General features: G+C 35.1%; 1 protein-coding gene and 1 pseudogene across 2 annotated transcripts; one reads left to right on the forward strand and one right to left on the reverse strand.

Moving 5' to 3' along the window:
• Nucleotides 1-13,614: 13,614 nt before the first annotated feature.
• On the reverse strand, nucleotides 13,615-94,404 carry mute (gon-4 like protein muscle wasted). Its single transcript, XM_089101501.1, has 19 exons — nucleotides 94,298-94,404; nucleotides 84,824-85,163; nucleotides 77,930-78,056; nucleotides 73,128-73,258; nucleotides 69,983-70,115; nucleotides 66,453-66,602; nucleotides 62,966-63,125; nucleotides 57,102-57,179; nucleotides 52,755-53,017; nucleotides 49,628-49,837; nucleotides 46,670-46,839; nucleotides 45,556-45,717; nucleotides 41,738-41,918; nucleotides 36,456-36,599; nucleotides 30,380-31,996; nucleotides 27,920-28,321; nucleotides 19,433-19,614; nucleotides 15,262-15,448; nucleotides 13,615-13,926 (listed from the first exon to the last, which is right to left on the reverse strand). The coding sequence occupies exons 2-19, from the start codon at nucleotides 84,937-84,939 to the stop codon at nucleotides 13,714-13,716; spliced, it is 4,626 nt and encodes a 1,541-aa protein (XP_088957627.1). The 5' UTR covers nucleotides 84,940-85,163; nucleotides 94,298-94,404; the 3' UTR covers nucleotides 13,615-13,713.
• A 17,639-nt stretch (nucleotides 94,405-112,043) lies between these two features.
• On the forward strand, nucleotides 112,044-115,141 carry LOC148943227 (uncharacterized; annotated as a pseudogene). Its single transcript, XR_016142980.1, has 2 exons — nucleotides 112,044-113,106; nucleotides 115,010-115,141. The product of XR_016142980.1 is annotated as an uncharacterized LOC148943227 (transcript).
• Nucleotides 115,142-144,179: the final 29,038 nt, after the last annotated feature.

The raw sequence follows: 144,179 nt of genomic DNA on the forward strand, positions 1-144,179 counted from the left end.
GAGCTATTATACATCTCTCTATGATTTTCCAGTGCCCAGCTAGCTAAGGAGAAAAAAAAGCGAAAAGAAAAAAAGATGCCGTTTGTGGAGAATATCGTGGTTAAAGTCAATTTTCTTGATTTTTAGGCCAATATATTTTCTGTGTTATTCAAGCCAAAAGACGGTAAATTTTCTATATGGAAGTTTTGGACAAGGCGTTTCTAATAGTGTACTTCTTGTTTTGATCTGAATCTTTTTTCAGGAGTTATGGGCTAATTTAGTTTTTACTATGGGGCGTGATCCGTCTCTGACTAGGTTGCTAGCTACCGCTGCAACCCGGATTAATTATAAAAGGTTTTTAAATACATCGATTCCTTTAAAATGAGCCTTTATATAGATTTCTAGGATTTTCTAGTGGTGAGCTAGCTGAGGAGAAAAAACAAAAAAACGAACCTGCTGTCAATGAAGAATATCGTGGTTTCAGCCACTGTTTTTGATTTTCAAGCCAATATATTTTCCTTGTTTTTCATGCTAAGGAACGGCGAGTCTCCTATATAGGGGTACTGGACAATGGGGTTCTAATAGTGTACTTTTTTTTCTGATTCTAGTTTTAGAAGCTATGGACTATTTTATTTCTTACTATTGGGCGTGATCGTTTCTTACTATAATGCTAGCTACCGCTGCAACCCGGACATTGAACAACTCTCCACGATGTTCCAGTGCCAAGCTGTCTGAGGAAGAAAAGAAAACAGAAAGAAAGAAAAAAATATTCTGTATATGGAAAATATTGTGGTTTCAGCCACTTTTCTTGATTTTCAAACACAAATATTTTCCTAGTTTTTCAAGCCAAGGGATGGTAAGCTTATTTTATAGGGGTTTCAGATATGGCGGTTCTAAAGATGATTCTTTTAATGATCTTCTTTGGCTACAGTTCATTCTTAAATGTAATTTTTAAAGCAGTATATTTTTCATCTTAATCAAGCCAAGGGACAGTTAGTTTCCTATATAGCGGTATTTGACAAGGCGGTTTTAATAGTATACTACTTTTTAAATCTGACTCTAGTCTTAGGATTTTGGGCTATTTTGTTTTTTACTCTGGGACGTGACCGTCTATTACTACGTTGCTAGCTACCCCTACAACCCGAATGGAATAGTAAGAAACAAACCTAAAATAAATAAGGCGGCTAACTAAGTCTAATATATGCAATGGTTTGATCTTTTAATGATCGTCTTTTAATATAACTAATTTTAAAATTTTCAGGTATTTTTCTAGTTTTAATAAAAAAAAATAAAATTATTTCTCAGAAAATGTAAATATTTTGGCAGTTTACATAATAACTTCTGTAATCCTGAACTGAAAACTAAAATAAAACAAAAAAATGATTTCTAATGGAAATACACATTAAATTATGTGTCGAGTAGCAAGAACCTAGCAAAAATTAAAATAATTTTCAAATTTTCAGGTATATTTCTAATTTTAATTATAAATTTCAATTATTGCTCAGACAGCCATAAATATGTTTGCAATTTGCATAATAACTTTAGCAATCCTGAACTGAAAACTAAAATAAAATAAAATTATCTTGTCGAATGATAAGTGTATAAATATTGCATATACAAACATTTCCGCATCAGCGTGTTCTGTATTTAATATATGCTATGCTTTACCCCCACCCACCCTAATGTGCAAATATATAGCCCAATTTGTTCATAATCTATTATATTTTCATCCTATTTTGTTTTATTTCATTAGCATTAACCAAACTTCACTTCTCGCATGTGTCCCACACTTCATTTTAGCATCCATAAAGGCTTTAATTGTAGCATTCATGTTCATTCAATCACTTATCATTGAAGACTAACAAGTTTTTATCTGATGTTAGCATTATCACTTCTCGAATTTGTCCTGTAATTTAGCACAGTATCCTTAAAACGAACAGAAATTATTTCGCATATGAGGGGGTCTACTCGTTCCTCAACTCTTGCTCTTTGCACAAAAATTGAACTTTTTGTCCAATTTTTGACAATTCCTTAGAAAGACGGCTCAAACTTAGGGTCAGTTGAATGAGAAGTATTTTTAAAGAGCTTTAAGGCTTAACCGTAGACAGGTAGGTTTGAGGAAAGCCCCCCACCTATACGTAATAATTTCTCTTATTGTTAAGTTTTAATGTTGCTTCTTAATTTCAGTCGAAAAAAAACTTATCTTTTTAATTTCTTTTATAAAAGAAGATGACCTTGCACCCAGACACATACACAGTAATTTATTTCAGGAGGAGGGGGTAATTATAGACAATCAAACTTTATATCATATTGAATGAAGGGCGACCAGAAATTGAAAAAGTTTAGAATTCCGTGGGCCAGGCCCCGAGGCCACCTCTTCTTAAATACGTCCCCTTATCAAACAATAGTCCATAGGAGAAGTAAAGATTACGCAAAAGTTTTTCTACTGTGAATTGTCATATTTTACAAAGGGGTACTTATCTCTTATAGCCACCACACTCATGTTCTTGGTCTATGTAGAACTGCTTTCTTTCTGTATTTCAGTATGTACTGGGTGATAATCAGCTTAGCGTGAGAGAGTGTATATACACTAAAATGTATGTATATTTTAATTAAATATTTTAGTTGGTATTTTAGTTAGGTTGTGTTAGAGATCATTTAACATAATGCGTTCAGGGGGGCCTGATTTCCATAATTCTCTGTTGTAGTTTCCATAACTTTGTTACTATAAAAGTATTTTATTTTTATCATACTTAGGATGTTGTTGGCTTTTAAATGATAAAAATGCACAATCAGACCCCAATTGAGGGTGCTCAAGCTAGGAGGCAATCATAGTCCCTTATTAGCCGCAAAAATACGCTAACCGGCTTATTATCTATTTCAATGCACTTTTGATAAAAAAAACTTTTCAGAACATCTTTTTGCTTATTACCTTTTGCCTACCTTTACTTGTTTTGTCTAACATGCTAAAGCTAAACCCATAAGATATTACAGAGCACTATTTCTTCTTTAGAATATGAGATGGATCTATACTTCAACAAACTGTCAACAAAGTTTAGATTTCTGTTTTGATATCCCTTTATTTTCTTCATTTGCAGATTACTGTAACTTTTCATCCGTTGTCATGATGCATAACGACTGGACCGAATCGAAATCCCTTCTGATATGATCATTGGTATGCAAAGGGGCATAGTTGTGTATTAAAGCATTCAAATTTCTACTGTTGAGGTTTTATAACAAGAAAACCTGCCACATACTTCAAGTGCAGCACCCCTATTGTGATGAAATGACAATTTTTATTGTAACATACGCGTGGATTCAAACTAAGTGACATTCTTGGTTCTTTCTGAGTTTACCGATACTATTATATTCAGTAATTGAGAGTATAGAAATCAAGATGTTAAACACTTCCACGTTACCAGAAGATTGCTGATTGCATGGTGGTATGTCGATCTATCCAGGATCTTTCCCATAGCGTCCGAAGAATGGTGGGAGGACCAGAAAATACCCTTTGATTGAAGTTTATAAAATTTCTTGCGAATCTTTAAAACAGTTTAAGTTACCTTTCAGACAAGTAGTTAAACAATGCTTGAATTAATAAAAGATAACGGCTTACCGTTTACGGTTAGGATTGAAAAGAAAATTGGACTTGGTTCTCCGGGCCTTTTCTTTTGATCAGTAGGAAAAGTAACCAAGCAGCTCAAAGAACCTCCCGCTCTAAAAGAACATAGCTCAGCGTAGTTCTTCACACGAACGTCTTTTCGCGTCATTGGCAGCTTTTACCCAAGTTCAACTTAGAAATTAGATAAGTAGACACTGCGTGTGTCACTGTGGACAGAGATTGACATCGAGAGGCTTCAAATAAATTGAAAACTAATTACTAATATGAAACCAATGAATGAAAACTAATACCATAATTATTCAAGAAGTGCATTCCTGTCATGGTTGTCACAGCATTAATAACTTAGTAAAGAGCAACATAAAAATAATCGGTGTCTTTTTCTGCATCTTCTATTGTTGCCTTTATTTTGTTCTCTTTTGCTATGACTGCATATACAACACTACTCTCCCTTTTCTTTCATTTTGGGGAAATTTTGGTTAATAAGAGTACTTCAAGTGGTGTACCTTTGAGTTGCCTTTCTGAGAACTCAAATGATGGAAGATCTGTTCTGTAAGTTTTTCTCAAACGGTTGTACTCAATTAAAGCATCAACATCGCAATAAATCGTTGTCTGATCAAGTTCTACTAGTTGTAAACCTGCACTAGTGGTCACACGCAAAAGAGCAACGTATTTCATACCTGGACCAAAGCAAAGATTACCTGCGTCAACAATTGCATACTGTAAGCTTAGTCCTTGGGACTTGTGTATTGTAATGGCAAAGGCTAGTTAATGGGGAAACTGTCTTCGTGTATAAAAGACTTGCTTCAAAACTTCAAAGCGCACGGTTTCTCTGCCAATTTCAACCTGAAGTTCATAAAATTCATTAATCAGATATTTTAATGTATCCTACAGTCTATTGGGTGGAATAGTTGACTCTCATCCAGTTGGATCAAGTTCGATTCCCGGTATAGGAAATATTATGATTTACACCCAATAAAATAGCCTAACTAGTCACTTTGAGCGAAATAAAAATCAAACTAATTAAAAAATTTTCAGGTATATTTCTGGCTTGAATTAAAAAATTAAAATTATTGCTCGGAAATCATACATATTTTTGCAATTTGCAGTTAAAGAAAACTGTTATGATAAAAATTTTCAGGAATTATTCTAGTTTCAGTTAACAAAAAAATTTTTTGTTAAACTCACCCTCCCTCAAAATTATTACATTTTACATAATAATAGATAGTTATATAAAAAAACCTTTTGACAAATACCATTTATGGTGAACTATATCGGTCCTTTATGTAATTCTCTGTTACGGCGAACCTGATGGTGTGATTTTCATTAAGATTCTATGATTTTTAGAGGGTGTTTTTCCCCTTTTTTTTGAAAATCTGGCAATTTTTCTCAGGCTCGGAACTTTTGATGGATTTGATGGAACTTATATATTCAAATTAGCATAAAAAGCCGATTCTTTTGATGTATCTATTGATATTAAATTTCCGTTTTTTAGAATTTCGGTTACTATTGAGACGAGTCACTCTCACTATACATACAGTACGTTATCAAAAACTATTTGATTCGATGTATCTATTGGTATCAAAATTTAGTTTTTTAGAGTTTCGGTTACTATTGAGACCGGTAGTTATTACTATAGAGTTCCTTACCATGAAATTCTTGATTGCTAGTAGTATGTACATATTGAATTTACGTGCGCCCCTAGGAATCTCTATGTTATTTGCGTGCGCCCCTGGACCATGCTATTTACCTGCTATTTGGGTCATTGACTTACCAAGGTCAACCAGACAGGTTTCTGGAGGGTATAGTCTGGTTTGGTGGGTATAGTCTGGTTTGGTGGGTATAGTCTGGTTTGGTGGGTACAATCTGGTTTGGTGGGTATAGTCTGGTTTGGTGGGTATAGTCTGGTTTGGTTTTTCAAAGAGAGTGAGTGGAATATTATTGTTTTGAATAATAGGAGTGGGATTGATTCTATTCTGGTTTGGTGGGTATAGTCTGGTTTGGTTTTTAAAATAGAGTGAGTATTACACTTTACTTTTTTGTTTTTGTTTTTTTTTTTAAATCAAAAACTAGATATTTTCAAATTGCGTATTTAGGAATTGTTTTGATTGACATTTTTGCAAAAAGGGATAAGGAATTCGGAAATTGGACACTATGAACGATATTAATTAATGTTTTGAATAATAGGAGTGTGATTGATTCTAATTAGTGATTGGATTGTATGAAGGTGGAGAAAAAAAAGGATTAAACTGATTAACAGTTAAGGTATCCCCGAAGGGGTTGTTAACTCAGGTAATTTGTTATAAATTTGAAACAACATCAGTCTATGAAAATGGCTAATGACGATAGAATGACATTGTGAGTTGACCTAGCTTTACCTCTCCAATGTGGTCTGTATAATACACAAGTGATGTTTGAAGAGTATTGTCAATTTAAAATAGTGTCTAACGTTTATAGGAAGATATTTCTACCGGTCCTATAGGAAGACATTTCTACCGGTCCTATAGGAAAAGGGGTAATCCTATCACTAATTAGTGATAGGATAATTTTTTAACATGAAATCTCTGAATCAAATATTTTTGGAGCTTGTACATGACGATGGAGAAAAAGGGTTAAGGTGATTAGCAATTACGAACGGGGATTCCCCGCTAGTTTTGGTAAATTTTGGAGGGAAAACCAAAAATACTCAGAATCGAAAATAAATGGGATCGGCCTCATGGGGAAGGCTCAGACGCCCTTCCTTTCCCCTTTTCTGTGGGCGGGGGTGGGGGGGGGTCAATTTTGGAGGGAAAATCAAAAATGCACTAAATCTAACAAAAAGGGGATCTGCCTCACGGGCAAGGCACAGATGCCCATCCGTCCCCCATTTCTGGGGGCAGGGGAGGGGGGGGGTCAATTTTGGAGGGAAAACCAAAAATAATCAGAATCGAAAATAAACGGGATCTGCCTCAAGGGCAAGGCTCAGAAGCCCTTCGTTCCCCCATTTCTGAGGGTAGGGGAGGGGTCAATTTTTGAGGGAAAACCAAAAATACTCAGAATCGAAGATAAATGGGATCTGCCTCAAGGGCAAGGCTCAAAGGCCCTTCCTTCCTCCATTTCTGAGGGCAGGGGAGGGGAGGGGGTTCAATTTTGGAGGGAAAACCAAAAATACTCAGAATCGAAAATAAACGGGATCTGCCTCATGTCAAAGTTACATTCTCTTGATTTTTCAAAGTTCATTTTGAGTTTCTATCATTAAAATGTAAGAGTTGGAATATTTCAGTAGTGTTTTGTCTTGGTTTACCTTGTCACAGTTACATTCTCTTGATTTTTCAAAGTTCATTTCGAATTTCTTTCATTGAAATGCAAGAGTTGAAATATTTCAGTAGTGTTTTGTCGTGGTTTAGCTTGTCACAGTTACATTCTCTTGATCTTTCAAAGTTCAATTTGGTTTTATTTCATTAAAATGCAAGAGTTGGAATATTTAAGTAGTGTTATGTCGTGGTTTACCTTGTCACAGATACATTCTCTTGATTTTTCAAAGTTCATTTCGAATTTCTTTCATTGAAATGCAAGAGTTAGAATATTTCAGTAGTGTTTTGTTGTGCTTTACCTTGTCACAGTTACATTCTCTTGATCTTTCAAAGTTCACTTTGGTTTTATTTCATTGAAATGCAAGAGTTGGAATATTTCAGTAGTGTTCTGTCGTGGTTTACTTTGTAACGTAATGGTTTACCATGTCACAGTTACATTCTCTTGATTTTTCAAAGTTCATTTTGAATTTCTTTCGTTGAAATGCAAGAGTTGGAATATTTCAGTAGTGTTTTGTTGCGGTTTACCATGTCACAGTTACATTCTCTTAATTTTTCAAAGTTCATTTTGAATTTCTATCATTGAAATGTAGGAGTTGGAATATTTCAGTAGTGTTTTGTTGCAGTTTACCTTATCACAGTTACATTCTCTTGATTTTTCAAAGTTCATTTTGAATTTCTTTCGTTGAAATGCAAGAGTTGGAATATTCCAGTAGTGTTTTGTCGTAGTTTACCGTGTCACAGATACATTCTCTTGATTTTTCAAAGTTCATTTTGGATTTCTTTCTATGAAATGCAAGAGTTGGAATATTTCAGTAGCGTTTTGTCATGAATTACCTTGTCACAGTTACATTCTCTTAATTTTTCAAAGTTAATTTCGAATTTCTTTCATTCAAATGCAAGAGTTGGAATATTTCAGTAGTGTTTTGTCGTGGTTTAGCTTGTCACAGTTACATTCTCTTGATCTTTCAAAGTTCACTTTGGTTTTATTTCATTGAAATGCAAGAGTTGGAATATTACAGTAATGTTCTGTCGTGGTTTACCTTGCCCCAGTTATATTCTCTTGATTTTTCAAAGTTCATCTCAAATCTCTTTAATTGAAATGCAAGAGCTCGTGGTTTACCTAGTCACAGTTACATTCTCTTAATTTTTCAAAGTTCATTTTGGATTTATTTCCTTGAAATGTAAGAGTTAGAATATTTCAGTAGGGTTTTGTTGCAGTTTACCTTTTCACAGTTACATTCTCATTATTTTTCAAAGTTCATTTTGAATTTCCTTCATGGAAATGCAAGGGTTGGAGTATTTCAGTATCGTTTTTGGTTGTGGTCTACCTTATCACGGCTACATTCCCTTAATTTTTCACAATTCATTTTTAATTTACATCATTGAAATGCAAGAGTTTGAATATTTCAGTACTGTTTTGTAGTGGTTTACCTTGTCACATTTACATTCTCTTGATTTTTTCAAAGTTAATTTTGAATTTCTTTCATGTAAATGCAAAAGTTGGAATATTTCAATAGTGTTTTGTCGTGGTTTACCTTGTCACAGTTACATTTTCTTGATTTTTCAAAGTTCATTTTGAATTTTTTTCATTGAAATGCAAGAGTTGCAATATTTCAGTAGTGTTTTGTTATGGTTCACCTTGTCAGAGTTACATTTTTTTGATTTTTTCAAAGTTCATTTCGAATTTCTATCATTGAAATGCAAGAGTTGGAATATTTCAGTAGTGTTATGTCGTGGTTTACCTTGTCACAGTTACATTCTCTTGATCTTTGAAAGTTCCATTTGGTTTTGTTTAATTGAAATGCAAGAGTTGGAATATTTCAGTAATGTTTTGTCGTGGTTTACCTTGTCATAGATACATTGTCTTGATTTTTCGAAGCTCATTTTGAATTTCTTTTATTGAAATGCAAGAGTTGGAATATTTCAGTAGTGTTTTGTTGTGCTTTACCTTGTCACAGTTACATTCTCTTGATTTTTCAAAGTTCACTTTGATCTTGTATCATTGAAATGCGAGAGTTTGAATATTTATGTAGTTTTTTGTTATGGTTTACCTTGTCCGACTTACATTCTCTTGATTTTTCAAAGTTCATTTCGAATTTCTTTCATTGAATGCAAGAAGTGGAATATTTCAGTAGTGTTCTATCGTGGTTTACCTTGTCACAGATACATTCTCTTGATTTTTCAAAGTTCATTTCAAATCTCTGTCATTGAAAGGCAACAGGTCGTGGTGTACCTAGTCACAGTCACATTATCTTAATTTTTCAATTTTTATTTTGGATTTACTCCACTGAAATGTAGCATTTGGTATATTTAATTAGGGTTTTGGCGAAGTTTACCTTATCACAGTTAAATTTGCTTTATTTTTAAAACTTCAATTTTGAATTTATTTCGCTGAAATGCAAGAGTTGGAATATTTAACTAGTGTCTTGTCTTGGTTTACGCTGTCACAGATCAATACTCTTGAATTTTGAAACTTCATTTTAATTTCTTTCATTGAAATGCAAGAGGTGGAATATTTCAGTAGTGTTTTGTCGTAGTTTACCATGTCACAGTTACATTCTCTTGATTTTTCAAAGTTCATTTTGGATTTCTTTCTATGAAATGCAAGAGTTGCAATATTTTCAGTAGTGTTTTGTCATGATTTACCTTGTCACAGTTACATTCTCTTAATTTTTAAAAGTTCATTTTTGAATTTCTTTCATTGAAATGCAAGAGTTGGAATATTTCAGTAGTGTTTTGTAGATGTTTACCATGTCACCGTTACATTCTCTTGATTTTTCAATGTTCATTTTGAATTTATTTCGTTGAAATGCAAGAGTTGGAATATTTCAGTAGTGTTTCGTTGCGGTTTACCTTGTCACAGTTACATTCTCTTTATTTTTCAAAGTCCATTTTGAATTTCTATCATTGAAATGCAAGAGTTGGAATATTTCAGTAGTGTTTTGTCGTGGTTTACCTTGTCACAGTTACATTCTCTTAATTTTTTCAAAGTTCATTTTGAATTTCCTTCCTGGAAATGCAAGAGTTGGAATATTTCAGTAGTGTTTTGTTGCGGTTTACCGTGTCACAGTTACATTCTCTTAATTTTTCAAAGTTCATTTTGAATTTCTATCATTGAAATGCAAGAGTTGGAATATTTCAGTAGTGTTCTGTCGCGGTTTACCGTGTCACAGTTACATTCTCTTAATTTTTCAAATTTCATTTTGAATTTCTTTCCTTGAAATACAAGAGTTGGAATATTTCAATAGTGTTTTGTCGTGGTTTACCTTGTCACAGTTACATTTTCTTGATTTTTCAAAGTTCATTTTGAATTTCTTTCATTGAAATGCAAGAGTTAGAATATTTCAGTAGTGTTCTGCTATGGTTTACCTTTTCAGAGTTACATTTTCTTGATTTTTTCAAAGTTCATTTAGAATTTATATCATTGAAATGCAAGAGTTGGAATGTTTCATTAGTTTTCTGTCGTGGATTAGCTTGTCACAGTTACATTCTATAGATCTTCCAAAGTTCACTTTTTATTTATTTCATTGACATGAAAGAGTTTGAATATTTCAGTAGTGTTCTATCGTGGTTTACCTTGTCATAGATACATTCTCTTGATTTTTCAAAGTTCATTTCGAATTTCTTTCATTGAAAAGCAAGAGTTGGAATATTTCAGTAGAGTATTTCAATAGTGTTCTGTTGTGCTTTAACTTGCCACAGTTACATTCTCTTGATCTTTCAAAGTTCACTTTGAATTTCTATAATTGAAATGCAAGAATTGGAATATTTCAGTAGTGTTTTGTCATGGTTTACCTTGTCACAGTTGCATTCTCTTGATTTTTCAAAGTTCATTTCGAATTTCTTTCATTGAAATGTAAGAGTTGGAATATTTCAGTAGTGTTCTGTCGTGGTATACCTTGTCACAGTTACATTCTCTTGATTTTTCAAAGTTCACTTTGGTTTTATTTCATTGAAATGCAAGAGTTGGAATATAACAGTAGTGTTCTGTCGTGGTTTACCTTGCCCCAGTTACATTCTCTTGATTTTTCACAGTTCATTTCGAATTTCTTTCATTGAAATGCAAGAGGTCGTGGTTTACCTAGTCACAGTTACATTCTCTTAATTTTTCAAAGTTCATTTTGGATTTATTTCGTTGAAATACAAGAGTTGGTATATTTCATTAGGGTTTTGGTGCAGTTTACCTTGTCACAGTTACATTTTTTTGATTTTTAATAGTTCAATTTTGAATTTCTATCGTTGAAATGCGAGAGTTGGAATATTTCAGTAGTATTTTGTCGTGACTTACCTTTTCAAAGTTACATTCTCTTTATTTTTCAAAGTTCATTTTGAATTTCTTTCATTGAAATGCAAGAGTTGGAATATTCCAGTAGTGTTTTGTCGTAGTTCACCATGTCACAGATACATTCTCTTGATTTTTCAAAGTTCATTTTGGATTTCTTTCAATGAAATGCAAGAGTTGCAATATTTTCAGTAGTGTTTTGTCATGATTTACCTTGTCACAGTTTCATTCTCTTAATTTTTCAAAGTTCATTTTTGAATTTCTTTCTTTGAAATGCAAGAGTTGGAATATTTCAGTAGTATTTTGTTGCAGTTTACCTTATCACAGCTACATTTTCTTGATTTTTCAAAGTTCATTTGAAAATTATGGAAAATACCAATTCTCTAGTTCAAATGTGAAACTTAAATCCAGTTTTGGATGCTCATAATGATGAGGACTGATGATTCTAATTCAATATTTTTTCCATAAAAACAGACTATTTTTTTTTAAACTTCGAAATTATTCAACTTTTTTTTTTTTTTTTGTATGTATCTTAAAATGACAAAATATGCCTACGGCTCTAACAATTCTACTCTATGATTGGTCAGAGATATGATGTGGCTTTCCCATTGATATTCTATGTCTGGTTATTGACACTACATAGTCTATTGTATACACTAAATCCGTATTTTTTACGCAGTGGAACGATAAACACATAAGTCATATCTTAAAAAAAGTGAAGATGGAGCATTTTAATAAAGTGTGTTCACATAACAAGGTTATTGTAGCATTGAATGCCGACAAGGAGAAGTATTTAAACTATGAAACAAGTACAAGTGGTACCACTATTGGAAATAACTGTTCTGTCTTTTGTCTCATGCTTGTCTCTTTTTTTCTCACTGTTGTGTCTTCTATCCCACGAATGTCTCAATTATCTCACGGTTGTCTCTTTTCTCACTGTTGTGTCTTTTGTCTCACGGTTGTCTCTTTTATCTCATGATTGTCTCTTTTCTTTCTCACTGTTGTGTCTTTTGTCTCTTTTTTTCTCACTGTTGTGTCTTTTGTCTCACGGTTGTCTCTTTTATCTCCGGTTGTCTCTTTTTTTTTAAAGGTTGTATCTTTTTATTAACGGTTGTCTCTTTTTTTCTCACTGTTGTGTCTTTTGTCTCACGGCTGTCTCTTTTTTCTCACGGTTGTCTCTTTTTTTCTCACTGTTGTGTCTTTTGTCTCACGGTTTTCTCTTTTGTATCAAGGTTTTCTCTTTTTTTCACGGTTGTGTCTTTTGTCTCACAGTTGTCTCTTTTTCTCACTGTTGTGTCGTTTGTCTCACGGTTGTCTCTTTTTTTTCACTGTTGTGTCTTTTGTCACACGGTTGTCTCTTTTTTCCTCACTGTTGTGTCTTTTGTCTCACGGCTGTTTCTTTTTTCTCACGGTTGTCTTTTTTTTCTCACTGTAGTGTTTTTTGCCTTGCAGTTTTCTTTTGTCTCAAGGTTGTATTTTTTGTCTCACGGTTGTCTCTTTTTTTCTCACTGTTGTGTCTTTTGTCTCACGGTTGTCTCTTTTTTTTCTCACTGTTGTGTCTTTTGTCTCACGGTTGTCTCTTTTTTTCCTCACTGTTATGTCTTTTATCTCACGGTTGTCTCTTTTGTCTCATGGTTGTCTCTTTTTTTTCTCACTGTCGTGTCTTCTATCCCACGAATGTCTCAATTATCTCACGGTTGTCTCTTTTTTCTCACTGTTGTGTTTTGTCTCACGGTTGTCTTTTTTGTCTCATGATTGTCTCTTTTTTTCTCACTGTTGTGTCTTTTGTCTCACGGTTGTCTCTTTTAGCTCCGGTTGATACTCTTTTTTTTCCCGGTTGTGTCTTTTGATTCACGGTTATCTCTTTTTTTCTCACTGTTGTGTCTTTTGTCTCACGGCTGTCTCTTTTTTCTCACGGTTGTCTCTTTTTTTTCACGGTTGTGTCTTTTGTCTCATGGTTGTCTCTTTTTTTCTCACTGTTTTGTCTTTTGTCTCACGGTTGTCTCTTTTTTCTCACGGTTGTCTCTTTTTTTCACGGCTGTCTCTTTTTTCTCACGGTTGTCTCTTTTTTTCTCAATGTTTTGTCGTTTTTCTCACGGTTGTCTCTTTTGTCTCTCTGTTGTCTCTTTTTTTCACTGTTGTGTCTTTTGTCTCACGGTTGTCTCTTTTTTTTAACTGTTGTGTCGTTTGTCTCACGGTTGTCTCTTTTTTTTCACTGTTGTGTCTTTTGTCACACGGTTGTCTCTTTTTTCCTCACTGTTGTGGAATTTTTCTATAATTAAATAAAATGATATTAAAAATATAAAAAAATAAAATAATTTCCTATATATTAAATAACTTTAATGCACATATTACTGTTTGGTCTGGCTGAAAGCGTTGTACAAAAGAAAAATTCCGAATAATTGCAAATATTCATCCTGACTTAGACTTAAGAATTAGAAGAAAACTTTTATTTAAAGGGTAAACAAACATCGATATTTAAATTAGCAAAAATTTCAAATAAAATCCAAATAAAAAGGAAAATAAAAAAGAGAAACAAATTATTCACTCGGATTCGTCATTCTTGGACCGATAAAAGTGGGCATAATTCTTCTGAAATCCTTTTTGTATTTTGAGCTTCTAGGGCCAGCTTTGCTTCTCAGATTAACAGCAGCGTCTGCTTCTGTCTTATCTTTAAACGCCTTTGGCTCTTTTACAAAAGTTGCTAGTTTCATTCCAGAATCCGTTTTTACGAAAACTTTTCCGCCAGAAAACTAAAAATAAATAATTATTAGTTATACTGAACAATTAATAGCAGTTACGTTCTAGAGAGGGATTTATTTTGAAGAAAAATGGGAAGGGGGGTGGAGGGGAATCAGCAACAAACATTTGAAAGGAGTTATATTGCGTTTTATAATTTTTACAAAAGAAGAGGAAAACTGAAAATACTTTTTGAATAAATATATATATTATATGAAATGCAATAACAAATATGTAGTGTTAAGCAACCAAAAAAAATAAATTGTTTAGTGTTATTTTCTATCAATGCATCGAAAATGCCAAGTTTGAAGAAACGGCCAATAAATATCCGTTAAAAAACTACACATAACGCCTTTTGTACTACTGGAGCGCAGCTTCGAAAAGAGAACCCAAAGAAAGCATCCAAATATAATATTTATTCTGCTCTCTAGAAAAAAAGAAAATATAGCAGTAATCATCAATATTACGTAATTTTGGAAGAAGGAAGCTTATATAAGTTCTTGGTCTTTACGTTTGTCATACGTTCCCTATAACTTGAATAGTTCATTTGTGAGATTCTGAATCCCTCTGTAACTCGCTCTTGCTGAATTTATAGTTACTGAATTCATCTTCTATTCTTCTAATTGCAAATGATATGTTGCTGATTCTATAGTTGGTCTGTCATCCCCATATATACAACGTTGGTATTTTTTCCAAGACCACACTTCCTTTTCTATCATGAGACAAATAAGAGTTCCAAATAGGGATAGGTCCTTTTATTAGACAGTTTCGTCATAGAAAAGACAGTGTGGTCTTGGAAAAAATACCAATATTATAGACACCAGCCCCCTCCTACCGCAGAGAATATCAGTTTAAAGAGCGATAGGTCCAAAATATATAGAAACGGCTATAGACCCAGATGGTAGCAATAGGCTTACAATAAGAAAAGGCAAAATAGAAAAGGCTCGTTTGTAATTATTGTGGTAAATCAAACCATTATGCATCAGATTGTCGTACCAGGATACGAAATAAAGGCTTAACCTAGTCTGGAGGTAACACGTTTTGATCATAGGGAGTGGCATATGGCTTGGAAAGCCATATGCCAACTAGTTGGTGGCAAGCACAAGGGACAGATCATCTTCCACGAAGAAGAGAAGGTCGCCACAATCAAGAATTTGCACCAAGAAATCAAATAGAAAAAAAAAATGCCCAGGGACAAACAAATACGACGGTAGAATCATGGAAAAGACCAGAAAAGTTTTGGCCTAATAAGAGTGAACATTTAATTGGAGAAAAACTAATGACAACAAGTCTTTACCCTAACATCTTTACAAGATAAAAAATTAAATACAAGGAGAACAAGATCTTACTTTGATGGCACATTCAAAACAATGTTTGTCACTAGTTGATCCAGCTTCAGCATGACACCTGCAAGCACATTCCTCAGAGTTTAAATCTGCTTGTTTTTCTTCAAGATGTGGACTACTAATTACATCAAATTCTTCATTTGAGCTACTATCACTACTATTCAATTCGAAGACCTCGGGCTCATGACTCCTGCAATAAAAAGGAAGTCAAATTTATTGTCTGAATTTAAATTCTCTACCAAAACATGAACAAAAATGATTTCGATGATTAATTTCTGGACGTTTAGCGATTTAAAATTTTAGTCCATGTTTTCGTGGAGAATTCTAACGCAAAGAAGCCTTATGATAATATGTCACAAGGTACAATTGAAATATTTCTTAATTGAACAATTGATGCACAAGAATCTATACCTGTAGGCAGGGCCGTATCCAAGATTTTTGTTCAGAGGGGGGGGGGGTCAAAACCCTAACCCCCTCCCCTGGACACGGTCATGGTTAAAAGTGAACTTAAACACCTTCTTCTTATTACTTCTTTTAAATCCTCTAAAATTGAATACCATTTGCGCTTTAATCAAAACTAAACAAATTCTAAACGGTTTTTCTTATCATATCATCAAAAAATAGAATGATTGACATAGAAACTTCGAAAGAGGCTCAATCGATTGGAAATTAAAAGGGCTAGTGCCATTGGAGGGCAACCAGCCTCCTCCACAGCTCATTATTTCCCCAAACACATCCAATCAAAATTTTGAGATAACTAGTTTGTTCAGTGTAGTTAAAAGGTCCGAAAATTATGTCTTTGAGGATGGCAACCCCCCACAACCCTCAAGGCAAGGGTTGTAAGTTATGCCATGGGGGCATGTAAGGTTTTTTTTATAGAAAGGGTAGTCGTATAAATATCACAAGAGGCTCATTGGATTGGTAATCAGAAACTCTAGTTCTCTTTTTAAGAGTCAAAGCGATCGGACGGCAGCTGTCCCGCACACGTCATACATCTGACGTGTATTTTCCCGAAATACGTCTGATAGAAATTTTGAGATAGCCATTTGTTCGAAAAATAGTCCAAAGATTACCTAACAAGACCTTAGACAACATCCCCAAGTCTGGGGGCAAGGGTTGTTAAGTTTTGAACCTAGGGTATATAAATGTTTTTTAGAAGGACTTTAGAGGAGGCCCATTTGATTTGAAATGCATAGTTGTAGTACCGTTTTACGGGTAAAAATGATAGAGGACAACATTCCCCCCCCCCTCCTGACATCCTCTTTTCCCGAAAGGTATCCAATAAAAATTGTGAGATAACCACATTGTTCACAATATTCTCAAGAGCAAATAACAATGTCTTAAGAATGTACACAACCCCCAGAATCCAGGGGCAAGGGTTATAAGTTATCCCCTGGGACCTATAAGGTTCTTATGGAACTGGTGGTCGTGTACACTTCTGATCAGATGGGGCTTATTTGATTGGAAGACGGAAGCTCTAGTGCCCATTTTAAGAGCCACAAGTGAATGGAGGGCAATTGCCTCCCCCCCAAGCCTATCATTTCCCAAAACACGTCCGATCAAAATTTTAAGAGCTATTTTGTTCAGCATTGTTGAAAGGTCCAGCAATTATGTTATTGGGGATATCAAACTCACCACAGTCCTCAGGGCAAATCCTTCATTGCTTACATATAGTATATGTTATAACCAAAGGGATGTATTTTGAACTTTCTTTTCCAAAAAGACAAAGGGCATTCAGGTGAACCTTTCAGAGAAGGTCGAAGAAAGTGTTGAACTAAATAAAGCACTTTACTTGTATACAGATTGTTAAAAGGGCGTAAATCAGGAATGACTGAGTATATTAATTTGGAATTCAGAGGAAATGACTAGGGAGATGATCAAAAAGGCAATATTTGCCAGCTACCACTAATACTACAACTACCACCACTACTACTGCTACCACCCTACTCCATTTAAAATAATGAGGGGGAATTTGAACTAAATAAAAAGACGCTATGTCTATGTACATTGCCAATAGAGCGTATCTCAAGAAGTGACCTGGGTTTTAAATTGGAACTTTCAGAGAATGCTTAAATGGGAAGATCATCTGACCAAAAGGCAGTATGTGCACTATACTACTAATAGCACTATCACTGCTACATTTACTACCACTGCTTCAACTTATACTTCTATTGCAACCACTTGCCATACAGTTCGTGGTAACGAACTGTAAGTAAGAAGCGATCCGGCTCAATAGTAACCGAAACTATAAAAACGGAATTTTGATACCAATAGGTACATCAAACGAATCAGATTTTTCGGTGACATCAAATACATAAGTTTCATCAATTTTAATCTTACCTATCAAAAGTTACATGCCTGAGAAAGTTTGCCTTATTTTCGAAAAAAGGGAGAAACACCCCCTAAAAGTCATAGAGCTTTAATGAAAATCGCACCATCAGATTCAGTGTATCAGAGAACCCTACTATAGAAGTTTCAAGCTCCCATCTGCAAAAATGTGGAATTTTGTATTTTTTGCCAGAAGAAAGATCACGGATGTGTTATTTGTTTTTTATTTGTTTGCTTTTTTCCCAGGGCCCAGTTGTCCTAGAATATCGATGGAGGGCTAATTCGAACGGAAATCAAAATTTCTAGTGCCCGTTTAAAGTGGCCAAAAAATGGAGGGCAAGTAGGGCCCCTCCCATGCTCATTTTTTCCCTAAGTCTCCCGACCAAAATTTTAAGACAGCCATTTTGTTCAGCATGGTCGAAAAATACAATAACTATGTCTTTGATGATGATATAATCCCCCCCCCCTATCCCCGGGGGAAGGTCTGCAAGTTATGAACTTTGTCCAACGTTTACATATAGTATTAGTTATTGGGAAGTATACAGAAGTTTTCAGGGGGGGATTTCTTCTGGTAGTTAGGGGGGGGGTCGGGGTTACGTGGGAGGATCTTTCCATGGAGGAAGTTTTCATGGGGGAAGGAATCGACATTGTTATGAAGAGGGTGCCAGATTTCTCATCATTATTTAAAAAATCGATCAGAAACTAAATAAAAAAAAAAAAATTTTTCAACTGAAAGTAAAGAGCAATATCAAAAAATAAAACGAACAGAAATTATTATGTATATGATTGGGTTCACCCCCTAGTCATTACCTCGCTCTTTACGCTTAAATTTTTTTTTGTCCTTTCATCAGAGCTATTTATTCTAATTAACGGCCTTTGTGATTAAGGGTCCATTCTTAAAGAATTGGAACAAAATTTGAACTTTAGCGTAAAGAGCAAGGAATTGACTAGGGGGCGAACCCCCTAATATACGTTATAGAAATATACGATAAATAAATAAAAATTCAAATAAGGATCAAATCCTTTTAACAGACAGTGATTTTCACAAACAGTGAAAAATTTCACAAAAAATATTAGATATTTCGGTCACTGCAGTGACCGAAATATCTAGTATTTTTGTGGAATTTTATCACTGTTTATGAAAATTACTGTCTACTAAAAGGATTTGATCCCTATTTGAACTTTTATTTATTTATCGTCATGGAAAGGCAGTGTGGTCTCCGAAATTATCTATATAGAAATATACGAATATAGAATTTCCTTACGGAAGTTAATTCGTAAGTTACGTCAGAAAAAAAATTTCGAGAAAGCCATTTAGCCAAAAATAAGTAACGCTTTGTGAAAAACTTTTCTAAATTAATTTAATAAAATTAATTGTCCTAATTGGACAACGAACACAGAAGCAACTGAGCCCAGAATTTTTTTTTTTATATTCTACTTCCATGGTTTGTAATCAATTGTATATATTTGGTTTATTTTCTTTTTGTTCTTCCTTGATTTAAATCTTCCTCCTTTGAATTCTTTTTTCCCCACGCTGATGACGCTTTGTTTAAAATAGGCGAAATTTTTGTGTGACTATAGACCCGTTCTTGTTTTCAACATTTTCCCTTTCCCCTTTCAACAATTTTCCGTTCTCCTTTCAACTTTTTCCTTTGTATTGTCAAATTTTGAGTCGCTTTCTAATATTTTATTGCACAGCTTCTTTCTTCATTCAAAACTTAAGACCAAAAACATAACTTTCAACTTCAAATTTCAATTAATTATATTAAATTGATCAAATTTACATTACGTTTGATTACATTAAATTTAATATTAGGTTTAATCATGTTAAATTTTAAAAACTCACCTATCAAATTTCGGCTCTTCATCGGGCATCAGGCTAAGAAATAAATTCTCCAGGTAAACATGGCCTCTAAGAAGTGGTATAATCTCCCCCTTCACTTTTTCCATCGGAGGTTTACTTTCTTGCAGCTTAGCCAGAGTCGAGATTATACGCTGTACATGAGAATGCTGACCCTTGAAATAACTCTGTAAACAAAACAATAAATCAATGAGAAAATTAAAATGAAAGTAAGTGCATTTCAAAGGGAATGGGGAGTTTTTTAAAGATATACGGCAGCATAAACTTTATTGCGGTGAGCATTATTGTACCCAATTAAATCTTTAGTTTTTATAGGTTTTCTCAGTTCAAACCCTCAAAGCTTTCCGTCAAAATGAAAAAAAAAAAAAAAAAAAACATGTCAAGCCATATCAAATCCCTTCTATGTTAATTCCGTCTCAAACCGTGACTAGGACAACGCCATATTTATTTCTATAAAAACTATAAAAAAAAGAAGAAAACACTTAATATTTGAATGCACATTACAAAAAAAGGCAAGATGCCACAGATTTTTACTTTATTTTTTTGTAACTTTTATTTTTTCTCTTTTATTACTTTTAATTTTTTTCCTTCTTAATACTTTTTTTTTATAAAAGATCTAAAGCTTAACTGGCCAGCCAAGACAGAAAACACAAAAAATATAAAAACGACAAACGGGTCTAAGGCCTGTAAATAAAAACGAAGAAAAAACAAAAAACGAATATTTCGACCGTATTTAACAAGGCGTCTTCAGCGTGAAAAAAAACAAAACAAAAACTAAAACTAAAAAATATGCATAAAACTAAAATAGACTTACCTGAAAATATAATATACAATTGCTTAACATTTACAATTTGAAGCTACCTTCGTGAAACCACCTCACAAAAGTAGCTGGATTGAACATTTTAAAATGACAAATGCACAATGAATAAGTTATTGCGACATAATTTTATGCAAAGCTTTTGAGGCTGCTATTCCCTTAGGTTTGTTATTTAAACTAATCCGTGGAAAATTTTGCAATACTTTATTTTTATTTTTAAATATGGGTTCATTTTTTAAAATAGTATCATAAATAGGATCAATATTTATATTCCCACTATCTCTATTAATTGATAAACCTGCAAAAATGTTTTCTTTTCATTTCTAATGCTTCAAGAGCCCATTGTGTGAAACCTTTATCACTGGAAATTGGTGTTGCCCCCTCGAACTGCACAACATGGTGCGAATTAAAAAATATATGTTCTGTTAAGGCTGAAGTGAAATTTTCTGGACGTTTTGTAAATTTTAGAGCATGATATTTTGAATTCCGGTGCTCAATAAATCTTTCTATAAATTGCTGGTGTGTTCGACCGATGTAAAATTTCCCGCAAGGGCAAGGGACACTACAAACTCCACTTGACAAAATATTACGTATTATATCTTTTCCAGAATTTAGAAAGTTACTCAGTGATCGGATTGATTTAAAACAAGTTAAAATATCATGTTTGAGTAAAGTTCGTTTGATTTTCTCCCCAAAAATTGGTAAGTAAGGTAATAAAATGTATATATTGGAAATTGTAGTGTCCAAAATTTGAGAGCCTTCGTTTTTATTACCTATTTCATTCTGAATCAACTTTTTGGACCCCCTCCCCCCCTCATTTTTTTATAATTTTTTTTTAGTTTTTTAAACTTTTTTTACTATTTTTTTAACATGATATATTTTTTCAACTTTTTTTTTTAATCTGTCTGGGCGGGTGTTTGCTTATTCCAATGCATGTCCTCCTCGGTTTTTGTGTCTGAATCTACGTATTTGTATGTGTTTTGTCTCTCTCACTCTTTTTGCCTTTGTGTCTGGGCGGGTGTTTGCTTATTCTAATACATGTATTTCTCGGTTTGTGCGTCTGAATCTACGTATTTGTATGTGCTTTTGTCTCTCTCACACGTATTTGTATGTGTTTTGTCTCTCTCATTCTTTTTGCATGTGTGTCTGGGCAGGTGTTTGCTTATTCCAATGCATGTCTTTTCCGGTTTGTGTGTCTGAATCTACGTTTTTTTATGGGTTTTCGTCTCTATCACTCTTATTGCCTTTGTGTCTGGGCGGATGTTTGCTTATTCCAATGCATGTCTTTCTCGGTTTTCGCGTCTGAATCTACGTATTTGTATGTGTTTTGTCTCTCTCATTCTTTTTGCTTGAGTGTCTGGGCAGGTGTTTGCTTATTCCAATGCATGTCTTTTCCGGTTTGTGTGACTGAATCTACTTATTTGTATGTGTTTTCGTCTCTCTCACTCTTTTTGCCTTTGTGTCTGGGCGGGTGTTTGCTTATTCCAATGCATGTTTTTTTCGGTTTGTGCGTCTGAATCTACGAATTTGTATGTGTTTTTGTCTCTCTCACTCTTTTTGACTGTGTGTCTGGGCAGGTGTTTGCTTATTCCAATGTATGCCTCTCCCGGTTTGCTTGCTTGAATCTACGTATTTGTATTTGTGTTTGTATCTCTCACTCTTTTTGCCTGTGTGTCTGGGCGGGTATTGGCTTATCCCAATGCATGTCTTTTTAGGTTTGTTCGTCTGAATCTACGTACTTGTATTTGTTTTTGTCTCTCTCACTTTTTTGACCTGTTTGTCTGGGCTGGTTTTGTCCTATTCCAATTCATTTCTTTCCTAGTTTGTGTGTCTGAATCTACGTATTTGTATGTGATTTTGTCTCTCTCACACGTATTTGTATGTGTTTTGTCTCTCTCATTCTTTTTGCATGTGTGTCTGGGCAGGTGTTTGCTTATTCCAATGCATGTCTTTTCAGTTTGTGTGTCAGAATCTACGTATTTGTATGTGTTTTGTCTCTCTCATTCTTTTTGCTTGAGTGTCTGGGCAGGTGTTTGCTTATTCCAATGCATGTCTTTCCAGGTTTGTGTGTCTGAATCTACGTATTTGTATGTGTTTTCGTCTCACTCTATCTTTGTTCCTTTGTGTCTGGGCGGGGGTTTGCTTATTACAACGAATTTATTTCTCGGTTTGTGTGTCTGAATTTACGTATTTGTATGTGTTTTCGTCTCTCTCACTCTTTTTGCCTTTGTGCCTGGGCGGGTGTTGGCTTATTTCAAATGCATGTCTTTCTCGGTTTGTGTGTCTGAATCTACATATTTGTATGTGTTTTTGTCTCTCTCACTGTTTTTTGACTGTGTGTCTGGGCGGGTGTTTGCTTATTCCAATGCATGTCTTTCTCGGTTTGTGATATTTTTATGTGTTTCTGTCTCTCTCACTTTTTTTGCTTGTGTGTCTGAGCAGGTGCTTGCTTATTCCAATGCATGTCTTTTTCGGTTTGTGTGTCTGAATCCATGTATTTGTATTTGTTTTTGTCTCTCTCACTCTTTTTGACTGTGTTTCTTGGCGGGTGTTTGCTTATTCCAATGCATATCTTTCTCAGTTTGTGTGTCTGAATCTACGTATTTGTATGTGTTTTCGTCTCTCTCACTCTTTTTGCCTTTGTGTCTGGGCGGGCGTTTGCTTATTCCAATGCATGTCTTTCTCGGTTTGTGTGTCTGAATCTACGTATTTGTATGTGTTTTTGTCTTTCTCACTCTTTTTGCCTGTTTGCCTGGGCGGGTGTTTGCTTATTCCAATTGCATGTCGTTTTCGGTTTGTGTGTCTGAATCTACGTATTTGTATGTGTTTTTGTCTCTCTCACTCTTTTTGCCTCTGTGTCTGGGCGGGAGTTGGCTTATTCCAATTAAATGTGAACTTTGTATGTTTTAAGTATGTTTCATATCATTCTAAGAGATGCAAAACAAAGTTGAAAAAATACCATGTTAAAAAATAAAAAAAAGAAAAAAAAGAAAAAAAAAGTTGAATAATTTCGAAGTCCCAAAAAAAATTAGTTAAAAAAAGGTGTTATTACACACAATGTTTTTTCTAATAGTAAAAGTCACGACTAACATTTCTATATCATTCTCATTTTGAATTTGGAAAATATTAACTGTGATTTTCTTGTTTTAAGTATGTTACATTCTAAGAGATGTAAAAAAAGTGGAAAAAATATATCATGTTGAAAAAATAATAAAAAAAGTTAAAAAAAACTTCAAAAAAAAGTATCAGAAAATGGGGAGGGGGGCCAAAAAGTTGGGGGGAAGGGGCCTCCTAGGAGGTTTTGGATTGGGAACCTTTGGAGGTTGAGGTCCCTGGTGGTTAGGGTCATTGGTGCTTATGATCCTTGACGGTTCATACACATATACACCTCACTACTTGATTTGTAAGGATTTCTATGGATTGTTCTGAATTTCTTTATTAAAATTCTTTGCTTACCATCTACATCTCTATTAGTATCAACTTTTTAGTATGCTATAACGTTAGACCATAGTTTATATTGACAACACTGTTCAAACGGTACTTGTGTATTATACAGAACACATCGTGGAAGTAAAGCTAGGTCAACTCACAACCTCTTCAGGCCTATCTTAACTGGTAATCAGTTTAATCCTTTTTTTACCATCTTCATACAATCCGATCACTAATTAGGATCATTCTCATCCCTATTATTCAATCAACAATTAAGATCATTCATACAGTCCAATTCGCAAATACTATACTTTTTTTTCACAAATTGAGTTAGCTTTTACGCAAAATGATATAAAAAACATGATTATTGTACCATACGACTGAAAACCACATTTTTATATAAAGCCCATTAAGCTATTGAACACCTTGTACCAAGATCTCTTGTAGGCGTCAAATCTATTACGTTTCTTCGCATATTCTTTGTATAGTTGATACATTCCATTCCTCATTCTTTAATTACCCGTGACGCATTATTAACCAACGGAAGTTTAATTTTGCTATTGAACCTACAAGTAATTACACTTTCAAAAACATTAGTTGTTAACTACACACAGATTCTTGTGTAATCCCCAATACATCTATGAATGAACCAGAAAATGGGTGTTGCTTCAGAAACCAGTCTGGTTGCATTACACAATCTCGTCCATGGTTCCAAATATAACGTGTTTGATCGCATTATAGATCCATAATATGGAGAGATTGGTCGCTTTTTGCAATGAGTTCGCCAAACTGCACTGTATATTCTTGTGTTCGTCGCGCCTTTATATAAGACACTACTAACAAAGAACATGCCCCTTAGTGTAGTGATAAGTAAAATAACCAATTAACACTTATATTACTAGCTAATCCCTGAGATAAGTCTTTAAACAAGCAACAAAATCGATAAAACAATAAACAAACGTAAATGTATTTTTTGGGGAGGGACAGGGGCGTCCTTTCGTGGGGGGGGGAGCTGCCTCTTGACTATCTGGATATGGACCCCTCTAGCCCCTCAGTAAAAATGCTGGAGCTACGCCCTTGGGGAGGGATGTTTGTAATTTCTTTAAAAGATTTAGAAGGAAAATGCCCCTTAGTACGGTGTTCATTAAAGTAACTGATTAAATTTGAAAATTTATATAAATCCTCACATCGAAAACTCCAATTATCCCATGAAATATGGCCTAGCACATAAAAATAGGAATTATGTTTTACGAAAAATAGCTTACATGGCTAGAGGCAAATGGAAAATAGAATCAAATGAAAAAGGGGAAAATGATGAAAAAGAAAAACCTGAAAATAAAAATAAAAAAAAGAAGAATGGAAGTAAAAAGCTCCCATAGCTAGAAATGAAAATAAAGAAAGCAATAAGGAGGAATAAGGTTTATAAACAACAGCTTTCATAGTTAGGAATAAAAATGAACAATTAAAATAAAAAAGAGGAAGCAGGTTTTATAAAGGACATAAATTCTCCAGGTCTAGTCAGAACTAGAACTGGAAAGTCACCCGGAAACTAGATCAGGAAAGTCAGACTAGTGTCTGACTGCACAATACAGCAAACATAAGACGAACAAACTTTACAATTGTGATTTTTTCTATCTTTAGGTTTAAATTATTATTTATGTTAATCCTGGAAAAAAGGATTGAAAAATATCCCCATGTTTACTTACCAAACTTTTATTAACCATTGAGATAAATGTGAAAACAATCCAATAAATCAATTTGAAATTTAAATAAAGCGTGTTTTAAGGGCACGAAATAGCAGGGAAGAGAAAACATAATTATCTGATTTTAAAAAATGGGAGGATAATCGATTTTATATTTTTATTAAATTTTTTTTTATTATATTTTTATTTAAGATTGATTTTCCCATGAGTTATTTCACCGAGGAGTATTGGCCAGATAGCCAGAACATTCGCTTAGATTTTATTTTAATCACTGTCTTCCTTATTCCATAGAACTCCTTGTTTTGTGTATCTTAATTAAATAAAAACAACAAGTTTTACAACTGAAAGTAAGGAGCAACATTAAAAGTCAAAAAGAAGATGAATTATTCTGTATATGAGGAGGGTTGACCCCTCCTCAATACATCACTCTTCACGCTAAAGTTTTTTTAAGGCTTTTAAAAAATTAACTCGTCCTAATTAAATGAAGCTTGTGATTCAGGAGTTGTTCCTAAATAATTGGGACAAAAAGTCAAACTTTAGCATAAAGAGCGAGTATTTAAGAGGGGGGCAACTACCCTCACATACGGAACAATTTCTGTTCGTTTTAAGTTTTAATATTGCTCCTTACTATCAATTGAAAAAACTGTTTTTTTATTTGATTTCTAATCATTTTACAGATAATGCCGCGAAATCAGACTCCCACTCCAAGGAAAATTCCCCCCCCCCCCACACAAAAATCCTCAATGAAGAATTCCTCCCATACAAAATTCCCCCCGGAAAAATTCCATCCTCGCTGAAAATTCCCCAGAAAAATTCTCCTTAGCATACTTTCATTTGAAAACTACTTCAATTTCTGATTCTGAAATACTTCGATTCCCCCCCCCCATGGAACGTTGCCCCTGAGGAAAATTGCCTAATAAAGAATTTCTCCTACGCAAAATCTACCCCAATAAAAAAAAACATCCAGAGTCCAGCCCCACTGAAAATTTCCCCTGTAACATAGGTACATGTAAAATTGAGTCAGCAAAGAGAAAGTAAGCATAAAAATTGAATTTTGATTAGGAAATCTGGCAAATTCCCAAATATGAAATTTTCCTTGGAAAGTTCATCCCCCCCCCCGAAACTTCCCTTTCCATGGAAAATTCACCTTGTGGATATCCCCCCGCAATAAATGTCTGTATAATTCCCACTAACATATACTACACGTAAGCTATGGGCGAATTTTAAAATTTACTGTACACCAGGGGCTGAGAGGGGTCATGCTATCGCTAAAGGTATAGTTATTGGAATTCTCAACTATGCTGAAACAATGGTCATCTCAAAATTTTGATCAGATGACTTTGTTGAAAATATGGGTTTGGGAGGGGGAGGGGGTTACCTCTTTTTGGTCACTTAAAAAGGGCACTAGAACTTCCAATTTTGGTTAGAATGAACCCTCTCCTGATATTCTAGGACCATTGGTTCGGTACGACTACCCCTGGAAAATAAACACAGAAAAAAAAACAAATAAACACGCATCCATGATCTTTTGTTCTCGCAAAAAAAAAAAAAAAAAAAAATACAAAATTCCATTTTTGCAGATGGGAGCTTGAAACCTCAACAGTAGGGTCCTCTGATAAGCTGAATTTGATGGTGCAATTACTCCTTACTTAGAGTTCGTTACCACGTATTGTTTGATATTTTGTCTGGCAACATTTCTTTTGCCTCAGATACCAAATTTTATGGGTATATTATTATTTTTTATATTAAGATGTTTGTATTACGATTTCATGTTTATATTTTTCTTTGTTTATATTTGCAGCTTTGCGCGTAAAACTATAATCTATAGTTTTAAGCTAACGGTGCAGATTATGCAAAAGGCACATTTTTTATCCCTATTATTTTTTACCTTCCTTATCTCCCATCAAGCAAATATGCCCCGACTGATACAATTAAAATATAAAGAACCCATGGAAAAATATTAAGAGTGCAATATCTCATTTTTAGAAATAGTGTGAGATACATACTCTGGTTTTGAACACGACGAAATAGCATACAAACTGATGCGTACAAAAATTTGAAAAAGCTGGCGATAAAAAGAAATAAAGACAAAGTGAAAGAAATAGTAAATAGTTAAAAACATACACACAGAGAGAGAGAGAGAGAGAGAGAGAGAGAGAGAGAGAGAGAGAGAGAGAGAGAGAGAGAGAGAGAGAGAGAGAGAGAGAGAGAGAGAGAGAGAGAGAGAGAGAGAGAGAGAGAGAGAGAGAGAGAGAGAGAGAGAGAGAGAGAGAGAGAGAGAGAGAGAGAGAGAGAGAGAGAGAGAGAGAGAGAGAGAGAGAGAGAGAGAGAGAGAGAGAGAGAGAGAGAGAGAGAGAGAGAGAGAGAGAGAGAGAGAGAGAGAGAGAGAGAGAGAGAGAGAGAGAGAGAGAGAGAGAGAGAGAGAGAGAGAGAGAGAGAGAGAGAGAGAGAGAGAGAGAGAGAGAGAGAGAGAGAGAGAGAGAGAGAGAGAGAGAGAGAGAGAGAGAGAGAGGACAACATTACCATTAAGACAGCAAAAAAATCCCTCATCCTATCGAACAAAGACTTTTCAAATAATTTGCCACACTGCTGGGCTTCTTCCGGTGTCAGGAAAGAGATAAACTCATTAGAGAGATCATCGTGTCCTTTCAGGATAGCCCTGACTTGCCTATAAAGTTCAAGACCACCTTGATCAATGTCAAAATTTTGGATGAGCCCCATAAATCGCTCACAAGTCTCTTCTGGTGCTTGTGCTCTGACGCGTTCTATATATTGCCGAGCAAATTGTTCATCATTTGGCCGGGCGTTCAGTGACGAAAGGACGCTAGCCGAATCCGCAGGTTTTTGCAATTTCGGGTAATATTTCTTCTTTTTCCTCTTTTTACTTCCATGTGTTTCACCTTCTTTATCCTCATCTTTGTCTTCCTGTGAATTTAAATGTTACTCTAATTTTCAAAAATGCAATTTTCATGTTTTTTAATGACAAGACAAAAATGTTTCAGAATTATATAATACAACACAGACTTCAATAAGCGGAAACATGGTTCCAATGGCAAATTCAGATGTTTTCCACAGAGAAACGCCAAGAAGATGTTACCGCCAAAAAAGATACGCAGAAGTTAAGAGTCAGTTTTATTGGACAGTCACAGGGGTCTTTTTTTTTTCGCAAGCAATAATATGATATTCCAACAGGGTTTTTTTTTATTTATCTTTTATTATTAATTAACCCCCCCCCCTTTGTTTCATTTAAGGATATTACTGGCATAGCCATTCTACAAAAACATCTTTAAACGGAAAAACAAGAACATTTTTCTGCTATAACAAGGATAACAACAATTAGGAAGAGCCGCGCAGACAAATACAAATATAGAAAAAAAAAAAAAACAGCGAAGGCGACGACAGGATGGTGAAGATACTTCTAGAAAAGTTTAAATACAAGCAAATAATAATTTATACATAAAATAGTAAGTACAGATAATAAGGGAAAAGTAAATAACTAGCATACTTTAATTTTTATTTAAAAATGGTCAATGTAAAATGTTATAAAAAATAAGTATTTAATATTCAGTAGTTCAAGGAGGTTTTGAGAAGCTTCGGAGGTTTTTGAGAATCTACGGCCAAACGAAAAGCAGGCTACTCCCGTATGGAGTGGGAGGATGTCGCAAGGAAAGATTAAAGGGAAATTGAATTTCTAGTTTTAACTTCTAATCAATACTGCAACAGGGAAATAGCCGAAATTTCATAGTGGAGAGGGATCCACGAAGTATCGGGAGTATTTGAAATTTGCCACAAAATTGTTTACCACAAAGGGGCAACCTAACAGTTTTAGCACAGATTATCTATAAGGTTTCACAATAGTCTGTGGTTTTAAATAGTAATATTGTGCCATAGAGCATCATAACTTTTTCTTCTTTTTTTTTATTGTTAAGGAAAAATGTTCCCTTTAATTTCCATTTATCTTATTTTTCTTTTAATTTCCTTTAAATTTCATTTAATTTTTCCTCGTTTGTGCTCTTTTTTTGGGCCATAGAAATGTCATTTGAAATTTGATGGAGGATCTTTGTTTTTCTTCTAATAACAGGTGGAATAGATGCGATGGTTTATCATTTTTTTTCACGTCGTGATATTTATTTTCTCTGATTGTAGTTCATGTGTGACTTGAAAAAGGCTAATTACCTGTTTTGGCGGAGAGCCGAGCTAAGAGCTAGTTTCGTTTTCAATCAATGTTTTCGTATGAAATGGGCAGACCTTTCCTGAATTTTAAAGAATAAACATCTCTGTTTGAAAATCTTTGCACTTTGTCAATTTAGATAGCGATAAGGGTTCCTGATTGAGACCAATTTTAAGACTTGGGTTCTAATTTTCCTCTCATTTGATCTGCCATTAGCGGTCCAATTACCCTGGGACGCGTATTTTGCCAGAAACTTTCTCAAAATGCCTTTAAAACCAACTCGAGACTTCGAAACCTACTTGTAAATCCTAAAAAGATCTAATAATAACATTGCACTACTAATTATTTATTTTCAAATATGTATTGGAATAAATTAATTTAAGATTAGTTTCTTTGTGAATTTAGTGTTCCAACGTTGAAGCCAAGTTTCGCGTTCAAGAGAAATCTGACTTGTCTACCCGTGAAAAGATCTAATGTCGCTTATGTTTCTACGTTCTCTGGAGCACTCGCACCTCCGTCCGGGTTTTTATAATGGGTGACGTAGGGAACGATCATACTGCCTATAATTTATACACTGTGCAGCAGATACACAAATTAGAACACCTCAAAATTTCTGGAATCGTAAAAGCAATGTTTTTATCGTGAATGAACTCTCAGAACACTCGTTATTGGTCAACGAACAATTCTAAGGAACTTTTAAAGGCCCTTCTGCACGATGTAAAAATGGGCATTTGGTGTGCAGTCTACAAAAAAAAGCAAAAAAGAAGGTAAACGTAAAAATTATAGATAAAATTATAAATAAAAAAACTTACAGCTTCTCTCACTTCTCCATCATCTGGCAATTTTCTTTGTGAACTTTTATCTTTTTCATCATCATCACCACCACCACCACCACTACTACTACCCACATTAGATAACGCTCCGCTGAAGGATAGACGGGTTTCAGTCCCTCCTACTGACGTTGATTGGCAACCTTGGATATTAGCTCCTCCTTTTTCAGCACTGCTATCACCAGTGCATGTCCGTCCGTTTTCCTTAGTATGCACAAGATCATTTGTCGACTTAAAGCAACTGGAAGAACTAAATTTAATATCAGTTGTACTATCTGCTTCTTCTTTGATAGTTATCGGTGATCTTAAGGGCGAATCTGAAATAACTTCAACAATTCTAATTTTTTTGTTTGGTCCAACATTAGGAATAGGCGGGATAACAAAACTGCCTTTATGCAAAGGCAATATATTTTCATCCACTTTGCTTATTCTTTGCACAGGAGAAGCAAAAACAGAAGAAGTAGAAGAAATGCGTTCATCTTTCTCAATAGCAATGTTGGAGTCAGGGTTAGCCATTGCTGATGTGAATGTACGCGGATATACTTCAGTATTAACAGCAACATTTACATCGGAGTCACTGATTTCACTCTTTCTTTTTTTATTTAATGATTTAGCCAAAACTGTGTTTTTCTCGCTAATATTACCAGAAATGTAGCTCGACAAAACACTGGTATGGCTCTCGTCAGGGTGTAAAGGTATTACTTTTCTTCCTCTTTCTCTCTTGTCAGAGCTCTCACCAACACTGGAAGCAGAATCAGAAATTTTTCCAAGTGGGGTTGTTTGTCTTGGCGCCTTTTTTAAATAAGAACTGATATTTTTACCGGCAACAGTGCTTTCATTTCTCTCTTTTTTGTAAATTGTGTCATTACAATATGAGCTCTTGATTATTTTACTAAATACATTAGGTAAAATGATGTTTTCATGATTCTCTTCAGAATATACAGGCATCACCTTCCCCCTCCTTTCTTTTTTAGGTTCCTTTACCATGTTCAATACACAAATGTCTTTATTGACAACACTGGTTTCTGTTTTGTTATTTTCCTTTAAGGTTTCATTGCAAATAGAGGAGCACTCGGCAACATTACTAGAAACATTAGGTAATGAGACACTTATATGACTCTCATTAGGGTTTATAGACATTACTTTGCGACGCCATTCCCTCTCATCAAGTCTCTCTTCATAACTGTCATCACTAGAAACATCTCCAGAATTTTTTGGAAGCAAAGTCATAAATTGTGGCACCCTTTTTAAGTTACAGCTAACGCCTTTACTGACAATACTGCAACAATCACTACTACTAATTGAACTAGGGCTGGCCGATCGTGTTAACCAATCAGATACCCCCTTTGAATTATACATGAGTTCTCCTCTTTGATCTTTATACGTTGTAAGCCACTTGGCAAATTTACCAGAGAAACCAGTTTTTACAGATACTTCACTTTCGTCACTACTGTAGACAAAATCATCAGTGTTGGTGGTTGCATCTTTTTTCAGCTGATTGACAAAAATTCTGTTATGCTTGACTGGGCAAGAGCAGGTGACTTCGGTGCTTGGTGGTAAATTTATCGGTTTTGCTATGAATTTCCTATATCCTTTGTCCTAGAAGAAAAACACTTTCATAGATACTATAGATGAATTAATATACAGAGTCAAAATTTGAGGGGGATAGGGATACTGCTGTTATCTACTAAATATTTTTATTATGATAAATTATGATTCTGGCTTTATTTATTTAATGCTGGTAAACCACTACTACTACTACTACTAACAACTCACCGCAACACCAAGGCGCCCGAGGCCAACACAGCTACGCACGATCCTCCTCCACCCCAATCTATTCAAAGCCTCCCTTTTTACACCCGCCCACGAAGTTCCCATTTCCTTTAAATCTTTCTTTATGACGTCCTCCCACCCCATACGGGGACGACCTGCTTTCCGTTTAGCCCTAGATGGAAGGCCGAAAAGAACAATCTTCGGCAATCTGTCATCCTTCATCCGCAAAACGTGCCCTAACCACCTGAACCTTTCTTCCATTATAGCCCTGGAGAGCGGTATTGAGCCTCTTTTTTCGCATAGCTTATTGATTGAAATACGGTCAGTCAGCCGGGAACCCAGAACAATCCTCAAGCCATTTCTCTGGAAAACCTCTAAAAAATCTTCATGCGCTTTTCAGAGCGTCCAAGCTTCAGATTCATATTTAGCCGCTGTCATCACTGTAGCTTTTAATATTCTAATCTTGCTTTGCAGACTTATATTCTTCCAAACTTTTTTTTACCTGTGAAAAAACACCCTGAGCCTTGGCTATTCTATGGTTAACATCTTCACTGCTCCCACCATCTTTACTAATAATACTACCAAGATAAGTGAAGCTGCCCACCTGATAAATCTTTTCTTTACCCAACGTCACCTTTTCATCTTCACTTATTCCCAGCCTTAGTGACTTAGTCTTCCTTACGTAAATTTTCGAACCAATTCTAGCACCCTGAACGCGCAAAACCTCTAAAACTTCATTCATTTTGTTCACACTTTCATCTAGGATGCTTTAATCATCAGTATAATCCAAGTCCAGGAGACTTTTTCCTCCCCATTTGATTCCATGGTCTCCCATTGCCTTTTCTGTACTCCTTAAAACAAAGTCCATCAAAATAATTCATATAAAGGGGGATAGAACACAGCCCTGCTTAACTCCTGATTTAATATAAAACCAGCTGCTAACCTCATTTCCTACCTTAACCGCAGCAGTGTTATTCTCGTACATAACACTAATCACTTTAATGTATTTGTCTGGTATACCATAAAAGGATAAAATCTTCTATCAACAGAATCAAATGCTTGCTCATAATCTATAAAACTGACGACCAAAGGTGTTTGAAAACTCAGGCACTTCTCAATTCTTAGCCTAAGAGTGAAAATTTGGTCGACACATTCTCTACCTTTTCTAAGACTGCACTGTTCTTCTCTTAAAACTTTTTCTACGGCATCTCACAGTCTAAAATGTGTTATATTACTAAGTAATTTACTACCCACCGAGACCAGACTAATGCCTCGATAATTACCACACTCACTTTTATCACCTTTCTGATAAAGTGGCTTAATCAAGCTTTTCCTAAAATCGTTAGGTACTTCCCTTTTTCAAAAATCATATTCATAATCTTCAATATCTTATTTCTGACCTCAGAGCCACCATATTTGAGAAACTCATTTACCAGACTATCTGCACCTGGAGCTTTATTATTCTTTAATCCTTTTGGTACTATTGCTAATTCTTCCTCACAAAACAAATTTTCCTTCACATCCAAGGTATCACAAACTTTTTCATTTTCCTCTATATATTTACCTGCAACTCAATCTCGGTTTAGCAAGTTCTCAAAATGTTCGGCCCATCTCTCTTTAGTTTTTTCCTTATCCCTAATTGCGACCTCATTCCTATCTTTAACTGGGACAAGTCCGAATTGACTACTCCCTCTCAATTTGTTAACGTGCCAGTACAATACTTTACTATTATGCCGTCTAGCTGCATCTTCCAGATCCTCGACAATTTTATCCATGGCCTCCACTTCACAGCTCCTTAGTTCATATTTTAATGCTTTCTCCACTGTCTTTACATTTCTTTTGTTTTCATACGATTTATCACTCAGATAATTCTTGTACAAGTCCTTTCTCCTTTCTATTAAACATAAAGCTTTTTCACTAATACTCTTAGCTGCAGTTCTAGCTTTCTTCCCTAAGACACCTTCAGCAACTTCACAAACTGTTTTCCTAAAATTATTCCAACCATCTTCAACATTGTCTAATTTTAAACTCTCGAGTTTAGTATTCAACTGTTCCTGGGAAGTTTCTCTCAATTTCTCATCCCGGAGTCTACCAACATCATATTTTTTTTCTTACAAACGGGTTACAATAAATAAATAAACAAACATCTCATTTAAAAAACACAATCCATAACCATAACTACCCGGGAGGTAGTTACCCTTCCGATATTTCAGTTTTAAATTAACCCTTGACACTACTAGATGGTGATCTTTACTTTTAACATCAATAACGGCACTCCTATATACCCTAGTATATAGTAGTGATCATGTCAGTCTCCGGTTTACTATAACATAAACAATAAAGTATTCTGTCTCACCATCACGTGAATACCATGTTAACTTATGAGCCATCTTTTGACCAAACACCGTATTGGTTATAACTAGATTGTTATACCTACAAAATTTCAAAAGTCTGTATCCATTACTGTTTTCCTTTCCTACACCAAATTTACCTAGGCTGGGATCCCTATTTCTACCAAACTGGGCATTAAAATCTCCCAGTAAGAACATCATATTTCTACCTGGGACCTTGTCTATTTGCTCCTGTAACTGTAAGTAAAATCCATCTGAGTCCCTAGTATCTCCGTCAGTCGGTTCTACAGGGTCGTATACTACTATAAATGATACCCTCAACTTTCTAGTCATAAAATGAGCAATTAGTATCCTATTATTAATACCTTCCCAGCCTAAACAAGACCTGGCAGCTTCCTTATTCATCATGAGCCCTACTCCCTGTCTATGTACCCCATCCTTCCTGTCTGAGTAAACAAATTCTATATCACCTAATGTCATGCTTCCTATCCCTGGAATATGAGTTTCTGATATTCTTAATAAATCCAGTTCAAATTGTTTGCATTCATCAGTCAAAATATCGATACGAAAGTGATTTTTTAATGTTGTAATATTCCAAGTTCTAATTTTCCTGTTATTTAAATCATTGAAATTATTTTCGCCTCAGGAAAAGCAATGATCCCGGATACCAGTCCGTGCCGATGTCGATTGCCAAATTTGATTGTCATTGACACGCTTGACAATCCCACGATCCAGATTCTTACACAGTCAGAAGAAAAATCAGGGTTGAGAGGGACATTCTCGACCAAAATTCCAAGAGCCAGCGCAAAATTTAAAAGCTTTAATCATGGATCCCTAAAACGACTCAAACAATCCTCATCACTCTTCCTTGACAGAACATTGTCTACAGCCTTCATTTCAGTTGGCGGCAGACCTTTTCTACGCGCCACTGCAAAAAACAGGTCATTCGAATCTGGGAGGAATCAGTGTCGGAAGAGCCAGGATAAATACGATCAATGATTGTATTAGTAGTAGTAAGAAATCGGATTAACGACGCTTCTTGACTACTAAGGTCCCTGTGTCGGCCCTGCAGTGTGTTGCTAAAGCAATATTTAATCTCTGGGTCCTGTATTACTAAGCTAAGTTTAAAACCACTGTGCCACCATAGGACCAATGATTGTAATAACAGCATGAAGTGACAGTATTGAAATTTTCACAATTTGACAATCTAAACGCTTTTCCAGTTGGCTTCAGTCTAGATAAACTAAAATTTTCGATTTCTATGAGGAATCCTTCAATTAATATTGGGATTGTAGATGATACCGGAAAAACAAATGCCAGTATTATTTATTTAAGACATTAATTTTATTCATTTGTTTTCAGTACTACTTAATACAGCCAGCATAAGATACATTTTTCGGTAATTTTCTTAATACTAGTTAATGAAGCCCTTGCAATAGCCTATTTTATTTAGTTTCAATGTTACTTAATAATACCTCTGTCCTAAAAAAAAAAATTAAAAAAAATTAAAAAATAAAAAGAAAAATAACACCGTAAAAAAATTCTTCTAGAAAGAGATTTCAAACTATGTGTAATACAAATTCTGAAGTTCATATTGAAGTTCATAAGAAGTTCATAATCCAGTTGCTTTAAGACTATGTGTAATACAACAGTTATAGGAATTTAAAAAAAAATAAAAAGACACAAAGAATATCACAATATGAGATTAAAAATTAGTAAAATATACCACAAAACTTAAAAATATATAAATACGGTAATATATAAATTCAAAAATACAGGTTATGAGAAATGGACAGCCCTAACCAATTAGATTTGTGTAGATACTTAGTCATTGGGGTTGTTGCAATATAGTTACATAACTGCAATTTTCACCTTATGATAGTTTTCTGTTATTCTTTAGCTAACCGCGAAGGAAACGAATAAAAAGACGTTACCTTCATAGGATCGTCTAGAATACCCTTCCTCCAAACTTTGGGTATCTTTTCAGCCGGGGTTTCAGCAAGTATCTTCACTTCACTGGGAAAGAAAGCACGAGGCTCTTCAGAAATGGGTGGTGCTGCACCGAACATTCGGAAAAACTAAAACAGAACAATTAAAGAATCAAGCGGCTTCATTTAAGGTTCGTACGACATGTTGATCAGATCAAAGAGTATGGGTAACTTATAAGAGCGGGAACTGGCGCTAGTGTCGACGAAAAAACTATCAAAGTCATCTAGCGTTTGGCAACACTGGGCATTTTTTCAAGCTCTGTAATCATTTTTCTGTCAGGAACTGAGATCAGACACTTATTACTACCCTGTTTTTAACACTTACACTATATAAATCAATTATTCTTATTATTACACTAAAAAAACATGCCAGGCATCACCAAACACTAGATGGCGTTGATATTTTTTTGTCGACACTAGTGCCAGTTCCCGCTCTTATGAGTTACCCCTACTTTTCGGACTAGATCTCTGGGCCCTGCTGAAAATAGGCTCGACAGAATTAAAAGATTTCTACGTTTCAGTGACAATGTAAAAACCAAGAAACTTGGGGAGCAAGGATTTGATGAGCTGTTATTATTATTATTATTATTTTAATAATCATTATTAAACATACAAAATGTTTAAATGGAGTCCAAAGAAAAAAAAGAAAATAACAACAAAATATTCAAAGAAAACGCAACTACAGAAAAACGTATAACTCTACGTCACTCTACGTATACCGTAGAGCGACTTGGTTCAAATGCCTTTGCAAATCGAGAACGGCGATTCAGTACAGCTATAAGCGGGTTGGCTATACCATACTTCGGAGATATTTTCGAATTCCTCATACAAATTGGAAGACGAAGCAGATACTTGCCATATCTGTAGAAAGTAGACCGAATACTTTGGCGATCAGACGAAGTAAATAATTTTCAAAACGGAGATAGGGCTAGCACATAGGGCAAAACAAAAGCGTTATACACCCTTGCGAGTAGAAAACGGTTAAAGTGGCATTTCATTGAAACGAGAATTTCATAAGCTCTGCGTGTCTTTACAGCGAACAACGAAACAAGGCACTCGCGAGTTTTTTTAAGATTGCTACATATTGGAAGGCCGAGGTTAGACGAAAACTTAATCGTATAAGTTCCAAAAATAACATCAACTGGTACACTATCTTTAACGTGGCTATTATATACGAGAATTTCACTCTTCTGGGGATTAAAAGAAAGACCTATGTTACCGTAATCCTTACCCAAAACACGGAAAGTCTCTTCGATGCCTATAAGTGTTCTACTCGCGTTCAAAATGTCGTCGGCATAATCAATCAGCGAAACATTGAGACCTCTAAAGATACATGTAGACTGAACCGGTTCTTGCGATGAAATAATACTATTATTGAATAGCGATGGCAAAGTAAGTGCCCCTTGGCGTATTCCCGTCTCTACGGGTATAAGACTAGAAGATAGGGCTAAAGCATTAACACACGGTACATTTACACGCACTTTTAATTTACTATACATATTCCTCGGTTCGCGTAGAATACTTATCCACGCCACGCTTCCGAGCAGGCAACAATATCTGAGAGTGCACACCGGAGTCGAACGCGCGGTTGACATCGTGACCGGCAAAATACAGTGTCTCATTTGAATCATCGGCGTCAAACAACAAATTATCAATCATATAATGCGCGTGTTTTCTACTCATATTCTTTTTGAAACCAAATTTGGTTATCCGGCGTGTTACATGTAGCAGTAAGCCTATTTACAACAAGCAATTCAAATAACTTGCACAGTACAGCCGCAAAAATGAGCTGTATAAAATACAGCCAGTTATGGGCATGTTCGCTCAAAATTTCTTAAAGTCACTCCCGATAAGTAGCATTTAGTAGATGAGCCAATGATTCCTTTCCAGGGGAGGAGTACCTTACAGCAGTATTTGCCAAAGGAATAAACCAAATGGGGAATAAACGTGTTTACTAGAGCTGGTATCTCGGGCTTCGTACACGATCTTGAAGTTTGTCAAGGAAACGACATTCTTTAACACAACAACAAAGAGGTAGACCGAAGAGGTAATGTAGTTTCGCATCTTGTAAGGTCCTAGCATTAAGAGATGAATTATAATATCTATTTTTCATGTCTGAGGCTAATGAGGTTGCTCAGACTGAAAAGTTTTCCATCTGTTGGAACAAAGAACAAGGCACGAATGGTGGGGTGCTCTATCCTTCCAAATGGTAGATTAAAGAAATAAAAAAGAAGGTTAACTGATAATAGAACTCGCTTAAATAAAATAGAGTGAACCTATCCTAAAAATCAGCAGGAAATATACCAGATAGCACCTACAGACGCTGGAGTGACAAAGACGAATCTTAGGCTGAAGATCCGAGAGAAGCAATTATATACGAATGCAATCACCTTATGGAAGGAGCTGTCTCGGCAGACATGCTAGTAGATATGTGTCAAACCCAACTTCGGACACAGAAGCGGTACATGAGAAACCTTTGATGGCTCATTGTTTCGGCCATCTGTAACTGCTTTTACATTCAGACATCAGGGTCTTAGCTTCAACCAAAGATAAACCAACGATAGTGAAAGCCTTTTGGTCTGATGTTGCTGCAGGACTGTATGTGTCTACTCATGTAATGTCTCAGAGTAAACGTGGGAGACCTTCAGCAGATGTATTAGAAAATCCAGGTCCGATCCACAGCCATACTAGAGTCTGGCCACGCATATCAGTCTGATCAAATAAAGTTACTGGTCGGGGAGATCTGAGAAGCAGGTTTACAAAACAGATCGTACACAACCTTTGAGTGTGAAAAGTGCGAGGTAGATTTACGTCTGAAACCCAAAGGCCTTTCGCACAAAGTGAAACTTTACACTGTGGATCTATCTAAGAAGTTAATATTGCATTCTTAACACAACATAGAAAATATATTATGTTTTACATATGTTTTTAATAAACCATTTGTGTCAATCAAGCAGATAAGGGGTTACTTGAATAAAGTTTCAGATCTTACCAAAGGCGGATAATAATAGGGTTAACCCAGGGTGAACAGCCCTTTTTCAAAAAATATTCCTTCGAAATTTTAAGAAAAAAGTAAATTTCAATGACCTATCTCAACTTCTTATCTTTAAAGTATTAAAGGAAAACCATCCTGAAAGCAAATTTTTACACACAGACATAAACAATAGTAGAAGTTTTAGAACAAACAACGGCAATTTTGCAAACGCCATCAATCTGTACAATTCACCCACCAATCGATACCATTTGTCACAAATTGCACAATGTGTTATATCACTTGTCTTATTTTTCTTCTTAAATTTTCTAAAATTTTCTTAAATTTTCTAAAATTTTCTAAAATTTTCTAAATTTTCATCATAATTTGATAACTGCACTGGGTATCTCGTACGTGATTCATCCTTATTCGAAATGATTCATCCTAATGAAATATTTCCCACAAGTTGCGATACAAACCCTTAACTTCAGATCACAATTACTCAAGACTTGTTTATTCCAGAAATGCTCTATGATTTGGGATGCCCGAGCCAAGATAATAAATTTGTCAAAAATGCATTGTATTATAATACTATTTTCGTAAATTACAAAATACACTAGATACTGAAACCTCCTTTCTAAAAAAAATTAAGCGTAAGAGTAAGCTATTGAAAAGAGGCAAACCCCCTCATATAGGTGATATTTTCTGTTCGTTCTAAGTTTTAAGGTTGCTCCTTACTTTCAGTTGAAAAAAACCCTGTTTTTTTTTATTTAATTTCTGACCATTTTTTAAATAATAACCAATACTATATGTAAACAATGGGCAAAGTTCCCAACTTGCAACCCTTCCTTCAGGGACTGTGGGGGATTAAGTCATCTTCAAAGACATTAACTTTATGAAGATGTTAAAAACAATAAGTTATTAACTTTTTGAAGATGCTGAACAAAATGGCTATCTCAAAATTCTGATCGGGTGACTTTGGGAAAAAATTACCATGAGAAGGGGCCTAGTTGCCCTCCAATTTTTAGGTCACTTAAAAAGGACACAAAAACTTTTCATTTTCGTTCGAATAAGCCCTCTCGAAATATTCTAGGATCACTGGGTCGATATAATCACCCTTGGGAAGAAAAAAAAATATATAAAATAAACGCACATCCGATATCCATCTTCTGGCAAACAACACACAATTCCACATTTTTGCAGATAGGAACTTGAAACCAAATACAGTTAAAGTTTTCTGCTACGCTGAATCTGAAGATGTAATTTTTATTAAGGTTCTATGACTTTTAGGGGGTGTTTCCCCTCTTTTCGAAAATAAGGCAAATATTCTCAGGCTCGTAACTTTTCATGGGTACGACTAAACTTGATGAAAATTATATATCTGAAATCAGCATAAGAATAGGATTCTTTTGATGTATCTATTGCAATCAAAATTCCGTTTTTTAGAGTTTCGGTTACTATTGAGCCGCGTCGCTCCTTATTTACAGTTCGTTACCACGAACTGTTTGATTCTAAAGCCAATTACCAATAACCAACACCTTCCTAGCAGTTTTACAAGGTACCCTTCTGTCATAAGGAACCTCTTCCATGGTGGAACCAAAATTACAAAAAAAAAAAAAAAAACAACAACCATAAATAGTTTTCATTCACTTCGACATCCCTCTTTTTACCGTAAGTTCTCTAAAAATGTTAATTCCGAACATCGGAATTACCTCGATAAGAGAATCCTGCTATTAGTCAGACTCCAATCCACAGCCACCTGCACACCAGACAGAAAAGAAGAAAAAAAAGAAAAAAGATTTCAGTCAGTGGAAAAACAAAAAACGAAAAGTCAAAGAAAATATTTCGGCAAAGACTTTAACTAAGCCGTTCATAGCGCTCAAAAAAGAAGGAAGTAAAAAAGAAATAAATAAAAGTAAATTCTACGGAGCCAGGGTTGACTGAAAAAAACCCACACACACACAAAAAAAGAAGAAAAAAAAACTGAAAAATCACCACGGTTTCAGCATCATCATAATTTCTTCATCAAACTCAAAAAAATCATCAGCATGGTTCATATCATAAAAAAAACACATGGTTTCTAGAATTTTTCTCTTTCGTTCTTGTCGAATATCATGTATAGCCAGTGTGATCTCAATTGTTATCTACAAAAGCTTATATAATATTAAAAAACGACGAAATCGAAAACAAGTCACTCATCCAAGGACGAGGAGTAAAAAAAAGAAGAAAGTAGAAAAAGAAAAGATAAGTTATTCACCTTCACAGGATTTGGCCGTGCACCAGGCCTGGCATATTTTCTAATTCTGCTCTCAATTTCACCAGGTGAATGAACAGGAAGAACATATCGAGAGATCAGTTCAGCAAGTGCTCGACGAGCAGGCTTTAGCTTATTCTGGATTACCCAGGGGCTGAAATCTTCTAAACCATGGGCAAGAAGCCTATGTTAAAAAATTCATATAAAAATATGAAATCAAAAATTAAAACATTAAATTAAAATACCAAAATATATAGATTAGGCTTTAGCCTATTCTGTATCACTCAGCGGCTGAAATCTTCTAAACCATGGGCAAGAGGCCATGGGCATATTAAAAAAAAAAATTACAAACGAAAAAACATTAGTCATACTCGATAATCAGACACAAAACAGGTATATTAAAAAGAAAAGTAGAGCATTAGAGACCCTGAATCAGTTATTTAAAATATTTAAAAAATTTTTTAAATATTAAAGAAAATTCCAAAAAATTTTCCTGGTCAAGAGGTAGGATGAGAGCGGGTTCCTTGCAAAGATAGTGGTTTAGTTCATTTTTGTTTTCTTCTTCTCTTCATTGTCTTCATTTTTAAGTTATTCGTCATGTCACTTAATTGATTAATTGATCCATTTATTCTTCTAGTAGTGGCTAACTTTTGTTTAATTAACTTTTTATTCTTTTGTTAATTGACGGAAATAAAGAAATCTATGTCTCTTTTATAAAGATTGAAGAAGTTTAAAAAAAATAATAATTTTTTCAACCAATTTTTGAGAATTGACGTTCTTTTACTTGCGTCAATTGGACCAATATTAGAATGTTATGGTAAAAAGAAAATTGCAATTTTTTGTAGGAACCCTGGGACAGATCTTAAAAATAAATCCGACATATATATATATTAAAAAAACATACTTATAAAAAAACTTAGTATAAAAAACATACTTATAGCAAAAAGCAATAAATTTTCGGATTTTACAGAATAGATGTTACAGACTACAGAAATAGATTCTTCTATTGACGTCAACTTGACCAATTTTTTCAAAAATTCAAATGTTCCTTGGGAATTGTATTTTACAGAGATAAGAAAAGATGAAGAAAGAAAGAAAGAAAGAAAGAGAGAGAGAGAGAGAGAGAGAGAGAGGGGGGGGGGAGGAAGAAAGAGCCGTAATATAAAAGAATGAAGGATAGCAATATAATTTTTTTGAGGTTTTTGTTATACCTTACTTGTGGCAGGTAAAAGTAAGCTGGAAAATTCAATATCTTTTAAATATTTAAAATAATACCTCTAAGGCTATTAGCAGCAATATAAACATAATATTGTACAAGTTTAGAAAAATAACAAAGCAAAATAAGTAAAATAAAGTAGAAAAATAACAAGTGTAGAAAAATAATTTTGTTTTGCTGGCCTTTAAGTGCACAATACAGAATATCTCAGTAGTTACATCGAAACTGTAGAGGAACGTACAGCAAAAATCATATTCGGTGCAAACTATACGCCTTAGGATTCCGCTCTCTCAGAGTTTTGACTATGATTAAGGTCACACGAAACTGTTTCTCCCGGTCAGGGTTAGAAAGCGGTTGAACGGTTAGATATCGAACACATTAAGTTCATGGAAATTTCACTGTGTAGTAGTTTACATTAACAGTATGGAATTAGAACTATTCTTATTCTTTTATTTCTTATTACAAATTTACTTATTTAATGAATAAATATTGAATTATTAATGAATTAGTTAATTACAATTTCATTAAATGAAAATTAAATCGACTACTTCTGATTTCTTATTTTTTAGTTCTTTGTATAGTTTTTCCTCTAATACTACTACTACTACTAACAACTCACCGCAGCACCAAGCCGCCAGAGGCCAACACGGCTACGCACGTTCCTCCTCCATCCCAATCTATTTAAAGCCTCCCTTTTTACACCCGCCCACGAAATTCCCATTACCTTTAAATCTTTCTTTATTACGTCGTCCCACCCCAAACGAGGACAACCTGCTTTCCGTTTAGCCCTAGATAGTTGGCGGAAAAGAACAATTTTCTGAAATCTGTCATCCTTCATCCGCACAACGTGCCCTAGCCACCTCAACCTTTCTTTCATTATAGCCCTAGAGAGCGGTATTGAACCACATTTTTCGTATAGCCTATTATTTGAAATACGGTCAATCAGTTGGGGACCCAGAACAATCCTCTATTTCTCTGGAAACATCTAGCAAAACTTCATTCGCTTTTCGGAGCACCCATGCTTCAGAGCCATATTTAACCAATGTCATCACTCTAGCTTCTAATATTCTAATCTTGGTTCCCAGACTTATCTTCCTATTCTTCCAAACTTGTTTTAACTGTGAGAAAACACTCTGAGCCTTGGCTATTCTACTTTTAACATCTTCACTGCTCCCACCATCTTTACTAACAATACTACCAAGGTAAGTGAAGCTGCCCACCTGATCAATCTTTTCATTATCCAACGTCATCTTTTCATCTTCACTTATTCCTAGCCTTAGTGACTTTGTCTTTTTAACATTAATTTTCAAACCTATTCTAGCACCTCGAACTCGCAAAACCTCTAAAAGTTTATCAATTGTGCTCTTACTCTCATCTAGGATGCATAAATCGTCTAAAAAATCAAAACCAAGGAAACGTTTCCCTCCTCGTTTGACTCTGTGGTTTCCTATTACCTTTCCTTTGCTTTTTAAGACAAACTCCATCCAAATCATGTATTACAAAGGGGTATAGAGCCCAACCATGTTTAACTCCTCAAAAAAATTTTGCTGTAGGTTTTTTTTTTTTTTTTTTTTTTTTTTTTTTTTTTTTTTTTAGGCGGTTTCTCGGTTTCTGTGGCTAGTTCTGATGCGAAGCTTGATTATAGAAACATAATTATCAATGAGTGGTTGAGTGTCAAAGAGCGGAAAACATTTGCTGGGACAGTATATTCTAATTCTGTTAAATACTAAATTAGCCAACTGACAGCCTTCAATTCAGTTAGTTAGTTGATGTTAACGCTCCCTAGCATTCTTGGACACAAACAATCGAACATTAAAAAAAAAAAAAAAAAAAAAAAAAAAAAAAAAAAAAAACTTCCATTTTCAATTTCCCCCTTGAATTTATAATATCTATGTCAGTGACTAAAACAGGGGATTTTTTTTTCTGTTGTTAAAAGATGACAAAATGTCAACATAATGTCAACACTACTACAAATTGAACGCCCGTCGTGTCGATAGAGAATCAACTGAAACACTAAAATTTCTTGCCGTGTCAGCAGAGATGCTAGTTCGAACGCGGCTTGGCAACCAATATAGCTATTTTACAGGAGAAAAATATGTAGTCCCTAAGTAAAATATTACTTTTTTAAAAACTAAAAATCTATAGAAAAAGCAACTATAAATGTTTAATTGATTTGGCAATTAAATTCCCGTAACAAGCAAATACTGCTCCTGTGCAGAACATCTTTATTAGCCTAGAGAATTTAAAAAAAAGCAAAAAAGAGAAGCAAAAACAAAGAATAGGAAAAAAGTCCCAAAAAGCAGATATACCAGGGTGTGCCAAACTTAGAATTGACTTCTCGAGAAGAAGAAGAAGCTTTGATTTTGGACTTTTGCGTTATTGTTATAGCAAATTGTAAAGCTGGTATTAATTCCAACAGTATACATTTTTTCCCTTCAAATCCCCCCCTCCCAAAAAAAAGAGCTATTGGCAAAAATGTAAAAATGTAAATATATCATTATAGCTAGAAGACTGAAACCTATTATATCAGGGTTTTCAAAGACGGAAATAGTTTTATTTTGGAGTCAAACTTATTTGCAAAAAAAAATAATAAAATAATGCTTACAAAAATTCAGATGGAACCCAAACATTGGATTCAGAAGGAGTTTCCTTAAAAAGAGTAACTTTAGGCAATAGTTCAGGATACAGGAAAACACGACTTTCTCTCATCAGACGCAACAGTTCGTGGTGTGGTCGGACGTGCAATGGCTGCATCTCCAAAAGAACACTGTAAGCAAAGAAAAATGAAGTATAAAACTAGGCTATAAATATATTATAAAGCTGTAGGCCAATATTCAGTTCGCATCTGTGTCAATTCAAAGCCAAGAAATCAGTTTTCTATCAGATGTGTAGCCGCCAAATCTCCCAAACAACAAGGGAAATGAACATGAAATAGAATATAAAGCAGAGGGCGAATATCCGGTTGGCATGTTGTTTAAATGGCACTTTCCTGAAAGCATCATAGAATACAGCAAATATAGCCAGCTGGTCTCTGCATAGAAAGTTTACGGGTGAAGCTGACTTCGACACATATATCATTATCAAAATTTACCCCGTCTGCATTACCTTTTTTTGCAATTACTTTTAAAAATGTTAAAAATAGGGGAAGGGGGTAAATTTGGGAAAGGTGGGCACACAGAAAAGCGTATTCTGTCCTGATCCCAGGGATCAAGAGTTTAGACCATCTTGATTAAGATACGAAAAAAATATTTGTGATATTTCCTAAATTAAGGACCTCACAAAGAAAATTATTTTTAACAGTATGATTTTCAAATCCATTCCTTTTTTTTCTTTTTTTTTGTAGGGGGAGGGGGGGAGGGTTGACCCTTTGAGGTAGTTTTTACAAATGCATATTATTATGATCATCACTTGTAACGCTTATGGGGTCAAAGGGTAAAGGTAACGTGACCTGTTTGGTTACTATGTTTACTGTAGCAGGGTGGGTAGTTTACTACCCCTCGTATAAGTTTTACTTTTCAGAGTGGCCATTAAACTGCTGTTGTATTTTGAGGGAGCTTATAATAAATTTGTCTCTCCCTCTTAAATCAGAATAATATTCCGGCAGTCGGTAAGCGGTGCTAGAGCAGTAAAGCGGTGTAAATCCTAGACAACTTTTCTCACGGGAGTAGAGCTTTACAGTTGATGAGCCTTAGGCTACAATAAGAAGCAAAGCAACTTACCCTTCTTTTTCTCTTATACTGTAGGCTTGACGCGCTTCACTAATCGTGTCCTTATGCTCCTCACAGTAATTCTGCCAATCCGTGGTAATGTCAAGAGACTCATTTAAGTTGTAAATATCATATATACAAAATGGATTGCCTGATATACTTCTACGAAATGCAAGGTCTTCCTACATAGAATTATACTTAATTACTATAATTATAATTAAATTAATCACTTATAATTTAGTTTCAATTAATATTATAATTTAAGGTCATCGCAAAAATCATAGAAATACTGAAGGTACATGATTAAAACTTTCAACCATTTCCAGAAATTGATATCTGAGGTGATTTCTAAAATACTCGTTCAATACCAAGGCTTATTACAATAATAAAGAAGAGAAAGAGAGAGAGTGAAATAAAGAGAGAGAGAGAGAGAGAGAGAGAGAGAGAGAGAGAGAGAGAGAGAGAGAGAGAGAGAGAGAGAGAGAGAGAGAGAGAGAGAGAGAGAGAGAGAGAGAGAGAGAGAGAGAGAGAGAGAGAGAGAGAGAGAGAGAGAGAGAGAGAGAAGGAGATTGAAATCAGTGATAGGCTGAAATTAAAAGTACTCTATTGAAATTCACATCTCCAAAGGCCCTTGTTGGAAGTTTTTCAGCCTCCCCTCTACCTTCGGATTTTCACGAAGCGAAAGTTTTCTAACGGAACTTTTGGTACCACTTCTTAATTGGAAGAGTTTGGAAGCATAAGAAAAACTCTGAAATGCTAATTTCTAGCTAGAGCTTGTCCAATCCTGTCAAAATATTCCGCTTGTGTTATTTGAAAACCCAACAAAATCATATGTTAGTCTGTTAACAAAACAAACAGACAGGTGTTTATCATAACATTTACAAAAGAATATGTGCCCAGAAACCAAAACTTTACCGTATGACAACATTATGCGACACTGCTTGAAATACTCCATCAATAGACTATGAATACAACATCATGTTTACCATCCTAACAAAATTTGATCAAACATAAAAAAAAAAAAAAAAAAAAAAAAAAAAAAAAAAACTCTTCCTATAGGAGACAAGCATCCCAAAGTGTAAATTGATACAAAATTCTGCAGTTAGAAAACACTATTGACAATGTCCCAACTACAATGATGTGTCACTCTTACCCTTTATTAAATATACTAAGTTTTCAGATATAATTATTGTTGACCCCAATTAATATCCTCGCGGTCAAAATTGTTTAATTTTTTAATATCAACAATTAATATCCACGTGTTGCTATTCGTGATGACATATCTAAGCAACGTATACTAATGACCTTATGACCTTTGGTTTCAAAAAAGATAAAAAACTTTGTGACCAAAGTTTCGAACTATCACCAGGTCTTTCTGCTGAAGATGGAGAGGAAATTTTACCCTTAACCTTCCTTCATTTGAAGTAGTATATTCAGAACAAACGTTCAGTACGGATCCTCATGGAGTGGCAGCTTCCCTATTATTAGAGCCCATACGTTTTGAATATAAAATAGAAGATTATGCTGACATATTTTGCCTGCGCAGAAGGGCGGTTGGGTATATCTTCTAGAAACAGTACTTTTCAGAAGAACCCCCGCCCTCCATGGGTCATTAAAGAATTACGAACTAGAATCCAGTTTTTTTTCATTTTAGGTATCTACCCCCCTCCCTAGTTTTTGAGGGAGATTTTTTTCGAGGATGGATTGCAACAAGCTAGAGATTAAGCGAAAATAGACAGAAGGCTCCTTCGAACAAATTTGTTGAATGTAGTTTTTTATATAGTTTTTATACAGTTTTAATAAATTGTGTGTCAAACACATAATTTATTGCTCAAAATGAGCCAAAATACAAATAAAGAATGTAATTTACACTGGAAACAAACAAATTGTATTTAAAAGAGTAGGGCCTTTTTGTCCCTTGTCCGCCTCTGCTGCCAAGTAATTGGCGGTTTTAATCTAATGCTGATTTGAACCGGAATCCATTTTTGATTCGCTATTTCAGGCTCATGAAAATATATTTTATTGGAAATCGAGACTCGTATAATTTGTAGCCCTGGATAAATTTGAAGTTGGAAAAAATATGCATTTTCGGGTCTAAAGAAATTTTTCTCAAGAGGAATGTTGTGGGGGGGGGGGGGTCCCCTCCCGAATTCATGCTGGCATGTGCAGGTCGAATCAACAGTAAACTTGCTTTACATCTATTATTGGGCCACGGTTTCTTTATTTTTTTTTTTTTGAATAACTGATTCTACCTTTTTTTAGTGATTCTGACAGGGATTTTTTTTTTCAAATAGTGATTCTTTGATAATGATTTTTTCATATCATATAAAAAATAGCAATTCTAATGATTAGAATCTGTTTTTAAAGGTGCAAACAGGTCTTTGGAGGGAGAGGATCCAAAAAACAAATGGCACATTTTTCACACCCAATTCATTTTGGACTATTAGATTATATAGGGAAATTATTTGGATCCTTCTTAGGGGAAAACCCCGTGTAAATACTCTCCTGAGTATAAGTAAGATACAGAATAAAGCTTATCCATCTTAGTAAGCCTCCATGTAACTTAGACATCAAGTTAGCGGTTTCCTTAGCTCCCACCCAATTCATCAACACCCAATTCATTTTGGACTATTAGATTATATAGGGAAATTATTTGGATCCTTCTTAGGAGAAAACACCGTGTAAATACCCTCCTGAGTATAAGTAAGATACAGAATAAAACTTATCCGTCTTAATAAGCCTCCAAGTAACTTAGACATCAAGTTAGCGGTTTCCTTAGCTCATTCGGAGTCTGTTTGCTGTTTTTTAAGTTGTAAAAAGGGTTCAATATAGGTTCACCAATATTTTTTCCTTATTTATCTTCAAATTTAATTGTGTTTAATAAGTAAAGCAATTTCTTCAATTGTAACAATAGAGGCAGAATTTTTAATTTAATAATTCTTCAAAACGATGTAGATTGGCTATACTGACCAGCATGTCTTTGCACCTATCTCTCATTAGGCGCAACTTGGGCTGCTGACAGAGGATAAGGTGGGTTTGGGTAAGTATTTGGACGTGGATCCTCAGTTGTTCTTCGAGTCGCATTTTCGTCTTTGCTGAAAACAGATGTGCAGGGATAATCTCATGTTCAGTAGCTTCTGAACACAACGGCTGGGCTGGTTTCTCTTGTGGAAAGCATATCTAAAATAAATATAAAGATTCATAATAAAGAAATAGGCAAAAGCATTGACAAAATTTGCTCTAACTGTCTCTGAATTTTTGGGGACTTCTCCGAACTACCCTGGAAGAAAACTAGGTTTTTCGAAACAGCCTCAAAACATAAATTCGTAAACACAAGGATGTTAACGCAATTTTTAGCGTTGATTTTCAGGGGATTTCTGAAAGTAAAATTTCTTTTGATGAAATTCTGAAAACCCTAAAAAATTCGGAAAATCATAAAAGAAATGGTTTTCGGGAAAAATGCGGGAAACCCTAAAAATTCAAGGAAATCATAAAAAAAAAACTAGAAAGTTAAAGTTAACAGCTTTTACGGTAACCCCAGGGTTAGTATTAATACAAAACTGGACTTGAGCTGTAATAATATTATGTTTGAATTGAAAAAAAAGTAGTCAGTCCGATTCTATGATCATTCTATTCTATTATCCTTCTGTTACCATTCTATCATATTCCATTCTATCATCCTTCTATTAACGATTCTATTTTATTATACTTCTATAAACATTCTATTCTATTTCATTTTCTTAGACTTCGATTACCAATTCTATTCAATCCTATCATCCTTCTATTTTATTATACTTCTGTTATCATCCTATTCTATTATATTATCCTTCTATTTTATTATCCTTCAATTCTATTGTATGATCCGATTTTATCTAATTATTTTCTTGATAATTCTCAATAGAAAAAAATGGCAAATAAAGAACAAATTTTTGGATAAAATGCTAGTTCAACTTTTGAGAAAACTAAAATCTCAAAGGAAGGTGAGAACATAATAATACCATAATGATACCATAATGATATTTCAGGTTTTTAGCCACTTCAAACCTAAACCCATTAAAACAAGTGGCAAAAGACTCACTTAATTAAAAATGCTAAATTCGAATTACAAACAAGAATCAATACTCTTCAATGATTCTATTTCTTTCTAGAAATAATGAAACTAGAAATAACTAGAAGAAACTAGAAGAAAAAAGTTTCTTCTAGAATCCATACTCTTCAATGATTCTATTTCTATCTAGAAATAAAGAAACTAGAAATAACTAGAAGAAACTAGAGATAATTACAAACAAGAATCAATACTCTTCAATGATTCTATTTCTTTCTAGAAATAAAGAAACTAGAAATAACTAGAAGAAACTAGTTTCTTCTAGAATCAATACTCTTCAATGATTCTATTTCTTTCTGGAAATAAAGAAACTAGAAATAACTAGAAGAAACTAGAAATCATTACAAACAAGAATCAATGCTCTTCAATGATTCAATTTCTTTCTAGAAATAACGAAACTAGAAATAAAGAGTGTAGAAGCTGGAATACACTTAAAAAAATACAGAATGCAGCGCCCACAAAAGCAGCTCAATGTTCAAATTTTCAAAGACTCTCCAGAATTATGCAATATTTTTTTTTTTTTTTTATATAGTAGTTTAGTTTCACTAATTAGATTACTTTAACAAAAATTTACTGATTCTTGCAGGGGAAAAGGTAGAAAATGAATACCAAATCAAAACTTATAAAAAAGACAAAAAATGAACAATTTCAAAAAGCCATTATTTCAACTTCAGAATGAACACAAGACTGAAGTAAGACTTAATAAGACTAATTTATGAACAAAAATTATTATTTTAAGAGTCAATGATAACAAAAATAAAAGAATAAAACTTTAAGAATAAAACTTTATTATTTTAAGAATAAATAAGTCTAAGTATTTTTTAAATTAAATCAAAGTATTGAAATAAACTAATCAAACTAATTTATGTAAATTATTTGATTTAAGTCATTCATCTATATAACAAAATACGACCTATGTCTGGCTATCTACCTGGAATTTCAAATTCACCAATCTTTGGCCATATCACATCACAAATATATGGCATAGAGTACATTAGTACATAGACTACATATTCTAGGAGTCAAGTTGATCTGGTATTAAAAATCTTGGGCCCCCGGTGTCCCGAACACTCTCTCGCTTCCTTTTCTCATTTGTATGAATTATATACTGCTTTGAACATAATTTACATCGCTTTGTGATGAATTCACGGCATTTATTTTTAAAAAAAGATGGTTTATTTGTGTTTAAGAATGTTAAGAAGCATTAAAATCAACAATAACTGAAAAATAGCTGACAATTAATTTAAAATTCGAAGTCGACATAAAGATATTAAAAAACATGTTTAATCATATTTAAAAACAAAATGTTTTATATGCTCTTCCAAGTCAACATAGAAATACAAAAAATTATGTGCAATTATATTCAAAAAATGTATTTGATAAGTTCTTCCAAGTGGACATAAAATATGCTTAATCATATTCAACAATATGTTTGATATGCTCTTCCAAGTCGACACAAAAAATACCAAAAATTATTTTTGATCATATTCAAAAAATGTCTTTGATATGCTCTTCCAAGTCAACATAAAATACAAAAAATTATGTTGAATAATATTTAAAAAATGCCTTTGATATGCTATTCCAAATCGACATAAAATATGCTTAATCATGTTAAAAAATATGTTTGATATACTCGTCCAAGTCGACATAAAAATTCCAACAAATTATGTTGAACCATATTCAAAAAATGCTTTTGATATGCTCTTTCAAGTCGACATAAATTATGCTTAATCATATTCAAAAAATATGTTTGATATACTTTTCCAAGTCAACATGAAACAAAATTAAAAAAATAAGTTTAATCTTACTAAAAAAAGGGTTTTAATATGCTTTTCCAAGTCAACATGAAAGACACATCAAACGAAAAAGAGCAAAACCTCGACATGACAACTGTCTGTCGGCTGCCAGCCAAAACGCGGCCTACACTTCCTTATGATCAATATATAATACAAAATATAGAAGCAGCAAAGCAGTGGTAGAAAACAGGTTTACCGTCACATGAATGTTTTGAACTTGAATGTTCGATTTAGAAAGGGCTGGTTTACTATGACTTGATTCTGATAGAGCATCTTCAGCAACAGTTTCATCCACAGCATTTTCAAACAAAGCGCTGTCTTCAATTGACCTCTGATTCTTCTTAAAATCTTCATCTATAGGCAGCAGTATCGCATCAAGATCTGAGAGGTCTTGAAGGATAGACTTAGCTTCTTCTTTGGGTATACGGACGCTTCTGTCATAGCGAAATTCTTCCCGATCTGTCACAAAATAAAACCAACAGATATATGAATAAAAATTTTGACAGAAAAAAGAAGATAGACTGAAAGAATCACAGAAAAAAAAAGAATAACAAAAAAGAAAAACCAAAAACCAATAAAGCATTAAACCTAAAAAAAGTGAAGATTATTTTCTTTTTTCAACTTTCTTTTCTTTTTTGTAAAAAGTTGTGCTATCTTACATAGTCGGTCCTAGTTGAGTGGTTAGCACGATAGACTTGAAATCCTTTCGTTCAAGGTTTAAGTCGTGGTTTCACTAGTTATTTGGTTTAGAACGATTATTTGGTGGCGTGACTCTGTAGCTGACCCAGCTCTAAATGGGTACCTGGTGAAATCTGGGTAAGGTAAATAGGAAGGGTGTGCAAAAGCACATGATGGTGGGCCCCCAACCCCCCATTGCACTTCCTGGCTGAATGGCTATGAAAGGAAATCAGCACCACCGGTAGGGACTGTAAACTCCAATGCCGTCTTATTTACTTTCTTTTTTTATATCTATTTTGCATGGTTATTCAAATGTGATTTGTTGTTGTTTAGTTTGCTTCTTTTCTCTTCTTTCTGTTATTTTGGACATTGAAGGGAAATTAATGGATATATGACAGAATAGGTAATCGTAGTTCAAATTTTACATGAAACATACTATAATCAAACATACTATAGTCAAACAGTTCGTAGTAAAGAACTGTAAGTAAGGAGCGATAGGGCTCAATAGTAACTGAAACTATAAGAAACAGATTCTTGATAATAATAGATTCATCAAAAGAATCGAATTTTGATGCACATTCAAAATATATGAAATTCCTGTAGTTTGATGTTACCCATCAAAAGTTAGCCAAATGCCGAGCCTGAAAAAAATTCCCAAATTTTTAAGAAAGTGGGAAACATCCCTAAGAAATCAAGTGATCTGAATGAAAATCACACGAATGAAATTCAGGATAACAGAGAACCCTACTGTAGAGGTTTCAAGCTCCTATATAAAAAAAAATAAGGAATTTTGATTTTTTTTTTTCCAAAAGCAAGATCACGGATGCGTGTTTATTTGTTTGTTTGTTTTTATTTTCCGGGGGTGATCGTATCCAACCAGTGATCCAAGAAGATCAGGAGAGGGCTCATTTGATTGGAAATGGAAAGTTCTAGTGCCCTTTTTAAGCGACCAAAAATATTGGAGGGCAGCTAGTCCCCCTCCCACCCCCATTTTATAACCAAAATTGTCCAATAGAAATTTTGAGATGACCATTTTCTTCAGCAGGGTCGAAAGATCTAATAACTATGCCTTTAAGGATGACTTGACCCCCATAACCCCCGAGGGAAGGGCTGTAAGTTATGAACTTTGCCCATTGCTTACATAGTTTTGGCTATTGGACAGAATAAAGATATTTTCGGCGGGGGGGGGGGGAGGGGTTCTCGTGGGGTGCTTGCGTGGTAATATCTTTCCGTGGATTGGCTTTTGTGGGAGAAGGGAATTTTCCATGGAAGGGGGATCTGAATTTCTCAGTATTAATTAAAAAACTATCAGCAACTAAAAAAAAGTTTTTTTCAACTGAAAGTAAGGAGCAACAATAAAACTTAAAACAAAAACAAATTATTAGTATATGAGGGGGTTGCCCCCTCCTCTGTGCCTCACTCTTTGCGCTAAAGTGTTTTTGAATTTGTAAAAAGCTTATTGTTCTAATTAAATGGTCCATGTGTATCAGGAGTCATTCTTAAATAATTGGAGCCAAAGTCAACTTTAGCGTAAAGAGCGAGGTACTGAGGAGGGGGTCCTCACATACATAGTAAGTTCTGTTCGTCTTAATTTTTAATGTTGCTCCTTACTTTCAGTTGAAAAAACTTGTTGTTTTTTTTTCAATTTAATACAGAAAAAGCTGGTGTAGTTTTTATTGCAGAAGCATGAAAAAAGTTGAAAGAAAATCCTAATCTGACAGTAAAGAAATATAGATCCTCACTTGCCCCACCAAAAAAAGGTTACCCAAACCTTGGACAATGGTTCTCAACCAAGTAAATCAGGTAAATCAGGTTTTTTAACAACAACAACAATCTACATACAAAAATCAATATGATTCATCCAAATCCAAAGGGTTGATGCGGGGTGAATGAGGTAAAAAAAAAATAACATTTAACGTCATTTAAATTCACTATAAGAAGAAAGAAATAAAGAAAGAAAGAAAAAAATTAAATAGCTAAAAGAAATCATAGTACGGGGGGAGTAACTAAATACGATGTACGTACTGTGTGGTCCCACTCACCAATTAGCAGAAAATTATTTAGATAAAATAAAATAGGAAATGACAGTTAATTGTTAAATAAAGAAATACAGTTTCTGTCGTCAACTAAGGAAAGGAAAACCTTATATTCAATACATCAACAACAAGCATTTCTCACTTATAGCTAACTATATTGCTTTTAGCTTGGCATGCAATAGTTTTGTTTGCCCCGCACTTTCTTTCCTATTGTCGTATTAGAAGATGTTCGCGAAGTTTTTAGGAAAATTACGGAAAAAGCTGTTCGCCCTTTTACCTCTTTAATGTATCTTTTAGTTTTGTTTGTTTTGGCTTCTTTTCACATTCCCCTCGCATTCACGGCCATAAAGCCTGGCGGAGAGCATATGAGTCAAATGTACGGTTGTATTGTTAAATAAATCTATTCAGCTATGAACAATACTTTGAACATGGAAGGTCTATCGCTGAACAAAATGGTATGCTAAGTGAATCTAAGACACTCAGATATTATACATAAAAAACTACATATTACACTCGAGAAGGGCACTCGAGAGGGACAGAAGAGGGGAATCAGTTCACAAATCTTGGGTAATTCGTGCTTAAAAATAAAAAATTACATTTGACACATATGACCTTCTCCCGTGTGCTCTTATGACAAAGTAAGATATATTTTCTATCTATCTATTACCTATATCTATCTATATATTATTTATTTATAACAATGATATATGTATTTGATATACTGTCTATCTATTTAAAATAGATAGATTCTGTCTATTTAGCGAAAATTATAGCAAAACTAATTTCTGTACTACTGCAAAATCAACAGCATTTACGTTATTCAAAAATGTTAAACAAAAATACGAAAAAATTAGTAAAAAAATGATTGTTTTATGGAAGGAAAATCCAGTTAGACGAGTATGGTTATTTCTAGCGGCAAAATGTGTCGGTGGATTTTAATTTTCAGAATAAATTTCCAAAATAGTAGAATTAGCTTCTATCACCTCTAAAACAGGGTATTTAGTTTTAAAACACGTAATGTAATTGAGTAGTTTGTGGCTTATAAATATCGACACTGTCACTCATAGCACACGGTCCAGCTGTCAAGAGAGATGACCTCGATTTTCAATACGCAATCCCTACACAGGGTAGGTGTGCTCAAGAATACGAAGCAAATGCGTTATGTGCTGTTGCTGTCAAGAATGTGCTGCTGTCAATCTTGCATTCAAAACGTCTTAGCTGTTTTTACTTCTTAAATGACTTATTTCAAAATGTTGACAGCCTGGAGTTGGCAGTTGTCTTTGCACCCGGAACTAGGATTGAGTCAAAAATAGAGTTAAATTGATAACTTAGTTGAGGCCAAGCCAATCGGAATTCTTCTTGGAATTTTCTGATTGGCTAATAGTCAAAGCTTAGCCAAATGTAAAATGAACTCCAAACAAAACAAAATAAAAACTGGAATAAAAAACCTAAAATCTTGGGAATACCGGAGCTCGTTAGAGGTCAAGAGCCTTTGTCCGACAAGATAAACAAGGACTCTACAAGATCTGAGATACAGACAAATACACGGGATTTGTGATTTTGAGGTTTACATATGGTTTTGAGGATTCTTCAATTTCACTAAGTTTTGTCTATGCCCAGTTTTATGGGTATTAAAATACGGATTTGCGCAAATCTTAGAATTGGTCAATTTAGTTAGCGGTATATACTCGTGGTGAAGTTGTATATGTTTAAGTCTGTCAATCCTGTTTATTATGCAGCGCACATAACTGCTGTTAGGGAGATTACAAATAGCCGTAACTAGAATAATTTCAACACAGCTAACATTATCAAATATAATGAAGACTCACCAACAGTTTCCTCATCCTCACAAATATTATACTCAGGATCGTTTTCTTCGTCTTCCTCGTTAAAATTCTTCGGCGGTCCTGAAAAACATACAATTATAAATATCATTCATACCACTCACCAAAGACTTGTAGACGGACTCTGTCTGATTTTGTTCTATCAGATACTAAATTAGAATCAATTTTTTGCCTGAATGTGCATCATTGAATGATTCGAGAATTGTCAGATTCGTCTTAAAAAGTCCAATTTAATTTTTTTTGCGCCAAAGCGCTGGACTGACTCTTAAATTTATATTTCCGGAAAGGTATTCTGTAAAAATTAATACTTTCAGGAATGACAAAGGTAAATCAAATATGAAAATTACGAAGAATAATAATTAATATTTTTTAGAAGCTACAATATCTTAGTAAATTTTCAAAATTAATATCTTCCATACCAAATTTAAATGTAAAACCTACAAAGGAACTAAGTTATATGACATAAAAAAAAATGGAAAAAAAATAAAGAAAAACTAAATTTTGTTAGATAAGAATGCATTTTATAGTCAAATTGTTAGAAGCAAAAGATAAAAAAAAAGCCAAAAAAAAAAGCTTAGGTTGACTTTTATCAACTTCATACAGTTTATGATCTTAAAGACTTTAATTTATTACTGATTAGCAACTGGTTGAAACTGATTAACAAAAGATATACAACCAATAATACTGAATATACAAGAAAATTTTGTTCTGCCAGAAAAAAAAACTGAAAAAAATACAAATGAATGTGCATTGTCAGTTTAATACACATATACTGATATTTAGTAATGAAAATGTTAATATTATTTGATTTATTAAAGTTATAAAAGTAAAAACATTTATATTTTTTCAGGAAAATGCAAATTTTGTTCTGGCCTTGGGAAGGCATAGGGGTTTTGAGCCCAACTTATGTTAATTTATTCTCGTTTTGAGTTTGACTCGGTTATTTATTGTAATTTCTGTTCGTTCTGGGTTTTATTTATTTTTTGATGCTGATTTGTGGTAGTCTCATGCTTGATAGATTATTTCATTTTATTTTTGCTCATTTTTTGTTTAATGGAGTTCTTTACTTTTCATTGAAAAACTTATTTTTAGGAAAAAGTTTTTTTTTAATTAATAGCGATAAAACACAGACCAGGCAACAAGGAGATACAAAGGGAATGGGCCATGATTGGGATCGATCGTTCGCCTTTTCATTCGATACAATTTACTTTTAGAGTTTTCAATCACATTTATACGAATATGCAGAGTAAACAAAACTTCTCAAACAGTCTTTCAAACAGAAAAAAAACTAATTCTGGGGACAGCCAATCCTTTCTTAAACCCAAGATATGCCACAGATCTATAGATCTATACACAGATCTACAGGATTACACCTCCCCAAACAGAAAAATGAATTTTTTTCGACTTCAGAAAAAATCTATAGAACACATCATGGTAATAAATTTTACTTGTTTTTAGACAAACCCTTTTTTTCACATTATTGAATATACAATGTTAGATATTAAACTAAAAATAAACTCTTAAAAGTTCATTAATCTTGGCAGCAACAAATCACAGATACTCTATCATACTCGTAAGCAGTGGGCGTGTCTGGGAATTATTTTAACTAAGCGACAGTCTTTTGTTTTAGTTTTCTTTTTTTTATTTCTTTCTAGTTTTGTATTGCTTAATTTTATTATATTCATTTTTATAATTTTTTCTTCATTTATTTTAAACATCCAGACCAATGACTGCATCCAAAAACAAATTTTCCTTTTACACGCCAGACAACTTTCATAGACCATCCATCATAAGTAAATATCAACAAATCTAAAGCATTTTGTTGCCTAATGTGGGGCGATGCAAATTTTCTATCACCCAGCAGTACCCATATTACAGCCTTAGCCCAAAATGTTCCTTGGAAGAAAGAATCAATCAATCAATCAGTCAATCAATTTATTAATACTAAAAACAAAACAATTACAAACGTAAAGTTTATACACGCCCAAGAAAGAATATATATTCTCAGCCCCCCCCCAAAAAAAAAAGAAGAAAAAAGACCACGATATTATCTGAACCCTTACTCAGAGTTGGATAATATAGACGAAAACGTACCTTCTGAAACTTCAAACAGACCCTTCCCCTACATCTACACAAAGATCCATCGGTGTTTATCCATAGTAGATGATACAATTATATATCAATGTACTTAATTTTATCAGGTATCAAGAATTGACTTAGTTTAATAAAGGTTTAAAATTATTGTAAGGTTTCTATAAATGAGCTGGGTCCAAGCCACGTCAAAATTCTAAAGAAAATCATCTGTATCGTCATTTACTTCCAGAGAAATATTAAGTAATAGCAAGTATACTATGAAATAGTAAGTAAGTAATAGTACTAATAGTAAGTAAGTAGCAGTAAGTAATAGTAAGTAGTAGTATAGTAAGTAATAGTAAGAAATATTAGTTAATAGTAAGTAAGCAAAATCGTAGAATAACAGCAAGAAATAAAATATCACAAACAGCAAAAGAGCAATGTAAGTAACGGTAATAGTAACAGTAATACTAATATAAGTAAGAAGTAAGTAAGCAGAAGTAGGCAAAATAGTAGAATAAAAGCAAGAAATAAAATATCACAAACAGCAAAAGAGCAATGTAAGTAACGGTAATAGTAACAGTAATACTAATATAAGTAAGAAGTAAGTAAACAGAAGTAAGCAAAATCGTAGAATAACAGCAAGAAATAAAATAGCACAAACAGCAAAAGAGCAATGTAAGTAACGGTAATAGTAACAGTAATACTAATATAAAAAGTAAGTAAGCAGAAGTAAGCAAAATCGTAGAATAACAGCAAGAAATAAAATAGCACAAACAGCAAAAGAGCAATGTAAGTAACGGTAATAGTAACAGTAATACTAATATAAGTAAGAAGTAAGTAAACAGAAGTAAGCAAAATCGTAGAATAACAGCAAGAAATAAAATAGCACAAACAGCATAAGAGCAATGTAAGTAACGGTAATAGTAACAGTAGTACTAATATAAGTAAGAAGTAAGTAAACAGAAGTAAGCAAAATCGTAGAATAACAGCAAGAAATAAAATAGCAAAACAGCAAAAAGCAATGTAAGTAACGGTAACAGTAATACTAATATAAGTAAGAAGTAAGTAAACAGAAGTAAGCAAAATCGTAGAATAACAGCAAGAAATAAAATAGCACAAACAGCAAAAAAGCAATGTAAGTAACGGTAATAGTAACAGTAATACTAATATAAGTAAGATGTAAGTAAGCAGAAGTAAGCCAAATTGTAGAATAACAGCAAGAAATAAAACAGCACAAACAGCAAAAGAGCAATGTAAGTAACGGTAATAGCAACAGTAATACTAATATAAGTAAGAAGTAAGTAATCAGAAGTAAGCAAAATCGTAGAATAACATCAAGAATAAAATAGCACAAACAGCAAAAGAGCAATGTAAGTAACGGTAATAGCAACAGTAATACTAATATAAGTAAGAAGTAAGTAAACAGAAGTAAGCAGAATCGTAGAATAACAGCAAGAATAAAATAGCACAAACAGCAAAAGAGCAATGTAAGTAACGGTAATAGTAGCAGAAATACTAATATAAGTAAGAAGTAAGTAAGCAGAAGTAAGCAAAATTGTAGAATAACAGCAAGAAATAAAATAGCACAAACAGCAAAAGAGCAATGTAAGTAACGGTAATAGTAACAATAATACTGATATAAGTAAGAAGTAAGTAGGCAGAAGTACGCAAAATCGTAGAATAACAGCAAGAAATAAAATATCACAAACAGCAAAAGAGCAATGTAAGTAACGGTAATAGTAACAGTAATACTAATATAAGTAAGAAGTAAGTAAGCAGAAGTAAGCAAAATCGTAGAATAACAGCAAGAAATAAAATAGCACAAACAGCAAAAAAGCAATGTAAGTAACGGTAATAGTAACACTAATACTAATATAAGTAAGAAGTAAGTAAGCAGAAGTAAGCAAAATCGTAGAATAATAGCAAGAAATAAAATAGCACAAACAGCAAAAGAGCAATGTAAGTAACGGTAATAGTAACAGTAATACTTATATAAGTAAGAAGTAAGTAAGAAGAAGTAAGCAAAATCGTAGAATAACAGCAAGAAATAAAATAGCACAAACAGCAAAAGAGCAATATAAGTAACGGTAATAGTACCAGTAATACTACTATAAGTAAGAAGTAAGTAAGCAGAAGTAAGCAAAATCGTAGAATAATAGCAAGAAGTAAAAAAGCACAAACAGCAAAAGAGCAATGTAAGTAACGGTAATAGTAACAGTAATACTAATATAAGTAAGAAGTAAGCAGAAGTAAGCAAAATCGTAGAATAACAGCAAGAAATAAAATAGCACAAACAGCAAAAGAGCAATGTAAGTAACGGTAATAGTAACAGTAATACTAAAATAAGTAAGAAGTAAGTAAGCAGAAGTAAGCAAAATCGTAGAATAACAGCAAGAAATAAAATAGCACAAACAGCAAAAGAGCAATGTAAGTAACGGTAATAGCAACAGTAATACTAATATAAGTAAGAAGTAAGTAAGCAGAAGTAAGCATAATCTTATAATAACAGCAAGAATAAAATAGCACAAACAGCAAAAGAGCAATGTAAGTAACGGTAATAGTAACAGTAATACTAATATAAGTAAGAAGTAAGTAAGCAGAAGTAGGCAAAATCGTAGAATAACAGCAAGAAATAAAACAGCACAAATAGCAAAAGAGCAATGTAAGTAACGGTAATAGTAACAGTAATACTAATATAAGTAAGAAGTAAGTAAGCAGAAGTAAGCAAAATCGTAGAATAACAGCAAGAAATAAAATAGCACAAACAGCAAAAGAGCAATGTAAGTAACGGTAATAGTAACAGTAATACTAACATAAGTAAGAAGTAAGTAAGCAGGAGTAGGCAAAATCGTAGAATAACAGCAAGAAATAAAATATCACAAACAGCAAAAGAGCAATGTAAGTAACGGTAATAGCAACAGTAATACTAATATAAGTAAGAAGTAAGTAAGCAGAAGTAAGCAGAATCGTAGAATAACAGCAAGAATAAAATAGCACAAACAGCAAAAGAGCAATGTAAGTAACGGTAATAGTAACAGTAATACTAACATAAGTAAGAAGTAAGTAAGCAGAAGTAGGCAAAATCGTAGAATAACAGCAAGAAATAAAACATCACAAACAGCAAAAGAGCAATGTAAGTAACGGTAATAGCAACAGTAATACTAACATAAGTAAGAAGTAAGTAAGCAGGAGTACGCAAAATCGTAGAATAACAGCAAGAAATAAAACATCACAAACAGCAAAAGAGCAATGTAAGTAACGGTAATAGTAACAGTAATACTAATATAAGTAAGAAGTAAGTAAACAGAAGTAAGCAAAATCGTAGAATAACAGCAAGAAATAAAATAGCACAAACAGCAAAAGAGCAATGTAAGTAACGGTAATAGTAACAGTAATACTAACATAAGTAAGAAGTAAGTAAGCAGGAGTAGGCAAAATCGTAGAATAACAGCAAGAAATAAAACATCACAAACAGCAAAAGAGCAATGTAAGTAACGGTAATAGTAACAGTAATACTAATATAAGTAAGAAGTAAGTAAGCAAAATCATAGAATAACAGCAAGAAATAAAATAGCACAACCAGCAAAAGAGCAAAGTAAGTAACGGTAATAGTAACACTAATACTAATATAAGTAACAGTAACGGAAATATCAAAATAAGTAACCAAATAGTAAAAGAGCAAAAATAAATAAGATAGTAATAACAGCAAAACAGAAATACAAGTAGCAGTAAATATAAGTAAAAGAGGACCAATAGTAGATAAGAACACTTACCAGAGGTTATTTCCCTAATAAATTTTGTAAAATCATCATCAGGATCAACATCAGAGTCGTACAAGTCAGAGGTGATATCTGGAGGAACAAAACTAGCTTCTATGTGCTCAATTGGCTCATCTATCTGGTACTTGGATCTTGTTCGAAACCCAATTACATCCTATAATGACAATAGTTACATAACAATAACAATATAACAATAACGACATAACAACAACAATTATAACGATAAAAACAACAACAATAATATAATAATAGCAACAATAACAATGATAAAAATAACAACATAACAACAATAATAATCACAACAACAAGGATAAAGAATAACAATAACAACGTAACGACAACCGCTATATCAATAATCTTGTATGAGTGGTGTACTTTCCAAGAGTTTTGGCTCTTGATCTAACGAAAAAAAAATGAGGGCTTTTATATATGTTTTTTTATTGGCTTAAGTATTTGAGCACCTAAGCTTTATTTTAAAATGTTTATTGTATATTCATTTAGTTGAGTAATTTATTATTAAATTAAACAACCGTTATTATTATTTTCTTTTTTTTAAATCAGCAAAAACAATTTAAAAATATATGACACCAAACAGGTTAAGAAAATATAGCTTTTCTTAGAAAGTAAATTTGTTTTCAGAAATCACTAGACTCTTAATGTTCCATTTTTACGAACAAAAACCATTTTCAAATACGATCAAAGCTTATTTATTCCTAAGGTGCGAAATGGCAACACTGACAAAAAAGTGGCACTGCGTTCAAAAGTTCATAATTTTGAAATAGCCAAAGGTAAAATCTAAGAAAATCGCAGTTTTCATGTATACTACTACTACTAACAACTCCCCGCGGCAACAAGCCGGCTGAGGCCAACACAGCTTCGCAGGCTCCTCCTCCATACCAATCTATTCAAAGCCTCCCTCTCTACAACCTCCCAGAATGTCCACATTTCCCTTAAATCTTTCCTTATGACATCCTCCCACCACAGACGAACAGCTATTCGTTAAGCACTAGATGGTTGCCAATCTGTCATCTTTCATCCTCAAGACGTGCCCTAGTTAAAGGGCTCCAAGGAAAAAAGGATTTTATTTCTGTTTCCTTGGTGCTTCAAATTTATCTACAAAATTTTATATGCCTAATGAAATGTTATTTATAAATGGTCGTCTGTCTTCACACCGACACCGATCGAATTGAGTCTAAAAGAAATTTTATTTCATCATTAATTGTAAAAGAGGAGCCAGCCAAGGATCCATAGCTACTACTCTGAGGTCAAACCCCTTTCTTTCAAAATAAATTAAAATGTACTAATATTTAATATTTAAAAAGCATTTTAAGCATACTTTTATCCGTACTTCGGAACTGAGAAAAACTGTCCCCCCTAATCCGTACTTTAATAATGCATTATAGCATTATAGCCCTAGCCCTCTGTTTGTATCAGAATAGGTTAAAACAGCTTAAGAATACAAGGAAATGTCTCTGGTACATAATAGTTTAGTTTGCCCAAATGGGCTCTGAACGAAGCAAGAAGCATATTTTAAGCTTTTTAAATATATTTATTCTGCATACTTAAAAGACACCGTCATGATATCCTTCTTATTACGGGCAACAAGAACGGGCAACAGCCACAAAGCATGGCATAAATCCTTCCAGATATTTCACGCGTTCTGATTCGATGGAATGGACTGCGTGCGTTTCTTGTCTCTAACCCTTTAGCCCTTATAATGTATTTTGTTTACTAGATGATAAACATATAAACATAAATTTATAATAAAAAATATATACATATATATATATGTTAAAAACACATATATACAACAAACCATGAATGATTGACAATACCGGTCCACTTTATATCCAACCATCTGGTATTTATAGGTTTAAATAATTTACACTCTTTATATAAGAAAGGTTTCTCTGTGGCCAAGCCCTTTTACTCTGTTTCAAGGAAGAAGTCTCGGGTGGGGGGGGGGGGTGTGTGGTAAATTCTAAATTTAGAGTCGAACAATATGGAAAAATAAGAAATTACTAGAAGTATCCCTAAAATTTCAACATTTTTGGGGGTGGGGGTGCAAGACCAAAGTCACCTTTTGTTTGGTGCCTATTTGTGTAATTATCCTCGGTATATGTAATCTCCAGACTCTAAGGCGTTCTTGAGGACGTATTTGAGGTATTTCACAGAGAAACAGAAAATTTATTTAACAAAAAATTTGAAGCTTAATCTTAGGCTATGGGTTAGGTCTTTTGGGTGGTTGGATTTAGCAGATAAGAACCTGTTTTGATTTTTCACTTATAACCTTACTGCTAAGACTAAGACTCTTACACTATCTTATACCCAAAGTAAACATCAAGTTACACCGATTTGAAGTTTATCTTAACATTCAGGATTAATGGCGTGCAGCTTGCCCAACCAAAAATCTAACGGATCAAAGCTTTTGCTGTAAAGCCATAGCTGTTTCTACATAATGAGTAAAAACATATTTTGGCCTTCTTAGATAGGGTTTTGAAAACAGTTTTTGATCCTCTGAAAAGCTGATCCTTCAAATAGATGAAATTAACTAAAAGCATTCAAAGATTGTTGTTTGCTTTATAATAGTATCATTAATACCCACAGAAAGTAAAAAATACGTTATTCCTTTTTTCAAAGTCTGAAGACAAGCGAGTTTTTCTCATTATGGAGATTGCATGCAGTCAGCAGGTTTAGTTAATGTTTAACAAATTTAATTCCACATAACTCTTTTATAAATTAGCCAAAAATAACAGCGCGACATAAATAAGTTTCTATTCAATAAGTCTTAACACTGCTTTTTGTTTTCATTAGATAAATCTGATTTGTTTATCTAATTTCTGTTTCATTTTAATATCTAAGGATTCCACATAGGAGAAACACTGTTTTCTATTCAACACCCATCCCCTCCCGCTGCTTATTACTAATACTTCATATTTTGAGAGGAGAGGCTATTATGGGAGAGTAAAGTTGAAGTGAAAGGACTGAGGGAATAAATGTTTCCGAAAGTTTGAAAAGGTGGTGGGGAGGATATAACACTAATGGATATAAGAGGAAATCACATTAAAAATTTTTGGCAAGATTGGTTGGTTTGGAAAAACCACATAGAGCATATTTTTTTAATTTAGGGCGAAGTTGCTGCAAATATTTTTTTTATCCTTCAATAACGGAGGCCCATTACGGCTTTTACATTTAGTGTAGGCCTATATCATATCGTATAACCATTTTTTGACAATAAACTAAAAACAAGTACCTTATTAAAAGCCAAAATGACCCTCCTATTTATTTTTTTTTACTAGAAATTCAAATCCTAATTTTAATAGTTTATTTTTCCCATAAAAAATTAAAATTATTTGAACAAACAAATAATAATTTTGTATATAAATGAATAGATAAGAATGTTAAAGCAGAAGGGTTCGGAATCACATATACAGTACTTATATTTTATATTATTATACAAACCCTTGAAAATGAAACTTACTTCTTTGGATTCCTCAAAGGTCAAAGCTCGAGGTTGTGGAAGCTTGGGAATTTTGAAGCCACCATCTTGACTTATTTCCTGAACTTTTCCCTTAACTATTGGGGATCCCATGTCGCTAGCTTGAGACGATACATAGCTTTCGTCTTCACTCTGAAAACCGAAAATAATGAACGTAAGTTTAATTTAGTTATTTTAACAAATAGATTTTATGTAACTCTTACCTTAACTATATATATATATATATAAAAAAAAAACGCAAATATTTCAGTCGGCACTTCCGCTCACCGTCCTCAAGTACAGACATCGATATAATGAGTAAAGCATACAGAGGACAAAATAGAACGAAACATAAAAGAGCCACTTTCTAAGTAACGGTGCAAGAGCAAATTTTATTGTTACTGTGACAAAAACATTTTGGTTTTTAACCAAAATGATATTTTTTGGTTTTGTTTTAGAAACTTCTCCTCCCCCCGCCCCCGGGTCCTAGGATGTCCTGTTAAATATTCTTCGAACAGAACATAAACAAACGGTAGTATTATTTTTACCGGATAACGTTACCGTGCCTCAGTTAACCTAGTCCTCAGCGTGTTTCCTCTTCCAAATAGTGTGTTTCCTGGAAAGCAAATTTCTAAATGGGAGTATATAACTCGTTATTCTCTCTATAAAACTTCATACTAAAATACCCATAATCATAAACCCAAAATACCCCATACTCAAATCTCATACCCAAATCGGGCTCTCAAGCAGGAGATGCTGAATAGTTTCGACTTTTAATGCACACTGACGAAAGAGAGGGCTTAGGTGTTTTTTCAACATGTGTTCTTCCATCCGGAGAATTATTGCTAAGCTCTTAATCCTTAGAAAAGACAATTTATCCCTGACTGTCTTTGAATATGAGTTTCAACGGTCTAGAGTGAAGTAACTTGGAATTTCTACAACTAACGCACCCCTGGAATTTCTGCACCCCTAAGGGTGGTAGATACAGAGTCTTGGCCGATTCCAGCTGACCTCTGAATTGCCTCGCTTGCCAGTTTGTCAACCTCCTCATTAAAGCGTATTCCCTGGTGGCTGGGGACGTGTTGAAAAACTAGTTCTATCCCCTTTCGCAAGGGTTATTATTAATTCTCGCAACGGATGGACGTCTCTGTCTGTGATTTCAAAATGAATTTCCCTAATTAGTTGTAGAGATGATTGGGAGTCTGAGAATTCAATTGCCTTTTATCCGGGAGAGGGTTTGCATGGACTGCCTATTGCTGCTATTACAGCCATGAGAACAGAGGATCCGTTGAGGAGTAGTTTTGAGATGTAGAAGTTCAGCTTGGGAATGACTATAGCAGCTGCTTTACCTGCTTGTACAGAGCCATCTGTATAAATTTCCAGGAAATCATGGAACTTCGTCACTAACCTTTTGGAATTCCACTTGAGTTATTGCAAGGGATATTTTATTTCTTTCAGTAATTAGTCGGAGGTATATATTAACAGGAGGTACCCTTAATCCTGGAGGAAATGGCAAACGAGGGAAAGATAATTGGTCATTTTGCCAATTTGGGCAACTGGAAATAAAAGTATCTAATGCCCGAATTCTCTCTTAAGATTGAGCATAGATTTTTCCAAATGTTAACCAATACAGTGGGTGTTCTGAGCCATATGCCTGGATCCTTGTAAAATACCTTACTGATGGCATTTGACTCCGTTCAAATATCGACGAAACTCCAGCTAGTTGGCGAACTTTAGCGCCCTCTGAGTGGTGATGAAGCCCTAAAGCAATTCTAAGAGATATATTTTGAAGGGTCTCTAGCTTTGCTGTGGTGGTTTGACTAGAAATGATAAATATTAATCCATAATCAATTTTTGATCTTATGAACCTCTTATAAAAATCCAACAGACCTTTGGGAGAATTTGCCCAGGAGAAGGAAGTAAGTCGTCTAAGGATTGGTATTCTTTTCACGCAAGACCGCTCCACAACTTCGACTTGAGCATTCCATGTGAACCGTTGATCCAAGGATAATCCTAAAATCACAGACTTAGCTTCGAGCTGAATTAATATACCTTTTATGTAAAGCTTTAGAATCTGGACTTTTCGTTTATTACGGAACATTGCTGCTTTCGTTTTGATGGATAATATTGGAAGGGACATCGTTTTCAAGAAACATTGTAGCTCAAATATGCCTTTTGTCATAATATGGCCTTAAATATAGCTCAAATATGGCCTCAAACAGAGTCTTCAGCTCTTCAGTTGAGCGTCCCCATTCCTAAATATGGCCTCAAATATAGCCTCAAGCATAGTCTTCAGCTCTTCAGTTGAGCGTCCACATTCCCAAATATGGCCTCAAATATAGCTCAAATATGCCCTCAAACATAGTCTTCAGCTCTTCAGTTGAGCGCCCGCATTCCCAAATATGGCCCGAAATATAGCTCAAATATAGACTCCAGCTCTTCAATTGAGCGTCCGCATTTCCAAATAGTGACATCATCAGCAAACTCCTTTTTGGATACTGTTGAACTTGGGAGTTCAAACACTGATATCATCGGCAAGAAAAGTAGAGGACTAAGAGGAGATACCTTAGGTAGTCCTACCTCAAGCCTTTTGGTGGTTGAGAGTGACTGATTTACCCGAACCCTGAGAGATCGGTCGGTTAGGTAATTCGAAGCGAAATAAATAAATGGCTCAGAGAAGCCAGTCGATAGAGGAATTGAATATAGATTCTTTTTGGTTACATTTCCGTATGCGTCTTCAAAGACCACCAACGAGACTAGTAGAATTTGGCCTTCTTCCAAGGCTGCTTGGATGGCTTCTTAAGGTCCCATGTCCAATATTGGCTGGCTTTTCCCCAGTTTAAGCTCAAGCTTAAAACGAGTGAATATTATTAGGATGAACTGCTGACTACAATTGCATTGAAATTTTTAGATGTTGTAGGCCTATATGCTTAAAACATTTAAGGTAATCACATATTTATAAAGAAAATTGTAGGCCTATATGTTTATAACATTTAAGGTAATCACATATTTATAAAGAAAACTGTAGGCCTATATGTTTAAAACATTTAAGATAATCACATATTTATAAAGAAAACTGTAGGCCTATATGTTTAAAACATTTAAGGTAATCATATATTCATAAAGAAAATTGTAGGCCTAACATTTAAGGTAATCATATATTTATAAAGAAAATTGTAGGCCTATATGTTTAAAACATTTAAGGTAATCACATATTTATAAAGAAAATTAAAACAAATCTAATGGGGAAACATTCCCCTTTTAAGTGATGTAATGCGGATTTTATAGTGATTTAACTGTAAAAGCGGTGATAAGCTGTCCAACTACTGGGTTTCATACCCTAGTAAAATAGTACAGAATTTTTAATTACTGAAGTTCCCTTAATGACCAGATATATAATTAGACTTCTACAATTGATACCTTGCAACTGGTATAACGAATAGATTTTTCATTTAAAGTTATTATGTCAGTTGGACCTTTTCATATAATATTAAATTAGCTTATCATTTTAATTAGCTTAGATTACTTATTACCTCAACATGATTTGTTTCTGGTTTATACTCTTCGTCACTTGTATCTTCTTTGAATTCTTGATCAATGAGAGCTCGAGTCTCTGACCACATTTCTTGCGTTGAGAGTGGAAGTGGTGAAGGTCCCAACATTGCTCTAAAAATTATACATATATAGAACTAAATAAACAAATATATAAATAAAACAAAATCAGACAATAAATAGAAAGAACAGAAATAAAACAGAAATAAACGGAAAATAAAAAATAAAGTAAAAGCAAGCTACATTTGACAGACCTTCTTATTGTACCTTTTATGCATTATTTTCCGTCTAATATTTAGTTTAAATTTATATGTTGGCATTGGAGGAGCGCTAAAATAATAGGAAATTATATTTAACTCAGACAGGTCGATCCTATCAAACAGTTAGCGTTGCTTTATGCGAGCTAGAGGAAAATTGGATTTGAAAGTAAACCGTCACATACGAGTGTTTATTTATTCTATTTTTGGTGGTTAGCCATTCAAAGCCCACCCAGAAAATTCTGTGCACAGCTAAAGGCGAACCAGCGAACCTCCCATGATATTCTAGGACCACTGGGTCGATACGATCACCCCTGGGAAAAAAAACAAAAAAACAAAAAACAAATAAACATGCATCCATGATCTTCCTTCTGGTAAAAAAATGCAGAATTCCACATTTTCGTAGATCGGAGCTTGACACCTCTACAGAAGGGTTCTCTAATACTCTGAATATGATGGTGTGATTTTCATTAAGATTCTATAACTTCTAGGGGGTCTTTCCCCCTTTTTACGAAAGTCAGCCACATTTTCTCAGGCGGTTAACTATTGCTAGGTAGCACTAAACTTGATGAAACTTATATATTTGAATTCAGCATTGAAATCTGATACTTTTGATGTATCTATTGGTATCAAAAACCCGTTTTCTAAAGTTTCGGTTACCATTGAGCTGGGTCACTCCTTACTTAAAGTTCGTTACCACGAACTGTTTGATGGTAAGTCTGTCATATTTTGGCATATTATGAAATTTATGGCTTTGTAGACTGTGTCTCCTACAAGCTTCCTTAAATCCTTATATTGAAGCAATTCTACAAAAATATGCATTATTTTGTTTAAATACAGAAATTAAAAATATAGAAATCTTTTTTTTTAATATAAAAAAGTATATAAAGACGCCGAACACATCTACATAAACAAAAATTCAATTTAAAAAGGCAAGTGACACCAAACTCCAGCCTTGGGGCTTTTGGAGTTCCGGGGTGAACTTTAGAAAACGAAATATTCTAAAGGGGACCACAAATATGACAAAATCACGTCATAATTATTACAAAGTGTCACGACATTACAGTTTCAATAAATTATAATCGAAACATCAGCAGTGTAAGCAGTAAAAATGTTAATGAGCAAAAAAATAGACAATGCTCGGAAATCCAACTCCCCCTCCACGGAAAATTCCTTCCCCCATGAAAAATTTCTCCGTGGAAAGATCCCTCCCCCCTCCAAGCTATTTAAGGCCAACACATCTATGCAAACACCTCCTCTATCTCCCTCTATTCAAAGCGTCCCCCTTTACAACCTCCCAAGAAGTTCCCATTTCCCTTAAATCTTTCCTTACTAAATCATCCCACCCCATTCGGGGAGACCTGCTTTTCATTTGGCCCTAGACGGTTGGCCGACAAGGACGATATTTGGCAATCTGTCATCCTTCATCCGCAGAACGTATCCTAGCTATCTCAACCAGTTTCTCATTACAGCCCTAAAAAGTGGGATTGAACTACACTTTTCGTACTCTAATCATATTTATTTTTAATTATATATTAGCAATTATAAAAGCAATATATATATATATGTATATATATATATATATATATATATATATATATATATATATATATATATATATATATATATATATATATATATATATATATATATATACATATATATACATATATATATATATATATATATATACATATATATATATATATATATATATATATATATATATATATATATATATATATATATATATATATATATATATATATATATATATATATATATATATATATATATATATATATATATATATATATATATATATATATATATATATATATATATATATCAGTAAGAGTATTAAGTAAGTAGTAAGTATATATAGCAAGAGTATTAAGTCTCATATTCGCCAACAACCTTTTTTTTTCGATTTACTTTTCCTTCTTTCTGTGTGCTAATACTACTACTACTAACAACTCATCGCAGTACCAAGCCGCCTGAGGCCAACACAGCTACGCACGCTCCTCCTCCACCCCAATCTATTCAAAGCCTCCCTTTTTACACCCGCCCATGGAGTTCTTATTTCCTTTAAATCTTTCTTTATGACGTCCTCTTACCCGAGACGAGGACGACCTGCTTTCCGTTTAGCCCTAGATGGTTGGCCGAAAAGGACAATCTTCGGCAATCTGTCATCCTTCATCCGCACAATATGCCCTAACCACCTCAACATTTCTTTCATTTTAGACCTAGAAAGCGGTATTGAACCACATTTTTTGTATAGCCTATTGTTTGAAATACGGTAAATCAGCCGGGTACCCAGAACAATCATTAAGCATTTTCTCTTGAAAACATCTAGCAAATTTTCATCCGCTTTTCGGAGCGTCCATGCTTCAGAGCCATATTTGACCACTCTCATCACTGTAGATTATAAGATTCTAATATTGGTTTTCAGACTTATCTTACTATTCTTCCAGACTTTTTTTAACTGTTAAAAAAAACCCTGAGCCTTCGCTATTCTACTTTTCACATCTTCACATCTCCAACCATCTTTACTAATAATACTACCAAGGTAAGTGAAGCAGCCCACCTGATCAATCTTTTCATTACCCAACGTCACCTTTTCATCTTCACTTATTCCTAACCTTAGTGACTTAGTCTTCCTAACATTAATTTTCAAACCAATACTAGCACCCTGAACTCGCAAAACCTCTAAAACTTCATTCATTTTGCTCACACTTTCATTCCACATTTCTATGCTTGTTCATCTAACAATATGGGTATGAATTTTTATTTAATATTGATAAATTCTATTAATTAATTTATGACATTAATGAAAATTCTAGGCATAAGACACAAAACAAATGTTTACCTTTTCCTTGATCTGGTAAGCTTGGGCTCAAAGTCGATATCAGAATCACTATCATGTTCATTCACAGTTTGTCCTTCATCTCTAAGACGACGATGTAAGAGCTTCTGCACCGACCTATCCATTATGACATTCTACAAAATAAGAGACTGTAATTGGATTGTTGACCATGAACCTTAAAAAACGCAATAAAACAAAACATGAAACAAAACAAAATCAAGAAATTGAATTAAGTATGGTCCATACTATACCCACGTGAACTTCAGTATGACAGATCTATTTGTTATGTATTTTACTAAGCAAAGTAAACTTTAATTGAAACAAAGTAAAAAAATTGGACTACCCTAAGTTGTAGGTAATCAGATCACCAGTAAACAAAATCTGTTCTGCTAGGCCGTTGATTCCACTACTGATAGTTGGGTCAAGCAGAACCAGCAGAAAATCTTTCCTTTTGATGAAGGAAGCAGGCGTTCCACTGTTTATAGATCTGCCAGGATTATTTTTCAACAACTAAACTTCTAGGTTTTCATTATCATCACTGAAACTGTCTTCACATTCATTTTGCTGAAGCAGTTAAAGTACTTTGTTTACAAAATACTTTGTTGATTTTGCTTTTAATGATGAAACCTTTGCTAAAATGTAGCAATTCTCTCTGATTTTCATTGAAGACTTTGTGATATCGTTTGCCGAAAATTTCAAATCCTCATCTTGCTTCAGTTCTGTTTCTCCATCAGATGAAGAAGAATACTTGTAAAAGAGAGCTTTTGTTGTAGTAGCGACAGCTGGGAATTCTTTGAGTGGGGGTGGTTTCATACACATTTTAGATTTTGAACCTTCCTTTGTCTGCTTGTGAGCTCTCTTTACCTCAAACTCTGCTTTAAGTCAAGCTTACTCTTGTGTTTCATTCAATACCCTGCTTTCCTCCTTATGTGAGCCCTGGCATTCTGGCCAGCTTCTTGAACAGTAGCCTTTTGAAATAGGCCAAACTACTCTGGTAAAACCACGTCTGAACAATGTCTTCCTGGAGAGCTGACAAGATCATCTTTAGTTGTGCTGCTGTCCTCTTGTGGTACTGGACTATCATCTTCAACTCAGTTCACACGATCAAAGATGACAAAATATATGTTCAGGTATTGCATTTCTGTTGAACAGAAAATCGTCTGTTGTGGCAAAATCCTCAAAATATTCCTCGTACTTAATGTCTCTTGGAAATCCTGGACCAACAAATCCAACAATATCACATATTGTCGCGGGTACCTCCAGAGGGATGCATCATTCATGAGTTGAGCTTTATGTCCGGAATTACATTCTGTTGCACATGAATACGTCATTTGTGACCAAACCACTCACAATATTCCACATACTTAAAGTCTCTTGGAAATTCTGAACCAACAAATGCTAGAATATCACATATTTTAAATTAAAGGATGATGATAAAGCCCTCAAACAGCCTACCAGAGTGAAGAATTTCAGACTCTCCTTAAGTAATTAAATAAAAAAAAAGTTTTTTTAACTGAAATCTCTATTTAAAGAAATATTACTATTTATTTTGATTTAATTTCAATTGCCTCTCGAACAACCTGTTTTATGCCTAAATCATTGCTAATAAGGCAAGTTATTTAAGTTATTTAAGTATTCAAGCTAATAAGGCATTGCCTTATTAGCAATGATTTAGACATAAAACAGGTTGTTCGAGAGGCAATTGAAATTAAAATCAAAATAAATAGTAATATTTCTTTAAATAGAGATTTGGGGGAATATTCGCTTAATGCCCTATACACAAATTTAATTAAAAATGATTTGACTAATTATATTAAAAAACTAGTAAATAACTCCACTCAACCTATTACGAATAGAGATTCTAGGCTGGCTGCCAAGAAGGCGAGACTAGCTTTAAAAGCTTGTCTGTAAATATTTTAATTCCATCTGAATGAATTGTTCTCTGTCCATTTCGTTTGGAGTACCAGTCCTGGTTGAATTTCCTTGAAGTAATGATATTAGGGCTATTTTAAAACTTTTTTTAAACAGTTTTAATGATTGAATTTTAAAGTAAGTTTCTTTTATAGTGTTTTTATTTTCTTCGTCTGTTTTGCTAAGGACGGCCCTTGGATATAGGGTCGAAATATTCATTTAAAGTTGCGTTCCACTGTCTTGTATAAAAAATTTCCCTGTTGTTCTACTTATTTCTCCTTATTTCCAGTTAAAAACACTTGTTTTTTATTTAATTTCTGATTGTTTTTTTTTAAATAATGCAGGTTTCGATTTTGGCTCACCGCACACGAATAATTAAAACGAAATTTGCATATTAATTTTGCTTGTTTTTTGGCTAAATGGCTTTCTCGAAAGTTGTTTAATTTTATTTACGAACGTTTTTATTAGTAATAAATATATGTAACTTACGAATTAACTTACGTAACGCACTTCTATATTTGTATATTTTTATTACGTATATAACTGGGTTCACCTCCCTAGTCATTACCTCGCTCTTTACGCTAAAGCTCGAATTTTTTTTCAATTCTTTAACAATGGCCCCTTAATCATAAAGGCCGTTAATTAGAATATATAGCTCTTATGAAATTACAAAAAAAAACTTTAGCGTAAAGAGCGAGGTATTGACTAGGGGGCAAACCCAATCGCATACGTAATAATTTTTGTTCGTTTTAAGTTTTGATGTTGAAAAGTTTTCAGTTGAGGAGTTTTTCAGTTGAAATTCTTTTTTTCTTTTTATTTAATTTCTGATCGTTTCTTTAAATAATACTGGGAAATCCGGCACCCCCTTCATAGCAATGTCCATTCCCCCATGAAAACTTCCTCCATGGAAAGATTTCCCACGTAACCCCCAATCCCCCCCCCCTACAAGAAAAAATTCCCCCTGAAAACGTATGTATATTTCCCAATAACCAATACTATATGTAAACATTGGGCAAAGTTCATAACTTGTAGCCCTTCCCCGGGGACTGTGGGGGATTAGGTCATCCTCAAAGACATAGTTATTATATTTTTCGACCATGCTGAACAAAATGGCTATCTCAGAATTTTGATCGGGTGACTTTGGGGAAAAAATGAGCGTGGGAGGGGGCTTAGTTGCCCTCCATTTTTTTGGTCTCTTAAAAAGAGCACAATAACTTTTAATTTCCGTGCGAATGTGCCCTCCCACGATATTCTAGGACCACTGGGTCGATGCGATCACCCCTGAAAAAAATAAAAATAAAATAAAAACGCATTAGTGATCCTTCTTCTGGCAAAAAAAAAAAAAAATACAAAATTCCACATTTTTGCAGATAGGATCTTTACAGTAGGATTCCCTGATACGCTGAACCTGACTGTGTGATTTTCATTAAGGTTCTATGACTCTTAGGGGGTGTTTCCCTTTCTTTTGAAAATAAGGCAAATTTTCTCAGGCGCGTGACTTTTGATGGGTAAGACTAAACCTAATGAAAGTTATACACTTGAAATCGGCATAAAAATTTGATTCTTTTGATGTATCTATTGGTATTAAAAATCCTTTTTTTTAGAGTTTCAGTTACTATTGAGCCAGGTCGCTCCTTACTAATTGATTTTACCAAGTTTTTTCACAATCTTCTTTGCAATTATGTTAGGCAAAACATGGACGGTTGTTATGCTGGCCTTATCAACATTATATGTTTCATGGACCAATTATATGTTTCAAAAGGAATATTTCAAGATTATCAGAAAGGATGTTTATATTCTCCCTTTTGAAGCTAGTGGCTTGTGTCAAACTACAAGCTGCCGATTTCCTCAAATTGAGCTCAGAGTATCTCTTCATAAGCCCCTAATACCAGTCCTTACCGCCTTTTTGTGTTCAATCCAAGATCGAGGGATTTCCTTTTTGTTTGCAATCGCAAAATCGTAGGAAAATTTCATAAGCTGATTTTGGCATGGATGTGGCGGATCTAGTTATAGACTGTAAACGATCTGAAAGAAGTGTTTTCTTCACTCTGCTCAAAGATGAGCTTCCTAAGAATCTTCATAGTCACCTTATCAAAAGCAGGTTTAGCAAGAGACAAATAAGTGAAGAGTTTTAAAGGGTACACCATGGGCTATAGCAGCTTTTCAAAAAGATTCACCTTGTTCCAAGACCAGCACAACAGCGCTTTTTGTGTCCCCTCCTTTTCTGAACCTCCTTTTCACTCATTGTGTACAAAAGAAAGAAAGTTGGTAAAGTCAAGCTTGGGCTACAAAAAAAAAACAAACTTTTACCACTTTCAGCACTGAAAGTGAAAGAATTGATAAAAAGAGTGAATTTCCCATGAAAGTGGCAAAGCCTTCCGTGTCTTCTAATTGCAAACCAAATGTTGAGTTTATAGATATTTACTGGGTTGGTCTCATTTCCCCATATATACGACGTTTTTTCATTGGAAATTTGTTTTACATTTTGGCAAGATTAAAGAAGAAAATTTACATCAAGAACTTTGTCAATGAACTCTCTCTGAAAATAATCTAGTGAATAATCCGGAAGTTCATTATGTTGTGAATGACCCTAAAAGTTATTTATTTTTTTTTGATATAAATGTGCTAGTTTCAATTTTAGTATTTTAGTATTTCTACTGAAGAAGGTCGCTGTATATGTGACTGAAATATCTGGAATTTTGTACCTGTTTTTCACTGTCTAAATAAATGGATTTATCCCCATTTGAAAGTTTAATTGTTCGTCTTAGAACGGCAGTGTGATCTAAGAAAACAACACCTAATTTAAACGTGTTATGTCGAAAATCCATACAGTTATGTATAAGTTTATCTCTTAAATTGCAGTTATAAAAGGCCAAATTTGGATATCGACTTACTTTAATTATATTCTTGACATTGGTTGCAGTAAGATTCTTCTTATCAGCAGCTGCGTCCAATAATTTGTCAATATCACTATTTAATGTTAAATCTTCCTCCATATACGCTCTCCTCCGCTTCATAAATCTGAAACAATTAATAATCACGACAAAAAAAAAAACAAAGAAAATTCACAAGTAAAAAAAAAAAAAAAAAAAAAAAAAAAAAAAAAAAAAAAAAACAACGACCACTGAATTTTAATAGAATAGCAATAAGAATTAATTTTAATAAACAAATAGGGAGATTATAAATAACAAGGGAGATTAAGATTTCAACTCCGTTATAATTTTTCTGTTCCCATTTGAAGTTACCATGAACTGAAATTCCCTCTTAAGTCCGTTAATTTCCATTAACTACATAGATTATTATTAGAAAATAACTAAGAGGCCCTTTTCAACCAGAGCAATCAACATTAACAATAACTTTGTCTTATTTGATAAACACTAAAAAAGAGATAATTCTGAACTAAAAAGAATTTAAAATTCTTTTTATGTAATAGGATTTAAGTAAATTTATTAATGAGATCCTTGTGAGCATCACAGCGCCAAGCTATCGACACAAACGGAGCGAATTTATATCTCTCAGTCTGATACTAGTCAATGTAGATATTTTTTGCAAAGTGTTATAACTATGTAAATTTTGTGATTAGGAGAAAATTTTTTAATTACTTCTTTTTGAAATTTGGAGACCAACTCAACTTGGTCTCCCAGAAACAAAAACATATTGCGCAAAATGCAAAACTATGGCCAATAAACTATGGGAAGCGTCACTTAATTGTGGAAGACTATGGTCACTTAATTATAGGAAATAACAATACTGGGAACTCAAGTTCGTTTCCCAGGAAAAAAAACACACTTAGCAGAGGCCACTTAAATATGGGAAACTATAGCCATTTAACTAAGGCACTTGGCTATAGGGGTACTACTAAGAATGGCAACTTGATTTAATTTCCGCAAAAAAGGATCATCCTAACATATAAATTATCTCAATATTTTAATATCAAGGCTGCTATAGGTTCAAGAAGTCAAAAATAGGGACTTCAGGGACCTTCCTGATACCGAAAAAAGGACTAATTGGGACCTGGTCCAGCTGTCGTTTACCATATAAATGCCAAAGCCAAGATCATACTTGATATTCAAACGGATCTCTCATAAAGCTAAAACCAGCACGGTCAGCAATGAAGCGTCATCTCTCCCGGAAAGACATGGGCAATATCAAGGTGATCCAACTCCTTGGCTTTCCATATGAATCTTCTCAGGTTAATTTTTTTCTTGATTTTCAACTACGACTGATATAGAAATCCGAAAAATACACAAGTTACTGCTTTGATTAATGACCAGAAAATCATCACAAGACTGCAAAATTTCAAAATCAATTGTTTGTTTTTTTGCTGTTATTCCTGGCTTTGGCTTTGCTTCCTTTAGACCTTCATGAGTGCTGTTACAAGCAACTGTATTTATATAAAGACAGTACCTAAGTACTTTCAACAGATGCTGATTCCTTTATCTGGTTGGTGTGCAATAAAAGTGAGCCACCCAAAATGGTTTGGGCAAGCGAATTTCAATCAAGTCTTTCTTTTAAATGCCCATTTTAAGTCAATTTTTGGGTTCTTCAAACATCTCATCAGTAGCATGCTTCTTGCATCCAGCGACTTATATTTGTTTCTTTTAATGACTTTTCAACAACATACTTTGTCGTCTAGACCCCGTCAAAAACATACTTTGTAGTCAGACAACATACTTTGTCATTAACACCCCGTTAACAACATACTTTGTCGTCAACACCCAGTCAACAAGATACTTTGTGATCAGACAACATACTTTGTAATCTAGACTCAGTCAAGAACATACTTTGTAGTCAGACAACATACTTTGTGGTCTAGACCCAGAGCAATATGCTATGAGGCGTTACATAAGTATAGCAATCTAGTGCTACATAAGGCCATGGGGATGAAAAAATGGAGACACAACATTGATATCCGTTTGTTTGTTTCGCCAATAAACCCCTAATGAAGGGTTTACGAATACGGTGATTCCAGTGGCGTACTTTTAAATCTGAGGCCATTTTTCGAAAGCTTTCACGTGTGTTTTCTTTTTCTTTTTTTTTATTCCAAAGTAAAAATTTCGAGACTACAAATTAATGTTGAGTTAAAGATGAACTACAGTTATCATTCCTGGATTTCTTTAGTTGCGTATTTTTAGGGTTAATCTTTTTAAACCATTTTTTTAATTTTTGGTCACTATTGTCCAAGGATTAATATTTACTAGGTTGCAACTACCACTACAGCAATGACATAAGTAGTACGCAAAGGGTTTGACATCAATGCCTACTTCGGTGAAGTTATTGATCAAATAAGAGCGAGCTGAGAAAAAATGACGAATATCCAGGAATACATAACTAAACAAACGAACTTCAAGGAACACAAAAAAGCACGAGCTTAAGTGACTCCAGAGGCAAAGAGCATCATATCTCCTCGTCCATTATTATCAAGAAGACTTGGACGCTGTAGCCTCGAAACTATTCAGCAGTCTAAAAAGACTAATGGTCACTAGTGCACTTAAAACACTTCTTAGCTGAAGTATTGACATGGCTTAACCTTCCAAAAAGGGAATTTTTGGGACTTTAAGGACCTACTGCAGATTTATGGACTTTTTTCGCGGAAAGAGGACTTCTAGACACTTCCTGACACCAAAAGAGGAACCAATAGGGGCCTGGCCCAGTTGTTTACTGTATAAATGACAAAATCAACATCATACTCGATATTCAAACCGATCTCTTATAAATCTGAAACGAAGATGGTCGACAATGCAACATCTTTATCTTCTGGAAAGATATGGTTAATACCAAGATGATCCAACCCCTTGGCTTTCCATATGGATGTTCTCAGGTTAATTGTTTTTTCTTGATTCTCAACTATGAAGGTACAAAAATTCAATGTTACTGCTTTGATTAATGACCAGAAAATGGGACTTTTAAACATCTTCCTGACACCAAAAAAGGACCAATAGGGACCTGACCCAGCTGTTGTTTACCGTATAAATGACACAATCAACATCAAAATCAATACTCAAACCAATCTCTCATAAATCTGGAACAAGGACTGTCAGCAACTAACGCCTGTAGCGTCATCGTCTTCTGGAAACAACTGGGTAATATCAATATGATCCAACCGCTTGTCTTTCCATATCGTTCATCTCATGTTTATTTATTTTTTCTCTTCTTGTTTTCCAACTATGAAGGCACAAAAACTGAAAAATACATAAGTAACTACTCCAGTTAATGACCGCAACCTTTCAAAATCCCTTGTTTTGTTTTTTTGGCTTTGGTATTGTATCTATAGACTACCTCAGAAGTGCAGCTATCAGCAACTACTTTTTTTTGTAAAAGTACCTGAGTAATTTCAACAGCTGCCGATTATTCTTTCTGTTCAGTGCGCACCTAAAAAGGCCCATCCAACATGGCTTGGGCGAGCTGAATTTCAATCAAGTCTTCTTTCTCAATGCCCATTTCAAGGCGATTTCTGGGAAAAAAACTTTTGTAACTTTTTGTGCAGATCGCGCTAACTTTATCAGGTCTTCAGGTGAAGGGACGTTCTGGGTGCTCCTACCATATCTGCATAGTCTACACATCACAAACAGCCGAGTGTCCAATGTTCGCTCGCCTTCTGGACAGTGAAAATTATTTTCAGCGCTGGCTCAACTGTGCGAAATGATCAGCGTTTTTTTTTATCACTACCACCAAATTTAGGTGTTTTGCATCCTCAATTAATTTCCTCCATCTTTCATCCATCCTATTTGGCTCTGAGGGAAACATACTGATTTGCACTACTTTAGAACAGTGTCTAAGAGGAGATCTGTTTTCAAGGGGATAAGAAGCCGTCGAGCAGCAAACAATAAGTCATGGACAACATTTGGCTTAGACATCTGAGTAGAGTATGAGAAACACAAACTTTTCGGAAACAACAAAGACTCGGCATTTAGAGTTTAATTCAAAACTTGCTTGGCAGCTGAAGTGAAGTGCTTCTGGACATACTGCAAGAAAGAACGTTCTAACAATTCATCAGCCAAGACTGGAGAGGCTTGCACTTCATCGCTTATCACAGTGTCGACTAGAGGCAAGAACTTCTTTTCATCTTCAAGTGGTTTAACATACAAGTCAACCATCAGTTCTCGAACGGCTCCAGGTCTCAAAATGGGCCCAGCAAGCATCAAAACAAGATACTGCAGTTCCGTATACACTTCATGGATCGGCGGTTCTTAACGCTGGTATTTCTGAGTGAAATGTGCGAAAAGTTCAGAACTGTTTATGAGGAACTCACATTTAGCTTTCAAAGTGGACAGTTTGAGCAGTTTTGCAACATCTTTGTAAGTGTGTAATTTCACCAGGCCTGTATTCTTTTTAGGAACAAAATTGGCACTATATTTGTATAAGGATGGCCATTGCTTTATAATTCTAGTGGCAGCAGGAACGATCGACGACCAATAGGTTGGTAGGTGTTTGATGGAACTCAACTTGGGAACACCCATTTCCTCTTGGAATTTTCTATAGTCCTCAATCCAGGAAGGCAGTCATGGAAAAACTAGGAAATTTTTATGATGAAATTTTGCCGAATTCGCCAAGACCCTTTCTGTAGCCATTGTGATCAAGGTGAATTTTATGTCCCAGCATCAAGTAGTACTGCATTCCCATTTAACCTCCGTTTTTCACAATCGAGCAGCCAAAACAACTTTGTGTTGGTCCATCACTACTCACTGTAATCAGTTTCGAAAGAGACAACCCACAATCATCAATTGTGGCAAGCGCTTCAGTCTTCAGATCCTCAACTGTGGCGTGACTGATTGTTCGTTTTTAGATGTCTTTACACAACACGTTGCTCCTGTAAAGACCAGAATCGGATTTGTATCAACAACTATTTCTACGTCTTAAGTCTATTCAATTCTTTCTTACTTTCTGTTTTTTGTTTCATCAAACTCAATAACATAATAGCTGTGCCCAACCTCATTTAAAGTCATCTGGCGAAAGTGCAGGACAAGAGCTTAGGTCAGTAGGCATGCAAACTTTGCTCATTCCATCAAGAGATTTTCCGAGACTGGATATATTTTGCCAAACCCAACTACTACGCCATCTGCCAAACTATCTGGTTACTCAGATTTGACCTTTTTCAAAGCCAAAATAAGCTCAGCCTTCCCACAACGGTCCTTGGCTGAGCAAACTCCAAGAATTCCAACTGGTGTAGGGACCACCATCTCTGAACCAAATAGTTTTACATATTTTTTTTTTTGCCCCACAGTTTTTCTTCAAACATGTTTTTTAAATTTTTGGAATCTATGGGCCAAGGAGACAAAAAATGAATATTCTACCAAATTTCAGCTTACTTTGGAACCATGCACAGTAATAAGAAAATTCGAGCATAGAATTTGGACCCATGGCCTATTGCAGATAAGCCAAGGCCTATAACAATATACCATAATGTATTGATGAAATTAATGAAAAAGGTGCTGTAAGATCATTCAATTATGAACATTTTATAAGATTTGGTTTAATAAATTATAAAGTGCTAATGTAATAAACCAAGCCAGCCCAAGCATTTTATTTCCCTCTTTCTTTTATAAGCTATTCTATTGCTTCTCTTACTAAACAATGGGCTTAAATCATCAGTACATTCCTATATTTTATGACAAAACAGAATTAATCTGCAACAGGAGTAGTTCATCTGGGGCTACCCAAGCCCCAGATGTATTTCCCATAATTTGATAAGCATTTCAACAAGAGTATTTTTATCTGGGGCTACCTTATTGTGTTTCAGCTCAAGATTCAAAATCAAAGCTAATTTATTCACGTATGCTATTTTAAATATTGCAATTTCTTACTTGGATAGCCAGTTTGTTTTAGTACCACTGAATTAATTTCGAGATTTAAATTTACAGAACCGTTGGAATGAGATAAGATAGATAACTTTTACAATAAGTCTGAAAATACTCTCTTTATGCAAAACTAAATTTGTTTTTTCCAGAATCAGAAATATTTTAGATATTATTATTTTTTTTTATTATTTGATGTAGTTTATTCAGTTATGTTTTAAGTGTATTGTAAATTGTTTCTTTGTTTGTATTAATGAAGTATTTTTGCAATTTCATTTACGTGTTTTATATACTCCTCATTTTTGAGGGAAATACAAACCGAGAGCGTATCCCGAATTCTTTTTTTTGGGGGAGGGGGGGTACAAAAAAAAATTAAAAACGCAACAAAAATTTATTCACATTCATTTTTGTTACGTTTTTACGAATCGGTAAAACTATACAGCAAGGGGGGGGGGGTTAAAGCCCCCTAACCTCCCTCCCCATATAACGAAAACACACTCAAACATGTGGGTTTAAGAAGACTGACAAGTAATTGGTACTGATTCTACTTCTGCCTGATGTACCTTTCTCCTTACCTCTTCATCTTCTTTCTAAAGGAATAGAAATAAAGGATGCTAATTCTCAAAAACATATTTGCACTAAGGCCAAAGGTGGAAACATGTCTGAACCTTCCTCTCCCTCCTGGTGTGGGGGTGGGGTCACAAGATTAGAAACAAATTATATTTTATGACTACATTCTTCAGATGACATATTCTTAGGATCAACCTTATTGAGAGGGGTGTTTCTCCCACTGTGCTGGTATATCTATAGTTGTAGGTTACCCTTTTTTTAAACAAGGTTGCATTAACTATTATTAAAACCATGAGCTGATACCATCTTCCCTTAAAATTGTTTCCCAGGTTATAATTCTTAAAATAAACATTGCAATTTCATAACACTAGGGTTAAAAGGACACAACTTATCATTCAATACTACTTCAATCACTAAACTTACCTATTACCACATTGACTTCTTTTGCCCAATAGCTTTGAATCAGAAAGAGGTGCTTCTATTTTATGGCCTCTGTAACTCAACACAGATGTCCTTCCAGTGTCAGACAACACATCCATATGACTATTGGGGGTTGGGCAAGATGGTTCGAAGTCATTATTTTTTCTCTTTTTCTTCTTTTTAGCTTGTGCACATCTAATTTCTTCTTTCTTGGAGTTTTGGCCAATGAATTTAATTGATTCACTGATTCCTTTAAAGCTTCTAAGCCAGGTGCAGTGTCATCGCATGGGTTGATTGATCTTGGCATTTTGTTGAAGGTGTATTGCATCTAATAATATATCACCTGGAAAAAATAACACAATTTGTTAATGTCAAAATGGCTTTTGAAGATGAAATCACTTAGTGTTATGTTTGACTGGTTGTTATGTATTGTTATATATTTTTTTTACTTTCTGGAGTAGACCCCAACCCAAAATTACACCCTAGGAAGATCTTTTAAGGTATACGTATTTAAAACCCTCTTCAAAAATCTTTGATGGGCTTGTTCAAACTCCAGGTTATAGAAGTGAAGACTTCACATTTCCAGCCCTAATGATGCTAGAAAAAAGGGATTTCAACCTAGTACCTATGCTATATCCCAAATGACAAGATTTTTAATGATTTAAAACCTTTGAATTTAAAGACCTTTATCAGAGGCAACCCTATAGCATTGCCTATAGTAAAGGCCATACAGCTCCAATGTTTTATTGTTTTTTTTTCCCAGAGGCAATTCATATGGAATGGGTTGTCATAAAAACTTCAAAGAGGGCTCATTTGATTGAAAATCGATAGTTCTAGTGCCCTTTTTAAGGGTCAAAAGTGATTCGAAAGCAAAAACACCCCTTCCACACCCACCATTTCCCCCAAACACATCCAATCAAAATTTTGAGATAGCCATTTTGTTCTACATAGTTGATTTCCAGATAGAAATTATGTTTTTAAGGAGGACATTCTCCCAAAGCCCTCAGGGCAAGGGTTGTAAGTTATGCCCTGGGGGCATACAAGCTTTTTATAGAAAGCTTTGTTGTAAAAACTTCAGAAAGGGCTCATTTGATTGGAAATTAATAGTCAAAAGTGATTGGAGGGCAACTAATCCCCTCTCACATCCACCTTTTCCCCAAACACATCCAATCAAAATTTTGAGATAGCCATTTTGTTGAACGTGGTTGAAAATTCTGGAAATTAGGTCTTTGAGGATGACAACCCCCACCCAGATCCCTCAGAGCAGGGGTTGTTAGCTATGCCCTGGGGGCATATAAGGTTTTTATAGAGAACATTGTTGTAGAAACTTCAAAAAGGGCTCATTTGATTGGAAATTTAAATGGCTAGTGCCCTTTTTAATAGTTGAAAGTGATTAGAAAGCAAATAACACCCCTTCCATGCCCACCATTTCCCCAAAACATCCAATCAAAATTTTGAGATAGCCATTTCCACATTCATAAATTGAATATGCAAATAAAGCTTGAAACAAACAAAAATCACTACAAGCAAGAGTTTGGGTATCACCTACTTCTCTCACTGTAAAAGTCTAAAACCTACTGTGTCATTGGTGTTTTACTGAAAACCAATTTTATTACAAATATTTTTTTGTACTTAATATTGAAATTAAACATTAAAATTATAGTAAAATTTTGAACTGATGAGCTTTCAGCAATTCATATCATTGTACATCAAATATTCAGTTTAATTTATTAGTTCTTTTTTTGTTCAAGACAAATATAGTTTCAATACAAACAAGAGTTTGGATACTGCCCCCTTCCTAAACTGTATATAAGAACCAAAAGCCTACAGTGTCATTGGTGCTTAACTGAAAACAAATCATATTACAAATATTTTCTTTTCAAGTTCTTACAGCATTGAAATTAAAAATAAACTTAGAGTAAAATAAATTCTTGAACTGATGGATCTTTCAACAACTAATATCATTATATATCAAATATTCAATGTGATGTTGTTTATACTTTCCAAGACTGTTCAAGACACATATAGTTTTCAGTAAAGCACCAATGATGCAGTAGGTTTTAGACTTTAATGGTGAGAGAAGGAGGCAATACCCAAACTCTTGTTTGTAGTGATTTTGTTTGTTTCAAGCTTGATTTGCATCTTCAATTTAAGTTTTACTCGTTTTAAAATGTATTTATTCATTTATTTTAATATCTATAGTATGTTTGTTTGCATTGATTTTTTTATTTTTATTTCTGTTTGTTTTAAGTTTCATTTATACTTCAATAGCAAAACATTTTTTTGGTTTTAAGCTTGATTTTCATATTCAATTTAAGCACTGCTCTCTTTAACATCTATTTAATCTTTTATATTATTACTTGTTGTATGTTTTTTCCTATGATTGTTTATTTAATTTGTGTTCTTTTTGGGTTTCATTTATTCTTTAAAGTAATTTCTTGTTGTTTTCAGTTTGAATTTTAACAAGTATTTGTATCTGCTGACCTTAAGTTTTAAATGGCCTTTACTTTTTTTTGAAAAACTTATTTTTCAGAAAGTTTTTTTTAAAATTAATTTGTGTTTGTTTTTGATTGCAAAAAGTTTCAAGTTTTTAAAAATTCCTTATTTTAAAATCAAAATTAAAAAAAAAATCAAATCTTCATCAAACTATCAAAATTGGTATCAAAGTAACAATATCAAAGTGAAAAAGTTTGCCCCCTTTGAAGTTTATACAACAACCCCTTCTATATAAAGTGCATCAGGGAAAACAATAAACAGAGTGTGGGGGGGAGGCTAGCTGCCCTCTGATCATTTTTATTCTTCAAAAGTGAATTACAGCTTTCAATTTCCAATCAAATGAGCCCTCTATGAAGTTTATACAAGCATTCCTTCCATAACGAGCATATATGCCCCCAGGGCATAACTTACAATGCCTACCCTTGGGCCCTGGGGGGGCTGTGTTGACACCAGAGTTTTTATTATCTGAACTTTGAACTATTTTTTAAAAAATGCCTATCTCAAAATTTTTATCTGATGCATTTAGAGTGCAGAGGGGAGAGGGCTAGCTGCCCTCCAATCTCTTTTTATGCTTAAAAAGTGAACAAGAACTTTCAATTTCCAATCAAATGAACCCTCTCCAAAGTTTATACAAGAATCACTTCCATAAAAACAATATATGCCCCCAGAGCATTACTTACAATGCCTGCCTCCAGGCCATGGGGGGTTACATTGACACAAGAGTTTTTCTTATCTAACCTTTGAATCATTTTTAATGAAATGGCTATTTTTAAAATTTTATCAGATAGGCTTGGGGAAACAAGGGTGTATGTGTGTGGGGGGGGGGGGCTAGTTGCCCTTGGATATCTTTTGACTCTTAAAAAATGAACTAGAACTTTCAATTTCCAAGCAAATGCACCCTCTTCCAAGTTTATACAAGCATCCCTTTCATAAGAACCATACATGCCCCCAGGACAACACTTACAATACCTACTCCCTGGGCCCTGGGGGGTTGTGTTGACACCAGAGTTTTGTTATCTAATTTTTCAACAATTTAAAAAAAAACTGGCTATCTCAAAATGTGTAGCAGATAGGTTTGGGAGAAAAGGGGCATGGGGGGGGCTAGTTGCCCTTAAATCTCTTGACTCTTAAAAAGTGAACTGGAACTTTCAATTTCCCTCTACAAAAAAGGGCCCTGGGGGATTTGATTGACACCAGAGTTTTTCTTATCCAACCTTTGAACTATTTTATTTTTAACAAAATATCTATCTCAAAATTTCATCAGATGGGTTTGAAAAAAAAAGGCATGGGGGGAGGGCTAGTTGCCCTTGGATCTCTTTTGACTGTTAAAAAGTTAACTTGAACTTTCAATTTCCCATCAAATGAGCCCTCTCTGAAGTTTATACAAGTATCCCTTTCATAAGAACCATATATGCCCCAGGCCATAGGTTATAATGCCTGCCCCCAGGCCCTGGGGGGTTGTGTTGACACCTGAGTTATTGTTATCAGCATTTGAACAATTTTTAACTTAATGGCCATCTCATAATTTTATTGGATGCATTCAAGAAAAAAGGTGTGTGTGTGGAGTGGGGCTAGTTGCCCTCCAATCTCTTTTGACTCTTGAAAACTGAACTAGAACTTTCAATTTTCAATCAAATTAGTCCTCTCTGAAGTTTTTACAAGCATCCCTTCCATAAAAACCATATATTCACCCAGGGCATAACTGACACTGCCTGCCTTTGGGCCCTGGGGACTGTGTTGACCCCAGAGTGGGTCAACACAGCCCAAATGCAAATGGATAATGGATGCAAATGGGTGGTGGTGGTAAAATTAATTTCTGATGCAAAAGAATGTTATATTTGGATTCAGGATGAAATTCTGATTCTGAAAGGTAGGCCTATGTGTATGCATATCTTATTAGTGAGTCAATTGGTAAATTGACCTATAGTTGAGTTATAGAACAAGGAATGCATAAAAAAACAAAGAAATAGATGGGGCTAAAATTCATTTCTGACAAAAATGATAGTTAATGTCTACCAAATCATATTATTGAGGTAGCCTACAACTAAAGTGAATATACCACTCACTGCCCTTTTTTATGCTTTTTAGGAATATACTAATCATTTTTGTCAGAAATTAATTTTAGCCCCCACCCCTATATATACCAATTCAGAGTATATATTTGCACATTAGGGGGGTGGGGGTAATTTTATTTCTGATGTAAATGAGAGGTATGTTTAAACTTTCCCCCCGCCCCCGTATGTGCAAATATATACCCTGAATTGGTATATATTTGGTATACCATTCATTGGTATACCATTTCATTTTCCTTACCAAACCCCTTTACAAGACAGCAAAAAAAAATTTTTCACAGTTCAGATTATTGACTTAGCCTACAAATAAAGTAAACATACCACTCAATGCCTTTTTTATGCTCTATCCAAATATAATAATCATTACCAATGATACTTTAAAGCCCAGCTCCCACTAGCGCCCAAGAACCCAAAACATTTACTTTAGCGCCCGAGAACCCATAGCGCCCACAGCTCCCAATTTGAAAGATAAAGACAAGCACACCCAAGTATCAATTCATAAAGCCAAATATTAAGTTATTTTACCTTTGGTACAGCAAATTCTTCTCTCTTCTTTAAATAGCAATTTAAAAAATTATCCTAACTTAACTTTGTAAATCACAGATGGTGCTGGCATGCATAAAAGAATTTTACTAGTCACAAAGATTGGAGTCAGCAAACCAATGTGTCGGCAAAGGGTACTTGACAAAGAGAGATCATATCAAGTTACAAGAGGGGAAATTTGGCTTCTGTTGGCAAACACATTTCGCAGAGACATATCAAGTTACAGGAGAGATCAACTTTGGATTGTTTCTGGGCGTTCAGAAATATTTCAAATATGTCATTCATTTTTGGGTTCTGATAAATTAAAAATGCTTGTATTACATGCATGCGGGCGTTGGCCTTGCTTGGGCTTATGATGCCCTATAGTGTTTTTATTAAGTGGAAAAAAATGTCCAAAGGATTTGTCATAAAATGAAATGTGTGCCCCATTGCTACAGCTCTTTGTGACTTTCTTATTTAACAAAAACAGTTTTTTTAGTGCCAAGGTCATATAATTCTATCTGTAAGGCAAAAAAATGAGAAAAAGGTTCTGTCGGCAAACACATTTCGCAGAGACATATCAAGTTACAGGAGAGATCAACTTTGGGTTCTTTCTGGGCGTTCAGAAATATTTCAAATATGTCATTCATTTTTGGGTTCTGATAAATTAAAAATGCTTGTATTACATGCATGCGGGCGTTGGCCTTGCTTAGGCTTATGATGCCCTATACAGTATTTTTATTAAGTAAAAAATAATTAATATTTATATTTTCGGCCAAATAAGTATTCAAATAATCAATTTATTGTCAGTATAATTTTATTTTTAACTTGGGCGCCAGATGCAAAGGTTCTCTGACTCTGACTGAGATCCGGGTTTGATTCCCTGTCAGAGAAAATTTTTTATATACTGAATTTAAAGTTTAAAAAAGAAACTCAGTTTCTTTTTTAAATCCAATCTATTACTTGGATTTAAAAAAGATGGAAAGATGGAAAAAATATTTTTTTCCAGATTCAAAGGAAACCTTTGAATCTGGTCCCCAAGTTAAAAATAAAATTATACTGACAATAAATTGATTATTTGAATACTTATTTGGCTGAAAATATAAGTATGAATTATTTTTCACTTGATAAAAACACTGTATCAGGCATCATAAGCCCAAGCAAGGCCAACGGCCGCATGCATGTAATACAAGCATTTTTAATTTATCAGAACCCAAAAATGAATGACATATTTGAAATATTTCTGAACGCCCAGAAAGAACCCAAAGTTGATCTCTCCTGTAACTTGATATGTCTCTGCAAAATGTGTTCGCCGACAGAAGCCAAATATCATATCTAAAGTTAGCAAATCACAGATGGTGCGGGTATACACAAAAGAATTCTACTGAGGGGGGGGCTGGATTTCCGCCATTATTTCGTAAAAATCAGAAATCAAATAAAAAAAACATTTTTTTCCATCTTTCCATCTTTTTTAAATCCAAGTAATAGATTGGATTTAAAAAAGAAACTGAGTTTCTTTTTTAAACTTTAAATTCAGTATATAAAAAATTTTCTCTGACAGGGAATGGAACCCGGATCTCCCGCCTGACAGTCAGGAACAGCAACCATTGAACCACAGAGACACTAACGGAATTATTATTTTAGCGTCCAGTATCTATTTTTGACGCAAGCAAATACCCACAGAACTTGATATTTGGTTTTGGGAAAATAGGGAAGGAAGAATCGGATTGAGCTGAAATTTTGAGGATAAGTTCCCAGGCCCAAAGTCTAAAGCTCTTTTTTGATCCTGGGCGCTTGGACTCTGGAAGCTGAGGAGCTAAAGTATCAAAGCTTTGATCCTGGAAGCTAGATCTGGTTTCAGCAAAGGTTTATATTTACCTTTGAATCTGGCACCCAAGTTAAAAATAAAATTATACTGACAATAAATTGATTATTTGAATACTTATTTGGCCGAAAATATAAGTATGCATTATTTTTCACTTAATAAAAAAAACTGTATAGGGCATCATAAGCCCAAGCAAGGCCAACGCCCGCATGCATGTAATACAAGCATTTTTAATTTATCAGAACCCGAAAATGAATGACATATTTGAAATATTTCTGAATGCCCAGAAAGAACCCAAAGTTGATCTCTCCTGTAACTTGATATGTCTCTGCGAAATGTGTTTGCCAACAGAAGCCAAATATCATATCTAAAGTTAGCAAATCCAAGATGGTGCGGGTATACACAAAAGAATTCTACTGAGGGGGAGCCGGATTTCCCGCCATTATTTCGTAACAATCAGAAATCAAATAAAAAAACATTTTTTTTTTCAGCTGAAAGTAAGGAGGAACATCAAAACTTAAAACGAACAGAAACTATTATGTATATGAGGGGGGGGGGGGTAGCGCCCTCCTTAATAACTCGCTGTTTGCGATGAAGTTTGCCTTTTTGCCCCTGTTATTTAACTCATAAAAAACAAGGGCCGTTTAATTTGAATAATAACCCTTTTAAATATTCTAGAAAAGTCAAAATTTAGTGTAAAGAAAGAGGTATTGAGACTGGAGCAACCCCCCTCATACAGCACACCCAAGTATCAATTCATAAAACCAAATATCAAGTTATTTTACCTTTGGTACAGCATATTCTTCTTTCTTCTTTAAATAGCGATTTTTACTGGAGACAAAGAAGAAAAAGCGCAAGGAACTCGCAAACTCGCAAAATCCCATGTGATCTGGTGTTTATGTAATAATATATCTATGAGACCCAACACTGAATGAAATATTTTGAATATTTGTAACACCCAAAGTTGATTTTTTCTGTAACTTGATACGTCTCTGTGAAATGCTTTTGCTAACAGAAGTCAAATCTCCCCTCCCGTAACTTGATATGATCTATATTTGTTTGGGTTCTTGGGCGCTGGGCAACTGGTTTTGTTGAATAAAAAAGTCACAAAGTCTTTTAACAGTGGGGCACCTATTACATTTTATGGTAAATTCCTGGGACATTGTTTTTCACTTAATAAAAATATTGTATATGGCATAATAAGCCCAAGCCGGGCCAAGCAAGGCCAAAGCCCGCATGTATGTAATACAAGCATTTTAATTTGTCAGGAGCCAACACTGAATGACATATCTTGAATATTTGAAACATGCAAATTGCCTCTTTGTGAAATGCGTTTGCCAACAGAAGTCAAATATCCCCTCCTGTAATTGATAATGATCTCTCTTCACCATATTCACCTTGCGACACAATGCACTTGCTGACATTAATTGAATATATCTTTGTGAGTAGTAGAATTCTTTTGTGTATGCCTGCAACACCTGTGATTTGCTAACTTTAGATATGATACTTTTTTAAATTGCTATTTAAAGAAGAAATGGACTACAAATTTGCTCTGCTAAAGGTAATGCTAGTATTTATTTTTCAAGTTGGGAGCTGTGGGTTCTGGGCGCTGGGCGCTAAAGCATTAATGAATTTGGGTTCTTTGGGCGCTAGCGGGCGCTGGGCTTTAAAGTATTGTTGGTATAATCATTTTTGTCAGAAATTAACTTTACCCCCACCCCTGTTTATCGGCTACCAGATAAAGTTTTATTTTTGCAGTTTAGGGGGGGGTAAATTTTATATCTGATGTAAAGAGTATAAAAAAGGCGGTCAATATCTACCAAATCATATTATTTAGTTAGGAATAAAGTTAGTACACCATTCAATGCCTTTTTTAATGCTGATTATTAATATAATAGGCATTTCTATCGGAAATGAATTTCAGCCCCCCCCCCCCTATATAGGCTATACCTAACCTAACCCTGAATTGGCATATAGAGGGGGGGGCTGAAATTCATTTCTGATAGAAATGCCGTAGATAATTTCGGAGACCACACTGCCTTTCCATGACGATAAATAAAAGTTCAAATAGGGATAAAATCCTTTTAATAGACAGTGATGATAGAAATTCACAAAAATACCAGATATTTCGGTCACATATACAGTGACCGTCATCAGTAGTAAAAACTACTGATGACGGTCACTGTATATGTGACCGAAATATCTGGTATTTTTGTGAATTTCTATCATCACTGTCTATTAAAAGGATTTTATCCCTATTTGAAATTTTATTTATTGTGATAGAAATGCTTATTCGTAATCAGCATTAAAAAAGGCATTGAATGGTGTATTCACTTTAGTCCTAACTCAATAATAGAATTTGGTAGATATTGACCAAAAAGGCTATGTTTACTTTATTTTTAAGTCAATAATATGAACTGTGAAAAATTTAGCAAAAAAAACGTCCTCCCATTTCATTTACCTAGCCTAGTCTAACTCTACTGCCCTACTTTCCAGTAGCAAAGAGCATCTCAGATTTTGATCATAAAATTTACGAACATTCTATTATATAATTTTACTAACTGAAATAATTAGCAGTAACTCAATGAAATAGCACTGATGCTATCACTGCCTCACTGGTGCTAAATTCTTCTTCTTCTTCTTCTATTTCACAGCAGGCTGAACTAAAAATCTGAACTCAGATGAGACATCATCTCTTTCTTCTTATTCATACCTACCCTTGCGTTGCCACACTTCGTAAAATTTTACCAAATTTAGTAGAAACGGACTTGTTAGCAAATTGAATAAGTCAAGGTCAAATTTAGTAAATTTTTGAAAATTAGTAAGTCTCTTAGTAAATTTGCCAGAAATATGAAAAAAAGTCTAATGATTTATGTACCAAGTTTCATTCTGTTAAAAATATTTGATCTGTCTTAATTGATATTTTTTATTCTATGCCTTTAGTTTCAGTCCGTCCCACCTCTTCATTCCCATCAGTATATCGCGTGAAGCTTTTAAAATCTGAAGTTTGGATACAACCAACAAAAATTGTTTTTATTAAGGAGTCAATTCTTCAGTCGATGATTTATTTTAATGACAGTTTTGTATACAATGATAGGCGTGTTCAAAGCACAAAAGAGCATGGCCAGTTTTTACTCAAAAGTGGTGAAAAACTGAACAAAAAAGAATGTACAGCTCCCACTACTACCGGTGTGGTAAGTCCTCACGGGGGAGGAAAAACTGACCCATGAAGTGTTTTTTCTAATGGGTGGACAAAAACCGCAAACTATTGAGTACTCCAAAAAATTTTGACTGGTTTTTCTAATCGCTGTTATCTCCCAATGTAGGTAAAACACACGCTACGCCTTTTATACTGATGTGCATGGAAAAATGGTTCAAATGTATGGAATCAAAATAGAATGTAGTCCAGCAGCCAACTGACAAAAATACATTTATTTTTAAGTCCTCTGTCGTGATGACACCTCTGTCTTATACAATCTGAAATCAGTTTCCAGTCATATTGAACCTGCTGATTCCGATTATACCCATGAATAGGTAGCTCCAAGGGGTCCTTAACCCTTAAAAATGACATGAAAGGTTAAAAAATTCTACCTGGAGAGTTTTCTATACATTGTTTGTTTCAAGTTTGAAATGCTACCTCTTACATGGCTCCTGAAAGGAATGCAATTTTAAGAAGAAAAAGAAATGATGGACAAAAATAATAAGTTTTTAACTCATTGCCAAAAATTTTTACTGCAAACAATTATTATATACTCAAAGAACAGGTGTCTCACATTTTTACCTTAGGCTGTTCTAATAACTCCATGGCACTGTGCTCTTATCACGCTTCCAAACTCTTACCTGTAAGCGTGGAGGAGAAACCTAGTCAACTATATTGGTTTTGGTCCAAAACGGGTCAAGGAGTGTGAACAGTTTCAAGAGTTTAAAAATATTGCCAAACACAGGCTGCTGGCCACTCAGTGCAGCACGATGGCTGTCTCTTGAAGCAGCGGTTTACAGGATTTTAAAACAGTAGATGTTTTGGTTCTGTTACTGAGTGATCAATCTAACAACGCTGACACTGATAGAGCTAGTCGGGAGAAGGCAAGGCCGATTTTCCTTTTCATGAACAATTCCTTCTGCAAAGTATATATACATTTTCTGTCTTTCCGCTGAAGAAGAACATTGTGCTCAATCTGGAGTTTCAGAGCAGAACAGTTCGTGTTCGCAGTATTCTGAATAGAACCAGAGCTACATTTACCTTGCTATTCAGCTGCTTTGTGAAGCCCAGTGTAAAAGAAAGGGATGCACATGAAGAAGTTTTGAAACTCTTCCTGGAGGATCAGACACTCCGGAGTTTAGTTCTTCCTCCGAGCGAATTGAACCTCGGACTAAACACTGGGTGACATTTGTTACAGTTGTTTTCTGCTGAAGCTTGCAGAATTCCGGAAAAACTGCAGGTCATATTATGTAGAGCTCTGTAGGCAGATCGCCAAGAGGTTAGACAGCGAAAACGAAACGCTCAAAAACATCGAGTGCATCGATCCTGCCGTTGCTTTGAGCAGTTAAGTCAGAACACTAGTACCACTCATGGTTCGATTTCCAAATTTATTGGGGAACGATGACTGGGAAACAGAAGGAAAAAGATACTTCCTTGTGTTGTGAAGTGTATTCTTATGGTATTTGGGTGTTTTAGTCGTAGATGCCTTTATTCTCCCTTTATAGGGGAAATAAACTCTGGCCCTAAGGTAATTAAACTTTGGTAGCGTGCCTTAGGCTATGACCGAACTAATGAGGCGTACCGACTGGGTATATTTAAGGGGCTAAAGGTAGATCGTAGAAAGGTTGTCTAAAACAAAATACTTTAATTTAATTTACACATAATAATTACATATATTAATATGCTACTGGGACTGGCTGCCCCAAGTAGACCACAAGTCTCAAAAATCTACAATAATACATAATAAGATACAGACACTTACAATGATCCAACAAAATCCCGAGGTATTTCTAATGAGAAAATAAACGGACAGAGGTTCACCCTGCAAGTCAAAAAGTCTGACTTCAGTCTCAAAAATCGGGGTATATATTTGAAAAACTAACCACGTCCTTTCGGTACATTGACGCATTTAGCCAGGAAATTGGTTATTGAGCAAATTCCCTCCAAGCCTACACATTCCATGATTTGTATCTTTATCTTAAAAAGTGGTATTTTGAAACTTTGTTTTTGTGTCATAATATATTTCTACTCAATTAATAATTAACTAAATTAGAAAGCTTTACCTCAATACTCCCCATTTAAAGAAGAATTGTCCCAATTCTCAATATTATACTTTTAAAACAACTTAATTTCGTTTACAGCTATTATCCTACCATCTTTGGGTCATTATGTCCATATACCCTCAATGGGTTTCCTTAGGGTTGTGTTTCTGGTCCAATATAGGCCATGTTCTTTTCTGTCGAAGGATTTCATTTCAAAATTCATCCTTGTTTCTTTTTTTCTCTGTCTCTAGGACTGAAAAATACTCTTTTTACCCTTCTTATATTCATCTTCTGTTTTAACTTGACCCCAAGCGGCTTAAACATTATATTAGCGGTTTTATTTAAATCAGACTTATGTTAGAAAAGTTTTATGAATTTTTTTAGTTTAAATTTAATTCCCATTAATGATTTAATTTATCTGTGTGATGTGGTTAATATACTGTTTATTTTTCCTTTTAGAATTACCTTGGATAAATTACATATAACATTATTGATTTTTAAATTTTCACATATTTTTCCTGCACAAAGCATTTTCACATATTTCAATAAGATAAGCCATCTGGGCTATGTAGCACAATAGCTAGGCCTAAATTAAGTTCTGATTTTATCTCACTTTTGATGATTTTGTAGTAAAGTCTGTAGTTTCCAAATATCAGTTGATCAAGTATGGTTTGGTTTCTGATGGTATGGATGATAGTATCAGGATATAATTGAACTGTCTTTGAAATTTGCTACTTTCCAAAAATGTGTAAAAGAAATGATTGATAACTGGATCCAAAAGGATGTTATTAAAAATTTGATTTCCAAAAAAAAATAGCTAAGGCTGTTTCTAAAATAAATATCCACATTAGTATACATATAAAGTATACAATTTTACAAATATAGTAGAATGAAACACTCAATTTTCGTATATATCAATGCATTCGAAAGTTAATTACTTTTAATTACTTTCTCCTCTTTTTTAATTACTCCAAAAATAATATCCCGCTTAAATCGAAACATTATGTTTCTTGCTGGATTATTCTTTCAAACTTAATACTAAACGGATTATTTCACAATAAAAATTATTAATACGTTGACTCGAGGTCAAACATTTACATAAAATATTAAATCCCTAGTTAAAACTTAAAGTTGATAAAAGCATAGTATATATATAAGCATTGTGAAATAGTTTACGTAAGTATTTTTTTTTTATTCGCAAAACTAGATAGGATATTCAACTACTGTTTAAAACTTAAAGCATTAAAAAAAATAATACACGGTATAGATAAGCATTGGAATTAATTCCAATTATTGTTTTGTTAATTGTTTATGAAGTATTAATGTAGAATACTTCATGAATGATATAAAAATAAAAAAAACACAAATACTTAACATTTAATTCACTCTATTTACATGGATAGTTTAGGATATATATATGTATATATATATATTAACAAAAGTTATGTTGATATATAACTTAATTATTAAAAACAAATAATAATTATGTACTTCTATAATTTATTTAATCACTGAAATATTTATTCTTCGTACCACTTTTAAATAAGTCCGTCAAGACTTTTATATGATGAGTCCTAACTGCAATTAAAATATTTACAAAACAAAAGCAACTCCAACAAGTAGATTTATGCACTATAACTGATAACTGTGATTAGCCTCTATATAAGGGCTTGACAATATTTCATATAACATAACTTTTCTATTTACATTTCTATAATAATTTTTTTTTAAATATAATTCTCTGTTTATAAAAGATTTTCGAAATATATTTATAAAAGTAGATATTTTCTCAATTACATTTGTTACAACTATATAACTTTTCCCATATCCGACTATATACAATTTTGTTTTAAAACTTTGGTTCTATTTCGAACCCACTTGTGTCATTAACTGTCATTAGCTTATAAGCCTGTTTGTTTATTCAGACTTTTAAGCTTTTCAATTCTTTTCGAATTTCTAGGTACTTGAGACAGTTTTATAACGTTTTTGTCTGTAAACTCTCTTTTTTCAGCTTTAATGTCTTTTTTGTTTTAGGCTTTATTTACAGCTTATATCTGATAAGCTAAAATATTTTGCTGTTCGCCTTATACCTATTATGTCATTATCAAATGACTTTGCATGTTCTGAAGGTTGGATTACCATAACTGCCGTCTGGTAGGTCCTTATGACTTTTCCAGGTCTTCTTGTCATGGGCTACCGCTAAAAGGACTATTATGAACCTGCACACACAATAATTAATTATTTAATAATTTGTGGCTACAATTTTCTCTTGGGCTATTCTTTTTCAGAAAACGTGGCCCTTCTGCCTAAAATACCTGGCCTTCATGGCACACAGTAATTCAGTTTTTGACACACAAGTGACAATGACTATTTTCACTTTAACTTCCCCACTTTTAGTGGTCTTGTCTTAGGTTTCAACTTCAAGTTCTTAATTCTATTATGTGCCTTACTTTCAATTTTCTATGTCATGCTAGTCATTTTTCTAAGTCTTTTTCCGCTTTTTCAGTAAAATAGGTAATTTTTTTTTTAAAGCCTATATTTATATATTTCTTGTTCTTTTCAATAACCTTAACAAGTTTGTATGCTGATTGCTCTTTATGATCAAATTCATAATCTCCATATTTCTAAGAGGTGGGGGTGGGGTGTCTAATTTTTGCAACTTGTATTTTTTGAAATTATTTAAATTTTTTCTTTCGAAAGTTTTTGGTGTTAGAAAAGTACTGTAGTTTTTCAGCTAATTTTTTTTAACACTTTTATTTAGGTTTTGCCCCGAAATTTCTATTTCTCATTTATTCATAAAAATGTACATTTTTGAGATATTCTGATTCCCACAAAATTGTGTGGTTTTTCATCGCAGACACATATTCCTTGTCTGTGGTATTTTACCAAAAATTAGTGCCTATTTCGTGCCAACAGTTGCTTAAACATAGGGGTTATCTATTGTGGTTTCCCTATAATCTTTTATATTATTTGCGTATGGATTTATCCTCAGTTCAATTTGCGCCTTAGTTTTATCCAGTCATTGAGTGTAATTTGTCCCTTTCGTGATATTTTGACTATTACCTTGTTCTACGAGTATATGGGTTTAGTGCTCGGCAAAGTTTTTGGATCATGCTACTTTCCATGATACCCAACAACTTTTCCGAGCATTCAGCTCAAACCTCCTCCAAAGTTTGACTTTTATTTCTGATCTATATTTGGTTTGCTTGGTGGATCCCCCCCCCCCCAATGACAAGACGTTTAGCAGTTTCATTTTTAAATGCCAATTGTCCTGTCACTGGTGTCTTTCACCTGCAATGTCTTCGCCCTGGTTATTTCTGGTAATGGTGTGTTGTGAAATTTATTTATATTCGAATATTAATTTAACCGAGAAAACTTTGTTTTACCTGTGCTATACTTTTTAAATTGTGACCCATTTTATCGCTGGCTTCTTGTTTATACGTATCTACCTTGTTGGGAAGCGTTTAATTTATTTATCTTCTACTATTTATAACAAGATTACAGCCAGCTTGTACATGTAGTGCGCACTTAATGTAAACTCTTGCTATTTTACCTATTATAATTATTTTAAAATTCTTCAAAAACAACTTATTTTTAAATTCGACTGAAAGTGTCACCTCAAAGAGTCAAAGGTTAGTAGATGCCTCGCATTGACTTAACAACGAGAGACCAGCAGTGGTTGAGCTCAACTCCAAATTTGCTAGCTCCCAATGACCCTATTTCAGTAAACTAACGTCCTTCGTTTTTTTTTGATTATCCTCCCAAAATGTTATTTCCAATGTACATCTAAAAAGAATCGTCTTTGAATGCTGATTTTAAGTATTGTTAATTGAATTCTGTCCACTACACACATTTAAAAGTTACGTGGCCTTATTTTTCTTTATTGAAACAAAGCCTACTTTGTTTTGACAAGTCTTGAAATTACACCGTTCGCGAATTTTTGACATGTCTTGGGAACCAAATTTTTGCAGGAACCTACGATGTCACTTCAGATCGGAGCTAATAATTTAGCGTTAGAACGTGACACTCATAATTTTTTTTGGCGATCTATACTTGAAGGAAAACTTGTTGTTATTTATATACCGATTAAAAATAAAATATAGATATTTCTCAAGAGGCTTTTTACTCGTTTTATTTTTATTTAATATTTTTTTTGTTATAATTGTTTTATTCAAATATTAATCTGCTGTGGGCTACGCTTGTTCTGCCTTTCTCCGTTTCCTGGTCCAAATTTTGGACCCCAAATTTTTGCTTTTCTTCTTTATAATATTTACAAGTTTTTCCGTGGTCTCTATAGTGTGGTTTACAAGGCTCCGAGTCCGAGTGCTGTTTTGTTGCCTCGTCAAATATCTTTAACCTTTGTTTCTCCTGATATTTGGCCTTTTTCATAAGTGTTTTGGCTACTTATGCTGCTCACAAAGGAATTTCTTGCTGCCCTTTTGGTTTCTTTACTGTTCTCCATAATTTTTCTCTTAAAGAAGGTTTTCTTGACGATGGCCCAGGTTTAGCTATAGCGGTTTCTGTAGAAGAATTTTCAGTGTCACATTCTGTTAGCTCGCGTCTGGTAGATGGCGTTTGTTCCAAAAGCCATTTTTGAGTTAAGACTGTAGGTGAGTCTAATGTATGAAAATCAGATAATTCATTGGTTCCTCCCAATTTGTCTTCCTCTGTGAATTTTACTCTTGGTTTATCACATTTTAAACCCTTATGTTGTGTTTGATTTTCTTCATCGCTAGTATCCGAGGAGTATCGAATATTTCTCTTTTTCTCTTTCTTGTTGTGTAGAGTTTGTAGCCAAGACTGGGCTAAATACTCCTTCCACTCCTCTTAACTTTTGTGGTCATTAAAAAGGTAATAAAATTCATATGGTCTTCTGATATATACTGGTGAGATTGTGTTCCCTATTTCTTCTTCTGAAAGTATAGGCTCTGTTTTCCACGGTTTTGAAAAATATCCCTTTTTCATTCTATTATGGTGCACTATTTCTTCCTTTTCCTTATGCTGATGCTTTAGAACATATGTTAAGTTATTTGGTAGAATTTTTATAATCCTGTAGGGTCCATCCCATTTCGGTTTTAACTTTTTTGTTCCTTCCAGATCCGTTTTGTAGACATAAACCAAATCTCCTAAACAGTAACCAGTTTTATTTTTGCTTGTTCTGTCATATTTTTCTTTTTGTTCTGTTTTCGCATCTTCCAGATTGTCTTTAACTTGTTCCCGGGCTTTTATTCTTTAGAGTACCATATTTTGCTTGTATTTGTCTAGGTTTTAATATATTCTATCATTTTGTATATCGTCTAAACAAATTCTGCGATCTCTTGTGTGTTACAAAAAAATGGCGTTTCTCTCAAAGTATGAGAAAAAGCTGAGTTTATTACAAAGACTACAAACTGTAAATGTTCATCCCAATTTTAGTTTTCCTCACTTGCATGTATTCCCAGCATGTAAGCTAATTCCCTATGCTTACGTTCAACCTTCCCATTAGCTGCTGCCATGTAAGACGAGGTAAACCATCGTCTAACATCCAGATATTCTGTAATTTCGTCTAATAATTTGACTCTAGAACATGGCCCATTGTCGCTAAGTAAAACTCTAGGGAAAATCCCATTTTCCAGAAATAGGCGATTGAACAAAACTTTCGCAATGGTTTTTGTCTTTTCTTCTTTAATTGGAAAAGCGTATAAATATGAATTAAAATGGTCGACTATGGTTAGTACGCACCTGTTTCCTTTCCTGGAAACTGGAAAACTTCCTCCTGTTCCCCAAATGTCTATTGACATTAATTCTCCTACCCCTGAAGGGGTGGGGTATTGACCTAATTCAGCCTAGGGGTCTTTGGTGGCGATTTTTGTTTGGCACACTCTTGGCAGCTTTGTATGAAAGCTTTTACTTTTGAGTACAGTTTCGGAAAATAAAAATTTCCTTTCAGCCTCCCCATAGTTTTTTCTTCTCCCATGTGACAGTCAATTTTTGCATGTGCCATCTGTCAAATATTTCCTTCCAGAGATATTTGAATTTCTGGACTAATTTTAAAGTCATTTCTTCTATATTTTTGGATTGGTCTATGATATCTTACCAGAAGATTTTTACTTTTGTCCAGATCAAAATTATCTAAGTCCTTTAAAAAATGTTTAAAGTGCTCTGGCAGTTCCGTTCCTTTTGATAAAAAGGATTTCATTGCTAAACAAAATTCATATTTATCTTGATGCTTCGAAATATTTTCATTAGACAGTATTTCTACCCCTTCCAGTTCGTTCTGGATGGTTGCTATCAAATTTCCTTCCGTATCTGGATTTCGTGACAAATAGTCTGGTAAAATGTTTGTACGGCCCTTTATATATATTGGGGTATATGAATATGCTTGCAGACGTAATATCCACCGTGTCAGCCGGGCTGAAGTATTTTGCATCGTATGTAGCAACACTAATGATTTTTGGTCTACGTGTAAAATAAATTTTTTTCCAAGTAAAAATTGTCGAAAATATTCTGTAAAAACTACAACTGCCAAACACCCCCTTTCAACTGTCGAGTATTTTTTTCTGCCTCCGACAGTGACCTGCTCGCGTATTGTACTATTGACTCTACTCCTTCAGAATTTATGTTTAATAATATGGCCCCTATACCGTACCCCGGAGCATCTGTTTGCAAACAGAAGTCTTGTGACAAATCTGGTAGTTTTAGTATTGGTGACAGTAATAATTGCCTTTTTTTCATTTAGTGCTTGTTTTGCTTTCACTGGACATTCGAATTTACCTGATTTTTTCAAAAGGTTTGTCAAAGGTTGTGCTATTGTGGCATAATTTTTAGTATATCGTCTGAAATAGCTTAACAAACCACAAACTGATCTGCAGCTTTTTTTATATTTAGGTGGCTATAAATTTTCTATGACTGTAAATTTTTCCGGATTCGGTGAAATAGTACTTTGATTTATCAGATGTCCAAGAAAAATTTATTTTGGCACTACTATTTTTAACTTTTCTAATTTTAAGTTTAAGCCTGCTATTTCTAGTTTCCCCAGTATTGTTCTAAGACCGACCATGTAGTCTTCCAAGTTTTCATTCTACAAAATAACATCACCTAAATGAGCCAAATTATCTTTTTTTCTTCCTGGTTCGTTATCTTTTAACACCAAATTCATTAGTCGACTAAAAAAATTTGGACTAAATGATAAACCAAAAGCCATACGTTCAAATGTGAAAGTTTGCCCGTCGTCTAAGATTACTGTAGCCTTATGCTTTGTTTCTACATCTAAAGCAATTTGCCAATATCCTGCTATTAAATCAAAACTAGTGTAATATTTTGAACCCCCTAACGCATCTAGAATCGTACCAATTCTTAGTAACTTCATTATGTCTTTAACCGTGACGGCATTTAGTGATCTAAAGTCTATACATAATCTCCAGGTGTTATCTTTTTTTCTAACTATTACTAGTGGAAAGCACCAATCGCTAATACTTTATTTAATTATTCCCTGATCTTCCATTTCTTTTTTTTGGCTTTCTAGCCATGGCTTTAAATGATAAGATGTTTTATACGGTGACTTTTTGATTGGGGGGCCCTCTGTTGATATCTTGTGCGTGATTAAGTTTGTTAGTCCATAATCCACTCTGTGTCTTGCAAAAGTCCATTTGAAATCCCAAAGAATATTTTCCACCCTAGTTTTTATGTTTTCCGGTAAATGTTTAAAATCAAATTGTTACAAAAAATCCGTTTTCGACATTCCATACTCTTCTTGTGGTTGTGGTTTTAATGAGGATAAATGTTCGTTGCTAGTGAAGTTTACGCTTAATTCCGGACTGTTTATAGATTTTATTTCTGAATTTGAAATCTTTTCTACTGATCCAAGTTCTACCTGGTTCAGTTTTATTTTATTATTACTTAGATTTGATAGTTTTAAGTATGTTATACCATTTTCAATTTTTATAACTTGATTTTCCACGAAAATCATTGGGCATTCTTTTATGGCGTACCCTCCTATCATGGCATCCATTGTTTTAACCTTTCCTACTTTTGCATTTAATGTCGCTAGAACTTGAGCTGTCGTTCCCCCTTCTATGGTGATTTTTCCGCTTATTTTTAGGTTATAATTCGAGTCTTCCCTTTCGTTATTTGTTGTTACGCAAATTTGCCTATTATTTTTATTTGCCTCGCTTATGGTAACTGTATTGGATATGTTTTTCAACACAATCTCGTGTCTTCTTAGAGTATATACTCAGAGAATTATAATACATTGTAGCTGCTTACATATTGTGAATTTTACTGTTATTTCTATATCCCCTACAGGTAATTTCAGCATGTAGTCTTACGAAATTGTCATCCGTTTTCCTCTAAGTTATGTTAGGGTAATCTGGAATAGGATCACTCAATTTTTGACATTGGAAGACAACCTCTTAAGAAATTCCTCTTAAATTAATGATTTAGATGAGGCTGTATCTAGTAAACATGATAAGTTTTAAAAACACTCAATTTTAAAACAATACATAATTTGTAGACTATTATTATCTGCATTTGTACCGCAACATTCTAAACTATATTGGGGTCTTTATAAGGAAACAGTTCTGTCGAACCTTACAGGATGGTTTCTCCGTTTAAATGCCCACTGTTTGGCCAAAAATTTCTGGGATTATCCCAGTTTTCTTTAGCGCTGCTACTTTGACCCTGGGTATTGTTAACCGTTTGCCTCCTAGGCCTAAATTCAGGAATATTATTAGGTGTTTGCCAAGTATTATTTGTTCCCTGCCTTCCTAAATTTCTGTCCTCCTGCGTTCTGAATTGGTTTCTTGTCTTGTACGTCTGGCCTTCTTTGCGCATTCTATGCCAGCAATCTGCTGCATAGTGGTTCGGTTTGCTACAATAATAGCAATAAAATTTTCTCTTAAATTGTTTTTTTGTTTCCTGGTTATTTCTAAATATTTTTGATCTGTCCTTGTTGGTTCCCCAACTATCTGTCTTTGGTGGGGGAGGGTGCCCATATTTTGTATAGTTATTAGCTGCTAATCTCTCAAGGTCGTGGAATCTGTCAGCTATTTCCCTAGACGGCGACCCTCGGCCTCTGTCGCGCCTTTTTGGTTCACGATTCGGCTCCTCAAAGCTCACCCTTTTCTGTCCCCTTTCACATTTTATACTTTCTTGGGCTCTTGTGTTATTTATTGACATCTGGTCAAACTTTTTCATAGCCTCGTCAATTTTTACCTCTGTTTCGACTAGTATTATAGCCTGCTCTAAATTTTCAGGTTTCCGCGATAATATTAGTCTTAATAACTTTTTTGGTAACCCTTGGGTAAAAGTATGTAGTTGTACTTTCTGTACTGTCTCGTCATTTCTGCCTTTCTCTAATTGTAAACACACGGATCTACAAATTTTTTCGGCATATTCCCTGATACCAGTTGAGGTATTGAATGTGACTACCTTTGTTCTTAACATCTCTGTGATGCTTGTCTCTATGAATCTTGTTTTAACAGATTCAATTAGAGTACTGATGTTCTTGGGCTCTTTTTCCTTAATTGCCTCAAAATGTTTAAGGGCACTTCCCTTTAATCTAGCTGCAACGCATTGCTCTTTAACCTTATTCTCAAACGATTCAGTTAGTTCGTCGAAATTTTTTAATTTTTCGATAAACTCATCTACATCTGAATTTCCCGCGTTTTCTAATATAATTTTTGCAATCTCAGGTACTGTTGATAGGGACGTCATTTTTTCCTCTGGTAAAGCCATTTTATTTCAATCTACTATTTTTATCTAGCCTGCTCGGCACAGTTTTTCCAGCGACCACCAGTTTCTGTGATGTCTATTATTATTGTAATGGAGTGGCGTAATCGTAGATGCATTTATTCTCCCTTTATAGGGGAGATAAACTATGGCCCTAAGGTAATTTAACTTTGGTAGCGTGCCTTAGGCTATGACCGAACTAATGAGGCGTACCGACTGGGTATATTCAAGGGGCTAAAGGTAGATCGTAGAGAGGTTGCCTAAAACACAATACTTTTATTTAATTTACACATAATAATTGCAGATATATATATATGCTACTTGGACTGGCTGCTCCAAGTAGACCACAAGTCTCAAAAACTACAATAATATATAATAAGATACAGACACTTACAATGACCCGACAAAATCCCAAGGTATTTCTAATGAGAAAATAAACGGGCAGAGGTTCACCCTGCAAGTTAAAAGGTGTCACTTCAGTCTCAAAAATCGGAGTATATATTTGAAAAACTAACCACGTCCTTCCGGTACATTGACGCATTTAGCCAGGAAATTGGTTATTGAGCAAGTTCCCTCCAAGCCCACACATTCCACTTTTTGTATCTTTATCTTAAAAAGTGGTATTTTAAAACTTTGTTTTTGCGTCTTAATATATTTTTACTCAATTAATAATTAACTAAATTAGAAAGCTTTACCACACTTGATGTGCAGTGGTCATGATTAGAGTCAAGGAAAGACTTTGTAAAAAATAGACTTGGTGACATTTTTTGAACCTGATATGTTTTGGAAAAATTTGTGGTTGGTAAAAGATGAAAGAGGGAACCGATGTTTGATGATATTTGCGTATTATGTTGCAGCTGTGCTATATCCCCTATTCGTCTGCTGAGTCAGAAATGCTGCAAGAAATGATCAGAGGAAAAAAACAATCTGAACTATTCATCAGCGTCCACAAAATCTATAACCTCCTTATGAACAGTTAAAGAAGGTGCTCTTAATTCCACTTTAAGATTCTGGACACTAACTGCGACGGTATGGACCAAATTGCTACACCACCTGCTACATATTTTCATTTCCTCTGTGCACCATTTTGTTTCGTGTGCATCATCGCAGCTACAGTTTCCGTCTTTAGCATATTCCGAAACTTTGTCTTCATGTTTGACAAAACTAAGTTTCGGAATATGCTAAAGACGGAAACTGTAGCTGCGATGATGCACACGAAACAAAATGGTGCACAGAGGAAATGAAAATATGTAGCAGGTGGTGTAGCAATTTGGTCCATACCGTCGCAGTTAGTGTCCAGAATCTTAAAGTGGAATTAAGAGCACCTTCTTTAACTGTTCATAAGGAGGTTATAGATTTTGTGGACGCTGATGAATAGTTCAGATTGTTTTTTTCCTCTGATCATTTCTTGCAGCATTTACAAAGCTAAAAACCTTCTTGAAATCCCGAATGTGGATGAAGGTTCGTTTAGGCATACAACTGGATGTAAAAGTGTCTACTACTTTTCCATTCAAGGGAGGTTTCGTTACCAGAAAATAGTTGTCACATTTACTACTTTACCCCTGTTTGCACTGCTTGTCTGGATGCGCGTATGTCATAACGTCTGGGAGGTTGGAATTTTTTTCGTCTTCATTGAAACTACCGGAGAGGATATGTCTTTTGTTTTTCTTTTCATCCCGTATTCGAAGATTTTGAAATATTTGCTCAAATTTATTTCTGATGGGTTGTAACAATTGATCTCGAGAAGATAATCGTTTAATGAATAAAGTTTCTATAAGGATGGTAATCTCTAGGTAGTAAAATAAATAATTTTATGCCGGAAGTTCAGCATAAAAATGAAGTGTCCTGGCTCAAAATAATGCTAGAATCACCTGAAATTTTGTCTTGACGGCAGTTTCTTGTTTGGCAGGGACCAAAAACTACCAATAGCAGTAAACTGCAGTCTAATTACTGCGTAATATACGGAACTGCACAAAGCAACAGATGTATTTGAGGTTCTTGAGTGCTTCATCGGTGCCAGGACAGCATCCCGTAAGGAGATGGGAAGAAAAAGCTGTCAAGTACAGACAGGCTTACTAGGCAGGGTGTCGCTCGTAATCTGTTTCCAGTAGAATCTTTTCTCTCAACAAGATGTTGTAGGAGGGGTGAGACAACTGTTGCCCTTTTGAATTCACTTCTTGCAGGCGCAAACGGACAACTGTTGTATGACTTGGTCAGGTCTGCAAGAATTAATTTGAACAAACAGGACAGTAGTTTACCGACTGGTGAAAATTCGCAGCAGGTTGTTGTTTCTTCTTCTCCGACTGTTGTGACCGACCCCCATCGAATGAAAATGGTCTATTAACAGACTTATGAAGGATTCATAAAAAAGAGACCCTTCAAGTTGGATATTGCTTTTCTTATGCGCAAGCTTTTTCCTACCGTCAACCAATCAGAAGTAGATCCATGCTTTTTTAGGGAAATTAAATATTCCGCTTCCCGTGATTCCAACGAATCGAACAGCCTATGCAGCAACACCTGTAGTTTTAATTGAAAAAAATATTAAATAAAATTCGAGTGACAAGCGACAGCAGTAGGTTTATTTGAAGGAAAACAAAAGAAAAGAGAAACACATATAGAAAAGAGGAAAAGAGAAAAAAGGAAAAAAGATCGTGAAAAGGTCGATGCTTGACGGATGCTTGGTGCAAAAAAGTTTTTGGAGCATTTAGTAAAAACTGATGCGATTTAGTAAATTTTTCCTCTCAGATTTAATAAATTCTTCCATGCCAGGGTGGCAACACTGAACTAGGCTTCCAGCGTCACAGCAATTCAAAAATCAAAATCTCTAAAGGCCTGTCAAACTTGACGTTCCTATAGCAATACAAGCATCAAAAGAATTGGCTTCTAATGGGGATTCCATCTACTTAAAAATTCTTTACGTTTAAGCTTACCATTTTATTTGATTGATGGTCAAAACAGGTGGAAAACACCATCGAAAGGGCAGGTGATCTTGATGAGAAAATCATTAAATTCAGCTTGTCAGAGAATCCGGTTAAAGACATTAAAGCTTCTGTCGACAAAGATACGGAATATCGAATTTTTTCGAGAAGATAAATCATGCTAGCTTGCTTTTTTGTTGTTTTTTTTTCTAGGATAATCGTATCAAACCAATAAATAAAAAAAAGTCAAAAGTGTCCTTTTTCAGTGGCTATGAAGATTTTACCACAGTAAATTACCATTCTCTGCTATTTTGTTGCAAAGATAATGATTTTACCCCCAAGAAGGTCCTTTTCTATAAATTAAAAATCGTAAGAAAACCAATAGATTGCAAGCAATCGATAAGTTAGATATTGAACTTTTAGTATCTGTTTGGGCCCTGCCCTAATTATCGAGTAAATTTCCTTCGTTTTTTTGTAAGTTAAATTCATTCCCACTTTGGGAGTCTTTGTTTCACTCTTCCCCCGCTTACCCTTAAATACCATCTGATCTTTCTTTTGGCCTTTCCTTGGTAGCTTCTGGCAGACTTTATAATTAGCTTCAATTAATATTACAGGAGCTGGTGGTCAACCATCGCTTTGCTGATAAACAGTTTTAGCGGCTAGAAAAGGACGGGTGTAAAAAGGAGAGGGGATTCATGGATTCGAGGGAAAACACGTGGCCAGTGTCTCATCCCTTAACGCTTAGGATTGGTTGGTCTTCACTGAGCTAAACCTCCGCGAGTATTGCCAAGAAGATTATATAGCTGATTCTGAGTTTAGTTTGGATTTGTGTTACTAAATCCCAAATGGCAAGCTTTTATTTACTGTTGTTCTGAATAGACTTCTTTTATCATTTTTCAACTAGGTGAAGATCTTCCCAGAGAGAAAGAGAGAGTAAAGAGTTTTGATATAGGGGAAGAAGGTTTCATGCTATTCGAAATATCTTTGCTGAAGGAAAGTAAGTAATTTAGAAGAAGAATTTTGGGCTTGACACCGTGGGCCCACACCATGGCACTTATGCCCTACGTAAAGTTTACTTTTCATACCCGTACAGGTTATAGTTGTGGCAAGCCAGCAGGACGAATACTGGTAAGGATAGAACTTATAGAGCCCTTGGCCTCGTTAAGATTGTGTTACTTTATACTTGTGGCATCAGTGCTTACACTGGTAATGCTAGAGAGCTTATACTGGTACCAGGGTTTACAGTATCCAAAGCAGTTATGGCACGTTGTGGCATATTTGCTCCTAAACAGTCAGAATGTCCACACAAAGTAAACAGTTAATATAAATATTTATTTTCAAGCTTCATTTAACTAAGTTGATTCAATGGAAGTTCAATAAAGTTTGCTTTTAAACTAAATCGAAAGGCACTGTGTTTATTGTTGTCAAAAACACACCTCAGCAACATATCAATAACGACTGGGTGTATCAAGTTGAAATTTTCAGTGCTACTATTATTACTACTTCTGATCTTACAATTTAAATACATCAAAAGATTGTATGTGTATTTAAATTGTCAAAGAGCGTAGAAAGAGTTTTTTTTGGAACGATATTATGGTTTGTTTTTCATGTCAAAATGAGGAGATATAAAATTGAAATAAACAAACTATTTTTTTCAGGACTAAACATTGGTGGAAAAGTTTCTCCAAAATACAAAGATCAAGCCAAACTATCAATTTTCACATAAAAACTATGTCACTAAAAACAAACAGAAATTAATTTAAAAAACTTTCCACAAAACAGTTTTTCAAAGAAGAGTAAAGAGCTCCATTAAACCAAAACTGAGCAGAAATAAAGTCAAATAATCTTCGAAGCATAAAATTACCACAAATAACAATCAATAAATAAGTGAAACCTAACACAAACAGAAATTACCATAAATAACCAAGTCAAATTCAAAACTAGCAAAAATTAACTTGAGTAGAGCTGACAACCCCCCTGCCTTTTCAAGACCCTAACATACTTTGCACTTTACTGAAAAAAAGAACCAAGGGTTGTCAGTTTAATATACATATATTCATATTTGTTCTTTAAAGTTCCAATGTTTTTTTATTTATTAAAGTAAAAAAATTAAAACATTTAAAATGAATTTTGTTTTCAGTATAGTTATTTTCACTATTGTGACTACTATTACAATGGTGCCTAAGGGTCTGAAGGTGAGATATTCAGAGAACTTTGATGGGGAAGGTAAACTACAACAAGCTGTATGTATGCAGGTTGTCAAAAGGGCGTATCAGCAATATATTTGGAACAGTTTGTTGTGTGAGACTACTTCTACTAAAACTTAGGCTACTACAATTCTACTCCAAAAGGAGCGCCTTAGCTCCACCTTCGAGTTCAACTGAGAGATAGACCTTTGCAATCGCCTCGATTGACCAAAACAAAATCAGTTGACGTTAGCATTCGCTTTGATTCAGACCAAATTAAATAATGAGTGATAGTGAGTTAGTGATTGGATTGTTGGACAATTTAGTCGATGAAGATTATGATCGTGAGAGGCGTGGCAGGCAATATAAAGCTCATTCGCGTCGCAGAATACTCTCAAGTGAGAGTGATAGCGATCAAACAAATGACTCTCGGAGCCCAGAGTTTCAAACTCGTGCTCGGTATGGCTCTCGGAGCCCTGAAATTAGTTTTAGGAACGAAGAATCTTGCTCTCGGAGCCCCACAAAAATCCATGACACAAAGCGGAAGGCTTCTCCACAAAAACACAAAGGTAAAAGATTAAAAGAAAACACGTCAAATGACGCTCTATTCAAAAAGATTTCTGAAGAACGTTCTGGTACCAAAGAGGGTCCCAAGATCCATAAGAAACTTGCCAAAGTTGCAAATAGAGCTTTTTCTCAGCCTTTGGAAATAGTGAAGCTAAAAGAGTTATTTGAGCACCACCCTAGGCCTGCGAATACCGAAAAAATTGTTCCTCCAAAGGTGAATAGTGAAATTTGGGCTATTCTCTCATCACAGGCTAAACAGAGGGATGCTAAGGCACTTCAAGTGCAGCGGACAATTGCTCACTCAACATTTTGTATTTTAGAGGCAGCAAATGTGATTCTTGAGCTAGAAAATGAGCATATTAAAGAAAAGGTTGTCAAAAACCTTACAGATGCAGTGCACATGCTTGGCCTCACCAATTACGATGTAAGTTTAAAAAGACGTCATGTGATAAAATTCGAATTGAGCCCAGATCCCACTGTAACATCAGCTTTATGTGCTCCTGAAGTCAAAGTCACGGAGTATCTTTTTGGCAAAGATGTTGCCGAAACAACGTCTAAAGCTAAATCCGTGACGGATTTGAAAAAATCTTTTGGAAAACCAAAAAACGTGCAAGGGAGGGCCTACCGTTATCGGCGATGGCAGAACGAGGCCCCCCGTCCAAATTATCGCAGAAAGTAGGGCCAGGACCGTCAAGAGAGGTCCAAATTCCAGAAATTCCAGAATTTCCAGAAAAGGGATCGCAAATAGCTGGTAGGTACTATTTAACATACCCCGCTTTTGATTTTTATGATTTTGTTGTTAATTTCAATAGGCAGTCACAACATTTGGCTGATAACTTTAAAGCTGGGAGAATTATTAAGTTCGTCTCAATATGGCAGTCAATAAGCAGTGATTTGAATATTTTGGATATTTTAGTCTCAGGCTATAAGATTGAATTTGAGAAAACACCATTAAAAGCTTTGAAAAAAAAAACTAAAGTTTTACGTTTGAAGAAATACAGGCTATAAGAAAAGAAGTTGATATTTTATTGCATAAAGGTGTTATTGTTAAAGTACCCGACTTCAGAATAAAGGAAATACGTTGTATTTCTCCCGTTTTTACAGTCCCAAAGAAAGATGGGTCTACCCGGTTTATTCTTAATCTTAAAAATTTAAATGAAAACATTAAATATTACCATTTTAAAATGGAAAGTGTTCATTCTGCGGTTCTTTTGATGACAAAAAATTGTTATATGGCCTCTATTGACCTAGTCGATTTTTATTATTAATTCCCTGTTGATTTTGAAGATCAAATGTGGCTTTGTTTTCAAGTTGACCTTTGTTATGCGTTCACTTCAATGCCAAATGACTTATCATCTGCCCCGAGGGTTCTTACGAAACTTATGAAACCTGTTATCTCTCTTCTTCGAAGAAAAGGGTATTTGTCAGTTACGTATTTAGACGATTCTCTCCTTCTGGGAAGGTCATATTTAGAGTGTCAAAATAATGTCTATGAAACAGCGAAATTACTTTCAGAACTGGGGTTTCTGATCCACCAGGGAAAGTCAGTTCTCATTCCAAGCGAACAAATAGAATTCCTGGGCTTTTTGTTAGATTCGCGATCAATGCGTATTTTCCTGCCGGAAAGAAAAATTAAAAAAGTTATACATTTGGTTTCAAAAATTCTTAGTGAAAAATTGACTACAATTCAAGAATTGGCCAAAACTCTTGGCGTTCGTGTTTCAGCATTTCCAGCAGGAGAATTAGGGTCCGTATAGTACCGGAAAGCGGAATCGTTGAAAACTCAAGCATTAATGTACGCGAAGGGTGATTTTGTGGCAAGGATAATTTTACCATCCGATGTAAATTTAGTACTACAATGGTGGTTGGATATTGCCAATCATGCTTCTAAAGCAATTGAGTCTAGATCAATTTACAAATATTTGTGTAGTGATGCGTCGAAACTAGGTTGGGCACTCGTGGATGAATATTCCATGAAAACGGCCACAGGTGAATGGTCCTCACAAGAGAAGAGATTTGATATCAATGTCTTAGAAACGAAGGCCGTTTATCTGGGATTAAAATGTTTTGCCTATGATATTAAAGGCATGCATGTTCAGCTGCGTTCTGACAATATAACCACAGTAGCTTATATAAATAAAATGGGAGGATCAAAATCTAAATTTTGTAATTATTTCGCAAATAAGGTCTGGCAGGTAGTACTGCAGGGCAAAGGATGGATATCTGCAGAACATGTGCCTGGGGTTGCTAATATTGCGGATAAGGCATCACGAAAATTTGATAATGAAAAGGAATGGAAATTGGATTCTGAAATATTTACTATTTTGAATTTTTTGGTATTTCAGTCAATAGATATTGATTTGTTTGCGACTAGATTAAATTTTCAGATTAAACCATTTGTTTCTTGGAAACCAGATCCAGAATGTTTTTTTGTAGATGCATTTCCAATGAATAGGAAACCTTATTTTTTTTATTCATTCCTCCCATTCAATTTACTTCTGAGTATCCTTCAGAAGGTGCAAACTGATGAAACCACTGGTATTTTGATCTTTCCAAACTAGATCACACACATATGGTATTCCTTACTCCTAAATGTTTTAATAGGAAGTCCAATATTTCTACCAAATGATAATTTTACCTTGTCTCTCCCACAGAAACCGACCTTGCACCATCCATTGTCCAAGACGTTACACCTAGCGGCTTGCGTCGTCTCCGGCAAGGGCTTCACCACCAAGGATATTCTCCCTCCACAGTCGATATTATCATGGATGGGTGGCGGGACTCAACTAAGCACCAGTACAAAGTTTAAATTGAAAAATGGATCGATTTTTGTTGAAGAAACACAATCCAGGCCTTGGAGGCAACTCTACCGGAGACTTTGACATTTCTTACGGAACTTTTTCACTCAGGTGTTGGATACAGTGCTATTAATACTGCAAGGAGTGCTTAATCGGCAATTCTACCAAGCCTTCAGTTAGGCAGTAATCACATCACCAAGAAGTTTATGAGAGGTGTCTTTAATAGAAGGCCTAGTCTACCCAAGATTTCAAGTATTTGGGATGTAAAATGTGTATTCGATCTCTTTAGACTGCCAGCTTGGGATATAGAAAATCTTCAATTAAAGACACTAACACAAAAATTAAGATAATTTCTTAAACCACATTGGCCTGACATAAAATAAAGAAAGAAAAACTAGAAAAAATGGGGTTTTTATAGGCCAAATGAATATACTGAAAAAACGAAGCGAATATTTCTAGAGGACAAACGCCTCTCTTCTTCAGCGCGAAACGAAACGATGTATCAATAAAAGCCAAAAATTAAAAGAATTAAAACCAAATACCTAACAACCATAAAAGCGAGTTATTCGCCAATATCCGCGATTTACACAAAATCCAAAAAATATGATCTGCCATCGACGGATACTAGCGAACAACTGAACAAAAGAAAGAAATCAATTCATTCACTCGAAAAACAAAACGAACCAGCAATTAAATAAGTTGGAAAACTATGTCATTTGATTTCGGATTTTAATTAAGGCGATTCCGGGATTTAAGAATAAATGAGTCATATTTCGGTTTTCTCAAAAGAGAAGCCGATACTTTAGTGATCCCTGAAATAAACCTTGAACCACTTTCTCAGTCATCTAATCAAACACGTGAACAACCCCTTAGGTCTCAAAGGGTGTCTGCAAGAAATGCCTTAATTAAAATCCGAAATCAAATGACATAGTTTTCCAACTTATTTAATTGCTGGTTCGTTTTGTTTGTCGAGTGAATGAATTGATTTCTTTCTTTTGTTCAGTTGTTCGCTAGTATCCGTCGATGGCAGATCATATTTTTTGGATTTTGTGTAAATCGCGGATATTGGCGAATAACTCGCTTTTATGGTGGTTAGGTAGTTGGTTTTAATTCTTTTAATTTTTGGCTTTTATTGATACATCGTTTCGTTTCGCGCTGAAGAAGAGAGGCGTTTGTCCTCTCGAAATATTCGCTTCGTTTTTTCAGTATCTTCATTTGGCCTATAAAAACCCCATTTTTGCTCGTTTTTCTTTAACACAAAAATTAGCAGTTTTATTGATTTTATCAGCTTGTGAAAGAGTTCAGTTTTTGGCCAGTTTATCACTTAGTAATATGGTACATAATGACGATGGAAGTTTTGATTTTCAAATCAATGTATTGTTAAAAACATCGAAACCGGGCAACCACAAATCAGTAGTTAAACTTCGACCTTTTCAAGAGTCGTCCCTGTGTCCGGCGACGCACCTAGCTAGGTATATTAGAATGACATCATATCCAAATAGAAACGAAGCACTTTTTCTTACATATCGTAAGCCTCATACTGCTGCGTCCAAGTCATCTTTTTCTAGATGGATAAAAGAAGTTTTATTTCTTGCAGGTATAGATATCAGTGTTTATGGTGCTCATAGCACACGGTCTGCCTCAACGTCCCACCTTAAAGCAAGAGGAATTGATGTAGATCAAATCATAAAATATATAGGCTGGACAAATGCTAAAACGTTTCCAAGGTTTTATAATAAACCAATTGAAAGTGGTCAGCAGTTATCTGTCTTTTGAATCTATTCACTGTAATTTGTTATATTTGAAATATCTTCCTATAAATGAATTTTTGTACAACAGCCTCTTTTAATGAATAGGGCTATTATTCATCATTAGTGTTGGTATAGCTCATGCTGAACTTTAAAATCTCAGTTGAACTCGAAGGCGGAGCTAAGGCGCTCCTTTTGGAGTAGAATTGATAAATTAAACAAAAATTTAACAAGTTTGAAGTTTGATTGTAATTCTACTCCAAAGATGGAGCGCCAGCGTAGCTGAGAGTTCAACCATCCTCCCAAAGTCCCTTCCCGATTGAACTCTCAGCGTTTCATTATGAGCTTAACCACCGCATATTATAATTACTTGAAAATACTGTTTTTTTTTTGGTCAATCGAGGCGTTTGAAATGGTCTATCTCTCAGTTTAACTCTCAGCTACGCTGGCGCTCCTTCTTTGGAGTAGAATTACAATCAAACTTCAAACTTGGTAAGTTTTCGTTAAATTGATCAATTAATTCTACTGCTACTACTATTACTACTGGTAATAGTAGTAATAGTAGACACTGGGGGGCCAGTGTCTCATCCCTTGAGGCTTAGGATTGGTTGGGCTTTTGAAAACCTGAATACACACAGCGTAATGTGATTCAGTTTACCCCCCCCCCCCAAAGGTCACTGAGAATTTCACCTTCATACCCTTAGGCATAATTGTAATAGTAGTTAAAATAGTGAAAACAACTATAATGAAAACAAAATACATTTTGAATGTTTTCACTTTTTTTTCCTTTAATAAATAATACAATATTAAAACTTTAAAGAATAAAACATGAACATATATATATATATATTAAACTGATAATCTATAGTAATTTTTTTCATTGTCTTTAAATTTTCAAAGAGCATAGAAAGATTTTTTCGAAATGATATTATGTTTTATTTTTCAGGTCAAATTGAGGAGGTATAAAATTAAAGTAAACAATTCTATTTTGTCAGGATTAAACGTTCATCAAAGACTTAGTGATTAGATTTTTCGACTATGCTGAACAAAATGGCTATCTCAAAACTTTGATAGGGTCACTTTGGGATAAAATGAGCGGGGAAGGGGGCCTAGTTGCCTTCCAATTTTTTTGGTCACTTAAAAATGGCACTAGAACTTTTAATTTCCATTCGAATGAGTCCTCTCGCGATATTCTAGGACCACTTAGTCGGTACGATTACCCCTGGGGCAAACAAAAAACAATCAAACAAAATATAAAAAAAAACTAACAAATAAACACGAATCCTTTATCTTTCTTCTGGCAAAAAAATGCAAAATTCCAAATTTTTGCAAATAGGAGATTGAAACCTCTACAGTAGAGTTCTCTGATACGCTGAATCTGATGGTTTCATTTTTATTAAAATTCTATGACTTCTAGGGGGTGTTTCCCTCTTTTTAAAAAATAAGGCAATCTTTCTCAGGCTTGTAACTTTTGATAAGTAATACTAAACTTGATAAAACATACATCTGAAATCAGCATAAAAATTTGATGTATCTATTGGTATCAAAATTTAGTTTTTTAGAGTTTCGGTTACTATTGAGCCAGGTCACTCCTCACTTAAAGTTCGTTACCACTAACTGTCTGAATAGTTTCGAACGGGGCAGCTATAAATGCACTGGATTCTAAAAATCGCACGCCTTTATAACATTTTGTAGTTTCAAGAGCTGCTTTTATAAATATCTTAGGTTCTGACAAGGTGTCTTTGCTATTCACGCTGAAGTTTTTTAGTGCTTTAAAAAAAGTTATAATGCCTTAGATAAATCAAAATTTCTTTGTGAAGGAAAGTTTTTACGTATAGTCGAGAAAAATTTTAGTTTATGTGTTATTCTGTCCGTGTGCCTTTTATTAAATAAAATGAACTCATAAATTGTTCTTATTTGCTTTTGGATTGTCGCTTCAGTTTTCTAATTTTTTTTTATTTAATTTTTCTTATGTTGATCTGGTATCGAAAAAGGAACTAAGGAAATGGTGTGAATACACCTTTACTTATGACGTACAACCATTTTTTTTATTCAATGCAGCTTAAATGCTCTGAATGTCAGAACTTGCAGGAAAAAATTTGAGGGAACTTTTTTTTTTAAAGTGAACAAACGAAGTTGAGGGACAAAATTTGATAACTATTTCTCTTGGAATTCCCCGCCACAACAGCCCGTGAAGCAAGGACTATAAATCCTGCAATTTGCCCAATAAATGCACGATTTATCATTGGGAGAAAGGGAACAACTGTTTGATTCTGGGTGTGCCCAATAAGGCTAAGGTGAAACTCTGTAGAATGTTGAAGGGTATGTTGAGCTAAATCAAAAGACACTATATGCATTCAGGTTTTCCAAATGGCGTACCTGCAATACCTTATGAACGGCTAAGGCTATTAATATGAAACTTTCAGTAATACTCTTACTGCTAAAACTAGTACGACTGCAACTGCAACTACTTGCTACTGCGATTACGATTACTTGTGACCCAGACTATTTGCGGCTGTTACTACTCGTGACAGGGACTGCGAGTATTTTTAGGAAAAATGTCTAGGGCTATTTTGAACAAATTGAGACACATTATATGATAGCTGGCTGTCAAAAAGGGATATCGGCAATATCTCAATAACAGCTCAGCTTATGAAGTTGAAACATCCAGGGAATGTTTAGAGGTTTGTTAGAAAGTGAAAGGAAGGCAGCCAATTCCAACTCCCTCGTTTTACCTGTCCCACCGAAATTTTCAATTAACCATTTTGTTCAATGTGGTGAAAAGATTTAAGAGAAATACCACTGGTGATGCCAGGCCAGCCAAACACACACAAACCAAGGGCGAGGGTAGTATATCATGTAATTTACCCATTTTTAAGATACAGGATCTGTAATTGGTAAAGGGGGAATATTCGATTCAGGGTGTGCCCAAAAAGGCCAAATGTACTAATTTAAAATTTTAAGGAAACTACTACTACTGAGACCACAAATAGTTACGATTACGACTAAGACTGTGAGTACTTATGACTGTGATTACAACTATTTGCGATTGAGACGGTGACTGTTTCAACTTGCAGGGAATTCCAGGGAATGTTTAACAACATCAACTAGTTACAAAAAGGGAAGATCACGAATGTCCCAGGAACAGCTGAGGATATAATTTTGGATCTTTCAATGCATGTTGAGAGGGGACGATGGAAAGGACTTCGAAGGTAAAAAAACCTGGCGCTCGTCCCTTTTCTGTATATTCCTTCGACGCTGATCGAAATTTTAAAATACCCATTTTGTTAAAAATAGTCATACGTCTAACACCTATGTCTCCAGGGATAATATGCCCACCAGATCTCGAAGGAGAGAGCTGTGGATTATACAATTTGCCCATTCTTTAAAAACGGGATATAACATTGTGAAAATCTTTAATTTTGGGAGTGTCCGAAAAGGCTATGTGTATTAAGGTGAAACTTCAGGATGTTTTGATTATGTTGGACTAATTGACAGATTTTAGAATTTTTTGAAAAATTGAAAGACTTTGGTAAAGGCATCTATAAAGGATGTAGGAGGGAGCTGATTACCATCCAACCCTTTGACTCTTAAAAATAGCACTAGAACTTCAAATTTTCAATTGAAGGAGCCCCCTCCAACATTTCTATGATACCTCCTTCTGTTAGAAACAAAAAAAATAATGCACTAAAACCCTATCACTCTTTACTTCTTGTGCTGCCTGTGAAAAGGAATGTTTATTGAAAAAATTCAAAAATTTTATCATTTCATCACAAACCTTAGAGGGGGGTCATTGAACTGATAAGCTAGGATTAACTCTGGTGTTAAAAAAAAATAAAAAAATAAATAAATAAAAACAGTGAGCGTGGAGAAACAACATACCCTATAAAATAAAAATGTATATTGTTAGATTGCATCAAAATACACTGAGCAAACATTTCTACTTTTTTTCAGCATAGCATGCTTAAATAAAAAAAAAAATGATAATGACCCAAGTAAAATAAAATGCTTCAATAATATTAACTATTTGGTGTCGGCTGAAAAAACAACAGCAAACAAAAAAGTGTAGTATATCCTTCTTCTGAACTAAACACTAACAACAATGCTCTTGTTACAATTTGAAAATTCATATCTATAGGTATTTAGACTTGCTTCCAATCTAACTGTGCTCAAAATAATGTGTAAAATAGGGATACCCTGCCCAACCATTCTCCAGTTTAAAGCTATCCCAGCAAAGTGAAGTAAAAGAAAACATTTTGAGCAAATATATGTAGTCTGCAAAAATGTGATTTATGAATGGTGGTGATGTAGAAGCATTATTCCCCTCCAAGAGCACCAGTTCCTCTCCTATTGATGTCGTTCCCAGAATATCTGCTTCCCGTGAAACACTAGTCTCTCCTGAGATAAACTTTGTATACGTCCTTGAGTTGGACGTAGCTATTCTGTTCGCCCATATTCAACCTAATTGCAAAAAATCCTCTCGTTTCCCTGCCCTACCCATTTATAGTGAAGTTTGATCATTATACCAACATCAAAATTAAATCAAAGACAGAGAAATATAGATTAAACGCAAAAAATGGCGGGTACGACCCACTTTCCTAAGCTTGTGACAGACGCCGGTTTTTGTTTGCAAAAATCACAAACTGTAGAAAGCCACAAACTGAAGTTAATCATGTGTCAAATATTTACCTTACAAAAAGAAGTGTGAATAATCCTTACATACCACTGACATACACTTTCTGTAGTGTCCTTTAAACTCCCCCCCTGAGTAATCTTGACAAAACGAATTGTTTCTTTAGTGCACATTTAATATTTTTAATTCCTTTTTACTAGGGACCAGATGGAAACCGAAAGGGTTAAAAGTTCCAGTACTCTTCATCTATGATATGATTTACAATCCTTTTAATTTTGTACAATTAATTTATTATCATGACAACAAAAAATGCATTTTATTTTTAGTATCGCGTCCCTGTTTATTTTTCAACTATGTATGTTGGAGGGGGGTAGGGTCTATCCTATTCACTCCTGTGAAACTTTCGTAACATATAAAGTTCAGCAGCCAAAGGGAATTTAAGACAAATAAAAAGGATGAAGAAAAGAAGGAACTTCGGGAATTCTCTCTGGAAAATTTTTATGGAAAACATCTGGCAAATCTTCATCCACTTTTCGGAGCGCCCAAGTTTCAGAGCCATATTTGACCACTGTCATCATATAGCTCCTAATATTCTAATCTTAGTTTTCAGACTTATCTTCCTATTCTTTCAAATTTTTTTTAACTGTAAAAAACACCCTGAGCCTCGGCTATTCTACTTTTAACATCTTCACTGCTTCCACCATCTTTACTAATAATAATACCAAGGTAAGTGAATATGTCCACCTGATCAATCTTTTCGTTACCTAACGTTTATTTTTATCTTCACCCATTCCTAGCCTTAGTGACTTAATGTTCTTAACGTTTATTTTCAAACCTATTTTAGCAGCCTGATCTTGCAAAACCCCTAAAAGTTCATTCATTTTGCTCACACTTTCATCTAGGATGCTTAAATCACCAGCAAAATCCAATTCCAGTAAAGTTTTTCTTCCTCATTTGATTCCGTGGTCTCAAATTGCCTTTCCTGTGCTTCTTAAGTCGAAACCAGAGGCAACGCTCTAACGTTGCCTATAGTAAAGGCCGTACGGCTTCAATGTTTTATTATTATTATTATTTATTTTTTCCAGAGGCACTTCATATGGGGTCGTCAGTCGACGACCATGGGGGTCGTCGTAGAAACTTCAAAGGGGGCTCATTCGATTGGAAATCGAGAGTTCTAGTGCCCTTTTTAATAGTCGAAAGTGATTGGAGGGCAACTAGCCCCCCCCCAAGCCCATTATTCTCCCAAACACATACAAAAAAAATATTGAGATAGCCATTTTGTTCAGCGTAGTCGATTTGCACATAGAAAACATTTTTTTGAGCAGGACCCTCCCCCAAACCCTCAGGGCAAGGGTTTTAAGTTATGCCCTGGGGGCATATAAGGTTTCTATAGAAGGTTTTGTCTCAGAAACTTCAAAAAAGGCTCATTCAATTGGAAACTCAAAGGACAAGTGCCCTTTTTAATAGTCGAAAGTAATTGGAGGGCAACTAGCCCCCCCTCCTACGCCCATCATTCCTCCAAACTTATCCAATCAAAATTTTGAGCAAGCCATTTTGTTCAGCGTACTTGATTTCCAGATAGCAAACATGTTTTTGAGGAGGACACTACCCCACAACCCACAGGGCAAGGGTTTTAAGTTATGGCCTGGGGGCATATAAGGTTTTTATAGTAGGCGCTATCGTAGAAACTTCAAAAAAGGCTCATTCGATTGGAAATTCAAAGGGCTAGTGTCCTTTTTAATAGTCTAAAATGATTGGTAGGTAAATAGCTCCCCCCACGCCAATCATTCCCCGAACAAATCCAATAAAAATTTTGAGATAGCCATTTTGTTCAGTGTTGTTGATTTCCAAACAGAAAATATCTTTTTGAGGAGGAGACTCCCCCACAACCCTCAGGGCAAGGGTTTTAAGTTATGCCCTGGGGGTATATACGGTTTTTATAGAAGATGTTGTCGTAGAAACTTTAAAAAAGGCTCATTCGATTGGAAATTCAAAGGGCTAGTGCCCTTTTTAATAGTCGAAAGTGATTGGAGGGCAACTAACTCCCCTCTCGAGCCCACCGTTTCCCCAAACGCATCCAATCAAAATTTTTAGATAGCCATTTTATTAAACGTAGTTTTCCGTTCTGGAAATTAGGTCTTTGAGGATGATAACTCCCCCACAGCCCTCAGGGCAAGGGTTGTAAGTTTTGCCCCGGGGGCCTTTAAGGTTTTGTAAAGACAACGTTGTCGTAGAAACCTCAGAAAGGGATCATTCGGTTGGAAATTTAAATGGCTAGTTCCCTTTTTAATAGTCGAAAGTGATTCTAAGGCAACTGACACCCCTTTCACGGACTCTATTTCCCGAAACACATCCAATCAAAATTTTGATATAGCCATTTTATTCAACGCAGTTGAAAGTTCTGGAGATTATATGTTTGAGCAGGACACTCCCCCCACAGTCTTCAGGGTCAAGGGTTATATGTTATGCCCTGGGGGCCTATATGTTTCTTATGGAAGGAATGCTCGTATAAACTTCAGTGAGGGCTCATTTGATTGGAAATTGAAAGCTCTAGTTCACTTTTTAAGCGTCAAAAGATATTGGAGGGTAGCCAGCTTTCCCCCCCCCCCAACCATTTTTTTCCAAATGCATCCAATAAAATTTTAAGATAGCTATTTCGATAAAAATAGTTCAAAGATCATATAACAAAAATTCCGGGGTCGACAAAACCCACCAGGGCCTGGGGGCAGGTGTTGTAAGTTATGCCCTGGGGGCATATATGGGTCTTATGGAAGAGATGCTCGTATTAACTTAAAAGAAAGGATCATTAGACTGGAAATTGAAAGTTCTAGTTCACCTTTTAAGATTCAAAAGAGATTGCAGGGCACCTAGCCCCTCCCCCTCCACACCCTTATTTCCTCAAACCCATCAGATAAGAGCTTTGAGATAGCTTTTTTTTAAAATAGTTCAAAGACCATATAACGAAAGCTCAGGGATCAGCTTAGCCCCCCAGTTCCCGAGGGCAGGTGTTGTAATTCATGCTTTGGGAGAATATATGGCTCTTACTGAAGGGATGCTCGTAAAATTTTCAGAGATGGCTCATTTGATTGGAAATTGAAAGTTCTAGTTCAGTTTTTAGATTCAAAAGAGATTGGAGGGCAACTAGCCCCCCTCCCCCACCAAGCCCATTTTTCCCCAAATGCATCCAATAAAAATTTCGAGATAGCCATGAAGTTAAAAATTGCTCAACAGTCAGATAAAAAAAACTCAGGTGTCGTCAAAACCCCTCAGGGCCCGGGGGCAGGTGTTGTAAGTTATGCTCTTGGATGTCTATTGTTCGTATGAAAGGGATGCTCGTATATATTTCAGAGAGAGCTCATTTGATTGGATATTGAAAGTTCGAGCCTACTTTTTAATAGTCAAAAGAGATCCGAGGGCAGCTAGCCCCCCTCCACGCCTTCTTTTTCCAAACCCATCTGATGAAACTTTTGAGATAGACATTTTGTTAAAAATAGTTCAAAGGTTAGATAAGAAAAAATCCCGTGTCAATAGAACCCCCCAGGGCACAGGGGAAGGCGTTCTAAGTTATGCCCTAAGGACCTTTATGGCTCTTATGAAAGGGATGCTCGTATAAACTTCTTAGAGGGCTCATTTGATTGGAAATTGAAAGTTCTAGTTCACTTTTTAAGATTCAAGAGAGTTAAACTAGCCCCCCCCCCCCGCTCTTTTTTCCCCAAAACTGTCCGCTACAAATTTTGAGATAGTTAGTGTTTTGGAAATCGTTCAAAAATTAAATAACAAAAACGCCACCCAGAGGCCGGGGGATAAGCGTTGTAAGTGTTGTCCTGGGGGCGTATATGGTACTTATGAATGGAATAAACTCGTATAAACTTCAGAGAGGGCTCGTATAAACTTCAGAGGGGGCTAATTTGATTGGAAATTGAAAGTTTTAGTTCAATTTTTAAGAGTCAAAAGAAATCCGAGGGCAACTAGCCCCCCCCCACGCACCCTTTTTTCCCCAAGCCCATCCGACAAAAATTTTATAATACCCATTTAATTGAAAATAGTTCAAAGATCAGATAAGAAAAATTCCTGTGTCGACGGAACCCGTCAGGACCCGGAGGCAGGCGTTATGAGTAATGCTCTAGGGGTATATATAGTTCTTATGGAAGGGATGCTTGTATCAACTTCGGAGAAGACCTCATTTGATTGGAAATTGAATGAACTTGTTCAGTTTTTAAGATTCAAAAGAGATCGGAGGGAAACTAGCTCCCCCCCCCACTCCTCCACACCATAAATACACCAGATAAAAATTTGAGATAGACATTTTGTTAAAAATAGTTCAAAGTTCTGATAACATGAAAGTCCGGTGTCGACAGATCCCCCCAGGACCCGAGGGTAGACGTCGTAAGTTATGCCCTGGGGGCATATATGGTTGTTATGGAATTGATGCTCGTATAAACTTCCTAAAGTGCTCATTCGATTGGAAATTGAAAGTTGCAATTCACCTTAAAAGAGTCAAAAGTGATTGGAGGGCGACTAGCCTCCCCCCCACACTTCATTTATTTTTTCCCAGAGGCACTTCATATAGAAGGGGTCGTCGTATAAACTTCAAATGGGGCTCATTTGATTGGAAATCGAGAGTTCTAGTGCCCTTTTTAAGAGTCAAAACTGATCAGAGGGCAACTGCCCTCCCCCCAATTTGAGGTAGCCGTTTTCTTAAAAATAGTTCAAACATCATATAACAAAAACTCCTTTACGTATGGTCATTTCGTTAAAGATAGTTCAAAGGTCAGATAAGAAAAACTCCTGTGTCGACAAAACCCCCAGGACCGGGGCAGGCGTTGTAAATATTGCTCTGTGGGCATATATGGTTCTTATGGACGGTATTCTCGTATAAACTTCAGACAGGGTTCATTTGAATGGAAATTAAACGTTGTAGTTCATTTGCTCAGAGTGAAAAAATATCGGAGGGCAACTAGCCCCTCCCTTCCTCCATGCCTTTGGGTGTATCGGATGGACAAACCCATCTGATAAAAATTTCGTTTGACCATTTTGTAAAAATATTTCAACCATCAGATATTAAAACTCCAGGGTCGACGCAACCCCCCCCCCCCAGGGCCCCGGGACAGGCGTTGTAATTTGTACTCTGGGGATATATATGGTTCTTATAGAAGAGATACTCGTATAAACTTCAGAGAGGGCTCATTTGATTGAAAATAGAAAGTTATATTTCCATTTTAAAGAGTCAAAAGAGATCAAAGCTTAATATAGTCCCCCACGCTCCTTTTCCCCAAACCCATCCGATAAAAATTTTGAGATAGCAATTTTGTTAAAAACAGTTCAAATATCAGATAATAAAAAGTCCGAGGTTGACACATACCCATTTTTTCACTTTGATATTGTTACTTTAATTTCAGTTTTGATACTTTGATGAATATTTGATTTTTGTTTTTAAGTTTGATTTTGAAATAAGGAGTTTTTAAAAACTTGAAATTTTTTGCAATCAAAACGAACAAAAATTAATTAAAAAAAAATTTCCGAAAAATAAGTTTTTCAAAGAAAAGTAAAGGCCATTTTGAACTTAAGCTCAGCAGATACAAATACCTTTTAAAATTCAAACTCAAAACGACCAGAAATTACTATTAAAGAATAAATGAAACCCAAAACGAACAGAAATTAAATAAACAATCATAGCAAAAACATACAACAAGTAATAATATAAATGAATAAATAGATCTTAAGCGAATAATGTTTCGATTGAATATGAAAATCAAGCTTACAAAGAAAAAAAATATTTTCCTATTGAAGTACAAATGAAACTTAAAACGAAGAGAAATTAAATAAACAATCAATGCAAACAAACATACAATAGATATTAATGTAAATTAATAAATAAATCTTAAAACGAGTGAAGCTTAAATTGAATATGTAAATCAAGCTTGAAACGAACAAAAATCACCACAAACCAGAGTTTGGGTATGACCTCCTTCTTTCACTGTAAAAGTCTAAAACCTACAGCGTCATTGGCGCTTTACTGAAAACTATATGCGTCTGGAACAGTCTTGGAAAGTATAAACAACGTCAAATTGAATATTTGATGTATAATGATTTAATTTTTGAAAGATCCATCAGTTCAAGTATTTCTTTCACAGTAATTGTATTTTTCTTTTCAATGCTGTAAGAACTGGACAAGAAAATATTTGTAATATAATTCGTTTTCAGTTAAGCGCGAATGACGTTGTAGGCTTTTGGTTTTTATTTAATGTTAAGAAAGGAGGCAGTATCCAAACACTTGTTTTTATACCGATTTCTAGTCCATGGCGGCAGAGAAAGAAGAAATCTGCAAAATTTGAAATATGTAACTTTAATCTTATTTGAATCCTTTAGCTTAAGAACAGAATGAACACCCGAAGAATAAAGCACCGAATGATCAAAAGAAGTGGAGAATAAGCGCCCAAGAGCTCTTCTATTATATTTTCCACGGTTTCCTACAATTTGAATAACTGAACTGAATTTTTCTGGCTTCACCCACCCCCCAAAAAAAACAATTTTTTTCCAAATGCATCCTTATATGGTATCTTAAAATAAAATTTTAAGATAGCTATTTTGTTAAAATTAGTTCAAAGATCATGTAACAAAAATTCCGGTATCGACACAACCCACCAGGACCCGGGGGCAGGCGTTGTAAGTTATGCCTTGGGGTATATATGGGTCTTGTGGAAGGGATGCTCGTATTGACTTCAAAGAGGGCTAATTTGATTGGAAATTGAAATTTCTAGTTCACTTTTTAAAATTCAGAAGAGATTGGAGGGCACCTAGCCCCCCCCCTTCGAGCCCTTTTTCCGCAAACCCATCCGATAAGAACTTTGAGATCGATTTTTTTGTAAAATAGTTCAAAGACCATATAACGAAAACTCAGGTGTCAACACAACCCCCAGGGCCGTGTTGTAAGTTATACTTTGGGAGAATATATGGTTCTTATTGAAGGGATGCTCGTAAAAACTTCAGAGATGTCTTATTTGATTGGAAATTGACAGTTTTAGTTCAATTTTTTAGATTCAAAAGTGATTAGAGGGCAACTTGCCCCCCCCCCGCCCCTTTTCACCCAAATGCATCCAATAAAAATTTTGAGATAGCCATGAAGTTAAAAATTGCTCAAAAGTCAGATAACAAAAACTCAGGTGTCGTCACAACCCCCCAGGGCCAGGGGACAGGCGTTGTAAGCTATGCCCTGTGGCCTATATTGCTCGTATGAAAAGGATGCTCGTATATACTTCAGAGAGGGCTCATTTTATTGGATATTGAAAGTTCGAGCTCACTTTTTAATAGTCAAAAGAGATCTGAGGGAAGCTAGCCCCCCCCCCCCCACACATGCTTTTTCTATACCCATCTGATGAAAATTTTGAGATAGAAATTTTGTTAAAAATAGTTCAAAGGTCGGATAAGAAAAAATCCGATGTCAATAGAACCCCCCAGGGTACAGGGTAAGGTGATACCGAGGGCCACTAGCCCCCCCCCCCCACCACACCGTATACATAGTTCTTATGGAAGAGATGCTCGTATAAACTTCGGAGAGGGCTCATTTGATTGGAAATTGAAAGTTCTTGTTCAGTTTTTAAGAGTCAAAAGAGATCGGAGTGCAACTAGCCCCCCCCCCTCCTCCACGCCCTAAATTCACCAGATAAAAATTTTGATATAGAAATTTTGTTAAAAATAGGTCAAAGTTCTGATAACAAAAACTCCGGTGTCGACACTGCCCCCAGGGCCGGGGATAGACGTTGTAAGTTATGTCCTGGGGGTAGATGTGGTTGTTATGGATGGGATGCTCGTATAAACTTCCTAGAAGGCTCATTTGATTGGAAATTGAAAGTTGTAATTTACCTTTTAACGGTCAAAAGTGATTGGAGGATGGCTAGCCTCCCCCCACACTCCATTAATTTTTTTCCCAAAGCCACTTCATATAGAAGGGGTCGTCGTATAAACTTCAAAGGGGGCTCATTCTATTGGAAATCGAGATTTCTAGTGCCCTGTTTAAGAGTCAAAAGTGATCAGAGGGTGGTATGCTCGTATAAACTTCAGAGAGGGTTCATTTGAATGGAAATTAAAAGTTGTAATTCATTTTCTCAGAGTAAAAAAATATTGGAGGGCAACTAGCCCCTCCCGCCCTCCACGCCTTTGGGTTTATTGGATGGACAAACCCATCCGATAAAAATTTCGTTTGACCATTTTGTTAAAAATATTTCAACCATCAGATATTAAAACTCCAGGGTCAACACAACCCACCCGGGCCCAGGGACAGGTGTTGTAAGTTATACTCTGGGGATATATATGGTTCTTATAGAAGGGATACTCGTATAAACTTCAGAGAGGGCTCATTTGATTGAAAATAGAAATAGCCATTTTGTTCAACGTGTTTCAAATGTCTAGAAATTATGTCTTTGAGGATGACAACCCTTTTGTTAAGCCTATCAGAAAGGTCTGGAAATTATGTCTTTGAGGATAACAGGAAATCCCTCCAGCTCTGAGGGCAAGGGTTGTAAGTTTTGCCCAGGAGACAGAGTTTTTATAGAAAGTGTGGTCATATAAACTTCAAAGGGGGCTCATTGGATTGGAAACTGAAAGGGCTAGTGCCCTTTTTAATATTCGAAAGTGAATGGAGAGCAATAAACCCCTCTCTCACTTCCACCATTTCCCCAAATACATTCAATCACAATTTTGAGATAGCCTTTCTATTAGCCATCATATTGTTCCGAAATGCGTCTAATAGAAATTTTTAGATAGCCATTCTATTCAAAATAGTCTAAATATCACTCTTGAATTTGAAAGACCATTTCATCAAATTAGTTTTACATCATGTAGTTGAGAAAAGTAGTCTAGAAACTCGTCAGCTATTAGTTTCAAACGGGGCAACTATAAATGCAGTATATTCTAAACGCATGGCTTTATTGATCACTAGAGGTTGTATTAACCCATGCTTGAAGGATCATTTCCAGAAAACAGCTTTAAATTATGCTTCTGAAAAAAGTAGACTAGATATTTGTCAGCCACTATTTTCAAATGGGGCAACTATAAATGCATTAGATCCTAACCCCTTCTGAAGCCTATTGCTGATTCTAGGTGGGAGCAAAGGCTAGAAAAGCCTGGAAATTTCCACGGCGATGGTGGGCATGACCCTCTGTCCCTAGGCAGCAAAGGAAATTCCGCTATCGCATCTCAAAGTGGTGAAGGGGTGTTAACATCACTGAGCTCCACACCCAGCAAGGTGATTGCCAACATGCTTCGGGTGACCGCAAGACTGGGGACCTTGTGGTGTACCTTATCCCCAAGAAACGCTCAATGATGATGGCAAATATGATGATGAAACGTTTGGCTGCGGTATCTCCGGTATTATGCGATGCGACGAGAATGGCCCTCTCGTCAAAAAGTATGCTAGCTACCGTCATATGCAGAAGACAAAGCCTGAATATCGGCTGCTGGAACCTGTGCTCGATTAAATGTTCATTGACACGAGCTTTAGTAGCTGATGAATTTTATCTTTATAACCTTGATATTCTGTGCGTTTCTGAGACGAGACTAAATGGACTTAACATCTTGACCCTTGAATCCTTGGCTGGGAAGGCGGTATGTTTTTATAACTCGGGACCATTAGATGGATCTGGCCGAGCAGGAGTAGGTATCCGGTTGTCCCCCAAAGCAGTCACTGGGCTCATCGAATATGAGCCTATGTCTGAGAGAATCGTATGGGCAAAATTAAAGGTCACATGACCAATCTGTCTATCCTTAGCGTTTACGCCCCAATAAGAGACGCCACTGAACAGCAAAAAAATCAGTTTTACAGTAACCTGCAGATAGTCATTGATAAGATTCCCCGGAAAGGTATCCTCCTAATTGGAGGCGACTTCAATGCCAGAATTGGAGGAAAGCTGAATAACTCAGAACAGGCGATCGGCAAGTACGGTCTCGGAGACAGGTGCGCAAATGGAAACAGGCTTTTGCTGTTCGCAATGCAGAACAATCTCGCTGTGGCTGACACCTGGTTTAGGCACAAGCTGTGTCATACGTATACATGGAAGAGTAAAGGCCCAAATAGATTATCTTCTTGTATCCCAAAAATGGAAATCCATGGTGTTGGACTCGAGAGTGCACAGAGGTGCTGACACGGGATTGAAAAATGGATTTGACCACTTTTTGCTGAAGACAAGGCTAAAGTACAGACTTAGCTCAAGGAAGCCTACTATGCCAAAACAGAAAATAGACGTGTCGAAGCTGAAAATAGATGAGTACCGAGGAGCATTTGTCTTTGAACTCTCAAACCGCTTCGCTGTCCTTCAAGACGACACCAAGGAGGCAACCCCGACTGATCAGTGCCCTAACCGTTCCAAGATAAAGATTGAGAAGAAATAGAGCAAATTCAAGGACCATATCAATGAAGCTGCTTCAAACATACTTGGGTTTGTCAAGCGTAAAACCAAGAAATGGATCTTAGAAAATACACTCAAACTCTTTGCCAAGAAAAAAGAAATGACAAACAATAAGTCCCCCACATAGAAAGTGCTACGACAAGAATGTCACAAATCAGCAAGAGCTGACAAAAAAGCCTACTGGTCTAATGTTGCCAGTGATATGGAAAAGAGCCGCATCACGGAACGATACACGAAAACTCTATCAGATACACGGAGAATGTATTGGGAAGAAGAAGCAAACTACCATCCCCTCGCTTAAGGCGAAGGATGGGAAAATACTCACAAACAGTGAGGAGCGTATCAAAAGATGGTGAGTTCACTTCCAAGAGCCATTGAGACCAGAAGACAATAGTAATCGAAAGCAACCACTTACAGCACCGCAGAACCCCCCGCACAACCAGGCTTATGAAAATGTATGTGCGGACCCACCCTCAAGGGATGAAGTAATTAAGGCGATCCAAGTTTTGAAAAAATCGTAAAAGCCCAGGGATAGATGGGATTCCTGCCGAGATACTGAAAGCTCTCCCCGAGAAGTCGGTGGATGAACTTCATAGCGTGATAACCGAAGGCTGGAAGACCTCAATAATTGTCCCTATCTTCCAAAAAAGAGACCGAATGGACTGCAAAAACTACCGAGGTATATCCCTTATCCCTATTGCTGCCAAGCTGTTCGCAGTCATACTTTTAAATAGATTCAGAGACACCAGAAACAGCCGAACGCGACCCAACCAAGCAGGATTCAGGCCGGGCATGGGTTGCTGTGACCAGATTTTTAGTCTGCGACAGATCCTTGAACACCGGTTTAAACACCAGCAGGAAACAATCCAAATCTTTATAGACTTCATTACCGCGTTTGATTCAGTCCATCGTGATGCAATGTGGGAAGCAATGAGAGAGGACGGTGTGCCTGAGAAGATCATCAATCTGCTCAAGGCATAATATGCTGGAACAAAGGCCTGGGTAAGAGTCGATGGCGATCTTTCAAATCTGGTCCTGATCGAGGAAGGTGTACGTCAAGGCTATGTCCTTTAAGCAACTTTGTTCAACTTCGTCATCGATTGGATCTTCAGGGTCCTGGACAAGTATAAAGGCGTTGCAGTGAGCCCGTCCTTCTCCGTCACAGATCTTGACTATGCTGACGATGTGAACACGCTTGCTGAATCCGTTTCAGAATCCCAGGCTATGATAAATGACATGGCAGTCAAGGCACTCTCGACTGGTCTCCAAATAAGTCTACCAAAAAGAAAATCTATGCGAACAGATGGTACGGATGAAACCCCTATGACCCTCAATGGTAATCAGATAGAGGACGTCCAGCCATTCAAATACTTCGGATCGATGGTAAACCCTGCCGGCGAATCTTCAGAAGAAATCTAGAGCCGCATATCGTCAGCCTTGAGTGTCTTCTTTCAACTACGGAAGTATCTCTGAAAGCGGAGAGCAAAATCGCCACGCACAAAGCTCCGAATGTATGAAGCTATGGTTCTCTCTGTCCTCCTCTATGGATGTGAAACGTGGTCACTTAAAGCAGCCGAAGTGTTGAGCTTGAATATATTCAACCACAAATGCCTGCCCTATATCCTGGGTATCCGTCTCTCAGATAGAATCTCGAATGAAGAAGTAAGGAGAAAATATGGGGATCGCCCACTTGTCTCTGACATTGTTAAGCAGAGGAGACTGAGATGGTTTGGCCACAGAAGGCGCAGACCAGATGACTATATAAGCAAAAAATGTCTCAAATGTCTACCACTACCGGCATGGAAGAAGAGGGCAGGAGGCCAAAAGAATACATGGCTAGCAACAGTTAAGTCTGATCTGGAGCCAATTGGAAAATTCCGAAAATACGGCCATCGCTGGGAACGCCAGTGGCTGGAAAGGGTGGAGCCTGCCACTCTCGAGCGAAACCTATGTAAGGAGACATGTCGTCATATGCTGGGCGCCACGATGAGTCTGGATGCGGCTTGAACGTGCAACAAGTACAAATTAGTACATTAGATCCTAGAAATCGCACGCCCCAAAACTATGCTGTCAGACGAGGCTCCCAAGGAATTTGTCAATTTCTAGTTTCAAATGGTGCTCTCTTAAATTTGAAAGACAATTTCCTCAAAACAGTTTTACATCATGCAGCTGAGAAAAGTAGTCTTTGCACTTTACTGAAAAAAATATAAATGTTTTTACTTTTATAACTTTAATAAATCTAATAATATTAACATTTTGATTACTATATATCAGTATATGTGTATTAAACTGACAATGCACATTCATTTGTATTTTTTTTCATTAAAGTGCAAATTATGTTCTGGTCTTGGGAAGGCATAGGGGTTTTGAGTCCAACTTGTGTTAATTTCTGCTCGTTTTAATTTGACTCGGTTATTTATTGTAATTTCTATTCGTTTTGGGTTTCATTTATTTATCGATGCTGATTTGTGGTATTTTACGCTTGGTAGATTATTTGATTTTATTTTTACTCGTTTTTGTTTAATGGAGTTCTTTACTTTTCTTTGAAAAACGTATTTTGTGGAAAGTTTTTTTAATTAATTTCTGTTCGTTTTATATTGACATAGTCTTTTCAGAGAAAATTAAAATAATACTTTAAATCTTTTCGTCTTCTTAAGACCTTATAGTTTGGCCTGCTATTTCTACGCTGGAAAAAATTATTAAGCAATTTTTAACAACATACACCCTTTTAAAAATCTGGACACAAATAGTAGTGTTTAATTTATTTTCATACCTTCTCTAGTTGACCTGAAATGGAAAACTTGATACCATTCGCAAAAAAATGTATGCCCCCAGGGCTTAACTTACTACCCTTGCCCTGAGACACAAATAGTAGTGTTTGTGTCCAGATTAAAAATCTGGACACAAATAGTAGTGTTTAATTTAGTTTCATACCTTCTTTAGCTGACCTGAAATGGAAAACTTGATACCATTCGCAAAAAAATGTGTGCCCCCAGGGCATAACTTACTACCCTTGCCCTGAGGACTGGGGGTGGAGGGGTGTCATCCTCAAATACCTAATTTCAAGAACTTTCTATTACGTTGAACAAAAAGGCTATCGGAAAATTTTGATTGGATGTGTTCGGAGGAGTAATGGGAGTAAGAGGGGTTTAGTTACCCTCCAATCACTTTCGACTAATAAAAAGGGCATAAGCCCTCTCAATTTCTAATTGAATGAGCCCCTTTTGGAGTTGTTACGACGGCTCTATATATAAAAGCCTTTTATGCCCAAGGGGCATAGCTTACGACCTTTGCCCTGGGGCTCTGGGAGGTTTGTTATTCTTAAATACATAATTTCCAGAACTTTCAACTACGTTGAACAAAATGGCTATCTCTAAACTTTGATTGAATGTTTTTGTGGAAATGGAGGGCTTGAGAGGAGGGTTAATTACTATCTACTCACTTTCGACTACTAAAAAGGGCAATTTTAATTTCCAATCAAATGAGGCATTTTTGAAATTTCTACAACCACTTTCTATATAAAGCTTATATGCCCCCAGGGCATAACTTCCAACCCTTGCACTGAGGGGTCTGAGGGTTATCCTCCTAAAAGACCTAATTTTCAGAACTTTCAACTACGTTGAACAAAATAGATATCTCAAAATGTTGATTGGATGTGTTTGTAAAAATGGTGGGCGTGATAGGGGGTTAGTTGCCCTTCAATCACTTTCGACTATTAAAAAAGGGTACTAGCCCTTTCAATTTCCAATTGAATGAGCCCTTTTTGAAGTTTCTACAACATCGCTTTCTATACAAACCTTATATGCCCCCAGGGCCTAACTAACAACCCTTGCCCTGAGGGCTGTGGGGGAAAGGGTTGTCATCCTTAAAGACCTAATTTCCAAAACTTTCAACTACGTGTAATAAAATGGCTATCTAAAAATTTTGATTGGATGTGTTTGGGGAAAACGTGGGTGTGAGAAGGGGGCAAGGTGCCCTCAAATCACTTTCGGCTACTAAAAAGGGCACTAGACCTTTGAATTTCCAATCGAATGAGCCCTTTTTCAAGTTTCTATGACAAATATTTGAAGAAAAGCCTTATATGCCCCAAGGGCATGACTTATACCCCTTGCCCTGAAGACTTTTGGGGGAGGGTCCTGCTCAAAGGTATAATTCCCTGAACTTTAAAATGCCTGGAACAGAATGGCTATCTCAATTTTTTGATTGGATGTGTTTGGGGAAATGGTGGGCGTGAAAGTGGTGTTAGCTGCCTTCCAATCACTTTCGACTGTTAAAAAGGGCACTAGCCAGTCCAATTTTCAATCAAATGAGCCCTTTTCAAAGTTTCTACGACAACTCCTTCGATACGAAGTGCCCTGGTATGGGAAGAAAAAAAAATGAATAATAATAATACATTGTGCCAACATCGTTCTTTACTTAGGCAGCGCAATTGCGATGCCTATGATTAATAAAAAAAACTTTTTACAAAAAACAAGTTTTTCAAAAAAAGTAAGGAACTCCATTAAACCAAAAATGAACCAAAAAAAAAATCAAATAATCTACCAAGCATACAACTATTACAAATCAGTATTAATAAATAAATGTATTTGAGGATGACAAACCCCCGAGAGCTCCCAGGGCAAAAGGTTATAAGCTATGCCCTGGGGCATATAAGGTATTTATAGATAGCGTTGTCGTAGAAACTTCAAAAGGGACTTATTCAATTGGAAATTGAAAGGGCTAGTGCCCTTTTTAATGGTCGAAAATGATTGCAGGGTAACTAACCCCACTCTCACGCTCACCATTTCCCCAAACAAATCCAATCAAAATTTTCAGATAGCCCTTTTGTTCAACGTGTTTGAAAGGTCTAGAAATTATGTCTTTAAGGATGACAGCCCTGTCCCTATAGCCCTCAGGACAAGGGTCCTAAGTTATGCCTTTTCGGCATTTAACGTTTTTATAGAAATTTTTGTCGTAGAAGCTTCAAAAATAGCTCATTTGATTGGAAATTGAGAGGACTAGCCTTTTTTGTTAGTAAAAAATGATCAGAGGGCAAATGTCTCCCTAAAAATTTTGATATAGCCATTTTGTTAAGCCTATCTGAAAGGTCTGGAAATTATGTCATTGAGCATAACAAGAAATCCCTCCAGCCCTCAGGGCAAGGGTTGTAAGTTTTTCCCAGGAGACATATAGAGTTTTTATAGAAAGTGTGGTCATATAAACTTCAAAGTGGGATCATTGGATTGGAAATTGAAAGGGGTAGTGCCCTTTTTGATAGTCGAAAGTGAATGGAGAGCAACAAACCTCTCTCTCACGCCCACCATTTCCCCAAACACATTCAATCACAATTTTGAGATAACAATTCTATTAGCCATCTTATTGTCCTGAAATGCGTCTAATAGAAATTTTTAGATAGGCATTCTATTCAAAATAGTCTAAATATCATATAACAAGGCTTTTTGGGTTCAAACAAACCCCAGAGACTAGGGGCAAAGATTGTAAGTTATGCCCAGGGGGTATTAAAGGTTTTTATGGAAGGGAGGATGTTTAACTTCAAAAGAGGCTCACTCTTTCTCCCTGAAAAAGACTACGTCAATGTAAAACGAACAGAAATTAATCAAAAAAAATTTTTTGCATAAAATAAGTTTTTCAAAAATAAAAGTGAAGAACTCAATTAAACCAAAAATGAATAAAAATCAAATCACCAATAATCTACCAAGCATACAACTACCACAAATCAAAATTAATAAATAAATGAAACCCAAAACAAACAGAAATTAAAATAAGTCAAACTCAAAAAGAGCAGAAATTAATCTGAGTAGGGTTTTAATACCTATGATTTCTAAGAGCCACGATATAATTTGTAATTTACTGAAAAAAATTCTTTTAAATGTTGTCACTTTTATAGCTTTAAGAAATCAAAAAGTAATTAAGATTTTAAGGAATAAATATCAGCATATGTATATTAAACTGACAATGCACATTTTTTTCAGTAAATTTATTTGAATTTTTTTCAGTAAAGTACAAGTTATATTCTGGCTCTTAGAAACCATAGGGTTTAGAACCCTACTCAGGTTAATTTCAGCTCGTTTTGAGTTTGACTTATTTTAATTTCTGTTTGTTTTGGGTTTCATTTATTTATTAATACTGATTTGTGGTAGTTGTATGCTTGGTATATTATTTAGTTCTATTTTTGTTCATTTTTGGTTTAATAAAGCTCCTTACTTTTTTTTGAAAACTTTTTTTGTGTAAAAAGTTTTTTTTTTATTAATCATAGGCAGCGCAATTGCGCTGCCTAAGTAAAGAACAATGTTGGCACAATTTATTATTTATTTATTTTATTTTTCATACCAGGGCACTTCGTATCGAAGGAGTTGTCGTAGAAACTTCGAAAAGGGCTCATTCGATTGGAAATTGGAATGGCTAGTGCCCTTTTTAATAGTCGAAAGTGATTGGAAGGCAGCTAATACCCCTTCCATGCCACCATTTCCCCAAACACATCCAATCCAAAAATAGAGATATCCATTTTGTTCAGCGTAGTTGATTTCCAGATAGAAAATATGTTTTTGAGGAGGTTACTTCCCCACAAACCTCAGGGTAAGGGTTTTAAGATGTGCCCTGGGGGCATATAAGAACGATGTTGGCACAATGTAGTATTTATTAGTTTTTCCTTTAGACCAAGACACTTCGTATCGAAGAAGTTGTCGTAAAAACTTCGAAAAGGGCTCATTCAATTGAAAATTGGGGTGGTTTGTGCCCTTTTTAATAATCGAAAGTGATTGGAAGGCAACTAAAACCCCTTCCACGCCTACCATTTCCCAAATCACATCCAATCAAAATTTTGAAATAGCCATTTGTTCAGCGTAGTTGATTTTCAGATAGAAAATATTTTTTGAGGTGGTCTCTCCCCCACAACCCTCAAGGCTAGGGTTGTAAGTTATGCCCTGGGGGCATATAAGGTTTTTATAGAAGTTGTTGTCCTAGAAACTTCAAAAAGGGCTAATTTGATTTCAAATTGAAATGGCTAGTGCCCTTTTTAATAGTCAAAAGTGATTGGAAGGCAACTAACACCCCTTCCACGCCCACCATTTCCCCAAACACATCCAATCAAAATTTGGAGATAACCATTTTGTTCCACATATTTTAAAGTTTAGGAAATTATACCTTTGAGCAGGACACTCCTCCCACAGTCTTCAGGGCAAGGGTTATAATTTATGCCCTGGGGGTATATAAGGTTTTTATTCAAACCTTTGTCGTAGAAACTTGAAAAGGGGCTCATTCGATTGGAAATTCAAAGGGCTAGTGCCCTTTTTAATAGTCAAAAGTGATTTGAGGGCAACTTCCACGACCACAGTTTCCCGAAACACATCCAATCAAAATTCTGGAATAGCCATTTTGTTCAGCGTAGTTGATTTTCAGATAGAAAATATTTTTTGAGGAGGTTACTCCCCCACAACTCTCAGGGCAAGGGTTGTAGACTTTTACAAGGGTTTTAGACTTTTACAGTGAGAGAAGGAGGTTATACCCAAACTCTTGTTTGTGGCGATTTTTGTTCGTTTCAAGTTTGATTTGCATATTCAATTTAAGTTTCACAGTTTCAGTTTCACCGAGTCTGTATATGACATCCGTATCACACTGTAAAAGTTTAAAACCCCACTACAACATTGCCGCTTTTCTGAAAACCAATTTTATTACATACATTCTCTTTTGTACTTAATATTGAAAATAAACATTAAAATTATATTAAAATTTTGAACTTTTGAGCTTTCAGCAATTAATATTATTATGCATCGAACATTCAGTTTAATTTATTAGCTCTTTTTAAAGTTGTTAAAGCCGAATATAGTTTCACTACAAACAAGTGTTTGAATACTGCCTCCTTTCCTAACTGTAAAACAAAAGCCTACTGCGTCATTGGCGCTTAACTGAAAACGGATTGTATTACAAATATTTTCATTTCCAGTTCTTACAGCATTGAAAATAAAAATACAATTAAAGTGAAATAAATTCTTGAACTGATGGGTATTTCAACAATTAATATCATTATATATTAAATATTCCATTTGATGTTGTTTATACTCTCCAAGACTGTTCAAGACGCATATAGTTTTCAGTAAAGCGCCAATGACGCAGTAGGTTTTAGACTTTTACATGGAGAGAAGAAGGTCATACCCAAACTCTTGTTTGTGGTGGTTTTTGTTCGTTTCAAGCTTGATTTGCATATTCAATTTAAGTTTCACTCGTTTTAAGATTTATTTATTAATTTACATTAATATCTATTGTATGTTTGTTTGCATTGATTGTTTATTTAATTTCTGTTCGTTTTAAGTTTCGTTTGCACTTCAATATAAAAATATTTTTTTCTCTTTTTAAGCTTAATTTTCACATTCAATCTAAGCATTATTCGCTTTAAGATCTATTTATAAATTTATATTATTACTTGTTGTATGTTTTTGCTATGATTGTTTGTTTAATTTTTGTTCCTTTTGGGTTTCATTTATTCTTTAATAGTATTTTCTGGTCGTTTTGACTTTGAATTTTAAAAGGTATTTGTATCTGCTGAGCTTAAGTTTAAAAGGGCCTTTACTGTTCTTCGATAAGCTTATTTTTCCGAAAGTTTTTTTTAATTAATTTTTGTTCGTTCTTTATTGCAAAAAATTTCAATTTTTAAAAAATTCCTAATTTCAAAATCAATCATTTGAAAAAAAATCAAATATTCATCAAAGTATCAAAACTGATATCAAAGTAGCAATATTAAAGTGAAAAATTGGGTTTGTGTCAACCTCGGAGTTTTTATTTGATGTTTGAACTATTTTTAACAAAATTGCTATCTCAAATTTTTATCGGATGGTTTTGAGGAAAAAGGGCGTGGGGGGGCGGGGTAATTAACCTTTGGTCTCTTTTGACTCTTTAAAAGGGAACTAGAACTTTCTATTTTCTATCAAATGAGTCCTCTCTGAAGTTTATACGAGTATCCCTTCTATAAGAACCATATATATCCCCAGAGTGTAGCTTACAACGCCTGTCCCTGGGCCTTGGGGGGTTGTGTCGACCCTGGAGTTTTAATATCTGATGGTTGAACTATTTTTAACAAAATGATCACCTCACATTTTTATCGGATGAGCTTATCCATCCGATACACCCAAAGGCGTGGAGGGCGGGAGGAGCTAGTTGCCCTCCGATCTTTTTTCACTCTAAGAAAATTAACTACAGCTTTTATTTTCCATTTAAATGAACCCTCTCTGAATGTTATACGAGCATACCTTCCATAAGAACAATATATGCCCTCAGAGCAATAATTACATCGACATTGGGAGTTTTTCTTATCTGACCTTTAATTATTTTTAACGAAATGACCATACGTAAGGGAGTTTTTGTTACATGATCGTTGATCTATTTTTAACAAAATGGCTATCTAAAATTTTTTATCAGATGTATTTGGGGAAAAAGGGCTTGGGGGGTCCAGTTGCCCTCTGATCACTATTGACTCTTAAAAAGGGCACTAGAACTCTCGATTTCAAACCAAATGAGTTCCTTTGAAGTTTATACGACAACTTTTTCTATATGAAGTACCTTTGGGATAAAAATAAATGGTGTGGGGGGAGGCAAGCTGTCCTCTAATCACTTTTGACTTTTAAAAAGTGAATTACAACTTTCAATTTCCAAACAAATCAGCCCTCTAGGAAGTTTATACGAGCATTCCTTCCATAACAACCATATATGCCCCCAGGATATAATTTACAACGCCTACCTCCAGGCCCTGGGGAGCTGTGTCGACACCGGAGTTTTTTGTTATCAGAACTTTGAACTATTTATAACAAAATATCTATCTCAAAATTTTTATCTGATGCATTTAGGGCGTGGAGGAAGGGGGCTAGTTGCCTTCCGATCTCTTTTGACTCTTAAAAAGTGAACAAACACTTTGAATTTCCAATCATATGAGCCCTCTCTAAAGTATATACGAGCATACCTTCCATAAGAACTATATTCACCCTCAGAGCATTACTCATAAGGCCTGCCTCCGGGCCCTGGCGGGTTCCATCGACACAGTATTTTTTCTTATCTAACCTTTGAACTATTTTTAATGAAAAGACTATTATAAAAATTTTATCGGATGGGCTTGAGGAAAAAAGGGTGTGTGAGGGATATGGCTTATTGCCCTCAGATATCGTTTGACTCTTAAAAATTGAACTAGAACTTTAAATTTCCAATCAAATGAGCCCCCTCTGAAGTTTATACGAGCATCACTTTCATAAGAACCATATATGCCCCCAGGACAACACTTACAACGCCTATCCCCTGGGCTCAGGGGGGAATTTTTCTTATTTAATTTTTGAACATTTTCTAAAACACTGGTTATCTCAGAATTTGTAGCGGACGGGTTTGGGGAAAAAAGAGTGTAGGGGGGGGCTAGTTTAACTCTCTTGACTCTTAAAAAGTGAACTAGAACTTTCAATTTCAAATCAAATGAGCCCTCTATGAAGTTCTTACGAGCATCCCTTTCATATGAACCTTACATACCCTAAGGGCGTAGCTTAGAACGCCTTCCCCTGTGCCCTGGGGGGTTCCATTTACACCGGATTTTTTCTTATACAACCTTTGAACTATTTTTAACAGAATGTCTATCTCAAAATTTTCATCAGATGGGTTTGGAAAAAGAAGGCGTGCGCGGGAGGGGGGAGGGGATAGCTGCCCTCAGATCTCTTTAGACTGTTAAAAAGTGAGCTCTAAGATTCAGTATCCAATCAAATGAGCCCTCTCTGAAGTTGATACGAGCATCCCTTTCATACGAACAATATATGCCCCAGGGCATAACTTATAACGCCTGCCCCCAGGCCCTGGCAGGCTTTGACGACACCTGAGTTTTTGTTATCTGACTTTTGAGCAATTTTTAACTTAATGGCTGTCTCAAAATTTTATTGAATGCATTTCGGGGAAAAGAGGCGTGGGGGGGTGGCTAGTTGCCCTCCAATCTCTTTTGACTCTAAAATCTGAATTAGAACTGTCAATTTCCAATCAAATGAGCCATCTCTGAATTTTTTACGATTTAATAAAAACCATATATTCCCCCCAGGGCATAACTTACAACATCTGCCCTGTTGCCCTGGGGGGCTGTGTTTACCCCTGAATTTTCGTTATATGATCTTTGAACTATTAAAAAAAAGCTATCTCAAGGTTCTTATCGGATGGGTTTGAGGAAAAAGGAGCGCGGAGGGGGGGAGCTATGTGCCCTCCAATCTTTTTGACTCTTAAAAAGTGCACTAGAACTTTCAGTTTCCAATCAATTGAACCCTCTTTGAAGTTAATACGAGTATCCCTTCCATAAGACCCATATATGCCCCCAGGACATAACTTACAACGCCTGCCCCATGGCGCCGAGGGGTTGTGTTGACACCGGAATTTTTGTTATATGATCTTTGAACTATTTTGAAAAAAATAGCTATCTTAAAATTTTTCATTGGATGCATTTGGGAAAAAAAGGTTTGGAGGGGGGAGCTGGTTACCCTCCAATATCTTTTGACGCTTAACAAAAGAACTAGAACTTTCCACTTAAACGAGCCCTCTCTGAAGTTTATACGAGTATTCCTTCAATAAGAACCATATATGCCCCCATAACTTATAACCCTTGCCCCTAAAGACTTTGGGGGGAGTGTCCTGCTGAACCATATAATTTCCAGAACTTTCAACTACATTGAACAAAATGGCTATATCAAAATTATGATTGGATGTTTTGGGGGAAATGGTGGGTGTGGAAGGGGTGTCAGATGCCTTAGAATCACTTTCAACTATTAAAAAGGGAACTAGCCATTTAAAATTTTTTTTAAAAATGAGCCCTTTCTGAAGTTTCTGCGACAACGTTGTCTATACAAAACCTTATGTGCCCCCAGGGCATAACTTACAACCCTTGCCCTGATGGGTGTGGGGGAATTGTCATCCTCAAAGGTATAATTTCCAGAACTTAGAACTACGTTTAATAAAAAGGTTATCTCAAAATTTTGATTGGATGCGTTTGGGGAAAAGGTGGGCGTGAGAGGGGGGTTAGTTGCCCTCCAATCACGTTCGACTATCCAAATGGGTACTAGCGCTTTGAATTTCCAATTAAATGAGCATTTTTGAAGTCTCTACGACAAAGCATTCTATAAAAATCTTATATGCCTCCAGGGCATAAATTAAAACCGCTGCCCTGAGGGTTGTGGGGGAGTGTCCTCTTCAAAATATATTTTCTATCTGGAAATCAACTACGCTGAACAGAATGGCTAACT

Source organism: Artemia sp. Qi Xiang Cuo, chromosome 15 (assembly GCF_049724085.1).
Source record: "Artemia sp. Qi Xiang Cuo chromosome 15, ASM4972408v1, whole genome shotgun sequence".
NCBI classification, from domain to species: domain Eukaryota; kingdom Metazoa; phylum Arthropoda; class Branchiopoda; order Anostraca; family Artemiidae; genus Artemia; species Artemia sp. Qi Xiang Cuo.

Bases quoted from the DNA above. Each gene is read 5' to 3' on its own strand.
- mute (XM_089101501.1), bottom strand. From the start codon at position 84,939: ATGGATGTGTTGTCTGACACTGGAAGGACATCTGTGTTGAGTTACAGA. The intron at 41,919-45,555 runs GTAAGCATTATT...TTTTTAACATAG, and splicing joins TGGGTTCCATCTGAATTTTT to GCTTCTTGCCCATGGTTTAG. The intron at 31,997-36,455 runs GTAACGTCTTTT...TTTTTCTTCTAG, and splicing joins TTCTAGACGATCCTATGAAG to GACAAAGGATATAGGAAATT.